This window comes from Nycticebus coucang, chromosome 10, assembly GCF_027406575.1.
Source record: "Nycticebus coucang isolate mNycCou1 chromosome 10, mNycCou1.pri, whole genome shotgun sequence".
Classification (NCBI taxonomy): Eukaryota; Metazoa; Chordata; class Mammalia; order Primates; family Lorisidae; genus Nycticebus; species Nycticebus coucang.
In genome coordinates, this window is record NC_069789.1 from 119298353 (window position 1) to 119416818 (window position 118466).

Below are 118466 nucleotides of genomic sequence, written 5' to 3' on the forward strand. Positions count from 1 at the left end.
TTGCTGTGAGCTATGACACCATAGGATGCTGCACTTTACCCAGGGCAACAGAGTGACATTCTGTCAAAAAAAAAAAAAAAAAAAAAGCACTGAGGGGAAAACAATTTGACAGTTGCTGATAAAACTACACAGCAACTGTCCTTGTAAGCATTTTCCCACAAAATGTGAAATGAAAATATACATATAAAAGTGTACATGAGTGGGGCATAGGGATGCCCACCTACAGCTACTCAGGAGGGTGAGATGGGAGAATCACTTGAGCCTAGGAGTTTGAGACCAGCTTGGGCAATGCAGTAAGATCCAAGATCCTTTCTCTCTCTCTCTTTTTTAAAAGTGGCACAGAAATATTTGCAGCAGCTTTATTCAAATAGCCAAAAACCTGAAAACAAACTAGATGTCTTCTAACAGGTCAACAGATGATAGGTTAAACAAACTGAGGGCTTACTATGGAATACTACTTAGCAATAAGAAGGAAGGACATATTGAGATGTGCAACGACTTGGATGGACTTCCAGAGAATTATGCTGTTGAAAAAATGCCAATCCCTGGGAAGAATCAACATTGTTAAAATGTCTATACTACCCAAAGCAATATATAATTTTAATGCAATTCCTATTAAAGCTCCATTGTCATATTTTAAAGATCTTGAAAAAATAATACTTCGTTTTATATGGAATCAGAAAAAAACCTCAAATAGCCAAAACATTACTCAGCAATAAAAATAAAGCTGGAGGACTCACGCTACCAGACCTGAGACTGTACTATGAATCCATAGTGATCAAAACAGCATGATACTGGCACAAAAACAGAGAAGTAGATGTCCGGAACAGAATAGAGAACGAAGAGATGGATCCAGCTACTTACCGTTATTTGATCTTTGACAAACCGATTAAAAACATTCAGTGGGGAAAAGATTCCCTATTTAACAAATGGTGCTGGGTAAACTGGCTGGCAACCTGTAGAAGATTGAAACTGGACCCACACCTTTCACCATTAACTAAGACAGACTCTCACTGGATAAAAGATTTAAACTTAAGACATGAAACTATAAAAATACTTGAAGAAGTGCAGAGAAGGGCGGCGCCTGTGGCTCAGTGAGTAGGGCGCCAGCCCCATATGCCAAGGGTGGCGGGTTCAAACCCAGCCCTGGTCAAACTGCAGCAAAAAAATAGCCGGGCGTTGTGGCGGGCACCTGTAGTCCCAGCTGCTCGGGAGGCCGAGGCAAGAGAATCGTGTAAGCCAAAGAATTGGAGGTTGCTGTGAGCCGTGTGATGCCACGGCACTCTACCCGAGGGCGGTACAGTGAGACTCTGTCTCTACAAAAAAAAAAAAAAGAAGAAGTGTGGGGAAAACTCTTGAAGAAATCGGCCTGGGTGAATATTTTATGAGGAGGACTCCCCCGGCAATTGAAGCAGTATCAAAAATACACTACTGGGACCTGATTAAATGAAAAAGCTTCTGCACAGCCAAGAACATAGTAAGTAAAGCAAGCAGACAGCCCTCAGAATGGGAGAAAATATTTGCAGGTTATACCTCTGTTAAAGGTCTAATAACCAGAATCCACAGAGAATTCAAACGTATTAGCAAGAAAAGAACACATGATCCCATCTCAGGGTGGGCAAGGGACTTGAAGAGAAACTTCTCTAAAGAAGACAGACGCACGATCTACAAACACATGAAAAAAGCTCATCATCCTTATTCATCAGAGAAATGCAAATCAAAACTACTTTTTTTTTTTTTTTTTTTTGTAGAGACAGAGTCTCACTTTATGGCCCTCGGTAGAGTGCCGTGGCGCCACACGGCTCACAGCAACCTCCGAGTAGCTGGGACTACAGGCGCCCGCCACAACACCCGGCTATTTTTTTGATTGCAGTTCAGCCGGGGCCGGGTTTGAACCCGCCACCCTCGGTATATGGGGCCGGCACCTTACCGACTGAGCCACAGGCGCAGCCCAAATCAAAACTACTTTGAGAAATCACCTAACCCCAGTAAGAGTAGCCCACATAACAAAATCCCAAAACCAGAGATGTTGGCGTGGATGTGGAGAAAAGGGCACACTTCTACACTGCTGGTGGGAATGCACACTAATACGTTCCTTCTGGAAGGATATTTGGAGAATACTTAGAGACCTAAAAGTAGACATGCCATTTGATCCTATAATTCCTTTACTAGGTTTATACCCAGAAGACCAAAAATCATAATACAGCAAAGACATCTGTACCAGAATGTTTATTGCAGCCCAATTCATAATCGCCAAGTCATGGAAGAAGCCCAAGTGCCCATCCGACCCACGAATGGACTAGTAAATTGTGGTACATGTATGCCATGGAAGATTATGCAGCCTTAAAGAAGGATGGAGACTTTACCTCTTTCATGTTTACATGGATGGAGCTGGAACATATTCTTCTTAGCAAAATATCTCAGGAATGGAAGAAAAAGTATCCAATGTACTCAGCTCTACTATGAAGCTAAATTATAGCTTTCACATGAAGGCTATAACCCAACTATAGCACAAGACTATGGGGAAAGGGCCAAGGAAGGGGAAGGGAGGGGGTAGGTTATGGTGGAGGGAGTATAATGGGTGGGGCCACACCTACGGTGCATCTTAGAATGGGTACAGGCGAAACTTACTAAAGGCAGAATACAAATGCCTATATACAGTAACTAAGAAAATGCCATGAAGGCTACATTGAACAGTTTGATGAGAATATTTCAGATTGTATATGAAACCTGCACGTTGTACCCCTTGATTGCACTAATGTACACAGCTATGATTTAACAATAAATTAATTAATAAAAAGAAAAAATGCCAATCCCAAAACATTGTATGTTATATCTTACTTCTATAACATTCTTGGAATGACAAAGCTATAGACATGGAGTATAGATTAATGGTTGCCAGGGATTAAGGAGGAGGGACCTGAAGGGAAATGGCTGTGGTAATAAAAGGCCTCATATAGGCTTGGCACCTGTAGCTCAGCAGCTAGGGCACCAGCCACATACACCACAGCTGGTGGGTTTGAATCCAGCCTGGATCTGCCAAACAATGACAACTACAACCAAAAAATAACCAGGCATTGTGAAGGCCACATACGGCATCCAGAGCCTTAACTGATGCAGCTGAAGTTGCTTCCATAGGTGGACCACAGGATTATGTTTTAGTGATGACCCACTGCAGGAGCAGGGCTCAGTAGTGCCTTTTAAATGTTGATGGTGCCTGGGTCAAGAGGTTGGGTTTTTTTTTTTGCAGTTTTTGGCCGGGGCTGGGTTTGAACCCGCCACCTCTGGTATATGGGACTGGCGCCCCACTCCTTTGAGCCACAGGCACTGCCCTTTTGTTTTGTTTTTTGAGACAGTCTCGCTATGTTGACCTCAGTAGAGTGCTATGATGTCGCAGCTCACAGCAAACTCAAACTCTTGGGCTTAAGCCATTCTCTTGTCTCAGCCTCCCAAGTAGCTGGGAATACAGGTGCCCACCACAACGCCCAGCTATTTTTTGTTGTGTTGTTGCAGTAGTCATTGTTGTTTAGCTGGCCTCGGCTGGGTTCCAACCCACCAGCCTCAGTGTATGTGGCCAGTGCTGAAAAAATCTTCCACAACAAGTGATAAACAATAGAATGTTAGGCCTCACCCAACATGTGGTAATAATAAAACTGAGAAAAGAACTCATACTAAAGAAAAAATAATACAACTAAGGAGCAAAGTCCATGCCTTCTACTGCTTGGTATAGAGTGGACTCCATTGGTAAAGACATACAGAATAAGTAAATATTATGTGTCCTAGTCCTAGTGGTGCAGATTCAACTTACAAAGGTGGTCAGTATATTGAGTTCAGTCTTCCATTGAGTACATGTGATGCCTCCCCACTCTATGAAAATTAGGTCAACTCAAGGAGGTGCTTAGTGTAGGAAGGTGATCAACTACAGAGGCTGTGCTGGACATGCACAAATACACATGGAATATTATTCAATTTTTTTTTTTTTTTTTTTTGGCCGGGGCTGGGCTTGAACCCGCCACCTCCGGCATATGGGACCGCCGCCCTACACGTTGAGCCACAGGCGCCGCCCGGAATATTATTCAATTTTTATAAAGGAGGAGATTCTGCCATTTGCCACAGTATGGGTGGACCCAGAAAAAATATTGCATGCTCTCACTTACATGGGGAGTATGTTTTTTTTGTGTGTTTTTTTTTTTTGAGACAGAGCCTCAAGCTGTCACCCTGGGTAGAGTGCTATGGCATCACAGCTCACAGCAACCTCCAAGTCCTGGGCTCAAGCAATTCTCCTGTCTCCACCACCCAAGTAGCTGGGACTACAGGCGCCCGCCACAACGCTTATTTTTTTTTTTTTTTTTTTGGTTGCAGCCGTCATTGTTGTTTGGCGGACCCTGGATGGATTCGAACCTGCCAGCTCAGGTGTATGTGGCTGGTGCCTTAGCTGCTTAAGCCACAGGCACCGAGCCTGTTTTGTTTTGTTTCATTTTTTTAATCAGGGGAGAGTGTGAACGCAGTCCCACACTACCACAAATTATGTAGTGGAGTTTTCCACATTTGGGGAAATTGCAGGGGTCAGCACATCCAGAGTGCAATGGATAAGCCTCGCTCTGGGAAAACTACCTTCGTGATCATGGTATCTCCCCTGCCAGGTAAGTATGTGGTAGAGTATGTTTTTATTTTTATTTTTTATTTATTTATTTTTTTGTCCAGGGCTGGGTTTGAACCTGCCACCTCTGGCATATGGGGCCGGCGCCATAGGTGCCGCCCTGGAGTATGTTTTTTTTTTTTTTTTTTTGGAGAGACAGAGTCTCACTTTATGGCCCTCAGTAGAGTGCCATGGCCACACACAGCTCACAGCAACCTCCAACTCCTGGGCTTAAGCGATTCTCTTGCCTCCCGAGCAGCTGGGACTACAGGTGCCCGCCACAACGCCCAGCTATTTTTTGGTTGCAGTTTGGCCGGGGCCGGGTTTGAACCCGCCTCCCTCGGTATATGGGGCCGGCGCCCTACCGACTGAACCACAGGCGCCGCCAGGAGTATGTTTTTAAAAAGAGGTCAGCCAGGTGCCATGGCTCACTCCTGTAATCCCAATGAGAGTGAGACCCCGACTCATAAAAAAATGAAAAATCCAGCCAGCCACCACAACGAGCGCCTGTGACCCAGTGGCTTCCAGAGGCCAAGGCAGCAGGATGCTCTCAGCCCCAGTCTGAGGTAGCAGTGAGCTGTGACACCACTGCACGCTGGTCAGGGCGTAAGGTGGGATTCTGTCTCAATAACTACAACAACAAAAAAGCAAGGAAATAAAAAATAGGTCAAATACACAGAAATAGAGAGCGAAACTGTGGTTACTGAAGGAGCGGAGGAAATAGAGTAATGTAGGCCAGAGGATACAAAGTAGCAGATATGTAGGACGAACAAATCTGGAGATCTAATATACAATGTGAGGAATAACTAAAGTTAACAAAATTGTACTATATTAAGGATTTTTGTTAAATAAGTAGATTTTTGGTCACAAAACCTAACCATGGGCGATAAAAAATATATTAATCTGCTTCACCATAGTAACCATTTTACTATCTCTATGTCAACATAACCCATAACATCATGTTGTAAACCACAAATATACACAATAAAATTTATTTTTTAAGAAACTAGGACAGGTACAGTGGCTCACAGCTGTAATCCTAGCACTGTGGGAGGTCGAGGCAGGTGGATCAATTTAGGTTAGGAGTTCGAGACCAGCCTGACCAAGAGCAAGACCTCGACCCTACTAAAAATGGAAAACTAGCTGGACATTGTGACGGGCACCTGAAGTCTCAGCTACTCAGGAAACTGAGGCAGGAGGATCGCTTGAGCCCAGGGGTTTAAAGTCGCTGTGAGCTACGATGCTCCCGCATTCTACCCAGGGCAACAGAGTGAGATTCTGTCTCAAAAAAAATTTTTTTTAATGTAAAAAAGTTAAAAATGAGAGAAGAGGATTCAGGGGAAGGAAGACAGCAAGTGCAAAAGCCCTGAAGCACATTTGAGGGTCAGAAAGGACACCTGGATGGCTAGAGATGAGTGAGCTATTGGGCTTGGGGGTATGATAGGAGATGAGGTCAAAGATGACAGAGAAGTGGGGTGGGGGGGCACACATCCGCTAGAGACCTGGCAGGCTATGGTTAAGTTTGGGGGGTTTATTCTGAGGTTAACAGAGAAGCAGAGAAAGTTTCAAGAAAGAGGGGTGACATGATCTGATTGATATTTTAGAAATCTTTTTCTGCTACTACCCTGTTTCCCCGAAAATAAGACAGTGTCTTATATTAAGGTGTGCTCCCAAAGATGCGCTAGGTCTTATTTTCAGGGGACATCTTATCTTTCCTGTAAGTAGGTCTTATTTTCGGAGGATGTCTTATTTTCGGGGAAACGGGGTATGTAATAAGTATCATCCAGCCACTTCTCAACACTTCCTCTGTCTCCTACCTGGCCTAGCCACTGTCACCTCTGGCATTAACCTCATGGCCTCTTAGTTTCTGCCCTCAACTCCCACTCTCTGTTCCCTCACACGGCAGACAGAAGGACCCTATTAGATATTATTTTATTTATTTATTTATTTATTTTGAGACAGAGTCTCACTATGTCACCCTTGGTAGAGTGCCATGGCGTCAGTCACAGCTCACAACAACCTCAAACTCTTGGGCTTAAGCAATTCTCTTGCCTCAGCCTCACAAGTAGCTGGAACCACAGGTTCCCACCACAACGCCTGGCTGTTTTTTTGTTGCAGTTGTCATTGTTTAGCTGGCCCTGGCTGGGTCCGAACCTACAAGCCTTGCTGTATGTGGCTGTCACTTGTAACCAGTGTGCTATGGGCGCTGAGCCAGATAGTGTTTTAAATCATTTCCCTACTCTGCTCAAAGCCCTCCGTGGCTCCCACTCATTCAGAATACAACCCACGTCCCCTACAGCAGCCCCTAGGATCCTGCATTGTCTCTCGCCTCCTCCCATTCTCTTAATCCAGCGTACTCACTCTGGCCTCTTCAGTGCTCCTTGAAAACACAAGTCACATTCTGACCTTAGGGTCTTTGCACTGACTGTTCCCTCTGTCTAGATCAATCTTCCTCACATACTTTCAAGACTCCTCTCTTACATCCTTTAAGATTCTTTTCAGGTTCAGTGCCTGTACCACAGTGGTTACAGCACTGGCCACATGCCCAAGGCTGGTGGGTTTGAACTCGGCCCAGGGCCAGCTAAAACAATAATGACAATTTCAACAAAAAATAGCAGGCATTGTGGTGGGCACCTGTAGTACCAGAGTTTGAGGTTGCTGTGAGCTGTGACACTAGAGCACTCTACCAAGGGTGACACAGTGAGACTCTGTCTCAAAAAAAAAAAAAAGATTCCTTTCAAAAGTTCATTCTTCCAAAAGACCTCTCCTGACCACTTTATCTCCCTATACCCCTTTCTTTTTTCATTTTTTGAGATAGAGTGTCACTCCCCTAGGTAAAGTGCTGTGGTGTCACAGCAAACAGCAACCTCACCCTCCTGGGCTCAAGCAATCAGTCTCAGCCTCCCCAGTAGCTGGGAATACAGGTGCCCACCACCATGCCCTGCTAGTTTTATTTTATTTATTTTTACTTTTTTTTTTTTTTTTTGTAGAGACAGAGTCTCAGTTTCTGGCCCTCGGTAGAGTGCCGTGGCCTCACACAGCTCACAGCAACCTCCAACTCCTGGGCTTAAGCGATTCTCTTGCCTCAGCCTCCCGAGTAGCTGGGACTACAGGCGCCCACCACAACGCCCGGCTATTTTTTGGTTGCAGTTTGGCCGGGGCCGGGCTTGAACCCACCACCCTCGGTATATGGGGCTGGTGCCCTACCGACTGAGCCACAGGCACCGACAGAGTCTCACTTTGTTGCCATGGGTATTGTGTCATGGTGTCCTACCTCATAGCAACCTCAAACTCTTGGGCTCAAGTGATCCTCTTGCCTCAGCTTATTGAGTAGCTGAGACTACAGGCACTAGCCACAATGTGCAGCTATTTTTAGAGACAGGTCTCAAACTCCTGACCTCAAGTAATCCACCTGCCCCAGCCTCCCAGAGTGCTGGGATTTCGGGTGTGAGCCGCTGCAACTGGTCCCCCCTCTATTTTTTCTTTTTCTTTCTTTCTTTTTGAGACAGAGTCTCACTATGTTGCCCTTGGTAAAGTGCCATAGTGTCATAGCTCATAGTAACCTCCAACTCTTAGGCTTAAGCCATTCTCTTGCCTCAGCCTCCCAAGTAGCTGGGACTACACGCACCTGCCACAACACCTGGCTATTTTTTGGTTGCAGTTGACATTGTTGTTAGCAGGCCTGCGCCAGGTTTGAACCCACCAGCCTCTGTGTGTATGGCCAGCACCCTACCCACTGAGCTACAGGCGCTGAGCCTCTATTTTTTTCTTGATAGCCTGTAACCCAGACTGACATATTATACTTCATTTGTCAATCTTATTTGCTGTCTAAAATTTCAGCTCAAGAAAGGGCAGGGATTTTTGTATATTTTGTTCATCGCTGTATCTTCAGCACCTAGAACAGAGCCAGGCACACATCAGGCATTCAGTCAATATTTATTTGTTTGTTGTAGAGACAGAGTCTCACTATGTTGCCCTCAGTAGAGTGCTGTAACATCAAAGCTCACAGCAACCTCAAATGGGGCTTAAGCGATTCTCTTGCCTCAGCCTCTCAAGTAGCTGGGGCTACAGGCACCCACCACAACGCCCAGCTATTTTTTTTTTTGTAGTTGTCGTTGTTTGTTGGGCCCTAGACAGTCTTTTTTTTTTTTTTTTGTAGAGACAGAGTCTCACTTTATGGCCCAGGGAAGAGTGCCGTGGCCTCACACAGCTCACAGCAACCTCCAACTCCTGGGCTTAAGCAATTCTCTTGCCTCAGCCTCCCGAGTAGCTAGGACTACAGGCACCCGCCACAACGCCCAGCTATTTTTTGGTTGCAGTTTGGCCGGGGCCGGGTTTGAGCCACAGGCGCCGCCCCCTAGACAGTCTTGAACCTGCCAGCCCCAGTGAATACTGCTGAGCCCTAAATGCTGAGCTACAGGCACTGAGCCCAGTCAATATTTGATGAATAAATGAGCAAATATTTTTCCATCTCTCTGGCTCGTGCTCTTCAGTTAATATTTAGGGAATAAAATTAAGAATAATGGCCAATGCTCACCGTGTACCTATTCTAGTAACTCCACATGTACTGTCAGCTGTCATTCTCAAAACAGGCATCAAAACATCCTCAAGATGAAGTCTAAGGCCAGGTGCGGTGACGCACGTCTGTAATCCTAGCACTCTGCGAGGCTGAGGCAGATGAATCGCCCTAGCAAGAGTGACACCCCCGTCTCTAAAACTAGCCAGGCATTGTGGCAGGTGCCTGTAGTCCCAGCTATTCAGGAGGCTGAGGCAAGAGAATCTCTTGAGCCCAGAAGTCTAAGGTTGCTGTGAGCTATGACACTGGGGTACTCTACCGGGGGTGACAAAGTGAGATTCTGTCTCAAAAAAAAAACAAAAAAAAGAGGGAATCTACAATGATCTGACGTTTTGTAAAATGAGGGAAAGAGAGGCACAGAGAGGTGACTATACTTGCTCACAGCTGAAAGTGGTGGCACAAGGATTTGAACCAAGCCCTCTGGCTGGAGTGGCTACACTCCCAAGCTCTACAGCACATATTACTATGTTCTTGTTTTCTGTCTCCTTAGATAGCTATGGATGTGAGCATGTTCTTCTTCTCTCTCTACAGACTTGGGTTTGAATCCAGGCAAACTAGGTAACATCAGTGAGAGAGGTCACCTCTCTGGGCCTCAGTTTCCTGTCTGTAAACTAGGGCTATCACAAGATACTGGACAAGGCCCAGGATGGTGGCTCACGCCTGTAATCCTACACTGTAGGAGGCCAAGGAAGGTCGATTGCTTGAGCTCAGGAATTTGAGACCAGCCTGAGCCACAGTGAGAACCCATCTGTAAAAATAGCTAGGGGTTGTGGCAATGCCTGTAGCCCCAGCTACTGGGAAGGCTGAGGCAAGAAGATCACTTGAGCCCAGGACTTTGAGGTTGTTGTGAGCTATGAGGCCAGAGTGCTCTACAGAGGGCAACAAAGTGAGACTGTCTCAAAAAGCAAAAAAACCCAAGGTTTTCATGAATAATGAAATTGCATAAGCAAGAACACAAAAGAGACCACAGGAGGACAATGAGAATGACCACGAGCTCACTGGCCCTGGTGTGGGGGGGTGTCATTCATCTCCCCTGTCTTGGCCTCTGCACAAGTGTGTCCCCGTCTCTCTAGAAATCCTCACTACCTGTCTACAGATCTCTCCCACATCTTTCCCAGTGTTTCTAACTTGTGTCCCTCCCCACTCCTTTCTGGACCCCCTGTGAGCTGTTTTCTGCCTGGCATTGGTCTGAGAGGGAAACTCACAAGTAAACAGGGCACCTTGGAGTCTACTTGGCAGGCAGTGGTCCCTGCTTTGGGGTGGGGGTGGAAGTTATGGTGTAGTAAACATCAGGGCTGATAAATTTCTCGTCAGTATCATCCTCAGTTTTCTCTCTATACTTAGCAATAACCACACCCCAGAAAGGGTGTTTGTCCAAAGAGGGATGTCCTTCAACTAACTTATCCAATAGAATTCCAGGAAGAAGGGCTGTCAAGGCCCAAATAACAGAGTCCTAAAAGAAAACAATTACAGGGGAAAAATAAACTATAAAGGTAAAAAACATACTCACAAGCAACAGAATCTGGGATTCTCCAAACAATAGGTGCAATTGTTAAGAGGAGTCATGCAACCTGGAAACCCCACCTCTCCCTCACATCATTCTCAGATGTCCAGCAGGTGCCACAGCTGCAGCCACTGCCACTCAGTTGCCAAGTCCAGGCCATGCTGCACACAAGGGATGCATACCTCCCACACTGAGGTCATAACTCTGACTTTGTAGAAAGCACTCAGTACCACTGTCTCTTCTGCCTTTGAGTATGGCCATCATTGGCCACTAGGTCTCATCTTTTCTGTCTGTGAAAAACTGTATGACACAGATAGTTCTTTCCTTCCTGGTTTCTCACCTCAGTCTGTCCCTATACCTGTCAAGTCCTCCCAAACTCTGCTGTTTTCTATTAATCACTTAGGCAGGCTCTTGACTCACAAGGAGTGGGAGGATGTCCTGGGTCTGGGTCACATAGCCCTGGGTTTGAGTTCTAGACTACCACTTCCTGTCCATGTGACTTTGGAAGCCTCTGAATCTTCTGGGCCTCCCTTTGCTCATCTGTAAAATAGGACTATTAGCTGAGCACAGTGGCTTTTGCCTATAATCCCAGCTACTCCAGAAGCTGAGGAAGGAGGGTCACTTGTGGCCAGGAGTTCAAGACTAGCCTGAACAGCATAGCAAGACCCCTTCTCTAAAAATAAAAAGTTAGCCAGGCATGGCGGCAAGTTTCTATAGTCACAAGACTTGGGAGGCTGAGTCAGGAGATGAATTAAGCGGCTACAGTTACCTATGATGACACCACTGCACTCCAGCCTGGGTGACTGAGACTCCATCTCTAAAAAATAAAATAAATAAAGTAAAATGGCATACTATTTGTATATAATCTATGCACATCCTCCCATAAACTTCAAATCATCTCTAGATTATTTATAATATTTAATATGATGTAAATTCTATATAAATAATCGCTATACTGTATTTTGTAGGAAATGACAAAAAATAAAAATCTGTACATTTTCTTTTTTTTTTTTGAGACAGAGTCTCAAAAAGCTGTCACTCTGGGTAGAGAGCATGGTGTCACAGCTCACAGCAATCTCAAACTCTTAGGCATAAGCGATTCTCTTGCCTTAGCCTCCCAAGTAGCTGGGACTACAGGCACCCACCACAACGCCCAGGTATTTATTTTTTGCAGTTGTCAATGTTGTTCTAGCTGGCCTGGGCTGGGTTCGAACCCACCAGCCTCGGTGTATGTGGCCGGCGCCCTACCCCCTGAGCTATGGGCACCATCTTATGTATTTTTGATGTAGATGTAACCATCCTAGGCCTCACTACATCTTCCATCCTTGGTTGGTTGAATCTATGGATATGGAATGCCAGGAGACAGAGGGCCAACTGTATTTAATTCTAGAAAGTAAGGAGGGAAAAATGACGTGAGGCTCACAAAGGGCCTTGTGAGAATGGCCCAGGCCCTGCTCTCATGGCCTTACAGTCCAAAGGAAAAGACAGATATGTCCTGAGTCAGCAATGATGCAGAGTGGGCAAGGCTGGGATGGAGCTACCCAGAGAAGTCAGCTGGCCCAGCCTGTGGGTCAGGGAGGGCTTCCTGGAGGAGAGGATATTAGAGCTGAGCAGTGAAGGACATCATAAGCATGCAAGACATAGAAACCATTCATATGAAAGAAATATTATTGGTCTGTGGGCATTTAGAGCAAGGAGATTCAACATTGTCTGGGGGGTCAAGTTACCTCTCCCCATTCACTTGCTGTGCTAATGTACCCTACTCTGTTCTTTGCCCACGCCTATGCTGGGCAACGTTGGAGACACATCAGTGACCAAGACAACCCTAAGGGCTCACAGGTTACCAGAGAAGACAGACACCAAGCAAGTCATTATCTAAACCATTAATTCACAAGAAAATTACAGAAAGATGGGAAATCACATCACAAGAAGGGTCTTTCTATGAAATTTACAAATTCCTCCCTTTGTCACCTCACAACCATGTGCCCATCCATGGAGACAATACATTCATCCAATGAGCATTTATTAAGCCCTTTCTGGAAGCAAGATAATGCCTTCGCCATCTGGGAGTTCTTAAGAGACTTTGTTCAGACAAAGTCTAATCAAACACTGATAATGTGAAATAGGGTGACAGACCCACTGCCCCCATTCCATCAGAGGAGGATCTTTCTAAAACTGTTCTCATTATGTCCTTCTCTTGATTAAAATCTTCAGTGGTGGGCGGCGCCTGTGGCTCAGTGAGTAGGGCACCGGCCCCACAAACCGAGGTGGCAGGTTCAAACCCGGCCCCAGCCAAATTGCAACAACTACAACAAAAAAATAGCCAGGTGCTGTGGTGGGCACCTGTAATCCCAGCTACGTGGGAGGCTGAGGCAAGAGAATCGCCTAAGCCCAAGAGCTGGGTGTTGCTGTGAGCTGTGATGCCATACCACTCTACTGAAGGCAACAGAGTGAGACTCTGTCTCAAAAAAAAAAAAAAACATCTTCAGTGGCTCTTTTTATCTCTAAAGGTAAAGAGCAACAGGCTGACCTTAGCTTCCATCTTAACCCCACAATCCCCAACATCCCCTGATGTAACATTTTGGAATGTCCCTTTGGGATCTTAGAATTAAACTCAAACCTAATATGGTCCATCAACACACCAATTTTATTTTTAAAAATTAACATGGTGCCCTAACTAAATTACAAAGGAAAAAATGAAAAGATAGCAATGTATAATAAAATAATAGCTATTTTTAGTACCTAAATGCTCACACACAGGCACTCCAAACATCATCTCACCAGGCAAACACCAGCTTGTCTGTGCAGACTCACCATGAATGAGATAGAAACAAACCAGCCGAGAAGGCTGACTTGTGCCTATAATCCTAGCACTCTTGGAGGCCAGGGCAGCTGGATTGCCTGAGCTCAGGAGTTTGAGACCAGCCTGGCCAAGAGCAAGACCTCATCTCTACTAAAAATAGAAAAACTAGCCGAGCAGTGTGGTGGGCACCTGTAGTCCCAGCTACTAGGGAGGCTGAAGCAAGAGGATCACTTGAGCCTAAGAGTTTGAGGTTGTTTTAAGATATGACACCACGGCAGTCAACCCCAAGGTGACAAAGTGAGACTGTCTCAAAAAAAAAGAGAGAGAGAGAAAGATAGAAACAAAAAGTATGTTGTTTAGGGAAAGATACCACCATCAGCATTGTCTGAGTGCTGTGGCTTCTGGAAATGATGAATTACTATATAACGTTCCCTCCCAAAATCAAGGCCACACCATGAACACAGTGATTATTGCATTCTAGGAAAAGTTAGTGTTATCTTAAAATATCGCCAAAGACAGTGTTTCTATATAAAACACAGTGAGGTTCTGGATTTGGATAGTCATAAATGTGCTTTACTATCTCTACATGGGTGTTCCAGTGAGATATTGGTAAGTTAAGTGGGCCCAGGACAGGTCTTGGTTGTGTGGACTGCTGAGATCTCTGGCATTGCTTGTCCCTGTCCCCCCAGATCTAGTCATACCCCCTGTCACTGTGACAAACTCAAAGCATCTCTACCAATCCCTAAATATGCCCTACAGAAGAAGATCTGGGGTATCCAGCCCCTGTGAATCAAGCTGACCTCATCTTAGGACCCTTACTCCATTCTGGCCACTCTAGTTCCTTTGTGTTTCCAAACTTCAGGGTCTCTGTATCTTTTTTTTTTTTTTTTTTTTGGGGGGAGACAGAGTCTCAAGCTGTTGCCCTGGGTAGAATGCTGTGGCATCACAGCTCACAGCAACCTCAAACTCTTGGGCTTAAGCAATTCTCTTGCCTCAGCCTCCCAAGTAACTGGGACTACAGGTCCTGTTGTTGTTGTTGTTCCAGTTGTTATTGTTGTTTTAGCTGACCTGAGCCGGGTTCAAACCCGCCAGCTTTGGTGTATATGGCCAGCACCCTACCCACTGAGCTATGGGTGCCGCCCAGCGTCTCCATCTTGTGTTCCTCTTTCTCCTCTTCTCAGAAGTTTCTTCTTCTTCTTTTTTTTTTTTTTTTTGTAGAGATGGGGTCTCACTCTTACACATGCTGGTCTCGAAATCCTAAGTTTAATCAATCTACCCACCTTGGCCTCCCAGAGTGCTAGGATTACAGGCATAAGCACTGTGCCAGCTTCTAAAAGGTTCTTCTTTAGGGCCTTGGCTTCCAGCTCAGCCCAGGCACTCTCAGAATACCTTGTTCCTAGGTAATCAGATCTTTGAACTCTAGGATTTTCTCATTTGCTGGCTTCTCCCCTTCTGCGTTTGTTGTCTGTAAAGCAGGCATGAGGCAGCCTCCATCACTGCTGAATTTCCAACACCCAACATGGGGGTAGTTGGCTGTGGGTTGAATATCAAGGCGACCAGTGGAGACCGTTGATGGGGAAGAATCTCTGGAGGTGGAGTAGACTGGAGGCAAAGCTTTTGCTTGATCCCAAAGGCCAGAATGGAATTGGGACAATGGATGAGGCTAAGGGACGGCATTCTAAGTGAGGTTCTATGCTGCTTCTAACATCCATTCTTAGTTCCCAGAATAGGTTTGAAACCCAGCTCTGCTGTTTCTCTTGTATGACCTTGAGTACATCCCTATCCTGAGTCTCATACATTTCTCTGTAAAATGGAAATTACAGTACCCACCTGCTTGAGTGGATATGTGGTTCGAAGAAATCACACTTAGAAAATACTAAACACTATAGTTTGCGCCCAATAAATATTTATTCAGTAGCTCCTAGTTTAGGATATGATGAAATAGAAACTTTTATCTAAAAAATATATAAGGAACATTTGCTTTGGAGTCCCACAGACACAGTCCGGCTACTTCCATGTTATATGACTCTGGCCCTGAGGGCTTCCTTCCTTGAGCCTCAGTTACTCATCTATGAAATGGGACCATAACTGTGTTTCTGTCATAGAATTGTTGTGAAGATTAAATCAGATCATGCAGGTACTGTGCAGCACACAGTAAGGGGCTGTTATTATTATTAGGAATCTCTGGAGTATATGAAGGGAAGAGCCCCTCTCAACTGGAGTGGATGGAGGATATTTGCAGACATGGACCTTCATTGAATGAATAGGGAAACTGAGACCTAGAGAGTGGAGGAGGCCTTTCAGGAGACATAGAGCACCTGGGAGGTACAGCAGAGACCAGAGACCAGGGTGATGACCTCCTTCCAGGTCAAGTGGAGGGCTAGAAACAGATGGGGGTCACAAGCAGGGAGTGGGCCCTTTAAATCCTAAGCTCCACCTTTGCTTAGAAGAGTCTCTGGGGAATATAAAAGGGGGGTGCAGCTCATTTCTGTTCCAGCAAACCACTGTCCACTGCTCTTGCCGGCTGGCCCCCTGCACTGGTCCCTCTCCAGCTGCCCCCCACCCCTGCCTTGGTGCCATGCAGCTGCCACCCTTCGACATGTGGACTGACTACTTCAACCTGAGTCAGGTGGTACTGGCACTGATCCAGAATCGGAGGCAAAGGGCAGAGGCCCACAGGATGGGGGAACCAAGTCCCAGACCCCAGCAGGGGCAAGATCAGGGACTGGGAGGCCCGGGGGCCAATGGGGGCCTGGCCACCCTGTGCAACTTCTGCAAGCACAATGGGGAGTCCCGCCACGTCTACTCCTCACACCAGCTGAAGACACCGGAGGGCGTGGTGGTGTGTCCCATCCTGAGGCACTACGTATGTCCTGTGTGCGGGGCCACTGGTGGCCAGGCCCATACGCTCAAGTACTGTCCACTGAATGGCGGCCAGCAGTCCCTCTACCGCCGCAGTGGGCGCAACTCGGCTGGACGCAAGGTCAAGCGCTGAGGACACTGAGGTGCCCACCACCCACACCCCTGACTCTCCTGGCTCAGTGCCTGCCAAGTCCCTAAACCCTCTCCTTGACTTGCCCAGCCCTTTGGAATTTCTGGCTCCCAGAGCTTCCTCCTTGCTAGATCATGAGACAGTGAAAGCTGCTGGGAGCCAGGGCAGCCCTGCCCCTTGGACCCCTCAGCCCTTGGAGTCTGGCTTGTGGGTGTCCATGGATCCTTAGTGCAGCGGGAGCCCTGCCTCTACACCACACAGCCCTGTGGCACCCTTAGGGCCATGGTTCATGGATCTTTAGTGCTTCCTGGGTCTGCTGGTGACACTAGCACTGCCCCTTTGACTTCTCTGTTCCTTGGATCCTTGGACGTCTAGCACCCCACAATGCTGTCCCAGGCCAGCCCTCAGAATTTAGAGATGCTGAGGAAAGCCGGCTCAGACCTGCTTACTAAAGAACTTCAAGATGGGATGGTGACTTGAAAACAGCCTTCGCCACCTTCTTCACCCACCTGCAGACCCACAGCATCATGATGGACCATACTGGTGCACCCCTTCCCTGCTCTCAGTACCCCCAACCATGGGGGGAACAGAGGAGGGCCTCTTCATTCCTAGGATCCTTGGACCTCTGGGACCCCACGATGCTATCCCAGGCCAGCCCTCAGAATTTAGAGATGCTGAGCAAAGCCGGCTCAGACCTGCTTACTGAAGAACTTCAAGATGGGATGGTGACTTGAAAACAGCCTTCGCCACCTTCTTTACCAACCTGCAGACCCACAGCATCATCATGGACCACACTGGTGAACCCCTTCCCTGCTCTCAGTATCCCCAACCATGGGGGGGCAGGTGAGGGCTGCTGTGAGGGACACCCTGTCTTTGAAGGCTCAGCTGGGGATGGAAACCAGGGGCTGAGCTGAGAGCTGACACCCTTCAATGCTCACTGGTTGTTGTTCCCACTGTTCAGCCCATGGCACTTGGCTCCTGTCCCCAACCCCAAAGCACCCATGAGTCCTTCCTCCCAGCCAGAGGCGCATTTCTTCCCGGATCCCATCCACACACCCCCTAAGTCATGATAGTTGGTGAAAGGTTGCTTTTTTTTTTTTTTTTTTTTTGCAGTTTTTGGCTGGGGCTGGGTTTGAACCCGCCACCTCTGGCATATGGGGCTGGCACCCTACTCCGTTGAGCCACAGGCGCCGCCGGTTGCTTTCTGTTTTTCTCCTGCATTTTTATCCTCTAACATTTAAGTTGATGAAGCTCCCATAGAAAAGGGGTTTGAGTACCCCAATGGGAATGGCAATGGCCTAGATATTCTTTTAGGGGCAAAGAAAGCCCAGTCAGAGTTTAAGTTGTTCAGTTTTTGGCTCAGGGCTGGGGGCCTGGTGTTGAACTCTAGTGAATAAAAAGTGTTACCAGTTGTCTTTGAAATCACTGTATCTCTTTTTGCTTTCCCATGTGGTTTGGACCTAGGAGGCTCTGGGAGGGAGCTGGGAGCTGCATTTGCCCTAACACACAGGAAGAGGGCGGTGGGGTGAGCAGAGCTTGGATTCCTCTCTCAACCTGCTTCCATCCTCCAGCCTATGGACTGGTTTCCAAGGTCTTCCCCAGCCTCTGCCTTGACCCCAGATTCCCTTTTCTTATCCTATTAGGAGTGGGGCGGGGGGTTTTTCCTTCCTGCCCTGCTGGACCACCACAGGTCATCCGGGACTGATTTTTTGGTAGTTCTTAAACTTTGGGCTCCCAGACCCCATTGGGAAGGTGTTGAAAATATGATCCCCAATCCTGGGAAACACACATACACTAATGTTGCACATAATATCAGGCTTTCTTTTATGCCATTGTTACACAAATATTTATTGAACACCTATTTTGTACGAGGCACTATTTCAGCCATTGGGGGTACAGTGGTAAACAAAACAGGCAAGGTCCCTATCCTCGTGGAGCTAACATTCTAGTGGTGAGGGGGTGCTGACAATCAATCAATATATGTTGTCAAGTATGAGCCCTAGGAAGGAAAACAAGGCAGGGTACAGGGATGGAGAGTGAGGAGAGGCAGTTTGTTTTTGTTTTTTTGGGACAGAGTTTCACCTTGTCAACCTCGGCTGAGTGATGTGCCATCATAGCTCACAGCAACCTCAAACTCTTGGGCTCAAGTGATTCTTTTGCCTCAGCCTCCCGAGTAGCTGGGACTACAGAAAAAAGGAGGCTGGGTGTGGTGGCTCAATCCTAGCACTGTGGAGGCTGAGGCAGGTGGATACCTTGAGCTCACAAGTTCAAGACTAGCCTGAGCAAAAGCGAGACCGTGTCTCTACTAAAAATAGAAAAAAAACTGAGGCAAGAGGATCACTTGAGCCCAAGTTGGAGGTTGCCAGGGCACTCTACCCAGGGCAATAGCTTGAGACTCTGTCTCAAAAACCAAAACAAAAGAAAACAGTGGCTCGGCACCCGTAGCTCCGTGGTTAGGGTGCCCGCCACATACACTGGGGATGGTAGGTTCAAACCCAGCCTAAACCTGCTAAACAACAATGACAACAACAACAACAAAATATCCAGGCGTTGTGACGGGCGCCAATAGTCCCAGCTACTTGGGAGGCTGAGGCAAGAGAATCATTTGAGCCCAAAAGTCTGAGGTTGCTGTGAGCTGACTCTATGGCACTCTACCAAGGGCAACATAGTGATACTCTGTCTCAAAAAGAAAAAAAGCAAAAACAATGTCCAGAGCTGTGGTGTGCCTAGGGGCAGGTTGAGCCCAGCACAAGGGCACTGAAATCAAAGTAGGTGTGGCTGGGCACGGTGGCTTACGCCTGTAATCCTAGCACTCGGTGAGGCTGAGATGGGTGGATTGCCTTAGCTCAGGAGTTTGAGTCCAGCCTGAGCAAGAGTGAGATCCCATGTCTAAAAAAGAGCCAGGTGTTGTGGTGAGCACCTGTAGTCCCAGGTACTTGGGAGGCTGAAACAAGAGGACTACTTGTGTCCAAGAGTTTGAGTTGCTGTGATCTATGACGCCACCGTACTCTACAGATGACGACAAAATAAGATTCTGTTTCGGGGGGCGGGGGAGGAGAGAACCACAGAGGGAGGATAGCTATATGGAGGCAGAGGCAGAGATAGGAGCAAGGCTGCCACAAGCCAAGCAAGATCCTGGCTACCTGAAGCTGGAAGAAGCAAGGAAGGACCCTCCTCACACCTCCACTCCAGATTTGTAGCTTCCAGAATTGTGGGACAATAAATTTCTGTTGTTTTGGTAAACCTAGTTTGAGGTACCTTGTTATGGTACCAGAGGCAAGGGAGCCAGGCAGACGGAGCGCACACAGTCAGCCTCCTGGGCTCAGAGCAGGCACATAGGGACAGATGGGTTTGCAGGGGCAATTGGAGGCTTCTGCACCAGGCCTATACCTGCAGGCCACCCCTTGTATCAAACAAGACAGAGGTGGGGACAAGGGCTGGACTCTGTGCAGATTCCAGCCTCAGGGTCTTTGCACTTGCCCTTCCCAGTCCTTGGATTGCTCTTGCCTACCTAGTTCACTCCTTGGACTCCTGCAGGTTTCTGCTCTGCGGCCACCTTCTCTGTGAGGCCTTCCTAATCCTATGCCCACACTCCTGATCGCTCAGATTCTTCTCTACTTTTCTTTCCTCCTTAGCACTTACTACTGTCTCACATGCCATACTGATGTGTTATTTATTGCGTCTCTGGTTGTGATGGTCAGTTTCATGTGTCAGCTTGGGTAGGCCACTGTCCCCAGCCATCAGTCAAACTAGACTCTAGGTGTTGCTGAGAAGGTATCTCATGGATGTGATTAAAGCCTATAATGAGATTACTTTAAGTAAGGAAAGCTTATCCTAGATAATCTGGGTGGGCCTGATTCAAGCAGTTAAAAGATATTAAAAGCAGAAGGTTTCCTGGAGAAGTAATTGCACCTGAAGGGTCCAGTCTGTCCTTCCTGATGGCTGCACTATGGATTTGGAGTTGCCTAGCCAGCCCCACCATTCTGTAAGCCAATTCCTTGCAACAAATTTCCTCAAAAGTACCTCCTACTGACTGGTTCATTGCTCTGCTTGATTCCCAAGTTGATGAAGTGGTCTATTTCCTGTCCATTCTGCATCCCAGGGTAGAAAGGAAACTTCAAGGAGGTAGAGTTCAGTGTTTTGTTCGTGGTTGTCTCCCAGAAGCCTAGGGCAGTACTCACGCCTTTATCACTTCATATTACTATTGCATCAATTTCTTTTTCCATTAAAAAGCAAAACACAAATTTGGCAATCACTATTTATGTCTCCAATCCTCTTCTATAAGAATGCCAGGTAGTGGGTGGTGCCTATGGCTCAAAGGGGTAGGGCGCCGGCCCCATATGCTGGAGGTGGAGAGTTCAAACCCAGCCCCGGCCAAAAAAAAACTGCAAAAAAAAAAAAGAATGCCAGGTAGCTTCCTGGATGCTTTCTCCCAAACGTCCCTGGACACTTTGTATCCACCACACCCCAAACCACTTTAGCGATTCACCCCGTCTCAGGCCCGGCCATACCATGCACCCTGTCACCCTAGCCAGAGACCTGGGTTTCATTCCTCTCACCCCACAGTCTTCAGGTCCTGTCCTTTCTGCCTCCTAAATCTCTCTCCCATCTGTTTTTTCCTCTCTCTCCCCATGGCCTCTCCCTGGCCCCTGGCCCAGCCTCTTCCCTGAACTTCTGGCCCCAGTCTCATCTTCAATCCTCAGGGGATATCTTTATAAAACACAAATATGGACCCCTTCTCTCTTCTCTAAGAATATGCCATGGCTCCCTAGTGCCTTCGAGGGACCCCCAACCTCCTTGCCTTCTAGGCTCTGTATGATCTGGCAGTTTCCCATTTCCTATTCTCCTGTTTCCTCTGTCATTTCTCCCTCCACCATTCCCTCCCTCTTTCTCTCTCCCTTCTGCATGCCCAGCCTCCACTACCACCCCTCAGCCAGTTTCCCCCTGCATTTTGCCACACTTCTGTATGTGCAACTTCCTCTCCCATATCCAGTTCCTTTCACTTTTCTGCAACCTACAATGAGAAATTCATTTAAATCATGACTCAATACACACACATACCACCACATCATGCTAATTTTGTAAGAGATAGGGTCTCATCATATTGCCCAGACTGATCTCTCATCACTGTCTTCAAGAGGTCCTCCTGTCTCACCTCCCAAAATGCTGGGATTATAGGCATGAGACACTGCACCCAACCTCATGAACCTCTTTTTTTTTTTTTTTTTGTAGAGACAGAGTCTCACTTTATCACCCTCAGTAGAGTGCCGTGGCATCACACAGCTCACAGCAACCTCCAACTCCTGGGCTTAGACGATTCTCTTGCTTCAGCCTCCCAGTAGTTGGGACTACAGGCACCTGCCACATCGCCGGCTATTTTTTTGTTGCAATTTGGCCGGGGCCAGATTTGAACCCGCAACCCTTGGTATATGGGCCCAGCGCCCTACCCACTGAGCCACAGGCGCTGCCCCCTCATGGACCTCTTTTCTATCTATATCTGCTCCCTTTTGTAACCTCTCCTAGTCTTATGGATTTAAATGTCACTTATGAGGCTGGGTGCGTTGGCTCATGCCTATAATCCTAGTACTCTGTGAGGCCAAGGCGGGTAGATAGCTTGAGCTCACCAGTTCAAGACTAGCCCGAGCAAAAGATCCCATCTCTACTAAAATAGAAAAACTGAGGCAAGAGGATCAACCTTAAGAGTTGGAGATTGCTGTGAGCTATGATGCCATGGTACTCTACCCAGGGCAACAGCTTGAGACTCTGTCTCAAAAAAAAAAAAAAATGTCACTTATGCACTGACAACTCCCAAATTTATATCTCAATACTGGACCTCTGTCCTGGAGTCCAGGTTCAAATACACACTGCCTAACAATATTTGTACTTGGTTAACTAATGGGCATCTCATGTTTGGGCAAACTTGAACTTATGATCCTCTTGTTGTCCTTCCCATCTTTGATTCTGGCAGCTCCATTGCAATTACTTAGGCCAAACACACTAGAGTCATCCTCAACTCCTCCCTTTTTCTCACATCCCATATGCGATTCCATTTCACCTCATTTCTCACCTGAACCACTTGAGTCTCCTCCTCAGTGGGCACCCAGGTTCCAATCTCACTCCATCTGCTCCCCAGAGGAATCTCATTAATATCAAAGTCAGACCACATCCTTCAAATGCTCAAGGCTATTCCATGGCTCCTGTGGCTCTCACTTTAGAGTGAAAGTTGAAGTCTTGACAGTGACCTACAAGGCCCTGTATCACCTGTCCCCTACTCTCCTTTGACCCCCTCCACTCCAGCCCCACTGGCCTCGTGAGTGCTTCTGAAACACAGAAGGTATAGTCCCATCTCTGGAAGATTCCTCTGCTAGCCACCTTATTTTAACATTAGATGTAAGGGCCGGGCTGGTGGCTCATGCTCTAATCTTAGCGATCTTGGAGGCTGAGGCTGGAGAATCACTTGAGCTCAGGACTTGGAGACCAGCCTCAGCAAGAGTGATGTCCCAACTCTGCTAAAAACAGAAAAAATTAGCCAGCCTTGGTGGCAGCCACCTGTTGCCCCCGCTACTTGGGCAAGGCAAAAGGCTGAGGCAAAAGAAGTTTGAGGTTGCAATAGCCGGGTGTTGTGGTGGGCGCCTGTAGTCCCAGCTGCTTGGGAGGCTGAGGCAAGAGAATCGCGTAAGCCCGAGAGTTAGAGGTTGCTGTGAGCCGTGTGACGCCACGGCACTCTACCCAAGGGCGGTACAGTGAGACTCTGTCTCTACAAAAAAAAAAAAAAAGAAGTTTGAGGTTGCTGTGAGCTATATGATATCAGGGTATTCTGCCCAGGGTGACAGAGTGAGACTCTGTACACACACACACACGCACACTCTTCATCCTCAACCCCTTTCCTACTTCCATTTTCTTTATGATACTTATCATCTTCAGACATACACATCGTATTTATTTTTCTTGTCTGTTTTTCACAACTAAAAAGTGATGTCGATGAGCGTAGATTTTTGCCTTTTATGTTCATTGCACGTGGAACTGTGTAAGCGTTTATAAATATTTTTTGAATAGATGAATGAAGCACTCTTTGTTGAATGACCTTGAAGACTCTGGGCAGGATGCTAAACAACAAATTTTCAGCTGGACTTAACTCCACCATCTCCCCACCCAGCTCACCCAGTTAGTGTTCTACCCATTTGCTGAAAGTCGTGCCAGCGCCAGGATCACCCTCCTCACCTGCTAAGAAACCCTTCGCTCTTAATCTCCCTCCCAGCGCCCTCGTGTAAAAGTATGTTCAGAGGGGGTCCCCACCTGGGCTTGACTGGAAGGTCGATGGGTTGCTATGGTTACTGCATCCCCTGGGGTGAAACAACCCCAGCGTGCTCCGCCTCAGCAAGTTAAAAGATCGTTAACAGGGTATGAGTGTAGGCGACGCAGTTTCCTTACGCCGGTCCAGCCGACTCACGCAGTTGTCACGTAGACGAAGTGCTTCCCCAAAGCGCTCTTTCTCCCCTTACTACAAAAAAAGAGAAGAGAGAGACCTGCATGGTTAAAAGGCAGGATGGCTAGATGGGTGTCGGAAAGGCCGAAACGCCGCTTGGATCTAGAGCACACTTTAGCGTCTCTCTCGCCTCCAAAGATTGGCAAGCTTGCGCGAGGATCCAGGCCTAGGTAACACCGCCGGCTGGAAGATAGGGACGCTCTAGCGCGGGACTGAGTTTTGCGCGTGCGCTATTGTGGCACCAGAAGGCTACGGGTTCCAGCGCAGTGCAAATTGCGCGACTGCGCAGTTGCAGCCTGCTGGTGGAGCCTGGTGGAGGGTAATTCTGCGCCTGCGCCATATTGGGGGCGGCGAGAAGGAAACCCAGGCGGTGAGGACTTAGGGGCCGACAGGTTCCCGGCGCGCATGCGCCTTGGCTGCCAGGCCGTGGGAGGCGGGGCCCAAAGAGGGGAGGGAGCCTGGCAAAGCGGGTGAGGGAAGAGGCCGCAGAAGCCCGAGCCCTGACCCACGGGCGGCTGCGGCAGCGCCGGTGAGTGACCCATTGCCCGACTCGGTCCCCATTCTCTTCGACCCTCACTCTTCTTGGAGTCCTTGCGTAGCCTTAGTTGTCTTCCTTCTTATCCTGAACCCCGCGTTATCCCCAGAGCCCTAACAATCTCTACGGACCCCAATTCCTTAATATTTTATCGTCCCAGCTCTTCCACTGACCCAGGAACTCCCACCTCGGCATTATTCCTGGACATCCTCTCGCAGGGCCCTTCTCATGTCAGTCTTACAGACGCCGCATTGCCCCCCGGAATCCCCAGAGCGCCCCTCTGCTCCAGATCCCCTCTTCTTGCTGCATCGCCCCTTCAACATTTTCTGACCCCACGCTTCTTCGACTCCCGAGACACCAATTCTTCCATTTCCAATTCTCCTGTGCCTCCCTTCTCTAACTCCCGGAGACACCTCCTCCTCTTCCACTTCTCATTTCCCTCCGTCTCTCTAGACCCTCTCCCAGTTTCCATCAACTCCTTGCGTGGCACTTTGCGCCAGTGAGAAGCACAAGATAAGCACTCAGCCGCTGCCAGCTATTCTTAGGCTCTCCTGAGTGCCCGCAGCAGCCAGCTTTTTCCAGGCCGGGTCCCGCTGTCCCCACCCCTGCCCCAGGGATGTAGGTAGGAGCCGGTGTCACAGCGGCCGGGTCGGGGCGGCGGCTGTGGGACGCCGAGCCCTTCCCAGCGCCGTGCGCCCTTTGCCCGCAGCGCCGGCGCCCCCCATGCGCCAGGTGGCCGGACGGTGGCGTTGGGGGGCGCCATGGCCTCGGCAGTGGCCGGCGAAACGGAGGAAACCACCCGGCTGCGCAAGCCGCGCTTCTCTTTTGAAGAGAACCAGATCCTGATCCGAGAGGTGCGCGCCCACTACCCGCAACTCTACGGCGCACAGAGCCGTCGAGTGAGCGTGGCTGAGCGGCGGCGTGTGTGGGACGGCATAGCCGCCAAGATCAACGGTATCACCAGCTGGAAGCGCACCGGCCAGGAGGTGCAGAAGCGCTGGAACGACTTCAAGCGCCGCACCAAAGAGAAGCTGGCTCGCGTGCCGCACTCCACGCAGGGCACCGGGCCCACCGCCGAGGACGCCTTCTCCGCGGAAGAGGAGACCATTTTTGCCATACTGGGGCCGGGTGTGTCGGGGCCAGGGGCTGGGGTCGGGAACGAAGAACCCTCTGCAGTTCCCTCCTCGCAGCCACCGGCTCTAAGCACCTGCACCCAACGCTATGTATTGTCTGAGGACCGCAGGGAGGATCCACGTGCAGGTGAGTTCCTTCATCCTCATCTTAGTAAAAGCAAACATTCTCAAAGTCTACTGTGTGCTCCACGATTTTCCAAGTCCTTTGGATGGCTTATTAAATCCTGGTTACATGGCTGGGCGCAGTGGCTCACACCTGTAACCCAGCACCTCTAGGAGGCCGAGGACTGCGGATCGCCTGATCTCACAGGTTTGAGACCAGCCTGAACCAGAGCGAGACCACACCTCTAAAATAACCAGGCCTTGTGGTAGGCGCCTGTAGTCCCAGCTACTAGGGAGGCTGAGGTGAGAGAATTGCTTGAACCCAAGAGTTAGAGGTTGCTATGAGCTATGACGCCATGGCACTCTACCAAGGAGGACAAAGTGATACTGTCTCAAAAAAAAAAAAAAATCCTCGTTACAACCCTGTACGGTGGGTGCTGCTGTTATTCCCCTTTTATAACTGGGGAAATTGAAGCTGAACAAAATGAAATGACTTGCCTCAGGTCCCATAGCCAGTGACTGTCAGAGTCAAGAATGGAACCAGACCTAGGAGGCTGGCTTCAGTCCAGCCCAGTCCTCAGATCCTCAGAACACACAGGATTTCAGTAAGTGCAGGATAGGGTGATGACTCTGGAGCTAGACTGCTGTGCTCAGTCACAACTTTGCCACAGTCTGTGTCATTTAAGTGATGAGTAAGTTACTTCATGTCAGTTTCTGCATCTATAAAATAGAGCTAAAAATAGTCCACATTGAAAGGTTGTTGTGAAGATTAAGCAAGCTAATGTCAATACATTGCTTAGTTCAGCATCTCCTGAGAACTATTGTTAGTTCTTGTTGTTTCAGTTTTTGGCTGGGGCCAGGTTTGAACCCACCACCTCCGGTATATGGGGCTGGTGCCCTACTCCTTGAGCCACAGGCAGTGCCCTTATTGTTAGTTCTTGATATAATTATCAATGTTGTGAGGTAGGTACTATTTCACCATTTTATAAATTAGATTCTCAGACACATTTGGTAACTTTCCCAAGGTCATGCCTTCAGCAGAGATGTGTAGAGCTGACTACAGTCTTTCTGCTTAGCCTTGACTCTGGATTATTTCTTCTACAGCTGTTCCCCCAGCATCTGCCCTGTGCTGGGTGGTGTTGGGGACGTATCGGTAACTGAGACAGTCCAGTAAGGGAGGCAGTGGTGACTCAGAGCAAGCAGGGCTGGGGTGGGGAGGACCCAGGCAGCCGTGGGAGCCTGGAAGGAAGCCTGATTGGGGAGGTGAAGTGTGGAGAGTATAGAGTAGGGCTTCCCTGGAGGAGGGGATATCAGAGCTGAGACACAAAGAATAAGAATGAAGAAGGGTTGGGAAAATGTTTCTTACATTGGAAACAGCATGTGCAATAGCTTGGAGGCAAGAAAGTTTGGAAAACTAACAGAAGTTGATGGGGGCAGAAAGATTGAGAAACAGAATGTTTGAGATAAGGTCAGAGAGGTCAATGAAGGCCAGTCTTTTAGGCTAAGGTGAGGAGTTTGGATTTTTGCCTAAGTGCTATGAGAAGCCACAGAAGTGTTTTTTGTTTGTTAGTTTGTTTTTGAGACAGAGTCTCACCATGTTGCCGTCTGTAGAATGCTATAGCGTCACTGCTCACAGCAACCTCAAACTCTTGGGCTTAAGCAATTCCCTTGCCTCAGCTTCCCAAGTAGATGGGACTACAGGTGCCCACCACAACACCCAGCTATTTTTTTTGTTGTGGTTGTTATTGTTGTTTGACCAGCCTGGACTGGGTTTGAACCCACCAGCCCCAGTGTACGTGGCCGGCACCCTAGCCACTAAGCTTTAGGCATCAAGCCAATGGAAGGGTTTTGACAAAGTGAAGAACGGGACAAGATCACACAAGGCAGTTCAATATCACGTGATTCAAAGAGGTTCATTGGCTCACAGGTGTGTGTCCAACTCCCAGTCCATGCACTTAACCTAACCATTAGGCCAGATTACCCAGCAAAAACAACAGTTAATGTTGATTAGAGCTCACGGGTATTCCCAAAGCAGATTAAAAGTAGATTGTAAGTCAAGGTCAGGATATTGGACTTCATCTTGAGGGCATTCTGGAGACATGAAAATGTCTTAAGCGAAAAGAAACACAATCACTTGGGACCCTTGTTCCTTTTTTTTGTAGAGACAGAGTTTCACTTTATGGCCCTTGGTCGAGTGCCATGGCATCACACAGCTCACAGCAACCTCCAACTCCTGGGCTTAAGCGATTCTCTTGCCTCAGCCTCCTGAGTAGCTGGGACTACAGGCGCCCGCCACAACGCCCGGCTATTTTTTGGTTGCAGTTTGGCTGGGGCTGGGTTGGAACCCGTCACCCTTGGCATATGGGGCCCGGCGCCTTACCGACTGAGCCACAGGCGCCGCCCCTCCTTTTTTTTTTTTTTGAGACAGAGTCTCACCCTGTCACCCTGGGTAGAGTGCCATGGGGTAATCATAGCTCACAGCAATCTCACTTTCTTGGGCTCAGCCTACACTCTTGTCCCAGCCTCTTGAGTAGCTGGGAGTACATGTGCTTGCCACAATGTCCAGCTAATTTTTCTTAGAATTTTTAGTAGAAACAGGGTCCCACTCTTGCTCAGGCTAGTCTGAAACTCCTGACCTCAAGCAGTCCTCCTCCCTCAGCCTCCCAGAGTGCTAGGATTATAGGCATGAGCCACCACACCTAGCCAGGGGGCCCTGTTCTTTTCTTTTCTTTCTTTTTTTTTTTTTTTTGAGACAGAGTCTCACTTTGTCACCCTGGGCAAAGTGCCGTGGTGTCATAGCTCATAGCAACCTCAAACTCTTGGGCTTAAGGGATTCTCTTGCCTCAGCCTCCCAAGTAGCTGGGACTACAGACACCTGCCACAATGTCCAGCTGTTTTTAGAGAGGTCTCACTCTGGCTCAGGCTGGTCTTGGACCTGTGACCGCAGGCAATCCACCCACCTCGGCCTCTGCAGTTGGCCTTGATCTGTCTTAGTACTCTGTTCGGAGGCGAGATGGGACTTAGGTTTTAAATTTTAAAGGATAGCTCTGGGGCTGGGGTAGGGAAGAGAAGATGGAGGAGAAAGGGAAAATCAAAGTAGAATTTTGAGGTCACCCCTCCTTACATGCATCTCTCTCTCTACAGATACGCCAGCTCACAGCAAAGGGGTCTCTAGCAGCCCAGAATCCTGGGCACAGCCCTCCTGCAATTCCCAGGAAGGGGGCTGTTCGCGGCCCAAGGAGCGTGAGTCCCCGCCCCCTACAGCCCTGCAGCTGGTCCAGCTGCCCCGCCTGGCCTTGTCTCCACCACTCCCAGCCCCTCCTCCTCCTCCTCCACCTCCACCTCTGGCCCAGGTGGCCCCCTCCCCGCCGAGCCCTCCTCCTCGGCCTCTGCCAGTGCTCTCAGCCCCAGACCCCTCCCTGGACTTCCTTCGGGCCCAGCAGGAGACTGCCAATGCTATCCGGGAGCTGGCTGGCACCCTTCGACAGGGACTGGCCAAACTGAGTGAGGCCCTCAGCGCCCTGCTGCCCCTTCTGCCAGGAACCCCAGTTGATCCTCTACCCCCACCCCCACCTCCACCCCCACCTCCCAGGCCCATCCTGCCCCCACCTGCTCCCAAGATGGAGATCACCCCAGAGCCTGTGTCCGTGGTAGCTACTGTTGTGGATGGGGCAGTGGTGGCAGCCAGGGGGGTGATCGTCTCCCCGAGGAGTGAGGAGGGGGGATCCCGTCCACCCCCAGCCCCACTCCCTCCCCATGATTCACCGCCACATAAGAGGAGAAAAGGTTTCCCTACACGGAAGAGACGGGGCCGGTGGAAAGCTCTGTGAAATCTACTGTCTGCACTCCTGCCTGCACCCCCTCTCCCCAGCTTGGCCAGTCGAGGGGAGGGCGATGCTCCTTGCCCATCCCAGCTACACCCTGGCACCTTGCCCTAGGGGTGTGAGCACCCCATTCCTGTGCTAGTTAGTGCCTGATTCTCTGGGGGGGGCCTCATGGATGGGCTCCGCCAGCCCCTTTGGTACAGTGCTGTCTGCCTGGCTGCCTCCCTTAACCCTAACTTCTAAGCCATGAATTTTACGTTATTTGTTACTGCCCTTTGTAGGGCAAGGAGGGAACCTCTCGGGTCTGCACATACCCCTTCCCTGACAATTCCTGTTCTTGACTTGAAGAGAATTGACCCGTGGGGCCCTCCCCAACCAAGACTTTGGAGAGGGTGGGAATTTCAAGACAAAATCTGGATGAAGAGGATATAACAGTCAACACCCTGGGGAGAAGGGGTAGAGTTCTTATTGGGGAAGTGTAGGTTGGGTCCTCTGCCTCCCAATGCTGTCTCACTTCCAGAGCTCAAACCTTCCTTTTTCCCCAGTGGTGACAAGATATCAATAAACTTATTTTTAATACAATTACTGGAGGGTCTGTCTGAGACAGGCCTGGGAGACCAGCCCTACATCTGCCTCTCCCGCTTCACATGCAGGCAACACCATCTTTAAGTTAGAGCCATCAAAGTGCTGTTTTCAAGTGAAATCTTGCCCCTCTTTACCCTAAATATCACCTTACCTCCAAGAGAATGACCTGGATTCCCTCCCTCAGGCTAAAATGGGTCTGCCTCTTAGATTCTTTCTCAGTGCGTCCCCCCACACACCTTGTTCTTTTTCATGGTGATGAACATGTGCCTGTTAAGGCCTGTTTTCCTAACTAACTTCATGGAGGCAAGAACTGGTTCTTTTACTCCATCTGCTGCTGGGTCTAGTAGCAAAATAGATAATAACCATCATCCTGGACTCAGATCCAGTTCAGCCCTGCTGCTGTCCTGGCCAGCTGTGTAATCATGGGCCTCCATTTTCCTCATTTGAAAATGAGGATAGTCTTTACTTACTACTTTAGATTCTATTCAGCCTTCAAGACTTAGCTCAAATATTACCTCCTGGGTGGTTCCTGTGGCTCAAGAAGTAGGGCTCCGGCACCATATATCGGGCATGGCAGGTTCAAACCCAGCCCCAGTCAAAACTGCAAAAAACCCCACAAAAAACAAATATTACCTCCTTAGGAAAGCTTATCCTGATAGACCCTCGCCACAAGCACTTAACAAAAACTTTAATCATTTGAGCAAATTTAAATTTAGTGTCTGCTGCTTCTCACCAGCCTGAGTCTTGTCAGGGACAAGGCCTAAGCCTCAGTCACTGCTGTATCCCCATCATTCCTCAGCACAGAAGAGGGGTTGAATAGTTGAATAATTGCAAGAGCTTAAAAACAGCTTCCATTTTTGGCACTTTTCTGTGCCAAGCACCAAGCTAAGCATTTATGTGCACATTTTCATTTCTATCTGAAGGTACCTAAGAAAGAGCAAGCTGTAGGGTAATCTCCATTTTGGGGGAAGAGTTTAGGAACTTGCCCAAAGCCACAGTCAGAGGCCAGTCTGGTCCACCTGAAGTTTGAATCTGACCAGAACTATTAACTCCCACTGATGTTTGCCACTAAAAATAGCACAATGGGGGGGGGAGGAAGAATGTCACAATATTAGGTGACACAAGTGGCCTTTTCAGTGGCTCCAGGGTTTTAAGTGATTTTTTTTTAAATGTCCCCAATGGGCGGCACCTGTGGCTCAAAGGAGTAGGGTGCTGGCCCCATATGCTGGAGGTGGTGGGTTCAAACCCAGCCCCAGCCAAAACTGCAAAAAAAAAAAAAAAGTCCCCAGTATATGAAACCAATTATTGTAAACAATTTTGCCTAGGATAAGACAAAAGTAGATACTTTTTTCCCCAAGGGGAAAAATGTTTACTACAAGTGGTAAAATTGTGAAACAGGCTTAAATTTGGGGAACATAAAAATCAGACCTGCTCCAACACCATAGCTAAAACTTAGTTTCTTTAAAAATAGCCAGGAGGCTCGGCACCTGTGGCTCAAGTGGCTTAGCTAGAGGTAGGAAGCTAACTAGTCAAACAACAATGAGGGCTGCAACCAAAAAAATAGCCGGCGGGGTGGGGGGTGGGGCGGTGAGTAGGGCACCGGCCCCATACACCAACGGTGGCGGGTTCAAACCCAGCCCCAGCCTAACTGCAACAAAAAGTAGCTAGGCATTGTGGCGGGTGCCTGTAGTCCCAGCTACTCGGAGGCTGAGGCAAGAGAATCACCTAAGCCCAGGAGTTGGAGATTGCTGTGAGCTGTGTGACTCCACGGCACTCTACCCAGGGCGACAGCTTGAGGCTCTGTCTCAAAAAATAAAAAATAATAGCCAGGCACCAGTAGACTCAACTACTCGGAAGGTCAAGGCGGGAGGATCACTTGACCTCAAGAGTTTGAGGTTGCTGTGAGCTATGATGCCAGGGCACTCTACCTGGGGCGGGGGGTGGGGGTAAAAATCAGAGCTCAGTGTGGCTGCAGTGGGATGGGAGGAGAGCACTCCCACACTCCAGTGCAAACTGGCAAGTCATTAAAATACAGGAACTCAGGTCTAAAGAGAGGAAGGGGTTGATGTGAGAACCTATTGACCCGTCGTCTCCGCCCCCCATACACTGCCTCGTCCTGTTTCCAAAGTCTGGAAAAGGACAAGAGGGTCCCCAAAGCCTGGTTGGGCCTACCAGGTAGTGAGAACTCAAGGTTGGGGAAAGGTGGTCTGGCGCTTACCCTCCCCCAGTAATCCCCTCTCTTGTTTGCCATCTCTTGGCCCCCTTTCCTTACCCCAAATTGGGGCACAACAAAGGGCAAGAGACCCTCAAACCCAGTGCTCCAAAAGCACAGAAAGAGCCCCCGAGAAAGTAGGGTGTGTGGGGGGGTGACAGCAGGAATCGGGCAGGCCTCCCCCAACCTCCCAGACAGCGGAAGTGCGTCAGTTTGCCCGGCCGCAGAGCATTTGGGGAATTGTAGTGAGGTGAAGGGCGGAGAAGCAAGCAGTGTAACCCTTTGGACACCAGAGCGCGCGAACAGAGGTGGAAAAGAATCCGAGGGCGCTTGGTCACGCCCTCCTTCGCCAGATGAGAGAAATGAGGCAGGCAACTGGCTCGAAATTCCTTACTTCTCTCCCTTCTCTGACTGTGGCCGCCTCCAGAGTCTGATCTCGAGGATTCTAGGGGGAGGATGAAGTGCCAAGTGGACAACTCTCTCCCCGCCCTGAGTTGCCATCTTCCTGTTCCCAGCCCTGAAGCTATCCAATCAAGGTCTCTCCGCTCCACCCCAGGAGCCGCTGTCTTCCTAAATTGTCATTGGCCTACCTTTGATGGGCGGGGAAACTGAGGCTCAGAGATGACAAAGCTCTTTGCCTAAAGCTGCACAGCAAGTCAGAGCAGAAGTTGAATCAGATCCCCTGCTGCCTGTCCACCGCCCACAATTTCTGAATCTGTTGTAAATTTGATCTTTGGTACCGCAGCCTTGCCCTCCTCACCCTTCTGCCCGAGTTCCTCCGAGTGCACCTACTTCCTGACCAGGTGATAAAGAGTAGTAAGGGTTTGGGGCAGAAAAAACGGGAACCCCTGCCCCCTCACCCACGCTGCCTGCCGTTCCCTTTAAGAACGGGTCTCGGCGGGACTACATTTCCCAGAAGGCTTTGCCAGTGAGTTATGTAACTTTCCCTGCGAAGCGGCCTCTGGGGCAGAAGGAGGTGGAGGTGGAGGCGGCGGCGGCGGCGGCCGTTGCAGTTGCGGCGGCGGTGGTAGCAGCAGCGGCGGGAGCCCGAGGCGGCGGCGCCCGCGGCCCATCGCTGGGCCCGAGCTGTACGCCTCGGCTCGGAGCCTGGACTGGGCGGGGGCGCCGACGTGCTTCAGCCTGTCTTTTCAAGGAGGCGGGAGTGAGGAAAAAGGCTTAGGGCCCAGGGGGCGGGGAAGGGGGGCCGGGCCTGGATCCGGCAGGGAGGCCGAGTCGGAGGCCGGACCGTGGCTCGTGCAGTCCCTGGGAGGCGAATCGAACGTTGGTGAGGAGGAGCGAACGTCGGTAGCGGGTGGAACACAGGGGCCGGGGACCGCGCGCGCAAGGGCCATGGCGTCTGTACAGGCGTCTCGCCGCCAGTGGTGCTACCTGTGCGATCTGCCCAAGATGCCGTGGGCCATGGTGTGGGACTTTAGCGAGGCCGTATGCCGCGGCTGTGTGAACTTCGAGGGCGCGGACCGAATTGAGCTGCTCATCGATGCTGCCCGCCAGCTTAAGCGCAGCCACGTGCTCCCCGAGGGCCGTTCTCCTGGGCCCCCAGCTCTGAAGCACCCGGCCACCAAGGACCTGGCTGCCGCTGCCTCACAGGGGCCTCAGCTGCCGCCGCCGCAGGCCCAGCCCCAGCCGTCCGGGACTGGCAGTGGCGTCTCAGGCCAGGACCGTTATGACAGAGCCACATCGTCAGGCCGCCTCCCCCTTCCCTCACCCGCCCTGGAATACACTCTGGGGTCTCGCCTGGCCAATGGGCTGAGCCGCGAGGAGGCTGTGGCGGAGGGGGCACGAAGGGCCTTGCTTGGCTCCATGCCTGGCTTGATGCCCCCTGGGTTGCTGGCAGCTGCCGTGTCTGGCCTGGGGAGCCGAGGCCTGACGTTGGCACCAGGCTTGAGTCCTGTCCGTCCAATCTTCAGTTCCGATTTCGAGAAGGAGAAGCAGCAAAGGAATGCAGACTGTCTGGCAGAACTGAATGAGGCCATGCGGGGTCGGGCAGAGGAGTGGCACGGGCGCCCCAAGGCTGTGCGGGAACAGCTACTGGCGTTGTCTGCCTGTGCCCCCTTCAATGTCCGCTTCAAGAAGGATCACGGACTGGTGGGGCGCGTCTTCGCCTTTGATGCTGCTGCCCGCCCTCCAGGCTATGAGTTCGAGCTGAAACTTTTCACCGAGTACCCCTGTGGTTCCGGTAATGTCTATGCTGGGGTCCTGGCCGTGGCTCGCCAGATGTTTCATGATGCTCTGCGGGAGCCAGGCAAGGCCCTGGCCTCATCTGGCTTCAAGTACCTCGAATATGAACGCCGGCATGGCTCAGGAGAATGGCGCCAGCTGGGTGAGCTGCTTACCGATGGTGTCCGCAGCTTCCGCGAGCCGGCTCCTGCAGAGGCCCTGCCACAGCAGTACCCAGAGCCAGCCCCTGCTGCTCTGTGTGGCCCACCTCCACGAGCCCCATCCCGGAACCTGGCACCCACGCCACGCCGTCGCAAGGCATCCCCTGAGCCTGAGGGAGAAGCAGCTGGGAAGATGACCACAGAGGAGCAGCAGCAACGGCACTGGGTGGCACCTGGCGGGCCATTCTCCACTGAGACCCCTGGTGTGCCCTCACCCATTGCTGCCCTGAAGAATGTAGCTGAGGCTTTGGGCCACTCACCCAAGGACCCTGGCGCGGGTGGTGGCCCTGTGCGTGCTGGGGGCGCCAGCCCGGCAGCCTCCTCCACGGCCCCGCCTCCAATCCAGCATCGCCTAGTGGCCCGCAATGGTGAGGCAGAAGTCAGTCCCACAGCGGGGGCTGAAGCTGTCAGCGGGGGTGGTAGCGGCACCGGGGCGACCCCGGGAACCCCTCTGTGCTGTACCCTGTGCCGGGAGCGGCTGGAAGATACCCACTTCGTCCAGTGCCCCTCGGTGCCGGGACACAAGTTCTGCTTTCCCTGCTCACGGGAGTTCATCAAGGCACAGGGCCCTGCCGGGGAGGTGTACTGCCCAAGCGGAGAGAAGTGTCCACTGGTGGGCTCGTCTGTCCCCTGGGCTTTCATGCAGGGTGAGATCGCCACCATCCTTGCAGGAGACATCAAGGTCAAGAAAGAACGGGACCCCTAGGACACCACTGCCTCCAGGCTACTGCCCCCTGCTCCCTTACCACCGTTTCTGCGGATAAATTATTCCCTCCCCCACCCAGCCCAGTGCCACCCCTACCTGTGTACATACCCCCGTCCTTCACCCAGATGGGTCCCCTGGGGTAGATGCAGTGTGGGAGGGGGGAGAAAGCTTGTGGCTCCCGTCTAGGGGAATGTTTTGGGGTCTCTTGGCCCCTCCGATTTCCCTCTTCCCTCCTTGGCTTGGCTTTGCTGCTGCTTGTAGCTAGGGGAGAGATGCCGCCCTCCTCGAGAAAGAGCTTCTTGAAAACTTGCTCTTTATAAATGAGGCAAAAGCATTTTATGTCCCCCTCCCCCCCTCCTGTCTCCTTTTCCTCCTTCAATAAACTGAAAGATGGGGTTTTTTTTCCCTTTTGGTCCCTTAGTTGTGTGAGATGCTGCGCCCCCTTTGGTACTGAACTAATCCTTCAAGGACTAGAACTTTGCGTTTTAACCTCCAGGTGGCGCCCTTCACCCGGGCGATCCCGCCAGCTGATATTTTTTACAAGTAATATCCTGTAGCCAAAGTCGGCCGGTTTTCCAGGTGTCAGAACTGAGGCTCAGAGAGGGGCTGGCTTTTGCGTGGAAGCTACAGACAAGCCCAAAATAGGTTACCTTTAAGTTGCTGGCCCATCCCCTGTTCTACCCATAATATGAAGGACTCAGTACCCATAAGAGGAGAGGAAAGAGCCACTGGGTTCTTGCTGGGCAGGGCAGGAATCGAGGCTAGACTGCTAGAGGGACTGTCCACGGAAAGGGAATTTACAGGGTAAGCTAACAATACCTGGAAACAAAGTGGCTTCTCGTCTCTGGGAAGCCTTAACTAGCCTCCCTTCAGCGGCCACTCTACAACACTAACGATCGGGGGTAAAAGGCACTCCCCCGCGGCTGCCTCTGATGTGCGCGGCCTTGTCCCGCACCTGTCCGGGTGGCTGATCATTAACCAGGACTTCCTGCTTGCTGGCGTCACGGGGCGGGGCCTGAGCGGGTTGCGGCAAAGCAGGGGTTAAGGGGAGGAGGTGGCCCCGAGAGCCCAGCCCCCAACTCTGTGGGCTTCCCCCGCGACCCTGAGGTGTAGATTCCGGGAAGAGGGAATGCTGGGCGCAAAGGCCAGAAGGTGGACAGAGAGATGGAGAATGACTGTGTCCTGCCATCACCCAGTTCTGGGACCCAAGGTCGCCCCCACATCCCAGGAACCCCAGTGTTTCATCATCTAAGTCTGGCGTTTTGACCCATCCTCTCTGTTACCCAGCTGCCCCACTCAGTTGCATGCCCACATGTCCTAACTCCTAGATATTAGGGACCCTGGGGTTGCATCCTTAGTTCCTGGACTGCAGCGCTCCCATCCCCCATCCCAACCATCAGCTTTCGGGTGTTCTGTCACCCCTGGTACTACCAGCCAGGACTCCGAGCTGGGCTTGGAAAACCACCCCTGATAAAATACACCAGACGATAAGCCTGGGGCAAGGTAGACGCCCGGTGCCTAGGCTCCCCTCCCAAGCCTGTGGCTTCCCCTGATCCAGCTCTGCAGACCCAAGCGCTGGGTACCCTCTCCTCCAAATCCTCAGGGTTTATAGCCTCCAGACACCTGGTTTCTGTTCCCCCATGGCAGCTAAAGAACTGTGGAGGACACCTGGTCCTTTAAGAACAGCTGGTAGGTGAGTGGGGGGCAGGGGAGTCACCCCCAGCCTGGCTGGTGTGTATTCTAGATAGAGTTTGGGTTAACTATTAACAGAGCAGAAGGCCTGATCTGTGTGGGTGTGGGGGGCTGGATCAGTCCCCCTTCCCCCAGTGCCAGGGTGGGGCCAGGGTGGAGGGGTTCTGGATTTATTTGGGAATCAGTGAGTAGGTGGAGAGACTTCAGAACAGAGGTGATATGGAGAGGGCCCAGGGGAATGATGGGAGACAACAGAGGTGGGGAAGAGAGATGCAAAGAGAGACCAGCTTGCTCCCTGAAAGACAAGGAGACGGTGGAGCCAGAGATCCAGGGAGATGAGGCAGAAACAGGGAGAGACAGATGTTCAGAAAAGAGAACTACATGCAGGATATCCAGATAAGTTGAGTGAGACTGTGATACACAGGTAAGATGCCAACAATAGAGACAGATGAAGGGAGGCTGTGGTGCAGAGAGAAGGGAGTAAAGAGCAGGTGAGAGAGGCTGAGATCTGGGAAAGGTGTGAACTAGAGTTAAGACATCTTCAAACTCTAAAGTTCTATGGGACGGAAAAAAATGGAAGCTTTATGAAAAAAGGCAAAGCTGGGTCTACTTTGGTCACCTGGCTTACTCCTATTCCTCTTCCAGGTCTCAGCTCAGCTGACACTTCCTACAGGAAGCCCTCTCGGACCCCACAACTGCGTCAAGTGCTTTCTGGGCTCCCATCTCCCCCAGTGCCTCCCCAATCCAGCCTTTTCTATTCTGGATCATCACTGGCAGCTGGAGTGTGAGCCCCATCAGGGCAGTGCTCCAGGGCTGTCTTGGTCACCACAGTGTCTCTAGATCACCCAGCACAGGGCTGATTTAAGGGATAGATTAATGGGCTGCTTCTCTCTCTCAGCAAATATTTATTCAGCATCTACTGTGACTAGAATTGGGGTAGATGTGGTGGATAGAGCAGGGAATAGAATTCAGCTCCTGTTCTCGTGGAACTGACATTCAGGTGGGAGTTATAGACAGAATCATAATATCTGACAGGCAAAAAAAAAAAAAGAAAGAAAGAAAAAGAAAAAAAATCTGACAGGCATTCAGCAATAAGACTTAGGAAAATATAAACCAGGAAAAGGGAATAGAGAGTGCTGGAGGTTGCCATTTTAAAGATGGATATAGGCCAAGCAAGGTGGTTCACACCTGTAATCACAGCACTCTGGGAGGCCAAGGCAGGTGGATAGCCTGAACTCACGAATTTGAGACCAGCCTGGGCTAGAGCAAGACTACGTCTCTAAAAAATAGCTGGATGTTGTGGTGGGCACCTGTAGTCACAGCTACTAGGGAGGATGAGGCAAGAGGATCACTTGAGCCCAAGAGTTTGAGGTTGCTGTGAGCTATGACACCATAGCACTCTATTAGGAGCAACAAAGTGAGACAGTCTCAAAATATATATATATATATATATAAAGATGGATGTAGGGAAGGGCTCACTGGGGAGATGACCCTGAGAACTGAAGGAGATAAAGGGTCAGGCTGTGGCTCATACCTATAATCTCAGCACTACAGGAGGCTGAGGCAGGAGGATCACTTGAGTCCAGGAGTTTGAGACCAGCCTTTGCAACATAGTGAGATTCTTTCTCTACCAAAAAAAAAAAAATTAATTAAAAATAATAAAGGTGGGCGGCACCTGTGGCTCCAAGGGATAGGGCGCCAGCCCTATATGCCAGAGGTGGAGGGTTCAAACCCAGCCCTGGCCAAAAACTGCAAAATAATAATAATAATAAAGTTGAGGCAGTGAGGCAGGAGAAATCTGGGTAAGCAGTATTACAAAGGTCCTGAGGAGCCTGGTTGGTTTGTCCCATAAGCAGCCAGGTGACCAGGGCAACTATGACAAGGGAGAAAGTTGCAGGAAATGAAGTCAGAGATTTAGTGGGGGAGTCATGGGGGGTGCTGTAGGCTATGATAAGAACTTTGGATTTTGTTTTAATAGGAACAAGTGAAAGGTTCAAGCAGTGGGAGAAGGGATGGAGCAAATGAGATGAAATGGCAAAGTATCAATTTGGACAGACATGTGTCTGTGTCTAATGCTCAACACAGGACTTAGTACAAATGCCCAGTAATGCATGTGAATGAGTGAATGACACCCCAAGCCAATAAAGAAAATGTCAGCACAACATCTAGGTGGATGGATGGACCCAGAGACCCCCAAGGAGAGGCCAGCTAAGGACACCCAGGGGCAGCAGATGTAGACAGACAGCAGCTCAGCTGAGAAGTCCCACTCCTTCCAGAGTCCTCCCCACCTGGAAGGCTCCCTGGGCCTGGAAACCCCCCACTCCCCCACCCCCTGCCCGCCTTGCTCGTGGCATGCCCACTCACACCTCAGGCAGAGGAAGCTGGCAGGCCCCACAGGAACCTTTCTGTGTGGGGGGAGTGGGGGCAGGCAGGCGGCAGGGACGAAGGGAGAGGAGTGGCAGGCGGGCGGGCAGCAGGCAGTGACTACACAAAGGCCCCAGTGTCTGCCCCTCCTGCCCGGGTACAGATATAAATAATATGTACATATACCTTTATATATATACTAGTGGGCTGGGGGTGGGAGCCTGGGGCCCTCCCCTAAGGGCCTGGGCATGGCAGAGTCTGCCCCTGTGGAGTTGGGGGACCCACAGAGATAGTGCCCAAGAATGAGACTCAGGCTAAGAGACACACAATGACAGCGAGAAGGAAAGAAGAGAAACTTACAGACTTGCTGAGAGAGACCCAGAGATGGGCAGCAAGTGGCAGAGAGCAGGTTGACACAAATGGGGACACATCTGCAAAACAGTCAGAGAGCTGGAGCTTCTATGAAGAGAGACAGAAGTCAGATGGACAGAAACAGGATGAAGACAAGGGTCATGCCAGAGAAAGGCAGAGCACAGAGGAATTCAGGTGAGAGGAAGCAGGGACAGAAAGAAACAGCAGCCAGGAGACATCCAGACCGGGATGCAGAGACAGACAGAGCCAAGGCCAACGCTAGGGGTTGGGAAGGCTGGTGCCTGAGGGTGGGGGAAGGCAGGGCACATCTCCCGTCTGGGGGACTCTGGTCCAGCCCAGCCCACAGTAGGCTGCGGGGCAGTGAGTAGAGGTGAGGGAGGTGGCCCTTGGGTTCCGGATCTTGGTGTTTGCCTGGGGCAAGCATTGCAAACAGGCGCCCAGCCTGGCCCACAGTCAGCAAGGGTGGGATGGGCTAGGCACCAACCCTGGCACCAGTGGGCCCGACACACCCACCTGTGGCCTGGGCAGTGAGTAACACTCACCGTGACACCTGGGTAGATGGTGACGCATAGAGGGACAGACGCAGGGACAAACAATGACAGATATAGGCAGAACCACAGCAACAGGTCTAGAGTGACAGAAACAGTCATAGACACCTACTGTAACACACAGTGACAGATACACACAAACCAAACATAATGACAGTGATGCACATAGAAAATACGATGACAGGCAGATGTGGTGTAAGGCACAGAAACACAGTGACAGACACAAAGACGACAATGACAGAACAGTGACATGCACGTGTACATAGTGGTACGCAGCTGCCTACACATGCCCAGTAACTGACACAGACACGCGCGCACAGGCTAACTCCCTGGACAGAGGCGCACGACGGGGTCACACATCAGCCCACAGACACAAAGACACCTAACACGCCAACTCAGACATACACATACAAGTGTGTATGTGGCTTCTAGGGGTGCCCCCATATTCTCCCATAGCAGATGTGGTAAGTGGGGGTGCCTGCCAGGGAGGACCTGAACCAGGACTCTGCTCCCCTCATCCGAGAACAGCATGGGGCTCAGGGCTGAACTGCCTGAGTTGGAGCCCCAGCACCCTACTTGTTAACCTGTGTGACCTTGGGCAAGTCCCTTCACCTCTCTGTGCCTGTTTCACCCAACAATAAAGTTGGGAGGAGCAGGAGGGATTGATTTGATCAGTCAGTTCTGCAAGGTGCTGACACAATGCTGGATGCATGGTAAGCACTAATAGCTTTTCATAATCGTCATCATCATGGGCTAGTGGAAGGTAGTGAGTTAGCTCACTGGATTGAACTCCTTATTCGGCCCTTTCCCCTTGTCACTACCGCACTTGACTAAAGTATTAAAAATAATGATTATCATCATCCTCCTCCTCTCATGCCTCCCAGTGCAACAGCCCTCTGCCCATATCTGGGACCCTTCCCCAGCCTCTGCTTCCCTATCCACAGGTCCTTTCTTTGGACCATATCACCTCAGGCCCATGGCCTACGGCTGCCTATGTCCCAAGGCCACCCCCATCTCTCGTCCCTGGTAAACCCATGTCTGTCCATGCGTCCCACGTCTGACCGTGGTACTTTTCCACGCTGGACATCAGCCGGCTGTCCCTGGGGTGGGGGTCATACCTGCCCATGCCAGCAAAGCCAGTGGCCACCAGACACCCTGATGAATGGCCCCACCCTCCCCCAAGGACCCTACAACAACACCCCGCCCCTCCGGCCACCTGAGGTCCCCAACGGGGCGGCCTGAGGCCCAAGCCTGGGACAGGAAGCCCCAGGCCTGGCCGCCCTGAAAGCCTCTTTCAGCCTGGGCCTCCTCCCGCCACCACGGACTCCTCCTGCGGAATAATATTTGGGCTGTTGGCCTGGGGGGCGGGGGCCAGATCCGGAGGCCGCCTGGGAGAAGCCAGAAACCACAGGGCTTCCTGCCTCGGGCTGGCGGACTCAGGGAGAGACCCCCAGGCCTAAGGGAGGGGGGCGGGTGCCCGGGGAGACTGAAGGCCTTTCTCTCGGCCCCAGTTGTTTTTTCCAGGAACCAGGAGGAATTCCCCAGCCTGCCCAGGACAGCGAGGCTGCTAGGATGGACAGGGGAGCCAACACAGCAGGGGGTGGAGGGTGACACGCAGCTGGCAAGGCGGGCACAGGGACAGAAATAGAGAGCCTGGCCTGCGAGGTGGCAGGTAGAGGCGGAAACACAGGGAGCCGGGAGAGGGAGGGAGGCCAGAGAAGAAGGGAAACCAAGAGATTCAGAAAAGGAGTAAGAGACAGACCCCAAGGAAAGAATAGTCAGATCCCTGAGAGAAGGAGGGAGGGACCCAGAGATAGGGAAGGATGGAGTTGAAGCAATAGAGAGAAAGAGAGAGAGGGGCTGACCCTAGCAGAGACAGACATGCAGGGAATGAGCAAGCATTTCAAAGAAATCAAGAGACAGATAAAGGCACAGAGGAAGGGTCAGGGACAAAGTGACACAGAAAGAGATGACACTAAGAGACAAGGAGAAAGGCAGATACACAAACCAGGAGACACATCACATGGGCGCTTGCGCACGTGCACACACACACACATACACACAGGTGAATAAACAGTCTTTGGTGTTGGAATGAATGAATGGCTGGCTGGCTGGCTGGCTGGCTGGCTGAATAAATGAATGGGTCACTAGGGAACTGACAATCAAGACCAGCAGACGCAGACCAATCCTGCCTACCTGCTTTGTCCAGTCTTTCCCCATTCTGGGCCTCAGTTTCCACTCTGAAAGGAAAAGTGTGGCGTGCACAATTGTGTTGTTGACAAAGCTATTGTGAGTGGCAGACAGGCAGGCTCAGAGCCTCAGGAGAGACCCTCAGGGACAGATACCCAGACTCCAAGTCCCGAAGCCCACAGTGGCCAAAGGAGAACCCCAATCCCTCCCCACATACCCACCCACAAAAGTGACAGACACACCCCAGGGCCAGCAGACTCTCCACACACATTTGCACACAAACACAAAGTGACAGGTACGTGGCGAAGACAGGCATCATACACAGACAAACATACTTTCTTTTAAACATACCGATGTATGCTGACTCACAGAGATACACATAAATGACAGTGACAGGCAGAAGCGCCACATAGATATGGTCACACGTGCACACTGTTTTAGGCAGTGGGTAGACAGGCAAAGCAACAGACATACATATAACAATGTGAGCCCCCAAGGTACCCAGGGATAGGTGTACAAGGAGAAACACACATTCAAAACAAGACACAGCCACAAGATACCCATAGCAAGTACACACTCAAGAGTATGAAGAGATACAACCCACACAACTGAGGGACACAAATAATAGATAACACCCTTCAGTAGACCATGGGAACCCCAAAGGGATGATACCCTAAAACCCACACAGCGCACATGCACATACACAACAGATAAATTCCAATATGCATGTCTTTCAATTAATACCTCCTCTGTCCTTTTTCCTCTTCCCCAGCTTAGCCAAAAATTGAGCAACCCTAGGCTCCTTGAGCCTCAGAGTTGGAGGTATGTATCTGGGAAGAGGGGGTAGGGAGATGGCCTTGGTCACCGCAGAGCCACCTCCCCCTGCTGCCCTGGCCCCATTGCTGCGGGGGCTGCTATCTGTGAACAAACTGTCCTTGGGGTCAGGGACAGCAAAGAGCCAAAGGTCAGGTCGATGCCTCCCTCAGCTGCTACCCTAGAGGTAGCCAGCTCTAGGGTAAGGAAGGAGAGGGGCATGGGGAACAGAAATTCAGGTATTCAAGCCCCACAGGGCCCACCCACCAAGGAAAAGAGACATTTTAAGAGGTGGGAACGGTGCCTTTAATGGTCAAACACAGTCCCGCTTCCTAGGCAAGAATCAGACTTGAGTAGAAATTCCCCACACCTTAACCCCAGCCCTTTCGGGTTTCTCCTGGACCAGAGTAGGGGGATGGGCCTCAGAGAAAACCTTCACCCATCACCCAACCCACACCAAAGAGATGGTGACCACTCGGCCAACAGGAGGTTTTGGTGGCTATCATGCGGCACAATGGCCCACTGATCATGTCACCCAGCCAACAGGGTGGCCATCAAAGCACTCAATAAGCCAAAAATGATGTTATGCAGGATGGTGGCCAACTTGGCACCTACTGTGTCAAGAAGTCCACCAAGAAAGAAGTAATCACAGCACTCAATGGGCCAAAGAAGATGAAATGGTATCACCATCGCATCCAAAGGGTTGGTCAGGAAGATGTCCATCACAGCAGCCAAAGGGCCCACCAAGATGGCATTCCAGATGGCAGCCACAAAAGCACTCAGTGGATCAACCAATGATATCAATCAACATGGCAGTCTTTGAAGTACCCAGTGGGCCCACCCAGATGTCCATGGTAGACACCGCAGCACCCAGTGGATCAACATGATGCTCACACAGACAGCAATCATCACAGTAAAGAACAGAGCAAACCAAGATGTTAACCCATGAGACAAGCAAAGTGTCACCAGAACCATACCCACCACGTTCCCACCCCCCTGCTAGGATGCATTCAGTAGGGAGCGGGAATAGAGACCCTGATAGTAGACCCCCGGCTCCCCACCTTCAGCTCCATAGCCGCCAAACCCCACGTCCAGTTTGGGAGGTGCTGGTGTCTGTTCTGACATCAAGTTGTTGATGGAGAAAGGGTGGTTGAAGTTGTAGGGTGCGTCCAGCTTCAGCTCGCCTGGGAGCTCCAGACCAGTGAAATAGGGTGTGGAGGAAGGGGGTGAGCCACAGTCCAGAGCCCCCACATCTTCCCCGCCCTGGGCCTCAGAAGGCTCAGCAGTGGCTGGGGGTGGGGGCTGGGATGGGGAGGCGACTGTGGCAGCAGAGGTGGTGGTCGCTGCAGTAGCCCCCATTCCGTTCCTGGCAGTGGCAGTCCCACTGCCACCTTTCTTCGCCTTTTCCTCTAGCTTGAAGCGCTTCTGACGGCGCAGGTAGCAGCCATTCTCAAACATGTTCCCTGAGCTGGGGTGCAGGGCCCAGTAGGAGCCCTTGCCTGGCTTGTCTGGGGAGCGTGCCACCTTAACAAAGCAGTCATTAAAAGATAGTGAGTGGCGGATGGAGTTCTGCCAGCGCTGCTGGTTCTCTCGATAGTAAGGGAAGAGGTCCATGATCCACTGGTAGATCTCGCTCAGGGTCAGCATCTTGCCCGGTGCCTGCTGGATGGCCATCGTGATGAGTGAGATGTAGGAATAGGGCGGCTTGGCATGGGCCAAGGGCCGCCGGTATCCTTTTGGCATCTCCTTCCCGTGCACTAGCCCAGGGCCTGGGCCCCCATACCCTGAGTTGTTGCTTCCACCACTGTTGGCACCCAAACCTGGGAAGGTGGGTCCTAGGGGCGCTGCGGGGGCTGGGGGTGCCAGGGGACCTGAGGGCAGTGGGGAGGCAGGGAGCCCCCCAGGAGGGTAGGGAGAGCTTAGAGGGTTCAGGGTCATGTAAGAGTTGAGGGGGGCCATGGTGGGCACCGGGGTTACTGGGGAGTAGATCTGCAGGGAAAGAAAAAGAGATGGGGAGGGGTCAGTTTGGCTCCATTCTTCTGGTCATCAAAGGATTACAGCATCCATTATGTGTTTATCTGTCTGTCTGTCTAGCCTCCTGTACAAGAGTTTTGCATTATTAACCTCTCTGCAGACAGCTATCTATCCAAGCCTCCATCCCCTTCCAATGCACCCACCTCTCTGCCCTCACCCTCCACCCATCCCACCCCAACTCTCATACATTCAAGGTCATGTCTTGAGTGGTTCTCCAGGGTCCGGAATCCCATGGGGATTCCCTGAAGCCCTTTTACAGTGTCCACACGATCAAAACTATTTTCTTTTTTTTTTTTTGAGAGTCTCACTATGTCATCCTCAGTACAGTGCCACGGCATCACAGCTAACAGCAGCCTCAAACTCTTGGGCTTAAGCGATTCTCTTCTCTCAGCCTCCCAAGTAGCTGGGACTACAGATGCCCACCACAATGCCCAGCTATTTTTTGGTTGCAGTTGTCATTGTTCTTCAGTAGGCCTGGGCCAGACTTGAACCCATCAGCCTCAATGTATATGGCTGGCAACCTACTTACTGAGCTACGGGTGCTAAGCCGATCAAAACTATTTTCAAAATAATGCTAAGATGTTAGCATTTTTCACTTTTTCATGAGTGTCTAGTGGAGTTTTCCAGAGGATGCATGCATGACATGTGATGCTGCAAAAGACAAAATACAAAAGGAGTTAGGAGACTGCTTTCTTCTATTGAGCCAGACTTAAATGAAAAACAGTGCCACTCTTCTCACTAAGTTTTTTGACATATACTTGTAATAAAAATACTTCATTTACACTAACAAATTACTGCCATTTAAAAATGAATTAATACATATTTTTAAAATTTCTCAGTTTTAGGGGCAGCACCTAAACCCCTCAGTGAGTAGGGCGTCGACCCCATATATCGAGGGTGGTGGGTTCAAACCTGGCCCCGGTCAAACTGCAACAAAAAATAGCCAGGCATTGTGGCAGGCGCCTGTAGTCCCATCTACTCGGTAGGCTGAGACAAGAGAATTGCCTAAGCCTGAGCTGGAGGTTGCTGTGAGCTGTGACACCACAGCACTCTACTGAGGGCAACAAAGTGAGACTCTGACTCTAAAAAAAAAAAAAAAAAAATTCTCAGTTTTAATTTCAAATATGGTAAATATTGATAGACATAACCCACATCAACAGAAACTATCTGGGGTCCACATTAATTTTTAATTTTTGTTTTTTGAGACAGTCTTACTCTGTCACCCTGGGTAGAGTACGGTGGCATCATAGCTCACAGCAACCTCAAACTCCTGGGCTCAAGGGACCTTCCTGCCTCAGCCTCCTGAGTAGCTGGGACTATAGGTGCTCGCCACTTCGCCCTGCTAGTTTTTCTATTTTTAGTAAAGATGTGGTCTCGAGCTTGCTCAGGCTGGTCTGTAACTCCTGAGCTCAAGCAATCCACCTGCCTTGGCCTCCCAGAGTGCTGGGATTACAGGTGTCAGCCACCACACCTGGCCTGGGGTCCTTGTTAATTTTTAAGAGTATAAAGAGGCCTGAGACCAAAAAGAAGGAGAACTTCTGCAGTTCTTGAATTTTTTTTTTTTTTTTTTTGAGACAGAGTCTTACTTTGTCACCTTGGGTAGAATACCATGGCATTATAGCTCACAGCAACCTCAAACCTTGAGTTCATTTTTATTTTATTTTATTTTTGAGACAGAGTCTCACTTTATTGCCCTCGGTAGAGTGCCATGGCATCACAGCTCACAGCAACCTCCAACTCCTGGGCTTAGGTGATTCTCTTGCCTCAGCCTCCCGAGTAGCTGGGACTACAGGTGCCCACCACAACACCCAGCTATTTTTTATTGCACTTAGGCCGGGGCTGGGTTTGAACCCGCCACCCTTGGTATATGGGGGCCAGCGCCCTACTCACTGAGCCACAGGTGCTGCCCCAAACCTTGGGTTCAAAGCGTCTCTTGACTCAGCCTCGCAAATAGGTGGGACTACAGGTGCCCACCACGACACCCGGCTGCAGTTCTCAGTTTTAATAATCATAAGTAGTGGCTCAGCATCCATAGCACAGGCCACATACACTGAGGCTGGCAGGTCCAACCCAGCCTGAGCCAGCTAAACAACAATGACAACTGCAACAAGAAAATTGCCAGGCGTTGTGGTGGGCACCTGTAGTCCCAGCTACGTGGGAGGCTAAGGCAAGAGAATCATATAAGCCCAAGAGTTTGAGGTTGCTGTGAGCTGTGATGCCACAGCATTCTATTGAGGGCAACATAGTAAGACTCTGTCTCTCTTTCTTTTTTTTCCTCAGCAGCAGAGTGTTTTTGGAATGGTAAGACTCTGTCTCAAAATAAATAAATAAAATCGTAAGTAGTAATTGTAACTCCCCAACAATCTAGTGGCTATCAATGTTTCAGGTTACAAAATCAGTTTTTAATATGCAGATCAAAATGATTAAATAAGGCCGGGTGAGGTGGCTCACACCTGTAATCCCAGCACTTGGGAGGCCGAGACAGGTGGATTGCCTGAGCTCATGAGTTCAAGACCAGCCTGAGCAAGACCGAGACCCTGTCTCTAAAAAAAAAAATAGCCAGGCATTATAGCAGGCACCTGTAGTCCCAGCTACTCTTGCTGAGGCAAGAGAATTGCTTAAGCCCAAGAGTTTGAGGTTGCTATGAGCTGTGATGCCACGGCAGTCTACTGAGGGCAACAAAGTAAGACTGTCTCAAAAAACAAACAAAAAATGCTTAAAATCAGAAATCATACATGTCAACCTAATATATGTCATTTATTTACTGTATATCTTTAAATCTAAGATGTCATTATAAGCTGCAGCATTATTTTCTATATCAACACAAATAGGAAAAAAACACTCAGCTAAAATCATTAGACTATTGAATGTAAAACACATCTCATTTTTGCAAATGTTCAAATGGGGGAAAAAGGTTCCTCTTAGCCCAAAGAAATAAGGAGGCATTGTTATGTCTCTCTCAATAACCCCTGATATTCATTCATCCATTCAACAAGTATTTATCGGCCAGCTTCTCTGCCAGGCACTGTTCATCTTTACAACCATACTGGGGGAGGCACTATGATGATGATGTCCAATTTACAGGTGAATGAGCTGAGGCCCAGAGAGGTTGTGGGGGGGGTCATACAGCAAAGAAAGAGTAGAGCTGTGATTTTGCATCCAGACCTGTGTTCTGGATCATGCTATCAAAGCAGTGACCAAGACAGAGAGAAACACCTACCCTCATGGAGGTGACAGTCCAGTAGGAAGGCGACAGCGAACAGGATAAACAAGAAAAACAGAAAGCATGCTAGGCAGTGGTTTTTCTCTTTCTGTCTGTTTCTTCTCCTCTCACCCACTGACTCCCATCTTCTCTTCCCCATCTTCCATCTGCCCCCGTCCGCTCCGTCCTCTCCCCAACCTGGGGTCTCAGGACACTGAGGATGCTATCTATAGTTCTGGCCAGAGCCATGGTGGTGGTGAGTTAGTGGATACTGTCTAGTCTCCTGCCACTGTAAGTATCTGCAGGTATTAACATCCAGAGAAAAAAAGGGTACTACCGCGCTCTCTTAGGGAGCCAGGGACAGGTGGTAACCAACCCCAGGTCTGACTTCCAGTGAAGAAACTCTCCCCTCTCTACTTCAAATGTCTCTCCAGGTAGCTCTTTTCTCTCATCTTTTTGAATCTCTCTGTTGGCTGTTTTTGTCTCTGTGTTTATCTGTCCATCTTTGTCCCTGTGTCAGTACCTCTACACTCCTTCCCCTCCCCCATCTTTCTCTTTCCCCACCTCCTTCTCTGACAGTTCCCCCACTTTTGCTCTTCCTCCCCACCCCTCTGCAGTCCTCTCCCCCGCCATCTCTCTTTCTCTTCTCTTTCTACTCTCCTTGGCACTACCTCTTCCCTTTGTCTCTCTACCCCTCTCCCCTCCTGCCAGCAACCCCCTGCCTCCTTAGGCACACCTTTTTATCTATCTCTCCTTCCTCAGCATCTGCAGCTCCCCAGAAGTGTCAAGGTGAAATTGGAGCCATAGGTCTCTCCTCCCCCATGAACTGCCCTTCCCCATCCCCCAATCTCCCCATGTCCCATTGGTGGCTTCTGCCCTATACCCAGGATAAGCAAAGAGGTGAGGGGAGAAGGTGATGGATTCAGGGGGTCTGCAGAGCATTCCTAAATCCCTATGACTTCTCACTCCCATTCTCCAACCCCATCAGGCTCTTGGGTATCTCAGAGTAAGACAGATTGGAACCCCAGTGCCTTCCTTTTCTGGCTCCCCACCCTCCCGGAAGTCCTACTTGAGGTCTGACCTCAAGCACTCCAGCTGCCCTAATCCACCCTAGGCTTTCCCACGCCCCGGGGCTGCGATGAACCCCTAGTGTCCGGGTCTGAACCGGATCTCCCCCGCCAGGGTGGGGCTGAGATTCGGAGGAAAGCCCTCCAGGGACCTGCACCCCCACATTAGGAGGCTAGAATTTCTCCTCTTTCATTTCCTTATTGTCTCTGGAGAAGGGTGTGACAGGGAACAGAGAAAGGCAGTGTGAAGCCAGAAGTCTAGTTTCTAGTCGCAGACTCAACTCAGGATCCTAGCACCTTTGGGGCTCAGATTTTCCATCTCTAAAATGGGGGAGCAGTTGGACCAGCTGATCTATAAGAATCAGAGGCCAGCTGGGATGCCCCAGGGTGATAATTTTCAAGCTCCCTTCAGACCGGGAGCCAGTCTCCAGTTGTCAACATCACCCCAGCAGGCAAGAGGTGGTTTGGGGACTTTCTAAGTTCCCAGTTGCTTGTTGAATACAGGTATTTCTCTCTCCACTGTTTTGACCCAAGGGGAAAAGGTAGGCTTACCTGATGGGAACACTGGGGAGACCCTCAGACAGAATCCCCCAAATGATTTCTAGCCCTCCACATCGTCTACTGTACTCTTCCACAATATACCTGTCTGTCCTCACTATGCCAGGCTATCCCTTCATTTCTGACACAATTTCCATATAAATTGTCCCCTGAACTTGTTGGACCCATTTAGACTGTATTCTAAATATCTACTCCTCCTGCCTAGATCCCCCACAATTTACTTCTTAAGATATGTAACACTGATTTGTAGTTGGTTCCCTTAAACCATGTCCACAGGCTCAGAGCTCTCCAGGGTCAGGCAGGGATCCCCTCACTACCTGGAGCCTCCACCTCCCACCCAGGTCTGTGCCTTTTTCATCCTACAACTGATACCCCAGCGGCTCCACCTCCACCTCTCAGCACTCCCAATCCCTTCCCCCAAGTTGGCTCTGCCCCACCCCACGTGCACCTCACACCTCCCCAGGCCCAGGACTGGCCCCTCCTGGGAACCTTGCCAAGCCCAAAAGCCTGGGGATCCAGGAGTCCCACATTACAACTTCAACCCCAGACCCAAGCAAGACTCAGGCACACTGGGGCTCCTATAACTAACAATCAGATCTTGACTCCCTGGAGAACCCAGTCATCCCAGTCCCTGACCTTCCTCTCAAACCCACCATTCCTTTCCAGGTTAGGAATCCAAGTGTCCAGACCCCCAAAACTCACAGATTGGGACCCCGACTCCCACCCCCCAACCTCACAATGTTGATTATACAGCAAGTGAGCTACAGAACAGGAATCCTTGCAACAAGAGGAAGGGGAGCTAGATTCAAGGAAGGACTTTGTGTCTGCTGGGGGACAGGAATTAGGACACACGTCAACCCCTACCCCAGGGAAGCCTTGTCTGAGGTGAGACTGGTCTTCAGCAATTGCTAAAGATTGCTGGATAGAGGTGTGGGGAGATGCACAATCTGAAACCCTGCAGCCTCTGATTTGGGGAGTCTCTCTAACAGTTGTAGGTAGGGGTGATGGGTATATGGAGATTGACCCCTCTCCTGCCAGTGCCATGTCCAAATATCCTACTCTCAGGTCCCCAACTGACCCCATCTGGGCTCCCATCTATCTAAACCTCAACGCCAAGCCACCTGTTATTTCAGACTCCTGAAATGAAGCTTCACATCTGAGTGTTTCCCTCCATCTCTTACCTCTGAGGGCAGACTCCTGTTTCTAATCCTGTCCTAGATCACCAGCCAATCCTTATCCTTGAACCTTAATTCTGATTTCTACCCCAGAATCTCCCATCTTTAACACTGTTCTAAAAACAAACAAACAAACAAAAAAACACTGTTCTAGCCCTGAGCTCCCACTGCACACTTAACCTAAAGGTGATCTCCTCCACCATCTCTTAGTCTCTATCTCCCCCAACCCACCTCTGACTTTGAACCCAATTTGCTGAAACCCCTAAACTCTATGCTCTCTACCTTGGAACTCTGATTCTTATCTGTGGTTTCTTAATTTTAATTCCTAGCATTTGGGGGCACCAACACCCAGCTCTCATGTTTAAAGTGGGACCTGACACTTGCCTAAATTTTCCTGACTCCCATTTAAGCCCTGGCCTCGACTAGCCTGCCTACACCACGCTCCCATGGCTCGTCCCTGTCCCTGACTCTCACATCTGGTCTCCAAGTCCCTCATTCCTAGGCTCCTCAACTAGGTGCCTTGGTCCCCATTTAAGCTCACGGCCCTGTCCCTGCTCCATTTAAGTTCACACCCTGATACCTGCCCCCTACTTCCCGCTCCGCCATCCCGGAGGACACACCTCGCCCGCCTCCGGGTAGTAGCTCCACTCGGCCAGGTCATGGGCCTCCATCTTCACCGAGCCCAGCATCCCCTGGGCCTGCGCCCCCACCTGCCCCCGCTCTGGCCCCGGGGGAATGGAGTGCTTCGGCTCTCGCAGCGGGAACAGTCCGAGTTCCACCGGCGCCCTCCCGTCCGACCGCCCCGGGGTCCAGCTGTCCCGGGCGCCGCGGGAGGCGGCCACGCTTTATAGCTGGGACACCCCCCCCCACCCCGCCCTCCCCCGCCCCGGGCTCCCCTCCCGCCTCCCCGAGGGCGGTGCGCCCGGCCTGGGGCGCCCCCTGCGGGATTGGGAGAAGACAGACCTCAGGCGCCGGGAACTGCAGCCCCGGGACTCAAGAGGTGGAGAATGCTGAAGAGGAGGGAGCCACCAGTGGGAGACGCTGCTAATACTAAAGTCCCAGAGAACTGAACTGTGGGACCGTTCTATCCCAGGAGGTTTCATCATTCCGACCTGAGATAGCGAAAAGGCAGAGCCCGGAATGACCGTCGCAAAGGAATGGTGCTCAGAGCGCTGTGGACTCCGAGGGTACCTATTTGCCACTATAAGGACCCATAAAAAAGCCTCGAAATTACATTCCGATTGGACGGACGGGAAGATTGAGGCTTCCGACGGCTCGAAATGCTTCAGAGAGTGTAAAGGGTCAGGCCAAAGGTGGACGGGATCGGAGCTCTGCTCGATCTCACTAAGACAACAGGCCAACTCCAAGATCTACCAGCTTAGCCGCCGGGACTCTGCGTCCTCTTACCAGAAGCCAGCCGTCCAGGGACTAAGAACCACCGAAAACTGCATTTCCCAGAATCCTCAAGCTCCCTTTCCGCTCGGTGCCTCCACCAAAGGACTACATTTCCCAGAAGGCATGGTGCTCCAGGGCCGGAAATGAAATACTGCCCCGGCGTAATTTGGGGGCGGGCGGAAGGCCGCGAGCGCAGCTCCAGGCGGGGGCCGGCGCGGGTCGCGGTCTGGACTCCATTTCCCGGCGGCCCTACGAGTGTGGCGCGTGCGCAGTGTTCCTGACGGCGAACGGAAGATGGCGGCTGCGGCGGCGTCTGTAAAGAGGCGCTGCTGAGGGGGCGCGAGGGGGACGGAGGCCGGAGCCGCGGTGAGCGGGAGGCGGCGTGAGAGTCCGGGGACCAAGGGAGGAGGAGCCCCCAAGATGCAGGGGCGCGGGCGAGGGGAGGGCCGCTGTGAGGAGAGGGGAGCGGTGGCGTTCGGGACTACTGTTTCTTCCCCCTGCTTAGGACCCTTGCTTGGCACTCTAGTGCCCTCAGGGCAAAGTTCCAATGTGGCCCTCCAGGAGCGTCCGCCCTGCAGACCTCCCCGGTCTGGAGTCCGCCTCTTTGCTCCTTCCCCTCCTCGTACAGCTGCAATTTGCCTTTCGGTTCCCCAAACCCGCCATGCGCCTTCCCGCGTCGGTGTTTTTGCACAGCCTGCCCCCTCTGCTCGCAACATCCTTTTACTCATTCAGTTTGGCTAACTCCCATTCATCCTTCGGATCTCGGCACGAACGTCACTTCCTCTGCGAAGCCCTCCTTTCCTGCCTTCCATCCCTAAAGTCGTCCCTACTCTTTCCTTCATGTCACGTGTGGTCTACTTTGTTATTAGACCTTTATCTGTGTACTATTTGATTATGCCTGACCATGAGTTCCATGAGGATAGGAACTGGGTGTGCCTCGGTCACCTCAGTGATCCAAGCACAGCGCCTGTCACACGGGAGATGCCCAGCTAATGTTTGTTGAATGAATGAAAGATACTCCTAGAGCCACTCTATGGGATAAAAGAGGGGAGTGGTCATAGTCCCAGGCTTAAGTGAGGCAGGGTACTCAACTAGGAGTACACAGGCAGGGAGCGGGAAACAATGACACTGTTCACCATAGCAAAAGACTACAGACATCACAGATGTTCTCACATTGGATGACAGGATAAAAAATTACAATAGATCTACATAATAAAATACTATACAAATGTAAAAAGGAATGAGGGAGAAAAGAGAGTGAAGGAAATATCTATACATTGATGGAGTGGCCTCCACTCTTTGCTAATATACCACTTAGCATATTAGGTGAAAACAAGTAAAGCAGGGTGGGTGCCCTGGCTCATGCCTGTAATCCTAGCACTCTGGGAGGCTGAGGCAGGAGTTTGAGTTCAGCTGGGGAGTTTGAGACCAGCGTGACTTAGACCCTGTCTTTACTAAAAATAGAAAAATTAAGCTGCATTGTGTTAGGCACCTGTAGTCCGGGCTACTGGGGAGGCTGAAGCAGAAGGATTGCTTGAACCTGGGAGTTTGATGTTGCTGTGAGCTGTGACACTACTGCACTCTAGCCTGGGTGACAGAGTGAGACCTTGTCTCAAAAAAAAAAACAAAAAAAAACCCCGTACACAAGTATAGTGGAATAATGTTGTGTACTCCCTATTTGCAAAAGAAAAAGAAATATGTATATATATTTTCAAAAACAACTGAAAGCATAAACTAAAAAATAGAAGAGGAAGGAAATAGGGTAAAAAGTTCAGTGGATCTTGATGTATTACCATCATGAAAAAAATAGAGAAAAAATAGTTTTGATCAGGGACTGCAGTATGCTGTTTTCAGGTCATGATTCTTGGCTTACATGAACAGAACTGGGGTTGAAAAACCATCCCTTTCGGACAGTATTACATGTTGATAAGGAAGATAGATTCTGCAACCATACTGCTGGTTCTATCTGGTGTACCTCCCTGGCCCTCAGTTTCATCATCTGTAAGATAGAGATCGAAGATAATTCTTAAAGAGTTGGTGTCATGAGGTTTAAATGAGTTAATATAGCTAAGAGAATTGTACTCAGTACATAATAAATGTTCAGTGTATACTAGCTGTTATTTTTCAATCTTCCTGGAGCAAAAGGGCTGGGATTCTGAGCCTAGTGATAGGGAAAACCCTTTGGTGGAAGTTTTGATTTAGTCAGTGGGTATTTATTGAGCACCTACTAGATGCCAATCACTGTTATATGCTGGGCCTATAGAAAGTAAACAAACACCAAAAAATCTGTCCTCGTGGAGCTTATACATAAGTAATGTGTTGATGATAAATGCCCTGGAGAAAAGTAAAGCAACACAGATGAGGAGGGAGAGGGAGTTAAAATTTGAAATAGGGTGGTCAGGGAAGACCTCACTGCAGAGACTTTTGAATGGAGACCTGAAAACAGAGGGAAACGGTTATGCTGATACATGGGAGGAGGACCATAAAGGATTTGAGGAAGGAGTGTGTTTGGCATGTTCATAGGACAGCAAGGAGGCTAGAGTGGATGGACCAGACAGCTATGAGGGGAGGTAGAAAAGGTCAGCTCTATAAGGTCTTGTAAGCTTTGGTGAGGACTTTGGCTGTGAGTCTGAGCACAACATGGGAGTGACAGCAACAGGGAAACTGAGTGGGAAGCTAACAAATATTCATTCAGCAGACACCTACTTTGTGATAAATTACTTTGTACAATAGATGTTGTTCCTTTCCAAAAACATCTTTTTTGCCCTTCTCAAATTATTATTGATTGTAATTAATATTAACAATTAAGATCCCCACACCTTTTCCCGTACATAGAAGTAATAGTTACACCTATCCAGTGTTTACCTTGAGCACTAATTCATTTAATCCTCTGGATGGATAGTCCTGGGAGGTTTAGCACATTACTAACCCCACTTACGGAAGAGGAAACTGAGACCCAGAGAAGTTAAATTTCTTCCCTCAGGTTATTTTGTGTATACAACACAGAAATGGATTGGATTGGCTATGTTGTTTCATGATGCCACAGGCTATCACAGATGTGATAATACATTGAGACCCATCAATTATTTCTATTACCCTCTTTCCTTCCTCTTTTGGTTTATCTTTATCCTTTTCTACTATTTGGTTTATCTTTCAATTTTTTTCTCTTTTAACGTATTTCTCCTTTACAGAAATGGAGCATGTAGTAAACACTGTCTTCTGTTTTGCCTGTTTTCTTTAATGTATAGTTATACTCTCTATCAGTGTATAGAGGTTTTCCTCATTCCTTTTTGTCTACTTCATTTCTTTTAACAATGCATAGTCGAGACTCTGTCTCTACAAAAAAAAAAAAACAATGCATAGTCTTTTGTTATGTGAAAATGATCACCCCCATGCCCTCATCACCTGTTGGAGTACTGTGATATGTGTGTGTATATGTCGTAGTTCTTTCAGCAGTCTGCCTATTTGAGAGCATTTGAGTTGCTTCTGGTGTTTTTCTATTATACAGCTATCAGTCGTATTGTAAGTGATACCCTTTTGCATTAATCGTTTCATAATTTTGCCAGTATGACCTTGATAGATGCCTGAAAGTCCCTCTTCCTCTCTCTCTTTTTTTTTGAAACAGAGTCTCACTCTGTTACCCTGGGTAGAATGCCATGGCATCATAGCTCACAGCAATCTCAAACTGTTGGGCTCAAGCAGTCCTCTTGCCTCAGCCTCCGGAGTAGCTGGGACTACAGGTGCCTGCCACCATGCCTGGCTAGTTTTTCTGTTTTTAGTAGAGACAGGGTCTCCTCTTGCTCAGGCTGGTCTCAAACTCCTCTGAGCTCAAGAGACCCACCCAGAGTGCTAGGATTACAGGGTGTGAGTCACTGCACCCAGCCTCCATTGTATTTCAGAGAATGGCTGAAACAGTATTTAAGTAGGCCTATGTGCAGGGCTCTGCAACTGGTGTTCCCCAGAGTTGTGTTTTAGAAAGCTTGCCCTAGTGCCCAGTCCTGAGTACAGCCCAGATTGAGAGACAGAGGCAAAAGAGACTAGGAAGGTGACTGCTGTGCATTCGTTTGTTCAGGGTTCAGCAGATGTTTGGTCCACTAGGTGTAAATTACTGGAGGTGAGGCTTGGAGAGCTGCCTCTGACCTGGGAGATAATAGTTTTCCCCAAATTACAATCCCCCTGCATATATACATAAGCTAGAAACAGACCCTAGAGGAAGAGGGGCTCTGAAAGGCCTCCCGGGTAAAGCACAGGCTGGGAAGAAGGGTTGAACCCTTCGTGGGTGTTGGAGCCATCTATATGGGCTCTGAGCTTGATCCATCCCTTCTCTTTTCTAGGGAGCACCTGATGGCAGCCATGGCAAGCAGCAGTGGGGACAGTGTCACCCGCCGGAGTGTAGCATCACAGTTTTTCACTCAAGACGAGGGGCCAGGCATTGATGGTATGACCACTTCAGAGAGGGTGAGTGTGGTCAGGAGTGTGGAGTGGTGATGGGGGATGTATAGCCCCTGTCTTTGGATAATTCATCCCAAGGTGGCAGAGCCCTGGGAGTGCCTAGGGAGCTGGACGGGCTGACAGAGCTGGCACTATCACTTGCCTCTCTCCTTCCTTACAGGTCGTGGATCTCCTGAACCAGGCAGCGCTCATTACCAATGACTCAAAGATCACAGTGCTCAAACAGGTGATGAGGGCATGGGGGTGGTCATGGGCTGAAAAGATAAGGGGTGGGGAATGGGAACCTGAGAAAGAAGAGATGTGTAATAACAGAAGTGTCCTCATTTAAGCACTTAGTATGTGGCCACCATGGTGCTCAGTGCTGTGCAGGCATGCTCTCATCTAATTCTCATAACAGCTGCACGAGGCAGGGTGAGTTATACCATATTTTATACAGAAAGAAGCAGACCCTCAGAGCTTAAATAATTAGTCCAAGGTCATTCTGCTAGGAGCTGGTTGAACCAGAACTTGGATCCTAGATTCTGACTCCCAAGTCCTATGCTCTTCATCACTGTATTTCCTCTCTGCCAGGGTCCAGTCCAGTGGGGAAGGCATGACTGTCACCAGACAGTGGTTACCCAGAATGGGCAGGGCTGGAATGGAGAAGTCTAGGGGGCTTTGGAAGGTCAGAGAGAGCTCCTGACCAGGGCTGGGAAGTTAGGGAGGACTTTCTGGAATGTTTAAGCCAAGCCCTAGAGGTAAAAAGAGAAAGGTATACTGAGGGGGAGAGAGAGAACATCTTAAGCAAAGTGCACAAAAGTATGTGCAAAGGCAGAAGAAAACTCGGGGAACTTGGGGGCTGGGCATGGTTCAGAACAGGAGGCAGCTAGGATTCAAAAATTGTGAGATCAGGTTACTGTGTGGCAACCCTAGTTCTGTTAGCCAGCTCTGCAATAGAATGGGTGCTAACGATGCCTCCTTCATGGGGTGCTTGTGAGGACCATTCAACAACAACAGCTTGAGTTATAGGAGCCAGATCATGTGCCAGCTCTAAGCTTTTACGGGTATGTCCAAAGGTCCAAAAAGCCTGGAAGGTACAAGGCCTCTCACTGTCATAAGATGCTTGTTCAATTTTGGCAGTGTGAAATGGGAGGAAGATGCAGATTTAGAGTGGGGAGAAATGATAGACAAGTGAAGGGAGGACAAGCTTTGGGAAGGTAGGAGGCCTGGGGCATTGTCCTTTATTTTTAGCCTCCTCGCATATCATGTCTTCACTATCTACCAGGACCTGTGCCTTGTAACATCTCATTGATACCTCCCAACAGCCCTATGAGTAGATGTTTAAGATTCTCATTTTACAGAAGAGCAAAGTGAAGTTCAAAAACCCAGGATTCTGGCTAGAGATTAGCATTAAAATGATCTGCTGCCTGGCCCCTTGCTGTTTTCCCCTCTACTCTCCTATCTGTACTAATTGAATCTTGATTTTGTATGTATTCCTTCTTCTCACCCCAATCTCCTTCCAGGTCCAGGAGCTGATCATCAACAAAGACCCCACACTACTGGACAACTTCCTGGATGTGAGTGACAGAAAGGAAAAGAGTCTGAGTATAGGAGAAAAGGGTGGATCCTGGCATAGTCTTGACCAGCTTTCTTTTTGACATTGGCAGGAGATCATCGCTTTCCAAGCAGACAAGTCAATCGAAGTGCGAAAATTTGTCATCGGCTTCATTGAGGAAGCATGGTATGGGGTGGCACAGGAGCCCTGGGAACAGCCACAGTAGAATCAGCCTCTTCAGCTCCTGGCCTTGAGACTGCCCTTAGAGTCCTGCCTTCTGTTTCCTAGACACATTCTTTATCCTGTGCACACTGATTCCCCAGCAAATGCTTAATAAGATTGAAGCCCTAGGTTTATCTGTGATTCCCATGCTTCCATACTCTGCATCTGCATCATCAGTGAGGACCCTTGGGTTTACTTTCAGGATATATACAGCATATATTTTATTATTCATTCAGAGATAGGGTCTCACTCTTGTCACTCAGGCTGCATTGCAGTGGTATGATCATAGCTCACATAAACTTGAACTCCTGGGCTAAAGCAATCCTCCCTCCTCAGGCTCCTGAATAGCTGGGACTATTAGACACCACCACTCCTAGATAATTCTTTAATTATTATTATTTTTATATAATAATAAATATAATAATTATTATTTTTTGAGACAGACTCTCAAGTTGTCGCCCTAGGTTCTGTGCTGTGGCATCATAGCTCATAGCAACCTCCAACTCTTGGGCTCAAGCGATCCTCTTGCCTCAGTTTTCTTTTTTTTTTTTTTTTTTTTTCCAGTTTTTTGGCTGGGGCCGGGTTTGAACCCGCCACCTCTGGTATTGGGTTGGCACCCTACTCCTTTGAGCCACAGGCACCACCCTCAGTTTTCTAGTTTTAGTAGAGACGGGATCTCGCTTTTTGCTCAGGCTGATCTTGAACTCATAAGCTCAAGCAATCTACCTACCTCAGCCACCCAGAGTGCTAAGATTACAGGCATGAGCCACCATGCCCAGCCTCTTTAAATTTTTTGTAGAAATGCTATTTCTCTGTCTTAGCCTCCCGAAGTACTTGTATTATAAGCATGACTTTTTCAACCACTTCCTCTGCCAATCTGCTGGTCCAAGCCCCCATTCCCTCTTGGCCTGCATGATGTTTATAGGCTTTTTCTCTGTTTCCTTTACTTTTACTCTTTTTAAATTTAAGTGTGGCCAGGTGAGGTGGCTCAAGCCTATAATCCTAGCACTCTGGGAGGCTGAGGCAGGTGGATTGCCTGAGCTCACAGGATTGAGACCAGCCTGAGCCAGAGTGAGACCTCATCTCTAAAAATAGCCAAGCATTGTGGTAGACACCTTTAGTCCCAGCTCCTTGGGAGGCTAAGGCAAAAGAATTGCTTGAGTCCAAGAGTTTGAGGTTGCTGTGAGCTGTGATGCCACAGCACTCTACTGAAGGCAACATGAGACTCTATCTCAAGAAAATAAAATAAAATAAATAATAATAAATTGAAGTGAAATTCATAATAAAAAATTTGCTATTTTATTTATTTTTTGTTTGTGAGACAGAATCTCACTTTGTCCCCCTCAGTAGAATGCCATGGCATCATAGCTCACAGCAAACTCAAACTCTTTTTTTTTTTTTGAGACAGAGTCTCACTATGTCACCCTCTGGAGTGCTATGGCGTCACAGCTCACAGCAACCTCAAACTCTGGGGCATAAGCGATTCTCTTGCCCCAGCTTCCCAAGTAGATGGGACTACAGGTGCCTGCCACGATGCCTGGCTATTTTTTGGTGTAGTTGTCGTCGTTTAGCAGGCCTAGGTCAGGTTTGAACCTGCCACCCTGGGTGTATGTGGCCTACACCCTACCGACTGAGCTATGGGCTCCACCAACCTCAAACTCTTGGGCTTAAGCTATCCTCTTGCCTTAGCCTCCCAAGTAGCTGAGACTGCAGGTGCCTACCACAACAGGGTCCTGCTCCACCTCAGGCTGGTCTGAAACTCCTGAGCTCAGGTAGTCCACCTACCTCAGCCTCCCAGAGTGCAGGTGTGAGCTACTATACCTGATCAAAAATTAGCTATTTTATTTTATTATTTTTTTTTTTTTTGTGGTTTTTTTTTTTGGCTGGGGCTAGGTTTGAACCCGCCACCTCCGGCACATGGGACCGGCACCCTACTCCTTGAGCCACAGGCACCGCCCAAAAATTAGCTATTTTAAAATGAACAATTTAGTGGCAATGAGCACATTCATCATCTAGTTCCAAAGCTTTTTCCTCCCCTAAAGAGGAATTGCCATACTGATCTCCCACTTTTGCTCTTGCACACACACATACACACAGGAAGGGATCCTGCTATAATGTGAACAGGATCTCACACTCCCCTGCCCTCAGACCCACACTGGCCTCCCCTTTCACTTAGTTGAAAACCAAACTTCTCACCTGGCCTCATCTTGTTCCTGGCCCTGTCTCCTCTGCTCAGAAAACACAGTAGTACCGACAGCCTGTCAGGGTACTATGCTGCTAGGGATCTTCATCCCAAGGGAGCCACCTGGCTGGCTCCTTCACTTCCCTCAGGTCTCTTCCTCAAAATGCCCTTCCTTCCTGCCTACTCCTTTACAGCCCCCACATCTCTGGCACCCAAAGTGCTTATCATTGATTGAAATTACCTTAATGATTCTCTTCTCCAAAAAATGTTGGCTCTGTGAGGACAGCCTTGACTTTTGTGTCTTTTTATTTATTTATTTTTTATTTTTGAGACAGTCTCAAGCTGTCTCCCTGGGTAGAGTGCCATGGCGTCACAGCTCACAGCAGCCTCAAACTCTTGGACTCAAGCAATTCTTTTGCCTCAGCCTCCCGAGTAGCTGGGACCACAGGCGCCCACCACAATGCCTGGCTATTTTTGTTGTTGTTGTTGTTGCAGTTGTCATTGTTGTTTTAGCTGCTCCGGGCTGGGTTTGAACCTGCCAGCCTTGGTGTATGTGGCTGGCGCCCTATCCACTGAGCTACAGGTGCCGCCTGACTTTTCTGTCTTATTGGCCACTGTCTCCCCAGTGCCTACTTGGAACAGTGTTGGCACTTAGTGGGGGCTGACTATATACTTGTTGAACAAGTGAATGAATTTCATCGTAACAGTAACCACATGGAATACACACTCTGCCCAGTATTTTATTGGGTTCTTTCCTGTATTATTGCCTAAATCTTCACAGTAGCCTTGAATGGGTACTGTTGTTATCCTCTTTGTACAGAAAGGGAAACTGAAACACAGAGTGGTAAAATGACGTGTTCAAGCTGAATCATTCACTCATTTGTTCATTAAACATTTACTAAATGCTTTGTGACTGGAGGAAATAAAATAGCCCTTATTTTTTAAATTTTTCTGTTTGTCAGGCACTGAACTAAATGCTTGACCTATTTTGTTATTCAGTCTTTGACATAACACTATGGAATAAGTTGTTTGACCTATTTAACTGAAGAGAAAACTGAGGCTCAGAGAGATGAAGTGAGTTTTCCTAAGGTCACATGGCTAGTATATGGCAGGACTGGGATTTTATTTTATTTTATTTTGAGACAGAGCCTCAAGCTGTCACTCTTGGTAGAGTGCTGTGGTGTCACAGCTCACAGCAACCTCCAGTTCCTGGGCTTAAGCGATTCTCTTGCCTCAGCCTCCCAAGTAGTTAGGACTACAGGCACCCGCCATACTGGCCAGCTATTTTTTGGTTGTAGTTGTCATTGTTGTTTGGCAAGCCTGGGCTGGATTCGAACCCTCCAGCTCTGGTGTATGTGGCTGGCGCCTTAGCCGCTTGAGCTGTAGGCGCCGAGCCAACTGGGATTTTATTTTAACCCATGTCTATGACACCAGAACCCTAATTCTCAATCTCCTCCATTTACTGGGAGGATTTGAGGTAAATTTTCTGAGCGTGCAAAAAACCCCATTCATTCAGCAAATATGTATCATGTGGCTGCCATGTGCCTGGTATTTGTTTTAGGCTATAGGAATATAGCAGTGAGCAAAAACAGATATTTCTGCCATCATGTGGCTGACAGCTGAGTTTCATGTTTTTTGACTGATTATTGATTGATACTTAATTTCAGATTATAATACATGCTGGGAAATTCTTTTTGTTTGGTTTTTGGTTTAGCAAGCCCGGGCGGGTTCAAACCCACCAGCCCCGGAGCACGTGGCCAGCGCCCAAACCACTAAGCTCCAGGCACCCCATACCCCATGCAGGGGAAAATTTTTTTTCTTTTTTTTGAGACAGAGTTTCGCTATGTCGCCTTTGGTTGAGTGCTATGGCGTCACAGCTCAGCAACCTCAAACTCTTGGGCTTAAGCGATTCTCTTACCTCAGCCTCCCAAGTAGCTAGGACTATAGGCGCCTGCCACAACACCTGGCTATGTAGTTGTCGTTGTTTAGCAGGCCCCGGGCTGGGTTTGAACCTGCCAGCTCCGGTGTATGTGGCTGGCACCCTACCTGCTCAGCTACGTGCGCCAAGCCAAGCCAGAAAATTTTATTTATGTTCCGAGCTCTAGGGATTGGCCTTGAATTTATTCATTTATTGAACAAACATTTATTGGAAGCCTTTCTTTCCTTCAATAAAAATGATCCTGCTGTCAGGTGTGGTGGCTCACACCTGTAATCCCAGTACTTGGGAGCCTGAAGTGGATGGACTGCCTGAGCTCATTAGTTCAAGACCAGCCTGAGCAAGAGTGAGATCCTGTCTCTAAAAAATAGTTGGGTGTTGTGGTGGGTGCCTATAGTCCCTGCTACTTGGGAGGCTGAAGCAAGAGGATCTCTTGAACCTCAAGAGTTCGAGTTTGCTGTGAACTAAGATGTCTACAGCAACTTTATACTCTACTAAGGGTGACCAAGTGACACTCTGTCTCAAAAAAAAAAAAAAGACACTGCTAGTCCTCAGGACTAGAAAACAATTCTCACTTTCAGAGCCCTCAGACTTAGTTTAACAAAACTAGGGATTACCACCAGCTCCAGTGGCTCACGCTTGTAATTGCAGCACTTTGGGAAGCTAAGGCAAGAAGATCACTTGAGGCCAGGTGTTTAAGAGCAGCCTGGGCAATATAGCAAGATCCTATTTCTACAGAAAGTTTTAAAAAAGGAATTAGCCAAAATAGCCGGGCGTTGTGGCGGGCGCCTGTAGTCCCAGCTACTCGGGAGGCTGAGGCAAGAGAATCGCTTAAGCCCAGGAGTTGGAGGTTGCTGTGAGCTGTGTGACGCCACGGCACTCTACCGAGGGCCATGAAGTGAGACTATGTCTCTACAAAAAAAAAAGGAATTAGCCAGAGGTAGTGGTACTATAGTCCTAACCACTCAGGAGGTTAAGCCAGGAGGATCGCTTTGGCCCAGGATTTCTAGGTTACGGTGAGCTATGATCATACCAGTACATTGTAGCCTGGGCTGGTGAAACCCTATCACTTAAAAAAAAAAAAAAAACTAAAAAACAAAACCTAGTTATTACCAAAAGAAAATGCTTTTGAGTTAAGATAGCTGGTATTTGTTGAATGCTTTCTACATGTCTGGCACTCTCTAAGCTCTTTATGTGCATTATTGAAATTTTCACAATAACCTGTGAGGTTAGGTACTAGTATTCTTTTTTTGCAGTTTTTGGCTGGGGCCAGGTTTGAACCTACCACTCCCAGTATATGGGGCCGGCGCCTTACTCCTTTGAGCCACAGGCGCCGCCCCAGGTACTGGTATTCTAAGTGAGATGGAGTCACCTGCCCAAATGCACACATCTGTCTAGCTTTGCCATTCCTTATGTGAAGAGCAGTCCCCTGAGAGATCAAAAGAGGGGGATTGCACAATCAGCCTAGATAGAGCATTCAGGGGCAGGTCAGTCTGGAGGTGCCAAGCATTGTCCCCAACTTCCAAATGTGCTGGCAAACAAGGCAGGGGTAGTCCCTGACTTTTGACATTTCCATTCCACCCCTCTGCAGATGGGTTGATTTTCCTTTCTTCCTGGACCCTAGGTCCCACCACCTGCCCTAAGACCATCTTAACCTTGCCCCTTTTTATCCATCCTGCAGCAAGCGAGACATCGAGTTACTGTTGAAACTGATTGCAAACCTCAACATGCTCCTGCGGGATGAGAATGTGAACGTGGTAAAGAAGGCCATCCTCACTATGACTCAGCTCTACAAGGTGGCCTTGCAGGTGAGAGGTTCCTTCCTACTGAGGGGCATCCTGCCTGACAGGTCTCATTTATAGACTAATCTGTTAGAATTCAAAACCAGGATCAGGCACTCAGGAGCAAGATGTGCTATTGGTCTATGGGAACAGACAACACAAAGGTATCTAGTGGTCTCCTGGCTTGGAAATTGCCATTAACCATCCTTTGTTCCATCAGTCCATTCATTTATTCATTCAACAAAATTCCCTGAGCACTTCTCTGTGCCCAGCACTGTGGTAGGTAATGCTAGGGACACTGCAGTGACCAAAACAGGTCGAGTCCTGCCTTTATGTTGCATATAACCCAGTGAAGGAGATAGACCCTAATTAAAGAATTGCGTAAATATTGATTATAGATCATGACAGGGAAAGAACACACTATAGTGTGATGTTCATCGGTCGTAATGAAATGGGGTAATCTATTTAATCACCACCACCTGTGAGGTCAGCATTGCTATTCCGTTGCCTTCCTTAAGATTTGAACCTTTTGGGCAGCACCTGTGGCTCAAAGGAGTAGGGCGCCGGACCCATATACGGGAGGTGGTGGGTTCAAACCTGGTCCCGGCCAAAAACTAAAAAAAAAAAAAAAAAAAAAAGATTTGAGGGCGGCACCTGTGGCTCAGTTGGTAAGGTGCCGGCCCCATATACCGAGGGTGACGGGTTCAAAACCAGCCCCCTGCCGAACTGCAACAACAACAACAAAAATAGCTGGGCGTTGTGGTGGGCGCCTGTAGTCCCAGCTGCTTGGGAGGCAGAGGCAGGAGAATCGCTTAAGCCCAGGAGTTGGAGGTTGCTGTGAGCTGTGTGACGCCACGGCACTCTACCGAGGGCCATAAAGTGAGACTCTGTCTCTACAAAAAAAAAAAAAAAAAGATTTGAACCTTTTATCATTTTGGGTTGTCACTATCTGTGAGCCCCAGGAGAGTAGGGCCAGACCTGTCCTGGCCTCCAGTGGGTCCTGTCCCTAGTATCACTGTGGACAGAGATGGAACTTAGTAACTGTTAACCAAATGAACATGTTCATCATCATTTATGGATCTCTGGATAGTGGTGGAGGGTGCTGGTGATTGATGTGTTGTCTTCAACTCTGTCATTCTCATTCCCCTGGTCTACTGGCAGTGGATGGTGAAGTCACGGGTCATTAGCGAGCTCCAGGAGGCCTGCTGGGACATGGTATCTGCCATGGCTGGGGACATCATCCTGCTGTTGGACTCTGACAATGATGGCATCCGCACTCATGCCATCAAGTTTGTAGAGGGCCTCATTGTTACCCTGTCACCCCGCATGGCTGACTCAGAGATACCCCGACGCCAGGAGCATGACATTAGCCTGGATCGTATCCCTCGGGACCACCCCTACATCCAGTACAGTGAGTACCACCCATCAGCTGGTACCATTTGTCGGTGCTGCCCTGGTGCCTTTCCTCCTCTCCTTCACTTCCCGCCTCTTTGTCTTTTTTGGTGTTTAATTTTTGGAGACAGTAGAGTGGTTAAAAGCCCTAATGTTAGGCTCAAATCCTACCTTCGCTGCTTTACTCATTGTGAACTTGGGGAAGTTACTTCTTTCAGAACTTTCTTTTTTTTGCAAAATGGAGATGAGCATAGTACCCCTTTCACAGATTTGTAGTGAGGTTCCATGAAAGTATGAGCTAATAAGTGCTAGCTAGATTTATGCAAATTGCAAAAGTATTACATATACACTATGTAAATGTCTAGCACTATGGGGAAATATAAAGGAATAATACCTCTCCTTCAATACCTTCCTAGAGATAAACAATGTTAAGAGTATTATGTTTCCTTCTAGACCTTCCTGTGCACATATAGATATTTGTATGTATACATTCATAGGGTCTGTTTTTGTTTGCTTTTCACTTTACAAAAATGAAATCATGCTTTATATTTTCAGCTGAAAGACATTAGAATATAGTGGCTTATGTTCAAAACTCAGCTCTGCCACAGGGCAGGTAACTTATTCTGTCTCTTAGCCTGTTTCCTCACTAGGGAACAGGGGATTTTTATTACGTCATCTACTTTAGGATGTAGGTATGAGCATTTAGTGACTTAACTATGTCCAGCATAGTAAGCATTCCATAAATATTACCTGTTTTTATATATTATTTAACAATCTCTTTGACTTAATAATATTAGGGACATCATTCCCTGTCAGAGTCATGTTCAATGGCTACTCAGTATTCCATAGTATGGGAACCTTCCATTCTTTTTTTTGAGACAGAGTCTCACTTTGTTGCCCTCAATAGAGAACCATGGCATCACAGCTCACAGCAACCTCAAACTCCTGGGCTTAAGCAATTCTCTCGCCTCAGCCTACAGAGTACCTGGGACTGTAGGCACCTACCATCATGCCCGGCTATTTTTTTTTTTTTTTTTGAGACATAATCTCACTTTGTCCCCGTCGGTAGAATGCCTTGGTGTCACAGTTCACAGCAACCTCCAACTCTTGGGCTTAAGCGATTCTCTTGCCTCAGCCTCCTGAGTAGCTGGGACTACAGGCGCCCGCCTCAGTGCCCGGCTATTTTTTGTTGCAATTGTCATTGCTGTTTTAGCTAGCCGGGGCCGGGTTCAAACCTGCCACCCTTGGTATATGGGGCTGGCACTCTACCCACTGAGCCACAGGCCGCCACCATGCCCGGCTGTTTTTAAAGTTGGGGTCTCACTCTTGCTCAAGGTGGTCTCGAACTCCTGAGCTCAAACAATCCACCAACCTCAGCCTCCCAGAGTGCTAGGATTACAGGCTTGAGCCACTGCTCCCAGCCCTGGAACCTTCCATTCTATTAAACAATTCTTTGTTGGTAGACATTTAGTTTGTTTTTTATTCACTATTACAAAGAAGGTGGCATTCAGTATGTTTTTGCTTAGAAAATGTCTGGAAAAATATCTACCAAAGTTGTGTTAATGTTTCGGGACCAGAGTGAGAGAAATGGTGCTACAGGGGACTTTGAGTTCTTTGTCTATGTATGTACACATATGTACCCATATTGAAAGTTTCATATCAAGGAAACTCATGTAGTCTGTTTCCTGTAGTTGGATATAAGTAAATAAAATTATTTTTTATTTTTCACTATTTACAAGCCCATGTTTTGAATATCCTCATTACTACATATTTATACTCATTAATAGTCTGTTGCCTACAAGTTATCAACCACTGAATTTTGTTTTCCTAGCCATTCACAGATTTCTAAGTACCAGAAGTCCCTGCTTTCTTTTGATCCCAAAAGCTACTCTTACCAGAGGCCTGGGAGAACGGACCCCACTGACAGGTTCTCTTTTCTCCCTCATTAGATGTGCTATGGGAGGAGGGAAAGGCAGCCCTGGAGCAACTGCTCAAGTTCATGGTGCACCCTGCCATCTCCTCCATCAACCTCACCACAGCACTGGGCTCCCTTGCCAACATTGCTCGGCAGAGACCCATGTTCATGTCTGAAGTGATCCAGGCCTATGAAACCCTGCATGGTAGGTTGATTCCCTCCCTTTCTCCTCTTCACTGGCCAGTCTGTTCTCTCTTGAGAGTTGTAAGCTGGGTGGCAGACCCCTGAGTACTACTCTTCAATCTAGCAGGCTGTGGGAGTCTCTAGATTATATGGGAATCTTTTGGCATGTGACAGAAACCTGTTTCAAAACTGGCTTTACCACTGAGGTATATGTGAGTAAAATGCCATGAAGTCTGTGAAAAAAACTTTCGACTATTCCATCTTCTCTAACCCCACACACCAAAACAAGGAAGAGGATATTTGTTCCCAAGATTAGAAAATGTTGATGAACACATAGAGACTCATACTGTTTTCTCTGCTTTTGTGCACATATGAAAACTGAGAAATCTGGGATTGAGGTATGAGTGTGTGTAGGTAATAGATCTGTTTCTCTTTATCTCTTGGCTTTTATTTTCTCCATCTTGGCTTCATTCTCTGGCTCTTTCCTTGGAGTAGCAAAGATGGCACCCCATAGCTCCAGGCTTACATTCCACCAACTTAGCAACCCAAGGGGAAAGAGAATGTCTCCTTCCTAATCATTCCAGCAAAAGTCCAGGTGCTGATGCCCATTGTTTCTGATTGGCTGAGCAGAGATTACGAGCCTATCTCTGGGCCAATTACAGCAGTCAAGGGAATGTGGGGTTCTCACTAGCCCTTGGTCTCATGCCCATTTAGACTGAGAATGGAAACAGGGTGGTTCCCTCAAAGGAATGGGAATGTTGTTGGCTAAGGAAGGAGCATTGGATGCTGAACAAACAAAATTACAGGCATCCATTTTTGCTGTGAAACAGGAAGGCCCACTCATCAAGGTGACGGTTAGGTATTAGAGAGTCATTCTTACTCCAGGGAGTGGCAAGACACCAGCAGTAACGTGTTGTAGCCGTTCATTTGAGAATTTCAGGAGGTGAAGGTAGTGATTATAGCCCTCCCAGGGGAAGCATTTTGTAAGTTCTAGTCTGGAGTTGGAGGGAGATGAGATTTTATGTTTAATAAAAGGGAGGGTGTGTTTGTCTTATTTGTTTTCAGGTTGACTAATAATGATACAGACCTTTTAAGGGTTGTAAATATCAACTTGTCTGGGAGAAGGGGATATGTTAGATCTGAGGGCATTTCTGGGAGATGCCCACAAAACCACTGCCCAAGTTTGAGGGCAGGAATCAAGACGAGCAGGGTGCCATGAGATTCCTTATGGCAGTATTTTTCAACCTTTTTTCTCTCACGGCACCCTTGAATCTATAGTTAAACTTCCATGGCACACTTAAATTATATTGATCAAAAAAAGAGTAAAAAGTAGAATATGCTTACTGTGCTTTCAACTTCTTTTGAAAATAATTTAAAATTTTTAATGACATTTAAAATTTTTCATAGCTGGCTCGGCGCCTGTGGCTAAGGCGCCAGCCACATACACCTGAGCTGGCAGGTTCAAATCCAGCCCAGGCCCTGCAACCAAAAAATAGCCGGGCATTGTAGTGGGCGCCTGTAGTCCCAGTTACTTGGGAGGCGAGGCAGGAGACTCACTTGAGCCCAGGAGTTGGAGGTTGCTGTGACCTGTGATGCCATGGCACTCTACCCAAGGCGACAGCTTGAGACTCTGTCTCAAAAACAAAAAAAGAAAAAAAAAATTTTTTCATAGCTCACCTAAAATCCTCTCAGGGCACACGAGTTGAAAATCGCTGGTCTATACCACTAACCTCTTGCTTTCCTTACAGCCAACCTCCCCCCGACACTGGCCAAATCTCAGGTGAGCAGTGTGCGTAAGAACCTCAAGCTGCACCTGTTGAGTGTGCTGAAGCACCCTGCCTCCTTGGAATTCCAGGCTCAGATCACCACCCTGCTTGTGGACCTGGGCACACCTCAGGCCGAGATTGCCCGCAATATGCCCAGTAGCAAGGATGCCCGCAAGCGGCCCCGAGATGACTCAGATTCCACACTTAAGAAGATGAAACTAGGTGAGCTGAGGATCTGAGTGTGGGGCCTAGAGGGAGGTGGAGTGGAGGCTAACCAGGCTTAAAATGTTTTTGTTTTTGAGACAGAGGTGTTTCACTATGTTGCCCTCAGTAGAGTGCTCTGGCATCACAGTTCACAGCAACCTCTAACTCTTGGGCTTAAGCGATTCTCTTGCCTCAACCTGCCAAGTAGCTGGGATTACAGGTGCCTGCCACAATGCCTGGTTATTTTTTTGTTGTAGTTGTCATTGTTATTTGGCAGACCCAGGCCGGGTTTGAACCCGCCAGCCCCATTGTTTGTGGCCGGCACCCTAACCACTGAACTATGGGTTACAAGGCTAAAATGTTTGATTCTTTACCTAATTATTTACCTTAAACTATATGCTGAATTTGTATTAATATTATATTATAAATTATATTATGTAATATGACATATGGTAAATGATACCAAAATAGAATTATTAAAGTATATAGTACATTTAATAAATAATTATGGATTATAGGCAGTGTCTGTGGCTCAGTGAGTAGGGTGCCGGCCCCATATACCGAGTGTGGTGGGTTCGAACCCGGCCCCAGCCAAACTGCAACAAAAAAATAGCCGGGCGTTGTGGCAGGCTCCTGTAGTCCCAGTTACTTGGGAGGCTGAAGCAAGAGAATCACCTAAGCCCAAGAGCTGGAGGTTGCTGTGAGCTATAACGCCATGGCATTCTACCGAGGGTGACAAAGTGAGACTCTGTCTCTAAAAAAAAAGAAATTATGGATTATTTAAATTATATAGAAATGACTCGGCACCTGTAGCTCAAGCAGCTAAGGTGCAAGCCACATATCGGAGCTGGCGGGTTCTAATCCAGCCTGGGCCTGCCAAACGACGACAACTATAACCAAAAAATAGCCGGGCATTGTGATGGGCACCTGTAGTCCCAGCTACTTGGGAGGCTGAGACAGGAGTATTGCTTAAGCCTAAGAGTTGGAGGGTTTTTATGTTTTTTGTTTTTGTAGAGACAGAGTTTCACTTTATCGCCCTCGGTAGAGTGCTGTGGCATCATAGCTCACAGCAACCTCCAACTTCTGGGTCTAGGCGATTCTCCTGCCTCAGCCTCCCGAATAGCTGGGACTACAGGCGCCCGCCACAACGCCTGGCTATATTTTTGCTGCAGTTTGGCCGGGGCCAGGTTTGAACCCGCCACCCTCGGTATATGGGGCCGGCGCCCTGCTCACTGAGCCACAGGCGCCGCCCTTTTTGTTTTTTTTTTTGAGACAGAGCCTCAAGCTGTCCCCCTCGGTAGAGTGCTGTGGCATCACAGCTCACAGCAACCTCCAACTCCTAGGCTCCCTGTGCTCATGTGATCCTCCTGCCTCTGCCTCCCAAGTAGCTGGGACTACAGGTGCCCGCCACAACTCCTGGCTATTTTTTGGTTGCAGCCCTCATTGTCATTTGGCGGGCCCAGGCTGGATTCGAACCTGCCAGCTCAGGTGTATGTGGCGGGCACCTTAGCCGTTTGAGCCACAGGCACCAAGCCGAGTTGGAGATTGTTATGAGCTGTGACGCCACAGCACTCTACCCAGGGTGACAGCTTGAGACTCTGTCTCAAAAAAAAAAAAAAATAATAATAATAATTCATATAGAAAGGAATAAAATAAAATGTCTTCCTCTAAAAGTAACCACTCCCCAAGTATGAACACTTCCTTATGGTTTTTTTCAGGGTGCTTTATATGTCTAGAGCCCTTCTTTCCTTTGTTTTACAAATAAGTAGAATGGACAGGGTCCAGTGGCTCACACCTGTAATCCTCCCACTGTGGGAGGCTGAGGCAGGTGGATTGCCTGAGCTCAGGAGTTTGAGACCAGCCTGAGCAAGAGCAAGACCCCCATCTTTACTAAAAATAGAAAACTATCTGGGTGTTGTGGGAGGTACCTGTAGTCCCAGCTACTAGGGAGGCTGAGGGAAGAGGATCTCTGGAGCCCAGAAGTTTGAGGTTGCTGTGAGCTACGATGATGGCAGGCACTATACCCAGGGCAATAGAATAAGACTGTCTCAAAAAAAAAAAAAAAAGTTATCCATGTTTGTTTCTAGAACATTTAAAAAACTTACCTTTTTATTAAAAAAAAAAAAAAGGAATTTGGCCCAGTGGTGGTCCTGTAATCCTAGCACTCTGGGATGCAGAGGTGGGTGAATTGCCTGAGCTCACAGGTTCGAGACCAGCCTGAGCAAGAGCGAGACCCTGTCTCTAAAAGTAGCTGGGCATTGTAGCAGGCACTTATAGTCCCAGCCACTTGGGAGGCGGAGGCAAGAGACTCACTTGAGCCAAAAGTTGAGGTTCCTGTGAGCTATCATGACATGACACTCTATCAAGTTCAACAAAGTGAGACTCTTCTCTCAACAACAACAACAACAAATAGTTGTAGCACTCTGGGAGGCCGAGGTGGGTGGATTGCTTGAGTGAAGAGTTAGAGACCAGGCTGAGCAAGAGAACCTGTCTTTACCAAAACTAGTAAAACTAGCCAGGCATGGTGATATATGCCTGTAGTCCCAACTACTCTCAGTAAGCTGGGGCAAGAGGATTGCTCAAACCTAAGGGTTTGAAGTTGGTATGATGCCACAACACTCTACCCAGGGCGACAGAGTGAGACTCTTTCTAAAAGAAAAGAAAAAATTAAGTAAAATAAGGAATTGATTTTGTTATAAGGCATGCGGTAGGGATCTAACTATATTTTTCCATAGTTAAACGTACTAAGCAGAATGTTCTGTAGCATGATTTATTTTCATTTAGTTGGTTTTTGGTTTTATTTTTTTGAGACAGTCTCACTTTTTCACCCTCAGTAGAGTGCCATGGTATTGCAGCTCACAGCAGCCTCCAACTCTTAGACTCCAGTGATCCTCTTGCCTCAGTCTTTTATTTTTAGTAGAGATGGGTCTCACTCTTGCTCCGGCTGGTCTTGAACTCCTGAGCTCAAGCAATCCACCCTCGGCCTCCCAGAGTGCTAGCATTATAGCCACCATGCCTGGCCTTTCATTTAGTTTCATCTGTAGTTCTTTCTATGTCTGCACATAGAAATCTGCATTCTTTTTAATGATGGCTTAATAATCTGTAGTGCACATGGACACTTTAACCAGACCTCTGTTAAAAGTAGAAAGATTGCTATAGTATACCCATCTTGTGTGTATCGTATCTAATCAAATGATAGATTCCTAGTGATGGGGTTGCTGGGGCAAAGGGTTTGCACATTTAAAGTTATTTTTTGTCTATCAATTCTATTTTTCTATTTCTTTAAACTTCTTTATTTTGAACTTAGACACTAGTTATAAAAACAGTACTGAAAACTATGTACTCTTCACAAGGCGTGGATTATACATTGCACTTAGTTGGCATGTCTCTCAAATCACTTCCTCAGCTATCCTTTGTCTTTCATGACAGCATTGTTGTGAAGAAGTCCAGGACAGTTGTTTGGTGGAATGTTCATCCTTTTGGGGTTGTCTGCTCTTGCCTTTTAATTGGATTCAAGTTATGTACTTTTTTTTTTTTTTTTTTTTTTTGTAGAGACAGAGTCTCACTGTATCGCCCTCGGGTAGAGTGCCGTGGCATCACACAGCTCACAGCAACCTCCAGGTCCTGGGCTTAAGCGATTCTCTTGCCTCAGCCTCCCGAGCAGCTGGGACTACAGGCGCCCGCCACAACGCCCGGCTATTTTTTGGTTGCAGTTTTGGCCGGGGCCGGGTTTGAACCCGCCACCCTCGGCGTATGGGGCCGGCGCCCTACTCACTGAGCCACAGGCGCTGCCCCAGGTTATGCACTTTTGACAGGAGTACTTCAGAAGTGATACCCTGGCCCTTGCTTACATGGGACCGGGAGCCGCATGACATTTAGCTCACAGCAACCGCAAACTCCTGGGTTCAAGTGATCCTTCTGCCTCAACGTCCTGGGTTCAAGTGATCCTCCTGCCTCAGCCTCCTGGGTAGCTCTGGGACTATAGATGCCCACCATGATGCCCAGCTACATTTTATTTTTTTAGTGGATACAGGGTCTTGCTCTTGCACAGGCTGTCCTCGAACTTCTGAGCTCAAGCAATCCTCCCGCATTGGCCTCCCAGAGTGTAAAGATTATAGGCATGAGCCACCATGCCTGGCCACAAAACATGCTCTCTTAATAGTATTTGGGGGGTTTTGTTTTGAGTTTTTGCATTTCCTGATTCCTGGGAAAATTGAACACTATTTTAAAAATAGAAGTTTTTAAATAATAAGTTTCCATGGAATTATTACTTGATCTTTTTTGTTAATAATACTGTCTTCTTGGTGGGGGCGGCGCCTGTGGCTCAGTGACTAGGGCACTGGCCCCATATACCAAGGGTGGTGGGTTCAAACCCAGCCCCAGCCAAACTGCAACATAAAATAGCTGGGTGTTGTGGTGGGCGCCTGTAGTCCCAGCTACTTGGGAGGCTGAGGCAAGAGAATCGCCTAAGCCCAGAAGCTGGAGGTTGCTGTGAGCTGTGTCACGCCATAGCACTCTACTGAGGGCAATAAAGTGAGACTCTGTCTCTAAAAAAAAAGAAATAATAATACTGTCTTCTTGGAACTTACTCTGTTCAGCTGGAGTGATATGCCTTAATTCCATTTCTCAGATGAGAACTGAGGCCCAGAAAGAGGGAGGTAGTCGCCCAAGGTCATATGGCACTTTGAGGCCAGAAGCAGGGCTGCAGTGTAGATCTGCATCCACTGTCACAGTGCTGCTTCTCTTTGCTGGGGCTGGCTGGAGGCAGGGACCACCTGGAATTCCCAAGCAGAGTAAGGGCTGCTGCTTTCTTTAGGGCCAGCATCTTCTTCTCCTTCCCTCCCTCAGAGCCCAACCTGGGGGAAGATGATGAGGACAAAGACTTGGAGCCAGGCCCGTCAGGGACTTCAAAGGCTTCAGCCCAAATCTCAGGCCAATCAGACACAGATATTACTGCCGAGTTCCTGCAGCCTCTACTGACGCCCGACAACGTGGCAAATCTGGTAAGGATGGGGCCCAGTTGTCCCTGGGGTAAAGAGGAAGGATCTCATCCATTCCCCTACCTCTTGTATACTGTCCACCTCCTCCCGATGACCTCACTTGCTTCCTGGCACTGGCCCCCTTAAACCTCCTCTTGTCAGTTTGGAGACTTAGCTTTCTTTTTTTTTTTTTTTTGAGACTGAGTCTCACTGTGTCACCCTTGGTAGAGTGCTGTGGTGTCACAGTTCACAGCAACCTCAAACTCTTGGGCTTAAGCAATTCTCCTGCCTCAGCCTTCCAAGCAGCTGGGAACACAGGCGCCTGCCACAAAGCCTGGCTATTTGTTGTTGTTGTTGCAGTTGCCGTTGTTGCAGCTGGCCTGGGCCGGGTTCAAACCTGCCACCCTTGGTGCATGTGGCCTGCACCCTGCCAACTGAGCCACGGGCACTGCCTGAGACTTAACTTTCTTTTTTTCTGAGATAGTCTCACTTTGTTGCCCTTGGTAGAGTACTGTGGCATCACAGCTTACAGCAACCTCAAACTCTCAGGCTTAAGTGATTCTTGCCTTAGCCTCCTGAGTAGCTGGGACTATAGGCACCTGCCATAACGCCTGGCTACTTTTTGTTTGTTTGTTTGTTTTGCTTTGTTTTAGAAGACTGAAGTTTATTTATTTATTTTGAGTCAGTCTCACTTATGTTGCCCTCCGTAGAGTGCCGTAGCATCACAGCTCACAGCAACCTCAAACTCTTGGGCTTAAGCAATTCTCTTGCCTCAGCCTCCCAAGTAGCTGGGACTACAGGTGCCCACCACAACGCCTGGCTATTTTTTTTGTTTGTTTTTAGCAGGCCGGGGCTGGGTTTGAACCCACCAGCCCTGATGCATGTGGCCGGCACCCTACCTACTGAGCCGCTCCAAGACTTAGCTTTCTAAAGTACAAATCATGGTGCTCCCTTGCTGAAATCTCTTCTCTGGCTTTCTATTTAAATGAAATTTAAATAGGTTAAATTCAACTTGCATTAGTAGGCCCTGTCTGATCTGGGTTCTGTTAAGTCATTCTGCCTTTTCCATCATCTCTCAAGGAAACTGTCCTTTTCAAATTTTTTGCCATGAAGTTGTTCATAGTATTCTTTTACATTTATAAAAATACCTGCTGTCTCTGTAGTAGTGTGCTCTTTTTTTTTTTTTTTTTTTTGTAGAGACAGAGTCTCACTGTACCGCCCTTGGGTAGAGTGCCGTGGCGTCACACGGCTCACAGCAACCTCTAACTCTTGGGCTTACGCGATTCTCTTGCCTCAGCCTCCTGAGCAGCTGGGACTACAGGCGCCCGCCACAACGCCCGGCTATTTTTTTGTTGCAGTTTGGTCGGTGCCGGGTTTGAACCCACCACCCTCGGCATATGGGGCCGGCGCCCTACTCACTGAGCCACAGGCGCCGCCCTTTTTTTTTTTTTGCAGTTTTTGGCCAGGGCTGGGTTTGAACCCACCACCTCTGGCATATGAGGCTGGCACCCTAGTCCTTTGAGCCATAGGCACCGCCCAATGTGCTCATTTTTGTTCTTAGTACTGTGTCCAATCATGCCAAAGATTTGCTTATTTTCAGTTATTTCAAAGAATTGATTCTTTGCTGTTGCCTAGGCTGGTTTCAAACTCTTGGGCTTAAGGGATCTCTAGTCTGCAACCAGCTCTGTTGCTTTTCTTTTAGAACCTTTTGCTTTATTTCTGTTGCCTTTATTTTTTTCCTGCTACTTTCTTTGAATATTTTTCTCCATAAAGTTACAAGTTAAATGATTGACTGATTAATTTCTAGTCCTCTTTTTCAATTAAGCATTTAAGGATTGAATTTTCCATCTAAGTACCATTTTAGCTGCATTATAGTAGTTTTATTATCTTCTGTTCTAATTATTTTATTATTTAGAGTGTATATTTAAAGTTCCAAATGTGTAGGGAGTTTGAAATTATCTTTTGTTAACAATTCCTAAAAAAAAAAAAAAAATTTCTAACACCCATGGATGCATTCTTTTTTGTTTGCTCGTTTTTTTGTTTGTTTGTTTTTTGAGACAGTCTCAACCTGTCACCCTGGATAGAGTGCCTGTGAATCACAACTCACAGCAACCTCAAACTCTTGCCTCAGCTTCCCAAGTAGCTGGGACTACAGGCACCCGCCACAATGCCTGGCTATTTTTTTTTGTTGCAGTTGTCATTGATGTAGCTGGCCTTGGACAGGTTCGAACCTGCCAACCTCTGTGTATTTGGCTGGTGCCCTACGCACTGAGCTACAGGTGCTGCCCTGTTTGCTCATCTTTTTTTTTTTTTTTGAGACAGAGTTTCACTTATTAACCCTTGGAAGAGTGCCATGCTGTCACAGCTCACAGCAACCTCCAAATCCTTGGGCTTAGGCGATTCTCTTGACTCAGCCTCCCGAGTAGCTGGGATTACAGGCGCCCACCCCAACGCCCGGCTATTTTTTGTTGCAATTTGGCCGGGACTGGGTTTGAACCCACCACCCTTGGTATATGGGGCCGGCACCCTACTCACTGAACCACAGGCGCTGCCCCTGTTTGCTCATCTTTTTAAGTCAATTCCCAGTCCATATAGTCTTCATTGAACCTTCACTGAGCCTTCTCCCATACCTGGAATACATATCCTTCCCACCGAAAGACACTCCCTACACCAGGCTTCTTCCTACCCGCCTCTCAGTTTTTTGGAGACAGAGTCTCACTTTGTCACCTTTGGTAGAGTTCCATGGCATGATAGTTCATAGCCGCCTCAAACTCTTGGTCCCAAGTGATTCTATTGCCTCAGCCTCCCAAGTAATTGGCACTACGGGCGCCCACCGTAACGTCCAGCTATTTTTAGAGATGAGGTCTCATTGTGGCTTAGGCTGGCCTCAAACCTGTGAGCTCAGGCAATCCACCTGCCTTGCCTCCTAGAGTGGTAGAATTACAGGGGTGAGCCACCATGTCCTGCCACTCCACTCAGTTTTCAACCAAGGTGTTACTTCCCTGGGAAGCCAAAACCTTGTGTGCCCTCCTGATGCAGCACATGGAACCATGCACTTCCCTCTCAAGCACCACACTGTATCATTGCTCATTTTCTCCCTGGCTTCCCTTAGAGCAGTGGTTTTCAACCTGTGGGTCGCGACCCACAGGAACTGTATTAAAAGACCGTGGCATTAGGAAGATTGAGAACCACTGCCTTAGAGGCTGAGCTCCAGGAGAGTGGGCCTAGGTCAGTCTTAGTTTGGCCCTAATGTTGGCCAACGTTGGTCTGGGCTTCCCGCAGGTCCTCATCAGCATGGTGTACCTGCCTGAGGCCATGCCCGCCTCCTTCCAAGCCATCTACACGCCTGTGGAATCAGCAGGCACTGAAGCTCAGATCAAGCACCTGGCTCGGCTCATGGCCACACAGATGACGGCTGCAGGATTGGGGCCAGGTCAGTGTCTCCTAGAGCTGATTTGGGCCGGAAGCTGATAATTATGGCTACTGGGTTCTCCTTACTGGAAAAAAGGCTCCTCTTGGTGCAGATGAAAATCAAGTGAGAGCTAACATGTAAATAATTACGGGTCCCATGGATAGAATGAGTGCTCAGTATTTTCTGGTCCTTTGCTTTGAAATCCAACAGACCTAAGTTTGACGTCTTGTTGAACCAGACCTGCCTCATCAACCTAGCAGCTCTGTGACTTCGGTTGAATTACTTAACCTCTCTGAGCCTCAGAGTTTTTCCCCATTTTAACAGTACTATTGAAGTATAGAATATGTACAGTGAAATGCACAGCTCTTAAGTGTATACCTTAGTGAATTGTTAGAAAGTAAACATACTAGTATAATGACTACCCAGTTCAAGATTCAGGTTGAATACACCTTATCCAAAATACTTGGGAACAGATGTGTTCCTGATTTTGGATGTTTTGGGATTTTGAAATATTTACATATGAGATATCTCGGGGGGGCGGCGCCTGTGGCTCAGTCGGTAAGGTGCCGGCCCCATATACCGAGGGTGGCGGGTTCAAACCCGGCCCCAGCCAAACTGCAACCAAAAAATAGCCGGGCGTTGTGGCGGGCGCCTGTAGTCCCAGCTACTCGGGAGGCTGAGGCAAGAGAATCGCTTAAGCCCAGGAGTTGGAGGTTGCTGTGAGCTGTGTGAGGCCACAGCACTCTACCGAGGGCCATAAAGTAAGACTCTGTCTCTACAAAAAAAAAAAAAAGAGAGAGAGAGAGAGAGAGATATCTTGGGGATGGGACCCACCTCTAAGCATAGAATTCATTTGCTTTTTTTTTTTTTTTTTTTTTTTTGTAGAGACAGAGTCTCACTTTATGGCCCTCGGTAGAGTGCCGTGGCATCACACAGCTCACAGCAACCTCCAACTCCTGGGCTTAAGCGATTCTCTTGCCTCAGCCTCCCGAGTAGCTGGGACTACAGGCGCCCGCCACAACGCCCGGCTATTTTTTGGTTGCAATTTGGCCGGGGCCGGGTTTGAACCCGCCACCCTCGGTATATGGGGCTGGCGCCTTACCGACTGAGCCACAGGCGCCACCCTGCTTTTTGTTTTTTATTTTCTTTTCCTAAGACAGAATCTCACTGTGTTACCCTTGGTAGAGTGCCATGGCATCATAGCTCACAACAACCTCAAACTCCTGGGCTCAAGCAATTCTCTTGCTTCAGCCTCCCAAGTAGCTAGGACTGCAGGTGCCTGCCACAATGCCTGGCTATTTTTAGAGACGGGGTCTCACTCTTGCTCAGGCTGGTCTCAAGCCTGTGAGCTCAGGCAGTCCACCCGCCTTGGCCTCCCAGAGTGCTAGGATTACAAGTGTGAGCCACTGCACCTAGCCATTTGCTTCTTATATACATCATACACATATCCTGAAAGTAAATTCATATGATATTTTTAGTCCTTTTATGCATGAAACAAAGTTTTTCACTGTGTTTTGAGTGTAACCTGTCACCTGAGGTCAGGTGTGGAATTCCCCATTCATGGCATCGTGTTGACATTCAAGTTTCAGATTTTGGAGTTCAGATTTTGAAATCGGGCATTGTGGCAGGCGCCTGTAGTCCCAGCCTAATTTATATAAAGCACTATAGAAAGTTCTTTCTTGGGCGGCACATGTGGCTCAGTGAGTAGGGCGCCAGTCCATATACTGAGGGTTGTGGGTTCAAACCTAGCCCTGGCCAAACTGCAACAAAAAATAGCTGAGCGTTGTTGCAGGTGCCTGTAGGCCCTGCTACTCGGGAGGCTGAGGCAAGAGAATCACCTGAGGCCAGGAGCTAGAGGTTGCTGTGAGCTGTGATGCCACAGCACTCTACCCAGGGTGACAAAGTGAAACTCTGTCACTAAAACAAAAAACGAAAGTTCTTTCTTGCTCCTTTCCATTCAGCAGTCAGAGTATCCTAACTCCAGAGAAAACCACAGCAACCTCAACTGTTCCGATTTTTGTCTCCTTTCCTGTTTCTTTTTTTTTTTTCTTTTTTGAGACAGAGTCTCAAGCTGTTGCCCTGAGTAGAGTGCCATGGTGTTAACAGCTCACAGCAGCCTCAAACTCTTGGGCTTACGCGATTCTCTTGCCTCAGCCTCCCAAGTAGCTGGGACTACAGGTGCCCACCACAACACCCAGCTATTTTTAGAAATGGGGTCTGGCCCTTTCTCAGGCTGGTCTCAAACCTGTGATCTCAGGCAATCCACTCACACGGCTATTTGTTTTGTGATTACAGTTGTCATTGTTGTTTACCATGCCCTGGCCAGGTCCAAACCCACCGGCCTTGGTGTATGTGGCTGGCACCCTACCCACTGAGCTACGGGCACCACTGTCCTTTCCTGTTCTTGAACTTTATATAAATGGGATCACAAAGAGTTTGGCCTCTTTTGTTCATTATAATTTGAGAGTCATCCATATTGTCATTTGAATTAGTTGCTTATCTTTTACTGCTAAGTAGTATTCCCTTATGTGAATACACAACTATTTATCTACACTCCTATTAATGGACTTGTGACTTATTTCCACTTTCGGGCCATTGTAAATAAAGCTGCTGTGGACTTTTTTTTTTTTTTTTAGAGACAGAGTCTCACTTTGTCTCCCTCAGTAGAGTGCTGTGGCATCACCATTCACAGCAGCCCCCAGCTCTTGGGCTTAGGCGATTCTCTTGCCTCAGCCTCCCAAGTAGCAGGGACTACAGGTGCCCACCACAGTGCCTGACTATTTTTTGTTGCAGTTTGGCTGAGGTCAGGTTCTAACCCGCCACCCTCGGTATATGGGGCTGGCACCCCTACTTGGTGAGCCACAGGCACTGCCCAGCTGTGAACTTTTGTGTGCAAGTCTTTTGATGCCCATGTGCTCTCACCTCTGTTGAGTGTATACATACCAAGGAGGAGTATAATGAACCAAGGAGGGGAATGGTTGAGTCATAGGTTAGGAAATGATCAGTGTATTAAAAACTGCTCATCAAGGGCGGCGCATGTGGCTCAGTGAGCAGGGCGCCGCCCCCATATACCGAGGGTGACAGGTTCAAACCCAGCCCCAGCCAAACTGCAACCAAAAAATAGCTGGGCATTGTGGCGGGCGCCTGTAGTCCCCGCTACTCGGGAGGCTGAGGCAGGAGAATCGCCTAAGCCCAGGAGTTGGAGGTTGCTGTGAACTGTGTGACGCCACGGTACTCTACCGAGGGCAATAAAGTGAAACTCTGTCTCTACAAAAAAAAAAAAAAAAAAAGAACTGCTCATCATGTTTCCAAAGTGGCTGTACCATTTGCTACTCCCACCAGCAACAAATGGTATTTCTAGTTTGAGCCTTAGTTGTTGTACTGCAAAATGGAGATAGAGTATCAGCTCTAGGAAGGTATTGTGCAGACTTAAAGAAGGTTTGTATGTATGAAGCTTAGAGCTGGGCAGCTGGGCATATAGGAGGTACTTAGATAGGAGCAGGTGGGTCTCATGTGCTAAGTGCTCATTTGCTGCCTCCTTCTCAGGCGTGGAGCAAACCAAACAGTGCAAGGAGGAGCCCAAGGAGGAGAAGGTGGTAAAGCCAGAGAGTGTCCTGATCAAGCGGCGCCTGTCAGCGCAAGGCCAAGCCATCTCAGTGGTCGGCTCTCTGAGTTCCATGTCCCCTCTGGAAGAGGAAGTGCCCCAGGCCAAGAGGAGGCCAGAGCCCATCATCCCAGTCACACAGCCCCGGTGAGTTCCCTTCCAGGTGCTGGAAAAGATGGGAGCCTTGCCCTGTGCTTTTGGTTCTTGGCTTCTGTGCGTATACCAGTGTATATGTGAGATGGAAAGAGGTCTGGACCTGGTTCTCTCTGACTCCTGAGTCAGCAATAACCACTAAGCCTCTGTTGTTTTCTTTTCTGTAAAAATGGCCCCCTTTTTATGTCTAAAATAGGTATAATGGGCTTGATGCCCATAGCACAGTGGTTATGGCACCAGCCACACATGATGAGGCTGGCGGGTTCAAACCTAGCCCAAGCCAGCTAAATAGCAATGACAATTGCAACAAAAAATAGCCAGGCACTGTGGTGGGCACCTATAGTTCCAGCCACTCGGGAGGCTGAGGCAAGAGAATCACTTAGGCCCAAGAGTTTGAGGTTGCTGTGACCTGTGATGCCATGGCACTCTACCGAGGGCAACATAGTGAGACTGTCTCATAAAAGAAAATAAAATAGGTAAGGATCAGGAAAGAATTAGTTCACAGTGATGGTTAGATAACTATAAGTTAAAAGTGATTGTTTTGGCAAAGCATTTCACATGATTCTTAATGTGTAGTAAGTGCTACTGGTTGTCAACATCATTGTCCTAATTATCTTCCTTACACACCACAAAACCCAGCCAGCCTGGCCCTGGCTCCACCCAAGTCTCAATAACACAACTGAGCACAACCTGCTATCCCAGCATGTCCTCTGCACTCCTCACTCCCTCCTCCACCCCACAAGCAGATCCCCACTTTAAGGTTTTGCCTTTACTGTTCTCTCTGCCTGGAAAGCTTGTCCCCAAACATTTGTGCATCTTGTTCCCTCCCTCCATTCAGATCTCCACTCATATATTAGTGCCTTCCCTAAGACACGTTATGCAAAAAAAAAAATAGCCTCCTCTTCCTCACTCATACCCTTGCCATGCCTCAAAATCACAGGGGAGCTAGAAAGGCTGTGTCCTGGCTCTGTGCCTGTAGTTTACCAGCTAGGGTGCCAGCCTATACACTGGAGCTGGGGGGTTCAAACCCAGCCCAGGCCTGTCAAACAATGACAACTATAACCAGAAAATAACCAGGCATTGTGTCGGGCGCCTGTAGTCCCAGCTACTTGAGAGGCTGAGGCCAGAGAATCGGTTAAGCTCAAGAGTTTGAGGTTGCTGTGAGCTGTGACGCCATGGCACTCTACCGAGGTGGGCATAGTGAGACTCTGTCTCAAAAAAAAAATAGAAAGAGGGCGGCGCCTATAGCTCAGTGAGTAGGGCACCGGTCCCATATACCCAGGGTGGCGGGTTGGAACCTAGCCCGGCAAAATTGCAGTAAAAACATAGCCAGGCGTTGTAACAAGTGCCTATAGTCCCAGATACTCAGGAGGCTAAAGCAAGACAATCGCCTAAGCCCAAAAGCTGGAAGTTGCTGTGAGCTGTGACACTATGGCACTCTACCGAGGGTGACAAAATGAGACTCTGTCTCTAAAAAAAATAAATAAATAAAAAGGAAGGCTGTGTCCTGTGTGGCCTGCCTAGTCTCCTGAGGTGGGGAGAATCACTAGATGGGACTAGGTTGCAGAAAGGATACCCTGAGTCACGGTGTCCCTATCCCTGCTCTCCTACATAGGTTAGCAGGTGCTGGTGGGCGCAAGAAAATCTTCCGTCTCAGTGATGTGCTGAAGCCCCTGACCGATGCCCAGGTCGAAGCCATGAAGCTGGGTGCTGTGAAGCGGATCCTGCGGGCTGAGAAGGCCGTGGCCTGCAGCGGGGCAGCCCAGGTGTGCCCTTGTCCTCCCAAAAGCCTGTTCTTCTAGTCCCTCTTCTCAAGAGCTTGCCTCACATCCCAGCCAAGAGTCAGGCCCTTAGTCAAACATGTCTGGCTGCAGAACCAAGCTCTGCTGCTCACAGTCACCTCTGCAGGCTTCACTCCATCTTCCATAAACCAGAGATAATAGCAGCAGCTCTTCATGGTGACAAGAGAAAAATGTGCAAATGTGCGTGTGTGCTTAACCAGCACAAGGCAGGTGTCAGGAAGTGCCTTGCCAGTGAGGGCCACTCTTGTGGTCTTGGTTCTTTGTGGTTGGTAATGTTATCATTCTCTAGATTCAGACATAACCTGGTTTTAAATCCTGATTCTGCCACTTGCTGCTGTTACCTCAGGTGACTTTTTTGACCCATTCTTTAATTTTTAATTAACCACTAGTGTATGAAGACACTATTTAAAAAGTACTTACAACCAGCACAGTGGCCCACACCTGTAATGCTAGGTACTTGGGAGGCTGCCATGGGAGGATTGCTTGAAACCAGAAGCTGAAAACCAGCCTGGACAGGATAGTGAGATCCCTGTTTCTAAAAATTCAAAATATCTCTAGGCAACATAGATATAGTACAATCTTCCTTGGCCATCACCTGCATCCTGTCCCCCTCATCAAAGGTAACCAGTGCACAAATTAGGGGACTCTCTCAAGATCTTTTTCTGCACACTTAAGTATGTAGATTCTCCTAGAAACTCAGCTTTATTCTGTGATGATCAATCCCCTTTCCTCCTGCCACACATACCTGTTTCCACTGGAGCTTCATGAGCCTGGGCAGGAAGAGTTGAAGGGGAACAGCTGTGGTGTCCCCAGGATTTCCCACCCCCATACCAACACTGGATTGTTCCCCCTGCAGGTACGCATAAAGATCCTGGCCAGCCTGGTGACACAATTTGACTCAGGCCTAAAAGCTGAGGTTCTGTCCTTCATCTTAGAGGATGTTCGGGCCCGCCTAGACTTGGCCTTTGCCTGGCTCTACCAGGAGTACAATGCCTACCTGGCAGCTGGCACCTCAGGCACCCTGGACAAGTACGAGGATTGCCTCATCCATCTGCTCTCTGGCCTGCAGGAGAAACCGGACCAGAAGGATGGGTGAGGGGGTGGGCCCACACCCTTCTGTCCCTAAGAGTCCCCCACTCCTGTGTCCTGCCCTTCTTCTCTGATGTCTGATCACCTTCCTCTTCACCACTGAGTTAGTCTTCCATGTAGTTACCCCAGGCCTTCTCCTTCCCTCCTCATTCTCTGAAAGAATATACAGGGTTGGGCAGCGCCTGTGGCTCAGTGAGTAGGGCGCCGGCCCCATATACCGAGGGTGGCGGGTTCAAACCCAGCCCCGGCCAAACTGCAACAAAAAAATAGCTGGGCGTTGTGGCGGGCGCCTGTAGTCCCAGCTACTCGGGAGGCTGAGGCAAGAGAATCACGTAAGCCCAAGAGCTGGAGGTTGCTGTGAGCCGTGTGACGCCACGGCACTCTACCGAGGGCGGTACAATGAGACTCTGTCTCTACAAAAAAAACAAACAAACAAACAAAAAAAAAGAATATACAGGGTTGTGGTTTTGCATGTAGGCTCTAGGTCATGCTCTCTGGGCTGTTGTCCAGTTCTGCCACTTGCTCTGAGTGGCCTATGTTACTTACCCTTTGCACCTGTTTTCCCATCTCCTGGGCTTGTTTTGGAGATGGATAGTCCCACTTCTCTACACCCCATCTCTTGCCTGAGTTGGTTCTATAGATTCCTCCCTATTCTTGGCCTTCAGTTTACCCATCTAGCCTCCAAACAGCACCTCCAAAGACATTTCATCATGTAAATCCTCTTGTTTCCCCACTTAGAACTTTCCATAGTTCTGGGTGGCACCTGTGGCTCAATGAGTAGGGCGCCGGCCCCATATACCGAGGGTGATGGGTTCAAGCCCAGCCCTGGCCAAACTGCAACAAAAAAAATAGCCGGGCGTTGTGGCAGGCGCCTGTAGTCCCAGCTGCTCGGGAGGCTGAGGCGAGAGAATCGCGGAAGCCCAAGAGCTGGAGGTTGCTGTGAGCCGTGTGACGCCACAGCACTCTACCCTCGGGCGGTACAGTGAGACTCTGTCTCTACAGAAAAAAAAAAAAAGAACTTTCCATAGTTCCCCACTGCTCTTAGGATAAAGTACACCCTTCCAATAAGGCCTGTATAACCTAACCCCTCCAACTTTTTTTTTTTTTTTGGTTTTTGGCCAGGGCTAGCTTTGAACCCGCCACCTCCGGCATATGGGACCGGCGCCCTACTCCTTGAGCCACAGGCGCCGCCCCCCTCCAACTTCTTAAGCCCCTTTTTTCTGCCCTTCACCCCCCCAACCCCCCAGACTTGAGCCTGGGCCCTGTCTGTTCCTTAGACATGCCAGGCTCAGGGCCTTGGCTCTTATTATTCTATCTGGAATATTCTCCACCCCACTCTTTTCATGGCTGGCTCCTCATCCACTGGAGGCAGAGTGTTACCTCAAAAGAGTTTTTTGTAGCCACCATATCCAATATAACCAACACCCTCCATCCCCTTTATTCTCTCCTATTGCTGTATTAAATGAATGAAGTTAGGAATACCCATTTGTCAAAAGGGTGAAACTGAGTTTCAGAGAGGTAGTCTCTGCCCAAATCACCCAGCTGGCAGCTTTGGAGCCCTGGTCTGTTCGCCTCCATAGCTCTATAACCAAGGGGTTGAACAACTGTCTCTGCAGCAGCACATGGAAGCCAAGTAGCCTCTCTGCAGCTGTGCCTTCCCCCTCATTCTCTGGCAGGATCTTCACCAAGGTGGTGCTGGAGGCCCCACTCATCACTGAGAGTGCCCTGGAAGTGATTCGCAAGTACTGTGAGGATGAGGTGAGACGGGGCTGTGGGGCAGGTGGTGCAGACAGACTTAACTCACAGCAGCTTGTTGTGGGGACAGGGCCTGCCTTGAGGGGTCTAAAGGGCACACAGCCTGGACCTTGTCATAGAGGTTTCACAAGGGCCTGGGCCCTTTTGTCCAGGTACCTGATCTTAGGGAGGCAAATGAGACAGATCCCAAAGGGACACTGCAGGTGGGCTGAGTTCTGGTTCCTTCTCTTTTGCTGCAGAGTCGCACCTACCTTGGCATGTCCACACTTCGAGACCTGATCTTTAAGCGCCCATCCCGCCAGTTTCAGTACCTGCATGTCCTCCTTGACCTCAGTTCCCATGAGAAGGACAAGGTGATCCCACTGCCACATGTTATGACTTCCTGGCTACACTCAGCCAGCAGTTTGCAAAGACTTTCTCTGTCCTGAGGACCAGCCCAGACTTTTCTGCATTACCCAGAAGGCTTCCCTCAGGCCTAATGCCCTTCATGGAACAGTTTATTGGTTTTCATTTTTTGTTGGGTTGTTTTTGTTCAGGCTGAGACCTGAAATATGAGTAGGTGGGTGTGCTCTAGAGGGGACAGATATGCATGTGCAATGGTTGAGTGAGGCCCTTGGTCCCTATGTGCTCAAGCCTCTCGCCAGACCTGGCAGCATGTGTTCTTTCTTTCTTTTTTTTTTTTGAGACAGTCTCAAGCTGTCACCCTGGGTAGAGTGCCGTGGCATCAAACCTCACAGCAACCTCAAACTCTTGGGCTTAAGCAATTTTCTTGCCTCGGCTTCCCAAGTAGTGGGACTACGGGTGCCTGCCACAACACCCGGCTATTTTTTGATTGTAGTTGTCACTGTTGTTTGGCAGGCCCAGGCTGGATTTGAACCCGCCAGCTCCAGCATATGTGACTGGCACCCTAGCCACTGAGCTACAGGCGCTGAGCACGTGTTTTTTCAATCATTCAACAGACCTTCATTGTGCACCTCTGGTCCTGGCCACCTGCTACTGCTGGGAACAGAGTGCCCTCCCAGTAGTTGATATCTGTATGAAATAAAATTTAGCCAATGATAGCATTAGTTTCAAAGCCCGGGAGCCTTGTCAGTTCGTTGAACTGAGAAAAGCTTTCTCTGCTGAGAGCGTAATGAGCAAGGCAAGCAGAGTTAAGAGCTGTGGCTGGGAGGGAGACAGTGAAGCAGTGATGCAGGGCCCTGCCTTGAGCCAGGATGCCTCTCTCCTGAGCTGGTGATAGACCTAGACACAAGTAACAGCTGGGCTGAACCTTTCTTAAGTTTGACTTGTTTTCATGAATGTGCTGGCAATCTTGGAAGAACAGCCGTTACCCTCCTCCCCTGTGCCCCCAGCTCTTCCCCATTTGCCCCTGCTCTCTCCTCAGGTGCGTTCCCAGGCCCTGCTTTTCATCAAACGCATGTACGAGAAGGAACAGCTGCGAGAGTATGTGGAGAAATTCGCCCTCAACTACCTGCAGCTCCTGGTCCACCCCAACCCACCATCAGTTCTGTTTGGAGCTGACAAGGACACAGGTTTGGTGGAGCTTCATCAGATGTGTGTTGAGTGCCTCTGTGTCCTGGGGCAGAGCAGGATGTAGCTGAACCCTGCCCAGTGGACTAGGGGAGACAGCAAGCAGTAATGACAGAATAGGCAAGGGTTGGGGGGTGCCCCACCCAGCCCGAGAAGTCAAGGAGAAACTCATGGATGAGAAGAGCCAGCCAGTGCTAGAGCTACAGGGAGGGCCATCTGAGGCCAGTTCTCTCAGCAAAGCTCCAGGTCCCCCAGGATTCAGATGGACAGGCTCAGGACCCCAGTAAATGGATCATTAAATGAGATTTGGAGCCATGATGAGGAGGCAGAGGAGACCCAGGCTTCCCAGGAGAGGTTCAGTATGCATGAGACCCAGAGGCTGAACAGGTGTGAAAAAAGGAGCTGGGGAATGGTGGTCCCAGCAAAGGGGGCAGCAGGCACAGATGCACAGGCATGAAGGATCTTTGGAACTATAAGAAGGGTCATGTGACCACCATAGAGGACGGCTGGTGGTAGTTTGGGGCTGCCCTATACATTGCCTGGCTGACAATACAAGGGGAGCAGCTAGGGGGTTATCCCGAGGCCACATGGCAGTTCTGGCAAGACTTTGAGCAAGAGAAGGACAGGGTCAGAATTGCACTTTAGAACGATCCTTCTGTTGGCCATGTGGGTTGGTGGTCAGGGGAGGATGGAGATGGGAAGTCTGGTCACCCCACTTCCCTGACCTAGAATAATTTGCTTCCTAATCTGGCTCCCTTCTCTGTCCACCCTGCTCTGCCACTGAGCTATTCGCCATGAAGGGACAGATGCTGAGCATAGGATGGGGTTGGGAGGGTAAAGAATGAGCCTGATGCCTGTCCTGCCCTGTCAGAGGTGGCAGCACCCTGGACCGAAGAGACAGTGAAGCAGTGTCTGTACCTCTACTTGGCCCTTCTGCCTCAGAACCACAAGCTGATCCATGAGCTGGCGGCTGTGTACACCGAGGCCATTGCTGACATCAAGCGGACAGTGCTGAGAGTCATCGAGCAGCCGGTGAGGTCCCTGAGCCCACCAGGTGCTGCCCACCCACAGGCAGGGCTAAGTCCCCAAGTTTACCCCTTCCCCCAGCATCTCCACTTCCAAGTGTACTGAACATGAAGGGTTGTCCACCCTGGCCAAAAAGCTCTATAACTCTTGGGTGGTCCACAGATCGTCTGTCAGTTTGTGAGATCACAGCGTGGCTCAGCAGTTGAGAGCCTAGAGTCAGACGGACCTGGGATCGTGTTCTGCTACTAATTTTTTCATTGTGACTTTGGGCACCTTCAGTGAAAACGGGGGTAATGATCCAGTCCCCTCATGCTGTTGCAAGCTGTTCATGATGTAAACACCTGTATCACTGTCACTATTCATAAGCTGGCCCTCCCCTGTGTGGCTAACAGAAGTCTTATAGCTGTCATTACATAAAAATAAGTCCCACCTGCTCCTCTCTTTGGACTCATAGAGTTGCAACTCCAAACTTGACAGCTAAGTTGTAGACCATCTGTGCTTTCAATTTGCAATTGGATTTGAAACCACCTTTTCATATCTCTGTTCCTGACATTTTTTTATTATGGAAAATATCCAACATAAAGAGAAAATTATATTTTAGTCCCCACATACCTGCCATCCAGATGCGCTGGGGTTTTTACCTGTGAAGTGGGAATGATAGGCTTACTGTCAGGAGGAAGCAGATTTGTATCCTAATTTTCAAGGTAAACTAGAACTGTGGTTTGCAGAAAAGTGATCCCACTGGGCTGTGAACTCAAGAGCAAAGACAGAGTGGCACCTATAGCTCAATGGGTAGGGCGCCAGCCACATTTACCGAGGGTGGTGGGTTCGAACCTGGCCTGGGCTAACTAAGGCAACAGTGACAACTGCAACAAAAAATATAGCTGGGCATTGTGGTGAGCATCTGTAGTCCCAGCTACTCGGGAGGCTGAGGCAAGAGAATTAAGAAGAGTTTGAGGTTGCTGTGAGCTGTGATGTCATGGCACTCTACCAAGGGCGACATAGTGAGACTCTGTCTCAAAAAAAAAAAAGAGCAAAGATGGTCAGTTTTGAGACACTTATAGACACTTGTTGGGCCAAAGTGAAACCTAGCCCTCTGAGCCCTGTGTTAAGTGCTCACAGTGGGGCAGGCTTCAGAAGCAGTGGCAAGTTGAGCCCTGATCTGGGCCTGTAGCCAAGCTAGGGCCATGGCAGTCACAGAAGGGCTGAGCAGGAGCCTGAGATATCTTCACAGAGAGTTGAAGCATAGGTTGGGCGTTAAAGATCGGCTCAGGTCTGAGAGGGCAGAAGGAGTGGCCTACAGGGAGGACAGTGCTAAGCCAAGGATCAGGAGCAAGAGTAAGTCTAGGTCAGATGAGACAGGATGACACTAAAGTTCTTCTGACCTACATCTCTCCCACCTGCTATCCATGCCCCTGTTCTCTAAACCTGTCACCTGTCCTCACCCCAAGTCTTAGCACTACTCACCCTGCCTATGACACCCAGGCCTCCCCTGAGTCTGATCATCCTTATCTCTCTCTAGATCCGAGGAATGGGCATGAACTCACCAGAGCTGCTCCTCTTGGTGGAAAACTGTCCCAAGGGGGCAGAGACGCTGGTCACCCGATGTTTACACAGCCTCACAGACAAAGGTACCCCACCCTGCACCCCCACCTTTCATATTTTCCTCTCCTGGTTTTGCCATATCTTCCCAGTCCTTTAGTAACAGCTGCTGGGTTCCCAGATGGTTGCCCCTCTTGTGGGTTCCTCCCTCCTTTTGCCTCAATTTCTCCATCTGGAACAGTGCATTGCCAACTAGGGCTGAGGATTTCTACTCTGAAACTGAGTTGCCCCTGGCCTCCCACATACCCCCTTCTAACTCTCCCCCATGGAGCTCACCCTCCCCAGTCCCCTCTTCCACTCCTGATGTGTTTTTTTCTGCTGCTTCCACTTGCAGTCCCACCCTCCCCAGAGCTGGTGAAGCGGGTCCGGGATCTCTACCACAAGCGACTGCCAGACGTCCGCTTCCTCATCCCTGTGCTCAATGGGCTGGAGAAGGTATGGAGCCCGTGCCTGTCTGCCCCCACTGCCTGTGGCAGGGAGGAGGACAGCAGCAGGCTTTGTTCCCGGTAGTTGAGCCAGAGTCAAGTAAGAGAGGGTGGGAACATAGCTTGCCTGTGGTTAGAAGTCTTAGAAGCCATAGACACCCAAATACCTATGTAAAATGCTTAGGACGGGCGGCGCCTGTGGCTCAGTGAGTAGGGTGCTGGCCCCATATGCTGAGGGTGGCGGGTTCAAACCCAGCCCCGGCCAAACTGCAACAAAAAAATAGCTGGGCGTTGTGGCGGGCGCCTGTAGTCCTAGCTGCTTGGGAGGCTGAGGCAAGAGAATCGCTTAAGCCCAGGAGTTAGAGGTTGCTGTGAGCCGTGTGACGCCACGGCACTCTACCCGAGGGCGGTACAGTGAGACTCTGTCTCTACAAAAAAAAAAAAAAATGCTTAGGACACATTCTTGAGTTTATTAGACGAGGGAGCAGTCTCGGCTCTGCCTCATCTTCCCCTGACATCAAGCAGGTCATTTCCTTTCTTTGGTCCTCATCTGTCAAATGACATATAACAGTGAGCTCTTGTACCAGACATGCTCAATGTGATTGTCAAGAGGCTTCACGTAAACCACAGAGGCAGCACTTTGCCTAACAAGTAGGAAGCTCACTCTCCAAGCCATCTATGTCTCCTGACATGGTCTTGCTCCTAATGAGCAGTGGTACCTTGGGTAAGCCTCCATTTCTTCATCTATAAAAAGCAATGACACTCTTCACTTTTGCACACTTGTCTAGTCCAGCAGCTTCTGTGTAAAAAAGCCTGGCCCAGGGAGCCTGTGACATGCAGGGGGAATGAGTTGGGATAACAGATCTGCCTTGAGGGAGCAGAGGGGGTGATGGGGAAGGGAAAATGGAACCTGGAAAGAGCTTGGTAAGCCTGATAGTGGGTGTGAGGATGTATCTGACCCACTGCCACCCTCTTCCTGTAGAAAGAGGTGATCCAGGCATTGCCTAAACTCATTAAGCTCAACCCCATCGTTGTGAAGGAGGTCTTCAATCGCCTTCTGGGCACCCAGCATGGTAGGTGATGTACCCACTCCCCATCAGGAGCCAACCTCAGGGAAAAAGGGTTTATCCATCTCCCTAGGGTACCATCCATCTCCCTGGGGTACCATCTGGATGTGATGTTTCATCATGTCCCAGTGCTCCTAGGCCACCATCTTGGAATGTGGATGATGGTTTCATGCATGGCAGGGGTGAGGCTGTGGAGCTGGGGGCTGACTCTAGAAGTGTCTTCCCTTCTGGGATCCAGTTACTCTTCAGACCCTCAGGCACAGGCTGCACCTTGGCCCTTCCTCACATCTTGCCTGAGTCCCTCAAGGAGTATGCCAGGGGCACTTTGACACAGTCAAAAAGAAACAAAAATAAAACTTTTAACTTAGAGGGCTGCTGCTTCATTCAGTGCCCCATTTTTATGTTATTAGTTGCTTCCCCTGCTCTAGCCCTCTGTCCACTAGTTCCAAGAAGCAAAAGATACCTTGTTTTCATTCACCGCTTCCCCGGTCTGGGGCACTCAGACCCACCTCTCCACTGAGGCCTCTGTACTATCTCCCCCATTCCACTCCCACCCACTGCAGGTGAAGGAAACTCAGCCTTGTCCCCTCTGAATCCTGGAGAGCTGCTGATCGCGTTACACAACATCGACTCGGTGAAGTGTGACATGAAGTCTATCATCAAAGGTGAGGCGCTGCCCCAACCCCCCTTCAGTGGCCCCTGCAGACTGGGTGGGAGAACCTCAGTCGCCCACATGCCTCTGCTGGAATCTGCCAAGTCGAAGATTGTGCCACCCACAGACCCACCTCTGAGCTCTGGAGACTCACCTTTGTTCTTTTCCTCCCTCCTCTTCCACCTTCGCCCTCCCAGGTCTTCCCTTTTACAGGCCTGCCTTTTCTTCCTCTGTCTAAGGCACTGATGTACCTACTGTGTGCTGGCACAGAGTAAGCCTAAAGAAATGAGGGGGTCCACCTCCTGCCCTAACCCCGAGGAGCACAAGGAAGCAGAGCCTGCCCTGAGCAGGGGTCAGAGGCACAGCAACAGAGCAGGGTCAGTGCACAAGGGCACTTGCTGGACTCAGGGTAGATGCCAGGCTCAAGTTAAGGCAGGAGGTCCTGTCTCCATGGCAGGGAGTTTGGTGTCACACTGGCCAGCTCACAACAGTCACTACTCACTGAGCCAGGCTCTCCCTACCTGCTCTTGCCAATCCTCATCACACTTAACCTGGTAAGTATGTTGGCTTCCATTCTGTAGGAAATGGAGGTTCCAGAGAGGTTAAGTAACTTGTTCAGGGTCACATTAAGCATAAGTGGCATAGTGGAAAAAAGCACAGAATCTGGAGTTAAATGGACCCAAGATGGAATCCCGGCTTTACCAGTTCCCTGGGTCTGAGGGCTACCTCCCTGAAGAGCTCCCCTCTGTTCCTTCCCTGAGTGATTTCTGGATCGGGAGCTGTTCTGTTCCACAGAAGTGGAGCCCCTGTTGCCCTCTCTACTCATAAGTCAACTGTCCTTTGATTACTCTTCTCACCTTTGGAGTGTGGAAGGGGCTTCCTCCTTCACTGAGCTTCAGGTTGTAGCTTGAAGTAGCTTCTTCAGTGGTTCATTTCCTGTCTTCCTCAGCTGCTTCTCTCAGAAACTTTTAAGGTCAAGAGAGGACTTTATGAATATGTAAAACCCACATTAAAACTGAGCACTTGCTCAGGTGTCTAGCAGAAGGGTAGGGAGAAAAGGAATGTGGTCTTTCCACACCCTGACTGGTGTCCTGAAGAAAGTTCCGGCCCATTCCCAAGGACAGTATGCTCACGTGGCTAGTGTGTAATTTGAGGGGATTTGCGCACACCACCACCCCTGCCAAGGCCATTTGTGGACCCAGACTAGAGGCCCTGTCAGTCAGGGCCTGTGGTGTTGGAGGAACCCAGGGCCAGGGAGATGCCATGTGGATAGCCAGGAGCCAGGCCTCTGGAGGGGGCAGCAGGGTCTACCTTTTTTAACCCCCATTTTCTTCCTACATACCCAGGCCCACACACAGCTCCTATTCTGGCAGAGCCCTTGCCAGCCCTCCTCCTGGTGTTCCACCAGCTGTCCCCAGTTCCCAATCCACCCAGTTTCCAGAGCATGTTTCTTTCCTGCTTGTGCAGCAGTCTTCCTGGTTGCACTAGTGACCTCACTATGAGCTTCAGATCAGAAGTCCAGTCTTTTTCGTGCACTGTTGGAACCCCAGTTCTGGGATTGGAAGTGCTGGGTCATGGAAGCAGTCATCCCTGGCGCTTGGTCCCCCATAAGCCACCCTCTCTCTGGTGCCAGTCCTACCATCAGTGATCTATTCCCGCAATTAAGAAATTCCCTGGATACCTCTTCTCAGCCACATTCTGGGTGGTACTGGGTACACAGAAGAGACAGCCCCAGCCCTGTCCTCCCAGGGCTCGAGGAAAGCTGTCCCTGCACAGTAATGACTCAGAGAGGGCAGGATAGGGCTGGGGCAGAGCAGCCTGGGCATGGGTCATTGGGCAGGATGAGTTAGGAGTGAGGTAGCAGTTGGGGAGACAGCAGAGAAAGGAAAAATATTGTGGAGGCTGAGGGGTACACTAGCCAGCCTGGTACTGGAACTGCAGAGCTGAGCCTGGCTGGGTCTTAGAGTCGAGGGTGGAGGCCTAGTCAGGAGAGGAGGTCAAGGTGTAACCATTAAGGAAAATGCATGGGGCCCGGCTACACAAGGTCTCGGCTACACAAGGTCTCGGGGCATGGAATTTGGCCTTGATCTCTTGAGAGCCTCTGGGAGGGAAGGAGTCAGAGGTTAGAGCAGCAGTTCTCAACCTTCCTAATGCCACGACCCTTTAATACAGTTCCTCATTGGACCTGGTGGTGACCCCCAACCATAAAATTATTTTCATTGCTACTTCATAACAATTTGCTACTGTTATGAATTGTAATGTATTTTCCGATGGTCTTAGGCGAGCCCTGTGAAAGGGTCGTTCAACCCCCAAAGGGGTTGCTACCCACAGGTTGAGAACCGCTGAGTTAGAGCTTTCCAGAAACCCCCTCAGGCTGCCATGTGGAGAATGGATTAGAGGCTGGGTAGGAAGCCCAGGAGACTGGGGAGGGCTGATGGGGAGGAGAGGGGAGGATTTGATTCTAAAGACCTTTGGGGAGTGGGGCAGGCAGGACCCAGTGACAACCTGGCCTTGGGGGCTGAAAGTGGGGGGTGCTTCCTTGATTTCTGACAAGGCCTTGCCTCCTATATTCTCTCTGCCCACTTAGCCTCCTTCCTGTCTGTCTACCTGTAACATCGCCATCCTCCCTCTTTAAGTCCCCACCCCTGTTCTCCATTAGCCTCTCAAGGATGGGAGGGCCTCTCTCTAGCTCAATAAAGACTTCTTGGTTGACAGATTCACATGGCAAATGGTGTTTGGGGAAGAAGAGCTTCAAGGCAGCTCCTGGGGTCTCCCCTTTAGCACAATAAAATGGGGCACTACCATCCACTCAGAACAGGCCCCAAGGCCTGCTTGTAGGTGCTTGTGTTGTGCCAACCCTCTGGGTCCACCTTGCACTGGTGGGTGTTAAGCTGGGGGAATCATTGTATGCGCTGACCCCATCTCTTGTCCCTCCCTTTCTTATTACTCTACTGACTGTGTCCCTGTGTCCCCCAAACAGTCCTAGGCCTGGTACCCCCATCACCAGCACAAACCCTGTGTCCTGGTCAGGCTTGGGGTGGCCAGTCTTCTGGTGGAGCTGGCCTATGGGCCTCTCTTGACCTCTCTGGGAGGGCTGATGGAAGTCAGTAGCTGCCACCCCTCTCTTGCAAGGGTGGGAGTGTCCCGCCACCGCTATCAAGCCAGAATGGGTCTCCAAGGGTTGGCAACATGTCTTTCCTTCCTCAGCCTTCCCCAGGATTGTCCTAAAAGAAAAGGGGACAAGCTCTTCCCATTCTGGCCAGTGCTTCAAGAAGTTGGACATGGGCCCTCCCTTGGACCAAGTTTGCAGCCTTTCCAAGGGTCAAGTCACAATGGGATCTTCTGCTGGGTTAAGGAGGCTTCTTGTCTCCTTGGGAGCTTCAGGAAGTCAGGGCTGGCTCTTCCCCTCACATGGACAGATGTCAGGGCTTAGGCTCCTGAAGGGTGGTGGGGCTCCCACCTCCTGGGGACAGCTGGAGCAAAGAGGACAGGCCCACTCTCCGCCTCCTCACAGCCACCAACTTGTGCTTTGCGGAGCGGAACGTGTACACATCAGAGGTGCTGGCCGTGGTGATGCAGCAGCTGATGGAGCAGAACCCCCTGCCCATGCTGCTCATGAGGACCGTCATCCAGTCCCTGACCATGTACCCCCGCCTGGGGGGCTTCGTCATGAACATCCTATCCCGCCTCATCATGAAGCAGGTAACCCTCCCCTGGCTACTCCCAACCCCTGCCCACAGCTGGCCGCAGCAGAGCCCACTGAAGATAGTCTTGAGGTAGAACTAGAGGGCTTCTAGCTCTTTGCCCTCCCTCACAGAGGAGAGCAGGTGCTACTGTGACCCCTTTACCCTGCCTCCTGCCAGGAAAACACTGTCTACAGGGTGACGAGGGGCAGTAGGAGAAATGGTAGACTACAGGGGGTGTGACCCTAGGAGGGGCATGGCTGCCTCTCGTTCCACCACCACCACTGTGCACTAGCCCGGATGGATCTCAGAGCTGAAAGATGGTTCAGTTTTTTAGAGATGTTAGAAATTTGAGCTTGTAGAAATATCACGGTGAGACAAAAAACAGACCTCATCTGTAAGCTGCCCCTGGTTGCATTTTGCAACACCTGGCTAAGATGTTAAAGGTGGAGTCAGACAGAGGTGGGTTTAAATGTACACCTGGACAGGTCCTCGCACCTCCTTGATCCTCGCAGGGGGAATGTCGCCCTCTCAAGGCTGTCAGGAGCACAGAATGTGTTCCTACAGCATTTAGCCTGGGCTGGCTCCAGGAGAGTGGCTGTCTGTTATCTTCTACTCCTTTCCCAAACTGCCTTCCTGTTCCAGCTCCCTGGCTCTGGAAGACAAATTCTGGAGGGAACTCAGAGCTGTATGTAGCCCAGAGGAATCTGTTGGATGGTGGGATTTGGGCACTTCCTGGTGAGGTCTTTCTCTAAGGGGCTGAGGTTAGAGTGGCTGCCTGTGTGCCCCTCCCAACAACTTCCTCCCTGCCTGGTCCAGGTATGGAAGTATCCTAAGGTGTGGGAGGGCTTCATCAAATGCTGCCAACGCACCAAGCCCCAGAGCTTCCAGGTCATCCTGCAGCTGCCACCCCAGCAGCTGGGAGCCGTCTTTGACAAGTGCCCTGAGCTCCGGGAGCCCCTGCTGGCCCACGTCCGCTCTTTCACCCCCCACCAGGTACCCTGGGACTTAGGGAGGGTGGCCCCTACAGACTTGAAAGGGGGCAGAAACGGGGGACCCTACACTGTCACATAAAGACAGGGGCTCTGGAGAGTCAGGGATGGGGCATCTTGGGTGTCCAAGAGAAGTCTCCAGGCCAGACCTGTCCCAGCGCCCTCTTGCTGCTTTTCACCCAGCAAGCACACATCCCCAACTCCATCATGACCATCTTGGAGGCCAGCGGCAAACAGGAGCCTGAGGCCAAGGAGGCACCTGCAGGGCCCCTGGAAGAGGTGAGGGCCCTTGCAGACCACCCATCTGGATTCCCCCAAGCCCCACCCTTGCACCCCAAGCCAGCAAGGCCCCGCTACTTCCTCCTCCCATGAAGAGGCTGGGGCTACCCCACCACCTGTCTCTGAGAGGATGCTCCTGCTAAAACGGGATAGCTACCCCTCCTCCCTGTACCCACAATTAAGAGTTCGCTGTCCCTTATGCTGCCCCCAGCTTTCTGCCTCAGGGTGGTCTCTGCCCCTTCTCTCCCACCATCCTCTGGAAGCATCCGTCCCTGAGCTGCTGCGTGCCCTCCCCACCCCCAGGACGACCTGGAGCCCCTGGCCATGGCGCCGGCCCCAGCGCCCCGTCCCCCTCAGGACCTCATCGGTCTGCGGCTGGCCCAGGAGAAGGCCTTAAAGCGGCAGCTAGAAGAAGAACAGAAGCTGAAACCCGGTGGAGTGGGAGCTCCGTCCTCCTCCTCCTTGTCTCCCTCCTCATCCTCAGCCCGGCTGGGCCCTCTCCCGTCCGAGGAAGCCATGGATTTCCGGGAGGAGGGGCCTGAGTGCGAGACCCCGGCCATCTTCATCAGCATGGACGATGACTCGGGGCTGACCGAAGCCGCCCTCCTGGACTCGAGTTTGGAGGGGCCCCTACCTAAGGTAGGGACCGCAACCAAAGCACTCGGAGGAGGGGCATCCAGCCTGGGCGGGGACACGGCGGGGTGGGGCCTGCTGGAAAGCTGGGGAGGGTACCCTTTTATCCACCCCCACTTTGCTGGGTCACAGGAGACAGCAGCTGGCGGGTTGACATCAAAGGACGAGCGGAGCCCTCAGACCCTCGCCCCTGCCGGAGAAGACACCGTGAAGACCCCCAGCCCGGCCTCCGAGGAACCTGGGGAAGCTGAGAGCAAGGGGAACAGCTGACGGGGCTGGGTGGGGAAGCGGAGTGGGGTGGGAGCTGAGTTGGGAGACGCAGTGGGGCTTGACCAGCGGGTGCTTTGCCTTAAAAAATAAAATTGAAGAGATGGAGGGTCTGGGGCATGAGTGCGGTGTGGTCTCTGCTGTCTTGTGTCCTGTGGGCCACACGCGGGAACTGCAGAGAGCGCGCCCGGAGGCGGCTGCAAGCCCCCAGTGCGGGGTGCGCCTGCGCGGGGCCTCGCACCTTGGCTCTGGTGTCCCCGCGCCCTACTGTAACTGCCCGCCCCTCAGCGTCCTTAGAAACTGGCCTTGCCAGTGCTGCGACTGCCGGGCGTGTGCCTGTCTGCAAGCCTTCCTCCTAGAGGTCTGCGCCCTCCTTCAAACCATGGGGGACCCACCGCCCCCTGGGGAACCCCCTTCCCAGCAGCCCTTCAACCAGAAGAGTTCCCTGGTCTCTGAGCAGCGGCGGCGTAGCTCAGTGCAAATTCAGCCCCAGGCATCAGGCACTGAGGAGGAGTTCGATGTCATGGGCCAGTCCGGCCCCCAAGGGTGGACCCAGTGGGGAGGTCTATCCCAGCAGGAGAACATACCGCTGTTTCAGGCTGAGGAAGCCTGGGTGAGCGGCATGGAGTACCCACCCGTGAATGTAGGCTTCCCCTCTGAGTTCCAGCGCCAGCCTTACGTGGAAGAAAACAGGATGCAGGGCTCTGGCCAGACTGCCAGCCTGATTATGCAGCAGCTACAGCAGGGCCAAGGCAACCTCGTGCAGCAACTGGAGTCTACCTATGAGGACCGCCAGGGCGACATTCTGAGCCACTTCTACGGCAGAGATGACCAGCACTTATATGAAAGCGCCCAGCATGGGCCCTACATAAGGGATGACCCTGCCCTCCATTTCACACCCTCTGAGCTGGGCTTCCTGCCCTATAGTATGGAGGTGCCCGAGCCAGAGCCTCGAGAGCTGGCCGTGCAGAACGCAAAAGCCTACCTGCTGCAGACCAGCATTAACTGCAACCTCAGCCTGTGAGAGGGGGCCTGGAGTGGGGAGTATGGGGCACCCAGGTCCCACCTCAGTCAATAAGGAAAACCAGTGAGGGCATGTAACTCACCTGGGAGGCAGAGGAAAAACAGTCATGTGCCAGCACTTCATGTGCTAACATGTAATACAGCCAAGATGACGTGCATCTACTGTTCCTCTTTTACAGAGGAGACTGAGACACAAAGAAGTTAGGTCACTTATCCAAAACCACACAGCTAGCTAGGCTATGGCTGAATCAGGACTCCAGAACAAGTGATTTGGCTCCTGAGATCCTGTTTTTATCCACTAAAGTTATCTGCTCAAAGAAAGCATCTGGGGACGTGACATTTAATTAGGGACCTGAACAAGTGAAGGAGAGCACCTTACAGATAGCTGGAGGAAGGGTGATCCTGGTATAGGGCACAGCAAATGCAAAAGCATTGAGGCTTGCTGTTTGAGGAGCAGGATCTTATATAGCTCCTTTATCATTAACACGGTAAGGCCGTGCACAGTGGCTCATGCCTGTAACCTTAGCACTCTGGGATGGTGAGGCAGGTGGATTCCTTGAGCTCAGGAGTTTAAGACCAGCCTGAGCAAGAGTGAAACCCCATCTCCTAAAAATAGAAAAACTGAAGCAAGAGGACTGCTTGAGCCCAAGAGCTGGGGGTTGCTGTGAGCGATGATTCCATAACACTACAACAGCTTGAGACTAAATAAAAATTTAAATAAAAAAAATAGAAAAATTAACCGAACCTTGTGGCAGACACCAGTAGTCCCAGCTATTAGGGAGACCGAGGCAGGAGGATCACTTGAGCCAGAAATTGAGGTTGCTGTGAGCTATGACACCACAACACTGTACCTAGGGTGACAAGAGTGAGATGCTGTCTCAAAAAAAAAAAAAATTAGGCTTGGTGCTCATAGCTCAGTGGTTAGAGTGCCAGCCACATACACCAAGGCTGGCAGGTTTGAACCCTGCCCAGTCCTGATAAACCACAATGACAACTGCAACAACAACAATGAAAATAGCTAGATGTTGTGGCAGGCACCTGTGGTCTCAGCTACTTGGGAGACTTAGGCAAGAGAATGGCTTAAGCCCAAGAGTTTCAGGTTGCTGTGAGCTGTGATGCCACAACACTCTACCCAGGGCAACATAGTGAGATTCTGTCTCAAAAAAAAAACCAACATAGACTCGGTGCCTGTGGCTCAAGTGGCTAAGGCACCAGCCACGTACACCTGAGCTGGTGGGTTCAAATCCAGCCTGGGCCCGCCAAAGAACAATGATGGCTGCAACCAAAAAAAAAAAAAAAAATAGCCAGGTGTTGTGGCGGGCAGCTATAGTCCCAGCTACTTGGGAGGCAGAGGCAGGAGACTCACTTGAGCCTAGGAGTTGGAGGTTGCCGTGAGCCATGATGCCATAGCACTCTACCCAGGTTGACAACTTGAGGCTCTGTCTCAAAAAAAAAAAGCATAAACATGACTCAGTGCCCATAGCTCAAGAGGCTAAGGAGCCAGCCACATACACCAGAGCTGGCAGGTTCAAATCCAGCCCGGGCCTGCCAAACAACAATGACAACTACAACCAAAAAATAGCCAGGCGTTGTGGCAGCGCCTGTAGTCCCAGCTACTTGGGAGGCTGAGGCAAGAGACTTGCTTGAGCCCAGGAGTTGGAGGTTGCTGTGAGCTGTGATGCCACAGCACTCTACCCAGGGGGACAGCTTGAGGCTCTGTATAAAAAAAAAATAATAATAAACATGTTAAACCTGATGAATTATATTATTCTAATGTCAATCCAGTCTTGCATTCCTTTTATTATATTAGCCCAATTTAATCACGATGTATCATCCTTTTCAGAAATTTCTGGGTGCCACTTGCTGCTAATATTTTGCATAGGATTTCAGCATCCATATATATATATATATTTTTTTTTTTTTTTTTGTAGAGACAGAGTCTAACTTTGTCACCCTCAGTAGAGTGCTGTGGCATCACAGCTCACAGCAACCTCCAGCTCCTGGGCTTAGGGGATCCTCCTGCCTCAGCCTCCCCAGTAGCTGGGACCACAAGCACCACCCACACCCAGCTTTTTTTTGTTGCAGTTTGGCCGGGGCCGGGTTTGAACCGGTCACCCTCGGTATATGGGACCAGCGCCCTACTCACTGAGCCACAGGCACTGCCCCAGCATCCATATTCTTAAATAAGATTGGCATGGAATTTTCCTTCCTCCTAGTGTCCTTGGGTTTTGGTATCCAGATTATGTTAGACTCATAAAAAGCCTCAGGACCTATGCACCTGCTCTTCCCACTGAGGAAGTCTTCCCCCCCACCACCCAAATCTGCATGGTGTGCCCCTTCACTTGATTCAGAGCTCGGCTTAAATGTCACCTTGGTGAGGCCTCCCCTGGCTTCCCTATTTAAAATTGCACACTTTCTCCCACACCTGACACTCTTGGTCCCCATGCCCTGCTTTGTCTCCCAACACGTTATTGCACATGTTTAATTGATGCCAGTCTCCATAATCAAAACGTCAGCTCCCCTAGGGAAGGGACCTTTCCTGTTACCTACTATGTCCCCAGCACCAACCACAGGGCCAGGCCCCCAGCAGCGTGCTCCATGAGCTGAGTGAGTGATGTCCCCTACCTCCCCACTCCCTCCCCGGGAGGCAGGTATGAACACCTGGTGAACTTGCTGACCAAGATCCTCAACCAGCGGCCTGAAGACCCCCTGTCCATCCTGGAGTCGCTGAACCGCACCACGCAGAGGGAGTGGTTCCACCCCAAACTGGACACCCTGAGGGACGACCCCGAGATGCAGCCCACTTATGAGATGGCGGAGAAGCAGAAAGCGCTGTTCCTGCGCAGCGGAGGTGGCACCGAGGGCGAACAGGAGATGGAGGAGGAGGTGGTGAGAGAGTCAGTGGGGAGGGGTGTGCATTGGAATCAGTGGGACCCTAGCTTAGGGCATAGCCTGTGTTGAGGCCTGTAGGTGAAGGACAGCAACCCAGGACCTGGCTACAAACAGGGCTTTGCCCAGCTTGTGTGCCTGGCATAGGGGGTGGGGCTAGGTGGCAGAAGGCTGGGAACACCACCAAAGGGGCTCGGGCTTCCTCCTGAGGCCACTAGGGTGGAGACCATCTCAAAAAAAAAACGGAAAAAAAAAAGATGATGTCAGCGAAATGTAAACAAATGACTTAGACAAAATAAACTTTTTCCCACACGTAATAGTCATGTTTAGGACTAGCAAGGTGGTTCCCCAATGAAGGAGCACCGAGAGCTATCTTCTCCCCTCACCCCCAATCTCCCTCCCTGTACCTAAATGCAGATAGCAGTTTTTAGCATCAAAGTAGGCTGGATATAAATCCCCTCTCTGTCCAGTGCAGTCAGCAAGGCTTGCTTCTGGCTGTAAGTGCTTGATTAAAGCAGCCCAAGTACTTTAGCAAAACATGTAATTACCTCACTTCACCCATAAATCTGGTGACAGGTACAGTTGGTATGGCCTCTAAGCCTTCATAAATCCCAGCTCTTTCCTCCCCCTGCTCTGCCTTCTTCATCATGCAGATGTTTGGAACTGAGTTGCCACTTTATGTTTAAAAAAATGACTGCTGCAGGGCGGCGCCTGTGGCTCAGTCCGTAGGGAGCCGGCCCCATATGCCGAGGGTGGCGGGTTCAAACCCGGCCCCGGCCAAACTGCAACCAAAAAATAGCTGGGCGTTGTGGCAGGCGCCTGTAGTCCCAGCTGCTCGGGAGGCTGAGGCAAGAGAATTGCTTAGGCCCGGGAGTTGGAGGTTGCTGTGAGCTGTGTGATGCCATGGGACTCTACCCAGGGCCATAAAGTAAGACTCTGTCTCTACAAAAAAAAAAAAAAATGACTGCTGCAACTCCAGACATCATATTCACATACCAGTGCTTCAAAGAGGAGGTAGCATTTTCTTATATGTTTCCCACCCTTTTATTAAATCAAGGGAGCAAAAATTTCCCTGGAGCTCCTTCAAAAACTTCTGTTTGCATTTATTGGCCAAAATTGGGTCACATGGCCTTTCCTAGGTGCCAGGGAGGCTGGGAAAGTGGCTGCTAAGCTTCCACCATAGAAGACAGGCAGTGGAAAAGGGGCTTGGGAGGCTTGGCACCTGTAGCTCAGTGAGTAGGGCGCCAGCCACGTAGCTGGCCCAGGCCTGCTAAACAACAATGACAACTCCAACCAAAAAATAGCTGGGCATTGTGGTGGGCCCCTGCAGTCCCAGCTACTTGGGAGGCTGAGGCAAGAGAATCACTTAAGCCCAAAGAGTTTGAGGTTGCTGTGAGCTGTGACGCCACAGCACTCTATCCAGGGCAACGCGTTTAGATTCTGCCTCAAAAAACAAAATACATAAATAAAAAATAAAATAAAAATGGGAAAACTGGGGCCAGGCATGGTGGCTTGCACTTATAACCCAACATTTGAGACCCCAAGGTGGAAGGATCACTTGAAGTCAGGAGTTCAAGACCAGCCTGAGTGGCCAGGCCCGGTGGCTCACGGCTGTAATCCCAGCACTCTGGGAGGCCAAGGTGGGCAGATTGCTTGAGTTCAGCCCAAGCCAGATCAAGACCCCATTTCTAAAAATAGCTGGGCATTGTGATGGATGACTGTAGTCCCAGTTACTAAAGAGACTGAGGCAGAGAATCCCTTGAGCCCAGGAGTTTGAGGTTGCTGTGAGCTATGATGCCTGGGGGCGACATATTGAGACTCTGTCTCAAAAAAAAAAAGTCTGGATAGCCAGGCGTTTTGGCGGGCGCCTGTAGTCCCAGCTACTCGGGAGGCTGAGGCAGGAGTATCACTTAAGCCCAGGAGTTGGAGGTTGCTGTGAGCTGTGTGATGCCACGGCACTCTACCGAGGGCCATAAAGTAGTGAGACTCTGTCTCTACAAAAAAAAAAAAGAGAGTCTGGGTGCAGTGGCTCACACCTGTAATCACAGCACTCTGGGAGGCTAAGGCGGATAGATTGCCTGAGCTCATGGGTTCAAGACCAGCCTGAGTCAGAGTGAGACCCCTTCTCTAAAAATTGCCGGGCATTGTGGCAGGTAATGGTAGTCCCAGCTACTTGAGAGGCTGAGGCAAAAGAATCACTTAAGCCTAAGAGTTTTGAGGTTGCTGGGAGCTATAATGCCACAGCACTCTCCAAGGGCAACAAAGTGAGACTCTGTCTAAAAAAAAAAAAAAGACTAGCCTGAGCAACATAGTGAGACTCCATCTCTACATTTTATACAAAAATTAACTGGGCATGGTGGAATATGCCTGTAGTTCCAGCTATTCAGGAGATTCACTTTAGCCCAGGAGTCCAAGGCTACAGTGAGCTATGTTCAGACCACTATACTTCAACCTGGGCAGCAAATCTAGACCTTGTATCTAAATTTAAAAGGGGGTTGGCTCGGTGCCCATAGTTCCGTGGGCACCACGGATGCCAGCCACATACACCCAGGCTGGTGGGTTTGAACCCTGCCTGGAGCTCCTAAACAACAATGACAACTGCAACAAAAAAATAGCCGGGTATTGTGGCGGGCATCTGTAGTCCCAGCTACTTGGGAAGCTGAGGCAAGAGAATCGCTTAAGCCCAAAAGTTGGAGGTTGCTGTGAGCTGTGACACCATGGCACTCTCTGAGGGTGCCAGTAGAAACCCTGTGTCAAAAAAAATTTTTTTTTAAGTGGGGGGAAATCTGGACATAAGACACATATAAGAGTGTCATGTGGGGCGGCACCTGTGGCTCAGTTAGTAGGGCGCTGGCCCCATATACCAAGGGTGGCGGGTTCGAACCCGCCCCAGCCAAACTGCAACAAAAAAATAGCCGGGTGTTGTGGCGGGCACCTGTAGTCCCAGCTACTTGGGAGGCTGAGGCAAGAGAATCACCTAAACCCAAGAGCTGGAGGTTGCTGTGATGCCATGGCACTCTACTGAGGGTGAAAAAATGAGACTCTGTCTCTTAAAAAAAGAAGAGTGTCATGTGAAGGTGAAGGCAGAGATTGGGTTGATGCTTCTACAAACGAAGGGATACCAAAGAGTGCCAGTGATCCATCAAAAGTCAGGGGAGAGGCATAGGAGAGATTCTCCCTGATAGCCGTTAGAGGGAACCAGGTCTGCCAACACTTAATTGTTTTCCTTGAGACCCCAACTAGAGTGCCATGGTGTCGTCATAGCTTGCTGCAACCTCAAACTCCTGGGCTCAAGTGATCCTCCTGCCTCAGCCTCCTGAGTAGCTGGGATTACAGGTGTCCATATCCAGCTAGTTTTCCTGTCTTAGTAGAGACAGGTCTCACCCTTGCTCAGGCTAGTCTTGAACTCCTGATCTCAAGTGATCCTCCCACTTCTTTCTCTCTCAGTTTCCTGGAGTGCTAGATTCCCGGCATGAGCCTCTGCTGTCTCTCCATGTACCTGGCGGAATGATCCAGTATGTCTTTCCCAATTTACATGTTTTACTTCCAACCATACAGAGACGGGTCCTGTATTCATTTCCTATTTCTGCTATAACAAGTTACCACACATGTAGTGGCTTAAAACAACACAAATACATTATCTCACAGTTCTGGAGGTCAGAAGTTCCAAAGGCTTCTTGCTGGGCTAAATCACGGTGTGAACAGGGCTGTGTTCCTTCTGGGGGCTCTAGGGAGAGAATCTGATTCCTCACCTCTTCCAGTTTCTAGATGTCATCTGCATTCCTTCCTCCACCTTGACAGCCAGCAGCAGCTTCCAACCTCTCTGGTCCTCTGTCTCCTGCTTCCATCATCACATCTTCTCTGACTCTGTTGTCTCCCTCTTTTTTTTTTTTTTTTTTTGAGACAGAGTCTCACTATGTCACCCTCCCCTCAGTAGAGTGCTATGATGTTACAGCTCACAGCAACCTCAAACTCCTGAGCTTAAGTGATTCTCTTGCCTCAGCCTCCCAAGTAGCTGTTGGACCACAGGCGCCCGCCAACGCCTGGCTATTTTTTGTTGTTGTTGTCATCGTTGTTTTTAGCAGGACTGGGCCGGGTTCGAACCCACCAGCCCTGGTGCATGTGGCCAGCGCCGTAAGTACTGAGTTACAGGTGCTGAGCCTGTCATCTCCCTCTTTTCCTTATCAGAACCCTTGTGATTCCATGGGGCCCATCTGAATAATCATCTCCACATCTCAAGATCTTCAATTTAATCACACCTGCAATGTCCCTTTGCCATGTGACATCACATAATCATAAGTTCTGAGCATTTATTAGGGCAGGGACATCATTGAGGACCCTTATACTGCCTTCCTCAGTCCCTCTCTCTTTATCCTGATTTCAAATTCTGGCAAGAGAGCACACAGTCTCCCTGGTTTGGTGAAGTTCAATGCTGATCTCACAAGGTGGGATCTCTTGTTTTGTTCTCTAACGTGGCTCAGGGACTCGCTCAGGCTGACACCCACTGGGTCTTTAATAATGATTTCTGGACTGATAAAATGAAAAATTGCTGTGACCATGTGGATGTAGGTGAAAGGCATTCGTTTCCCTGAGAGAAAGGGAAGCAAATTGGTTTGTGGCCTGGGCAGGTGAACATCTCCCTTCCTCCCCTGGCTCCCTCTTCCCATTCCCTAGCTGTGTGAACCAAGCAGATGGGAGAGGTGGGTGCAGTGAGGACTTAGTTCCATCCTCCGACATCACTGATCCCTCAGTTCACAACCTGTCTCTGCCCTTAATTTGCTGTGAGACATGGCGTATGTGTTAGGAGTGCATTTGTCTGCAAGTCGTAGAAAACGTGACCCAAAGTCCCTTCTTTGTCCCATAGAACAAGGAGACTTCAGTATGTAAGGCAACTCAGAGAGGCCCTGAGGACCAAGCAGTTAAGCAGGGTTCACCCGTCAGCGCCCCTAGTATCAGGGTGTAGGACTTTGTCTCCGCATGTTGCCTCATGGCCCCAAGACAGCTGCTGTGGCTTGAGATCTCACATTCCCATTTCAGGCAGGATGAAGAGGGAAGGATGAAGGGCTAAAAATTTTCTCCTTTTCTTGTCCATCAAGGGACATTGTACCCAAGGACTTCCCCTCCATCTCACTGGCTAGAACTGAGTTTCAGAGTGTTTTAGTCTCTTTACAGTCTAGGGGCCAGGCCAGGGAGCAGGGCTTCAGCCTTCTTCCCTCTGCCCCTCGTACCACCCCGGCAGACAGACACCGCGGTGCCCAACATCATGGAGGCGGCCTTCCACTTCGGGCAGGCCGGCGTGGGGCTGAGCTCAGATGAGAGCTTCCGCGTCTTCCTGGCTCTGAAGCAGCTGGTGGAGCAGCAGCCCATCCACATGTGCCGCTTCTGGGGTAAGATTCTGGGGCTCCGCCGCAACTACCTGGTGGCTGAAGTGGAATTCCGGGAGGGCGAGGAGGAGGGAGAGGAGGAGGAGGCAGAGGAGCTGATCGAGGGCGGCGAGGCCATGGAGGGGCACTTGGAGGAGGAGGGCGAGGAGGACGAAGAGAAGGTCGCGGACGCTGTCCCCAAGCCCACGTGGAAGCCGCCGCCCGTCATTCCCAAGGAGGACAGCCGCACAGGCACCAACAAGTACCTGTACTTCGTGTGCAACGAGCCTGGCCGGCCGTGGACGCGGCTGCCCCACGTCACGCCGGCCCAGATCGTGAACGCCCGAAAGATCAGGAAGTTCCTCACCGGCTACCTGGACGCGCCGGTCATCAGCTACCCGCCCTTCCCCGGCAACGAGGCCAACTACCTGCGTGCCCAGATCGCCCGCATCTCGGCCGCCACGCAGATCAGCCCTCTGGGCTTCTACCAGTTCGGAGAGGAGGAGGGTGACGAGGAGGAGGAGGGCGGCGCTGGGCGCGACTCCTATGAGGAGAACCCCGACTTTGAGGGCATCCCGGTACTGGAACTGGTCGACTCCATGGCCAACTGGGTGCACCACACTCAGCACATCCTGCCGCAGGTGAGGACCGGTGGGACCCACCGACAATGCTGTCAAGCTCTTAACTTGCTGCAGGCACAGGCTAAATAATTCTCATTCGCCCACCCAGCTGGCCATTTCCTTCTTTCATTCAGCAGACACTGCTGGATAACCCTCTCAGAAACCTTTGGGGCCAGTTGCATTTTGGAGCTCAGAGTTTTTCAGATTTTGAAAAGGTGGCTTGGTGATGAACATACAAGATGTTCCAACTCTCTCTCAAACAAACAAAAAAAAAATGAGTTGATGAATGTCTGAACACAGACCGTATCAATTATCTCTGCAGCAAAAGAGTAACCTCTCGCAGGGCAGAGTTGCTGCCAAATGACTTAAGACAAAACTTGGGGTTTTCAGTAGGTCATGGTGGCTCACACCTCTGGAAGGCTGGGGCAGGTGGATCACTTGAGCTAAGGAGTTCAAGACCAACCTGAGCAACAGCAAGACGCCATCTCTAAAAAAATAAAAAATAGCCAGATATTGTGGCAGCTGCCTGTAATCTCAGCTACTTGGGAGGCTGAGGCAGGAGGATCCTTTGAGCCCAAGAGTTTGAGGTTGCTGTGAGCTGTGAGCCTTGGCACTCTAGGCAGGGCAACAGAGTGAGACTCAGTCTCAAACAAACAAACAAAAAGAGACAAGAGTCTCATTGTGTCACCCTGGGTAGAGTGCTACTGTGTGGTCGCTCACAGCAACCTCAAACTCTCGGACTCAAGTGATCTCCTTGCCTCAGCCTCCCAAATAGGTGGGACTATAGGCGCCTGCCACAGTGCCCCGCAATTTTTAGAGACGGGGTCTCGCTTTTGCTCAGGCTGGTCTGAAACTCCTTAGCGCAAGCAATCCATCCATCTCTGGAGATGTGAGCCATCGTGCCTGGTCTAAATCTTTAGATTTTCAAAGGTTTTTCAAATTTCATATTACTGGACAAGATACTATGTACCTGCATTTGTTTATTTTATTTTATATATATATGTTTTGAGAAAGAGTCTTGTTTGGTCACCCTTGGTAGAGTGCCGTGGCATCATAGTTCACATCAACCTCAAATTCATGGGTTCAAGTGATTCTCTTGCCTCAGTCTCTCAAGTAGCTGGGACTACAGGCACCTGCCACAACATCTGGCTATTTTTTTGAGATGGGGTCTCACTCTGACTCAGGCTGGTCTTGAACCTGTGAGTTCAGGCATCCACCCACCTCAGCCTCCCAAGTGCTGGGATTATAGGCATGAGCCACCGCACCCAGCCTATATTTTATCTTTTTGAGACAGGCTCACTTTGTCACCCTGGGTAGAGTGCCTTGGTGTCATAGCCACAGCAACCTCACAATCTTCCTGCCTTGGCCTTCTAGAGTGTTATGATTACAGGTGTGAGCCACTGAGCCTGGCCTGGACCTGCATTTTTTTTATTTTTTATTTTTGAGACAGAGTTTCAGTATGTCACTTTTGGCAAAGTTCTATGGCATCACAGCTCACAGCAACCTCAAACTCCTGGGCTTAAGTGATTCTCTTGCCTCAGCCTCCCAAGTAGCTGGGACTACAGGCACCCACCACAATGCCTGGTTGTTTTTTTGTTGCAGTTATCATTGTTGTTTAGCTGGCCCAGGCCGGGTTTGAACCCGCCAGCTTGGGTGTATGTGGCCAGCGCCTTATCCATTGAGCTACAGGTGCTTCCTGGACCTGCATTTAAGTGCTTAGTGTGTCCCCAGTCAAATATTTATAGTCATATATTTATTCACTCAAAGAAGAACCTGCTGTGTACTTCTAACTTTCATTCATTCATTCACTCACTGTTTCACTCAGTAAACAGTTACTAACTCTACAATGTTTTATCAAATGAAAATAACTCCTTTTGAGATCAGTACAATCATCATTCCCATTTCATGGTTAGCAAAATGGAGGTTTGCTGTATGCTGTGCCCTTACGCTCATTGGCTTAACAAACATTGGCTCCTGATTATCTCAGGTAACCCAACAACAATCCAGTGAGAGAGGCGTCCATGACACCTCTGTTTCACAGATGAAGAGAGGATCATATGGGCTGCCAAATACTAGCTGCACAAGAGCAGAAATTGGGGGGATCTTTATTCTCTAAGATATAGCCCCAACATCTAGGGCAGTGCCTGCATATGGCAGGTGCTCATTAAACACATGATGAACAAAACAATGAGTTGATGACTGTATGAACACAGTCAGCAGGAGGTTGGGATCCCCACCTCACCGCAACAGCTCTTGCCCCTTACCTGTGTGACTAATCCTGCTTTCCTGCCCATGCCTGGATCCCTGGGGATGGGGACAGGGCCAGCACTCCAGGGTCCTACCTGGCCCTTCTCCTCACAGGGTGCTGGCTGGTTCTGTCCCTCCGGGTGCCACCTAACCTTCCCTCCCACCCTCAGGGTCGCTGCACTTGGGTAAACCCTTTGCAGAAGACAGAGGAGGAAGAGGAGCTAGGGGAGGAGGAAGAGAAGGCAGATGAGGGGTTGGAGGAGGTGGAGCAGGAGGTCGGACCCCCACTGCTGACACCGCTCTCGGAAGATGCAGGTAAGGGTCCTCCTCATCTTGCACACCTGTAGCCTGGGGTAGGGAGGACAAGAACAGAGAGGCGAGCCATCTCTGCAAGTCTCAGTTGCTCTCTCATCTGTAAAATGGGCATCAGCAGTGCCTCCCTTCTGGGGCGATAGGAACATGACCACATTGTGAACTGTGTCTGGCACATAGCAATGGCCCAGACCCTAGGATATGGCCTTTTGAGTCACACATGGGCTTGGGGGGAGGGAGATATGTTAGGGAGCCCTCCCTGAATGGACAGGAATTTCCTGAGGTGGGGGCCTCAGGTTCTTACAGAGAAGAGGAAGGAGAGGCTGGGAGTGGGAGCGGACAGAGCCTGGATTTGGAGCCAGATTCTGTAAGCCCTGAGCCCATGCCCTGCCCTTTTGCACCCTGGTCCAAACTAGTGGCCAGCCTAGGTATCTCAACAGCTTCCCTATCTTGGGGGCTCTCCTGGGTACCAGGCACTGTGGCAGGTGTGCTGCAGACATTATCACCAGATTCTACCCTGCAAGGGAGATGATATGAATATGCCCATGTATTGGTTGCAGGCAGTGAGGCTCAGACAGGCCATATAACTTCTGAGGCCACACAGGGAGAGAATCGTCTGGAGCCAGGGTTTGAACACTGAAGCCCATGTTATTAGTTGTTGAAGTTCCCTTCATGAGCCCCTAGGCCTCCCTCTTTGCTCCCTCCCTCCCTCCCTTTGGTCCCTCCAGGGCACGGGAACCCTCTGACCTTCCTGCCTCTCTCGCCCCCGCATCCTACCCCCCACAGAAATCCTGCACATGTCAGCCTGGACTGCCCGCCTATCCTGCCCTCTCTGTCCACAATATTCTGTGGCCATCGTGCGCTCCAACCTCTGGCCGGGGGCCTACGCCTATGCCAGCGGCAAGTAGGTCTTCTTCCAGCCCCTCCCAGCAGGACAATCCCTTAGGACTTCTTCAGAGGCTGGTCGGGCTGGACACCTCCCCAGGGTGAGCAGAGACCCCCTTTAGGAAGCCCCCTCATCAACTCCTAGGGATTCCTCTGGGGCTAACATGAGGACTCCCAGCCCCTTGGATAAGAGAATGAAGGATCAGAGAGGGCAAGGGCCTGGCCCTAGGTCACACAGCACTTGTAGCATTCAAAACTGGATCTTCTGTCTTCTGACCTCTAGTCTCTGGGAAAGCTAACTCCTGCCCTGGGTTCCCCTGAACAGTTCTTCCGATTTGAAGAGTCTTCTCTCTAGGGGGCAGAAATGTTCGCTCAGGATCTCCCACCGGTTGCTTCCGCATCCTCCCGCCCCAGCTACATTCTTCCCACAGTCCACCAGGCACCTCCACTGGCTCCACCTAGGGACAGCTCCGTCTGGAGCCAGGGGCTGGGCGCACTTACCAGCTCTGTCCACCAGATGGCATAGATTTTTCCTTTTGAATCGCAATGAGAACCTGGACCGCCTCCTGTATAATTCACAGCTGTAGTGGGATTTTAGGTAATCTTGATACTTTAACACATTCTTGGCAATTATGTTTTTGTTCTTTGGAATCTGGGAAGCACGTTTGCTTTTGCCAACTCCCTTCTTATAGCCGTACCCTAATTTACCAACATCCCTCTGAAAACAAAAGATCCAACATAGACCTCCTCCTACCCGCCCATCCACCACCTAGTCACCCTCCCATCCACCACCCAGTTACCCATCCATCCACCAGCCAATCACCCATCCATCCACCACCTAGTCACCCATCCATCCACCAGCCAATCACCCATCCATCCACCACCTAGTCACCCATCCATCTTCCCAATCATCCATCCATCTATTTCTCTCTCTCTCTCTTCTCTCTCTTTCTCTTTTTCTCTTTGAGACAGTCTCACTCTGTTGCTGAGGCTAGGGTGCCCTGGCATCATCCTAGCTCACAACAACCTCAAACTCCTGGATTCAAGTGATCCTCCTGCCTCAGCCTCCCAAGTAGCTGGGACTACAGGTGCCCACCACAACTCTGGGCTAACTTTTTCTTTTTTTTTTTTTTTAGTAGAGATGGGGTCTCACTCTTGGTCAAGCTGGTCTTGAACTCCTGAGCTCAAAGGATCCTCCCACCTCAGCATCCCAGAGTGCTAAGGTTACAGACGTGAGCCACTGTACTTGGCCTATTTTTCTTTTTTTTCTTTATGAAAGACTCTTGAATGTCACTATTTACCAGCTCTGTGCTGGGCCCTAGGCCCTTTGTTAAAGACAAATATGGATCCTATCCCTGGGAGCAGATAGAGCAAGCACAGACATTAATCCTATAACACTCCCCTCACCCCTCTGTCCAAATGTCCTGTTACAGATTAAGATCAGAACCACAGGGAGAGTGGAAGGACCAGTGGAAGCTTGTAAGTGTCCAGTCAGGGAAAAATTTGGGGGAAAAGCAGTCTTTGATCTGAAACCTTTAAGGAAAGAAAGAGGGAACCAGGAAAGGAAGGAATATTCCAGACCAAAGCTTCCCAAGTGGTGAGTACACAGCACTCACCTGGGGATCTGGTTAAAATGTGATTATGCTTCTGTGGGTCTGCAATGGAACCTGAGATTATGCTTTTTTTTTTAAGATAGAGTCTTATTCTGTCACCTAAGCTAGAGTGCAGTGGCCTCATTGTAGCTCACTACAACCTCCCATTCCTGATCTCAGCTGATCCTTCTGCCTCAGGCTCCTGTCTAGCTGGGACTATAGCTAATTTTTTCTATTTTTACTAGAGATGGGGTCTTGCTCTTGCTCAGGGGATAGTCTCGAACTCCTCAGCTCAAGGGATACTCCCACCTCAGCTTCCCAGAGTGGTAGGGTTACAGGCAATTATAGTCACAAGCAACCTCATCTGGCCCGAGATTCTGCATTTCTAACAAGCTCCTAGGTGTTGCCAAGGCTGCTGGTTCAAGAGCCATATGAATCAGGGCAAGTGGGGATTGGGAGGCTTCCAAGGATGCTGAGCTCTGAGGAAGGCCTTGAGGCAAATAATTCTCTGGAGGTGAGGAGGGAAGCAAGAATGTAAAAACAGGGTCTAAACAAAACTGCTCCTCACAGGAAACTCTGCATATTTTGGCTCACTCTCTCTTTCCTGTCTCTGTCTGTCCCCATCTCTTAGTCCTCGCCTTTTCTTTCCATGTACCCAATTTTTCTTCTGTAGTTAAAATTCTGCCAAAAGATTGAATTGGCTGGGTTAGAACTTACCACTTACCTCCTCCCACCAGAATGCAGGCACCGCTGCAGAGATTTTTATCTAATTTGTTTACTGCTGTGGCTCCCTTATCTAGACAATTTTATTTATGTCCAACATAAATAAAATATGAGCCACATATGTAATTTTAAATTTTCTAGTAGCAATAATAGTAGTAGTAATTTTCATGTTCAAAAAGTAAAACTGAGCCAGGCATGGTGGCTCGTATTTATAATCATAGCACAATGGGATGCTGAAGTGGGAGGACTGCTTGAGGCCAGGAGTTTAAAACCAGACTTGGGAACATAGTGAGATCCCTTATCACAAAAAATAGAAAAACTATATAAGTGTATTGGCATGCGCCTGTAGTCCTAGTTACTAAGGAGGCTGAGACAGGAGGATTGCTTAAGTCTGGGAGTTTGAGTTTGCTGTGAACTATAACACCATGGCACTCTACCGAGGATCACAGGTGGATTGCCTGAGCTCACAGGTTCAAGACCAGCCTGAGCAAAAAACCCTGTCTCTAAAAAATAGCTGTTGCAGTGCCTGTAGTCCCAGCTACTTGAGAGGCTGAAGGAAGAGAATCGCTTAAGCCCGAGAGTTTGAGGATGTTGTGAGCTATAATGCCATGGCACTCTACCGAGAGTGACAAAGTAAGACTCTGTCTCAAAAAAAAAAAGATCAGTTCTTCACTTGCACAAGTCACATTTTAAGTGCCCAATAGTCACATATGCTGTTGGAAAGCTTAACTCTAGACATGACCTGGCATAGGGGAGGTGCTCAATAAATGTTTGCCGAATGAACCAAAGAACAGAGAAACCCAGTGGCCACATTTCACCCTACCATCCACAACTTGGCAGTCAGGGTATGCCTATGCTGGGTCCCACCCTTAAAGAAGGTCCAGACTGAGCCTTTGAGGAAGAATGTTACAGTATCTTGCTACCCTTCCAGAAAGTTTGAGAACATCTACATTGGCTGGGGCCACAAGTACAGCCCTGACAACTTCAACCCAGCACTGCCAGCCCCCATTCAGCGTGAGTACCCCAGCGGCCCAGAGATCATGGAGATGAGCGATCCCACAGTGGAGGAGGAGCGGGCCCTCAAGGCTGCCCAGGAGCAGGCCCTGGCAGCAGCAGAGGAGGAAGAGGAGGACGAGGAGGACGACGAAGATGAGGACCAGGATGACTAAGGCCCACTTTATAGCCATTTTCCCCAAGCAGGTAGATGGTAGTCTTTCCCTTTATACATAGTTAGTGTGGATTGCATTTTCATTGTTAGTTTGCTTCCTGCCCCTGGAGAGCTGAGGTAAAAGAGGAAGGCAACTGTTCTAAATAAAACTTCTCATGGTACTATGGCCAAGTCATTTATTTCACTTGTTCACCATATTTGTTGACATGGTCTCCAATCCAGGACTGTTGGGCCCTGTGGGGGGCACAGATATTGCCTGGCAGGGTCTCTCCCACCTGTTTTATTTCTTTTTCTCTTTCTCTTTCCTTCTCTCTTTCTCTCTTTCCTTCCTTCTTTCTTTTTTTGATAGAGTCTAGCTCTGTCATCCTGTGTACAACAACCTCAAACTCTTGGGCTCAAGTGATCCTGTTGCTTCAGCCTCCCAAGTAGCTGGGACTATAGGCGCCTATCATAATGCCTGGCTAGTTTTTTTTTATTATTATTTTTAGTAGAGATGGGGTCTTGCTTTTTGCTCAGGCTGGTCTCCTGAGCTCAAGCAATCCACCTGGCTTGACCTCCCAAAGTGCTAAGACTATACGTGTGAGCCACCATGCCTGGCCTGTTTCATTAATTAATTGATTGATTGATTAATTTTTTGAGACAGAGTCTCACTATGTCACCCTCGGTAGAATGCCGTGGCATCACAGCTCACAGCAACTTCCAACTCTTGGGCTTAGGTGATTCTCTTGCCTCGGCCTCCCAAGCAGCTGGGACTACAGGATCCCACCACAATGCCCCGCTATTTTTTGTTGCAGTTGTCATTGTCATTTAGCTGGCCTGGGCTAGTTTCGAACCCACCAGCCTCGGTGTTATGTGGCTGATGCCATAACCACTGTGCTACGAGTGGCGAGCCTATTATTAATTTAGCCATCAAACAATTATTGAAGTACCTCCTATTAGCCCAACCCTGTCCTAAGAACACAGAGGTGCCCAAGAAACCCCTGCCTTGTCTTCCTGGGATTCATGTGCTTTATAGGAGATTGACTCCTCCCCAGTGACAACCCAGGTGGGGGAGCCCAAAAGATGACAGAGCTCCTGAGCCAACTCTTAAAAAGCCAATAAAAGAATGGAAAGAGGCTTGGCGCCTGTAGCTCAAGTGGCTAGGGTACAAGCCACATGCACCGAAGGTGGCAGGTTCGAGCCCAGCCCAGGCCTGCCGAACAGCAATGACAACTACAGCCAAAAAAATAGCCAGGCATTGTGGCTGCCGCCTATAGTCCCAGCTACTTGGGAGGCTGAGGCAGGAGAATTGCTAAAGTCCAAGAGTTTGAGGTTGCTGTGAGCTGTGATGCCACAGTACTTTACTGAGGGTGACATAATGAGACTCTGTCTCAAAAAAAAAAAAAAAAGAATGGAAAGGATTGGTTGGTGCCTGTAGCTCAGTGGGTAGGGCGCAGGCCCCATACACTGAAGCTGGCTGATTGGAACCCAGCCTAGGCCTGCTAAACAACAATGGCAACAACAACAACAGCAAAACAGCTGGGTGTTGTGGTGGGAGCCTATAGTCCCAGCTACTTGGGAGGCTGAGGCAAGAGAATCACTTAAGCCCAAGAATTTGAGGTTGCTGTGAGCTGTGACACCAAGGCACTCTACCCAGGGCAACAGCTTGAAACTCTGTCTCAAAATAAATAAATAAATAAATAAATAAATAAGAATGAAAAGGACATTCCAAGTATAAGGAACAGAGTGCGACGACCTAAGGGCAAAAGAGAGTGTGATTTCTTGGGATAGCCTCTCAAACCTCATTTTAGGTGGTGAATATTATGAGCAATTGTGGTGAGAGATGAGATTGAAAGGAGAGGTTGACATAGGCCTGACAACCTAGGGTTTAATTTGGCCCTGAGAGCGCTAGGGTGCTACAGATGGGTTTTGAGCAGGTGAGGGCCCTGATTATATTTGTGTTTTAGAAAGATCCCTCTAGATGCCAAGTGAAGGGAGAATAGGAAGGGTGAGAAAGTAGTCTGGGAGACCAGAGATGAGGCTGATGTGTGGAGGTGGGAAGATGTTCTTGAGGACAAGAGGAGGTCGAACTAGGGCTGTAGTGAGGAAGTGGGAAAGAGAAATTCTGGTGGTATAATGCAAAAGACTTAGGGGTTTAGGCAGAGGGTGAAATGAAGAGAAATAGTATGAATCTGGGAAGACACCCTGGTCTGTGGCCTGGTTCACTGAGTGGATGGCAGGG

General features: G+C 49.8%; 6 protein-coding genes, 1 long non-coding RNA gene and 1 other non-coding gene across 11 annotated transcripts; 5 read left to right on the forward strand and 3 right to left on the reverse strand.

The window, feature by feature from the left end:
* Window positions 1-4487: 4487 nt before the first annotated feature.
* On the reverse strand, window positions 4488-4651 carry LOC128598055 (U1 spliceosomal RNA). Its single transcript, XR_008383561.1, has one exon. It is a non-coding gene; the product is annotated as a U1 spliceosomal RNA (small nuclear RNA).
* An 11420-nt stretch (window positions 4652-16071) lies between these two features.
* NANOS2 (nanos C2HC-type zinc finger 2) lies at window positions 16072-17455 on the forward strand. Its single transcript, XM_053607824.1, has one exon. The coding sequence runs from the start codon at window positions 16101-16103 to the stop codon at window positions 16515-16517; it is 417 nt and encodes a 138-aa protein (XP_053463799.1). The 5' UTR covers window positions 16072-16100; the 3' UTR covers window positions 16518-17455.
* Window positions 17456-23881: 6426 nt separating this feature from the next.
* LOC128597454 (uncharacterized) lies at window positions 23882-32530 on the reverse strand. The gene is made up of 3 exons (XR_008383260.1): window positions 32452-32530; window positions 30695-30780; window positions 23882-24015 (listed from the first exon to the last, which is right to left on the reverse strand). It is a non-coding gene; the product is annotated as an uncharacterized LOC128597454 (long non-coding RNA).
* Window positions 24463-30176, forward strand: MYPOP (Myb related transcription factor, partner of profilin). Its single transcript, XM_053607823.1, has 3 exons — window positions 24463-24529; window positions 25245-25795; window positions 28915-30176. Exons 2-3 carry the CDS (start codon window positions 25297-25299, stop codon window positions 29598-29600), a joined length of 1185 nt encoding a protein of 394 aa, XP_053463798.1. The 5' UTR covers window positions 24463-24529; window positions 25245-25296; the 3' UTR covers window positions 29601-30176.
* A 299-nt stretch (window positions 32531-32829) lies between the features above and the next one.
* IRF2BP1 (interferon regulatory factor 2 binding protein 1) lies at window positions 32830-35900 on the forward strand. The gene has a single exon (XM_053607822.1). It carries the CDS (start codon window positions 33742-33744, stop codon window positions 35494-35496), a length of 1755 nt encoding a protein of 584 aa, XP_053463797.1. The 5' UTR covers window positions 32830-33741; the 3' UTR covers window positions 35497-35900.
* Window positions 35901-43722: 7822 nt separating this feature from the next.
* FOXA3 (forkhead box A3) lies at window positions 43723-52879 on the reverse strand. Of its 2 annotated transcripts, XM_053607830.1 has the most exons (3): window positions 52746-52879; window positions 52475-52623; window positions 43723-45464 (listed from the first exon to the last, which is right to left on the reverse strand). In XM_053607830.1, the coding sequence occupies exon 3, from the start codon at window positions 45432-45434 to the stop codon at window positions 44475-44477; it is 960 nt and encodes a 319-aa protein (XP_053463805.1). In that variant the 5' UTR covers window positions 45435-45464; window positions 52475-52623; window positions 52746-52879; the 3' UTR covers window positions 43723-44474. The 2 variants fall into 2 exon arrangements, with proteins under 2 accessions (XP_053463805.1, XP_053463803.1); XM_053607828.1 differs by lacking the exons at window positions 52475-52623; window positions 52746-52879 and adding an exon at window positions 52132-52344 and having other exon boundaries at window positions 43729-45464.
* A 260-nt stretch (window positions 52880-53139) lies between these two features.
* Window positions 53140-99531, forward strand: SYMPK (symplekin scaffold protein). Of its 3 annotated transcripts, XM_053607825.1 has the most exons (27): window positions 53143-53272; window positions 57241-57364; window positions 57519-57584; window positions 58861-58914; window positions 59005-59078; window positions 64914-65040; window positions 66175-66424; window positions 68355-68525; window positions 70252-70491; window positions 75322-75476; window positions 78735-78885; window positions 82411-82615; window positions 84237-84387; window positions 85280-85515; window positions 87189-87270; window positions 87507-87620; window positions 88652-88799; window positions 89669-89829; window positions 91346-91454; window positions 91760-91860; window positions 92833-92923; window positions 93481-93582; window positions 97084-97271; window positions 98072-98248; window positions 98428-98523; window positions 98827-99162; window positions 99289-99531. In XM_053607825.1, exons 2-27 carry the CDS (start codon window positions 57251-57253, stop codon window positions 99424-99426), a joined length of 3837 nt encoding a protein of 1278 aa, XP_053463800.1. In that variant the 5' UTR covers window positions 53143-53272; window positions 57241-57250; the 3' UTR covers window positions 99427-99531. The 3 variants fall into 3 exon arrangements, with proteins under 3 accessions (XP_053463802.1, XP_053463800.1, XP_053463801.1); XM_053607826.1 differs by lacking the exon at window positions 53143-53272 and having other exon boundaries at window positions 57240-57344; XM_053607827.1 differs by lacking the exons at window positions 98428-98523; window positions 98827-99162; window positions 99289-99531 and adding an exon at window positions 97898-97940 and having other exon boundaries at window positions 53140-53272; window positions 98072-98225.
* Window positions 99532-99805: 274 nt separating this feature from the next.
* Window positions 99806-116420, forward strand: RSPH6A (radial spoke head 6 homolog A). Its single transcript, XM_053607832.1, has 6 exons — window positions 99806-100443; window positions 103098-103335; window positions 108575-109339; window positions 111736-111880; window positions 112664-112781; window positions 116009-116420. The coding sequence occupies exons 1-6, from the start codon at window positions 99806-99808 to the stop codon at window positions 116244-116246; spliced, it is 2142 nt and encodes a 713-aa protein (XP_053463807.1). The 3' UTR covers window positions 116247-116420.
* Window positions 116421-118466: the final 2046 nt, after the last annotated feature.

Bases quoted from the DNA above. Each gene is read 5' to 3' on its own strand.
- IRF2BP1 (XM_053607822.1), top strand. From the start codon at position 33,742: ATGGCGTCTGTACAGGCGTCTCGCCGCCAGTGGTGCTACCTGTGCGAT.
- FOXA3 (XM_053607828.1), bottom strand. From the start codon at position 52,200: ATGCTGGGCTCGGTGAAGATGGAGGCCCATGACCTGGCCGAGTGGAGC. The intron at 45,465-52,131 runs GTGTGTCCTCCG...CTTTCCCTGCAG, and splicing joins ACTACCCGGAGGCGGGCGAG to ATCTACTCCCCAGTAACCCC.
- SYMPK (XM_053607825.1), top strand. From the start codon at position 57,251: ATGGCAGCCATGGCAAGCAGCAGTGGGGACAGTGTCACCCGCCGGAGT. The intron at 57,585-58,860 runs GTGATGAGGGCA...ATCTCCTTCCAG, and splicing joins AGATCACAGTGCTCAAACAG to GTCCAGGAGCTGATCATCAA. The intron at 70,492-75,321 runs GTGAGCTGAGGA...TCCCTCCCTCAG, and splicing joins ACTTAAGAAGATGAAACTAG to AGCCCAACCTGGGGGAAGAT.
- RSPH6A (XM_053607832.1), top strand. From the start codon at position 99,806: ATGGGGGACCCACCGCCCCCTGGGGAACCCCCTTCCCAGCAGCCCTTC. The intron at 109,340-111,735 runs GTGAGGACCGGT...TCCCACCCTCAG, and splicing joins CTCAGCACATCCTGCCGCAG to GGTCGCTGCACTTGGGTAAA. The intron at 111,881-112,663 runs GTAAGGGTCCTC...TACCCCCCACAG, and splicing joins ACCGCTCTCGGAAGATGCAG to AAATCCTGCACATGTCAGCC.
- MYPOP (XM_053607823.1), top strand. From the start codon at position 25,297: ATGGCCTCGGCAGTGGCCGGCGAAACGGAGGAAACCACCCGGCTGCGC. The intron at 25,796-28,914 runs GTGAGTTCCTTC...CTCTCTCTACAG, and splicing joins CAGGGAGGATCCACGTGCAG to ATACGCCAGCTCACAGCAAA.
- NANOS2 (XM_053607824.1), top strand. From the start codon at position 16,101: ATGCAGCTGCCACCCTTCGACATGTGGACTGACTACTTCAACCTGAGT.